The following is a 144,179-nucleotide window of genomic DNA, read 5'->3' as shown; positions in this document are numbered from 1 at the left end:
TAAACAATTCATCAAAAAAATCATACACCACGATCAGACAGGATTCATTTCTGGGATGCAAACCTGGTTCCATATACGCAAATCAATTAATATTATTCATCACAACAACAGGAGCAATTATAGATGCAGAAAAAGCATTCAACAAGATCCAACATCCCTTTATGATGAAGGTTTTGGAAAAATTCGGAATGCATGGAACATTCCTCAATACCATAAAGGGTGTATATGAAAAACCTACAGCCAGCATTATACTCAATGGTGAAAAACTAAAGCCATTCCTTCGTAACTCAGGAACAATTCAAGGATGCCTACTCTCTCCACTTCTCTTCAATCTAGTATTAGAATGCGTAGGTACAGCAAAAAGATAAGATGCAGACATAAAGGGGATCCAAATAGGGAAAGAAGAAATAAAACTCTCCCTCTTTGCATACGACATGATCTTGTATTTAAAGAATCCCATAGACTCCACTCCCAAATTACTCAAGCTGATTCAAAACTTTGGCAAAGTAGCAGGTTATAAAATTAACCCCCCAAAATCAATGGCTTTTCTGTATGCCAACAATGAGAAAAGTGTGGTTGAAATTAGGAAAGCAACTCCATTTGTAATAGCCCCACAAAAAATAAAATACCTAGGAATTAAGTTAACTAAAGAAGTGAAGGACCTCTATGATGAAAACTTTAAAATCTTGAAAAAGGAAATAAACACAGAACTTAAAAAATATCAAAACCTCCCATGCTCCTGGATTGGAAAGATTAACATCGTGAAAATGGCAATACTTCCCATGGCTATCTACAAATTCACCGCAATACCTATCAAAATTCCACCCTCATTCTTCAAGGAAATAGAAGAGGCAATCCAAAAATTCATATGGAACAATAAAAGACCCCGAATAGCAAAAACACTCCTCAACGGAAAGAACACTGCTGGAGGAATATCAATACCAAATTTCAAACTCTACCATAAAGCCATAGTAATCAAAACAGCTTGGTATTGGCATAAGAACAGACCTCAGGACCAATGGAATAGAATTGAAAACCCAGAAAAGAACCTACAGACCTACAGCCATCTAATCTTCGATAAGGGAGCTAAAAAAATAGAATGGAAGAAAGACAGCCTCTTCAGTAAATGGTGCTGGCAAAATTGGTTAACTACATGTAGAAAACTAAAGCCAGGTCATTATATATCACGCTGCACCAGAATCAACTCCAAACTGATCAAAGACCTTGAACTCAAAGCAGACACTCTGAAAACATTACAGGATGGAATAGGAGAAACCCTAGGTCTCCTTGGCTCAGGCCAAAATTTTCTGAATAGAGACCCAGAAACACAACAAATCAAAGAAAGGTTGGACAAATGGGATTGCATGAAGATGCAGAGCTTCTGCAGGGCAAATGACATAGCTAGCAAGATCAATAGAAAGCCCACGGATTGGGAGAAGATCTTTACTAGCCATACAACGGAAAACGGTCTCATATCAAAAATATACTTGGAACTCAAAAAATTAAACCCCCCAACAACAAATCCTCAAAGAAACAACTGCCCAATAAATAAGTGGGCGAAAGACTTAAAGAGAAACTTCTCTGAAGAAGAAAGAAGGATGGCCAATAGACACATGAAGAAATATTCAACCTCCCTAACCATAAAAGAAATGCAAATCAAAACAACATTGAGATACCACCTCACTCCAGTTAGAACGACAAAAATCAAGAACTCTAACAACAACAGATGCTGGTTGGGATGTGGAGAGAAAGGAACCTTACTTCATTGTTGGTGGGAATGTAAACTTGTTCAACCACTTTGGAAAGCAGTATGGAGGTTCCTCAAAAGACTTCACATAGAACTCCCCTATGACCCAGCAATCCCACTTTTGGGCATTTACCCAAATGTTTACAAACAAGACCACACTAAAGCTACCAGCACAACTATGTTTATTGCAGCATTATTTACAATAGCTAAGATATGGAACCAACCCAGATGCCCCTCAGTAGATGAATGAATCAAGAAAATGTGGTATATATACACAATGGAATTTTATGCCTCCATCAGAAAGAATGACATTTCCCCATTTGTTAGGAAATGGAAAGGCTTGGAGAAAATTATGTTAAGTGAAGTAAGCCAGGCCCAAAGAAACATAGGTCCCATGGTTTCCCTTATTTGCAATATCTATTATACGTATGAGTCAAGCGGAAAAGTTCAGATAACGTGATGTTAGGAAAACGAACCCTTGAATACGTATTTTAATGTTTTTTTTTCTTTTATGCATGTGTTTCTAACGCATTTATAAGATTATTTCTTTGTTGATTTGTATGTCACTCCCCCACAGTGTAACCCCCGCTTTCTCTATATTTGATGTAAGTATAACTTGTGGAGGAGATGGGGACAAATAAGTCGTTTAAGGATTCAGGTGGACCTGTTGCAACAATGAGAAGTACAAAATGTCATGTCAAAAACGAGCTTTACAATGTCGGTGTGGGGGGGGGAAGGATTGGGTGGGGGGGCGGGGGGAGGCTGGGAAGGGAGGTGAAGGGTAAACAAAGGAGGAGGCTGCAATGCTTGGTAAGAAACGTATGCATTATCCTGCCCATGTAATTGTAACCCCTCTGTACAGTATGTTCTCAAATAAAATAAAATAAAATAAAATGAACTGTTGGGAGACTCATTTGCTTTATTTGCTATTCTCTCCTGCTTCTTTGTAGATAGCTTCTCTCTGTGAAGAGACAATTGGTCTGGACCTTTCTAGACTTGTCTCAGTGACAGAAGTGATGGGATTTGGGACATGTGATCCCATTGCTGGCTTTTAGGAAGTTCACAATATAGCAATACCAATACGCATAAAGCAACTTTTGTGAGTGATGTGTCTTCACTTCCTCAATTGCCAAAATTAAATTCATATGTCAAAACATCAAATAACTTACATTATTATATATTCAATTCAACTGACATCACTAGCACCTCCATAAATCAAATGCAAACTAAAAGATCTACTTCAAAAACCAACATCTAAGGCAGTGTTGGAAATACTAGAAGATAGACAATAAGTCTAAAGGAGTGAGATCTTTAACACTGACAATGAGCAGTAATAGCTGAATTTTTAACCAGGCTTGAAAAGTTCAGTTGTCCACTGTCTATGTGATTAGAGTTGCAGAGTTGACCTTGGTATCAATATTGGATTTAAAATTCAAAGGCAGCTAAGGTTGCTGCAGTATTGTAGCTCGATATAGTGTGACTCTGCCTGATAATGGTAAGGCACAGAGCAGAATCTAAGTCATTAAAATGTATAGGAAGGATTCTTCACTGATAATAATTGCAGGAGGTAATCATCACTTTTTCGTTGAAAATGTATAGCCCATCATTCTACATTAAGCTATAGCCTATTTCTGATCTGAAGAACATATAACACATCAATGTGCCACGAGTGCTGAGCAGTGTTAGTGTATATTATTCTAATATATGAAAAAATCCTTGCAAGTATAGAATGGCCTGACACTGACACTTCATTCTGTGTTGTTGAGTTTCATGGAGAAATATTCATAATTAGGCAATTCACACTCATCTATATCTGAATCAGGCAACTGAGATAAGGCATTAGGGTTATCAATCCAGTGACATGGTCTGTGACCTGTGAAATAAATCACATTATTTCACAATGTATATGTGTTTCTAAAAATGTATGCAATATCAAATACCATATATACAAAAGGGACAATTATCCATCTCATATTATCAGAAGTAAAGATACTCCTGAATTGTACATTCTTGCTAGAGGATCACTGGGTGACTGCTGATGTTTGGTATCTTTCCAGGTGCTCTTATACATATGTCAATGTTCTTTGAGGAAGTGTTTTCTCATGGTTTGTTTTGAAGTGTTCAGAATATCAGTACTGTCACTTACCACAACCATGGGACAGCAAAGATGATAGGATACCTGGCCAAAGAACTGAGAATTCACAGGAAGTGATAGGAAAGATGACATCAGAGGATCCAAATTCTCATTGCCAGCTTCTGGATCCCCATATCCTCCTAAACATGTTTTATATTCATTCCACTACAGTGGGGGGGGGGGGTTAGTAGCTACAGGTATGTTGCCAAACTAAGACATCAATCTAGCTTGTGGTTACAACTATTAACATGAGGTATTGTTTGGATACATGGTGATAATTAAATGCCTTTATTTTTAGGGAGCAAAGGAGCAATAGTCATTACAACCATAGCACAGACATCCATCTTGTCTCCAAAGTCTCAATCTTTTAGTGTCCAACAGCTCTAACTTAAATACTCTTGAGGTAATGACTCATACCCCTGTCTTCCCTTGACCGACCTTTCCAGAGCACAGCTCTCAGACTTTTGATTGCTGTTTGAGATGGCTTCCCAATCTATCCTTTTCCAAGTCTAACAGCTTGACTCTAGAACCCCTCACAAGTACTGTGACAGATGTATTATTTTGAAAACTATATATTTTCTAGGATAGGTTCAATTTTTAAATTTATTTCAAAAATACTATACAGAGGGGTTACACTTACACGAGTAAGGTACATTCCTTATTGAATATTGTTACCCACACCGTGTTGTTCTTCTATCCCTTCCCACCCCGTACACCTCCTCCCCACGCCAAAGTTGTAAATTTCATTTCTGATATAGTGTCTTGTGAATATCATTGTTGCAATGCGTCACTCTTTGTACTTCTTTCATCACTATATTTTTCCCTTTACTTATACAAATCAGATAAATCTATATACAAGGTGGAAGGTACCAGAATCAAGACAGAGATTGCAAGGGATAAACAATGACAAAAGACAAATCAAATAAAATACGATCTAGACACTCTACCGACATCAAGGTTGACATCTGAAAAAAAAAAACAAACTTTTTTCCATGTCTTGGAGTTCATTTCAATTAACATTATTTTGTAAGGTCAAATGTACATAGCTCTGGAACCAGCAATCCCACTCTTGGGCATTTGTCAAAATGATCTCAAGTTAAACACACTAAATCTACAACTTTGTTTCTGGCAGCATTATTGGAACCAATCAAGATGCCCCTCAATAGATGAATGGATCAAGACAATGTGGTATATATACACAATGGAATTTTATGCTTCTATCAGAAAGAATCACAAAGCCCCTTTCATAAGAAAATGGAAAGACTTGGAAAACAATCACATTACGTGAAGGAAGCCAGACTCAAAGAAACATAGGTTCCATGGTTTCCCTCATTTTTATTAATATATACTTATTATAGTCCTTAAACTCTTAATATTCCCTTTTATCTCTCCCTCTTCTCTCATTCCATTTCTGTGTGTGTGTGTGTGCGCGCGCACGCGCACGCACACGCACATGCGTGCACACACACACAGTAATGAAACTTGACTCAGAGCCTCAAACTCTTGCTTGGTTTTTTCACTCATGAATGACTCAGTCTGTACTATTTGAACCAAGGTTTCACTCTGTCTATGAATAATTGAACATAAATGTCTCATGGATTGCTACCCCAGTCATCTGTGAACCATGATCTTCCAATCTCAGTCTCGTGACTATATAGGAATAGGGATGAGGCACAAGCATCAGGCTGCCAAGTGTTTTTTATTTTGTTTTGTTTTTGTTTTTTGTTGGTATTGTGCATCCAAAATCTGTAAGGAAAACAAATCATTTATAATCAGGACTATTCACATAAAATGTGTATTGTATAAAGATTACCTTAGTAATGTTATCCTTTTACATCCACATTATGTGATTTGATTTTTTTGAACTCTATTGTTGCAAACAGTCAAATCACGTATATATAATTTGAATCTTCTTGTCTTGGTTTTATACTTTGTTAGGTGTTTCAAAACAGAATTTATCAAGGTTTAACTCTGCACTACTGAAGCAAGACATTTATGATTATTCAATGTCTTGTAAATCATAAGTTCTTCACTTCTCGTGGCACCATATGAGCACAGGTAGTTTTCTATAATACCTCCACGTAGTTTAGACCTCAATGCCATGCACTCTTCTGCCAAATATGCAAGGGAATCTTTTGCAATTCTCCTTGCATTTTCACTGTTCTTCTTTCTACTCTCCATGCTAAGTCCTATGGTGATCTTGTTGATATTCTCCCCTGTTACATCTATCAATGCATCTTGGGAACTACTGGTACGCACTACTGTACTTCTGTCCATTCTCCTTGTGCTTTGTCTTGTACACTTCTCACAGCGGAGGGCCAGAGATTGGGGATATTTTCTTCACGCCTTAGATCAGACATCTATCTTTACATTCTAGCAATACATTCATTGAATTCCAATGTCCTGAAAATGATTACTGCATTTTCATGACTTTGTTATTTGGCATTAGGGAAGAACATAGGTCAGTAACTCTAACTTATGTAAAAGAAGATTGCAATCATGCCTCATTAGATGTTGTTCATTGGATAATGTTTACTTCAAGGTCTGCCTACCTGCTTCCTTTTCACTGTTTATTTTTCAATGTAGCCTTTTCTTCTGGAAAGTATTTATGGCCCTAGTGAAGATCAATTCCTGCTGTAATTAGTCATTAATTTTATTCCAACATCATTTCATAGATCCTTCTGAGTTTCTTCAGTAGTGCTTCATATTCTTAGATATGTTTTAACATCGATGCATCCAATGATAAAGACACATTGCTTAAGTCACCATTTTGATGATGGAAAAGAAACCATGCTGCAACCTCACTATATGGCAATTTTCTGGTTTTAAATTCTTTTAGATTTGAATTGATACTGGAAAACGAAATTCTGCGTACAGTTTTATATTTTCCTAATTATTTTTAGTACATGTTCCAATATTGTATAAAGTTAAAAACATTACTATTTACTTAGTTTTAGGATTTCTAAAATGGTCAGAGTAAAAGTTCTGTTCATTCACAATTTTAAGACAATATTGTCCATTATGACCAAGTGAGACATTTTAAACTTTTATTTGTGGTCCTTAATGTTGGTGCTGGGGAATGAATTCTAGTCCTTCATGTGTCTTAGTCTCCTGTGTGCCTCTGAGCCTCATGCGTCCTGTAGTTTTATTTTCAATCAACTAGAATAAAGAAAAATTTCACTAGGACGGATTATTACTTGTTTACTTTCTCCAGCATCTCTTGCATACATAAAAGTAATATAAGTCTACACTGACAGAAAATGGTGTTCTTATATGGTATTTATTCGTGGTAACTGTTCATTTTTTGTAGCCTCACTCTGCACTGTCTTGCCCCTTTCCTATCCCCCCCATCCCATAAAACTTGACTGGATCCACTGGAAACCCACTTCCAGGCAGCTTCCTCCTTAAATAGCCTAATCTAAACTAACCTACCCCTGGTAGACCTGCTATAAACTTTCAAAGGCTTAACTGCAACAAGACGCTTTACTGAAACGCCTTCTCTGCTATAGTAAAATCCCTCTTCCACTCCACCCCTTCCTGGAATCCCTGTTCTGCACCACCAGATACCAGGCCACATCTATATCTCCTTTCATGTCCCAACATACTACACCAAGAACCCGGCCTACATGGGGCTCCTCGCTCGAAGCCCCATCTCATCCACCAGATACCCTGCTCCTAACTACTCTAGTCCCTCTCAGTCCCATTGCTCCCATATTCTATTACCTCCAAGATCCTCCCTTCCCTTTCTTCCCCACCCCCAACCAGCCTTCTCCCTGGAGCTCCTCCTGATTTTATCAGAATCTCTGCCCATAACTAGCCTACTTCTAAGTGGCCTAAATTCTAAAACACAGCCCTGAACCTACCTCTTCCCACAAAGCCCATCGTGCTATATCAAAAAACCTTCACCTCCCTATAACTTCCCTTGAAGCCCCACCTTGCTTGGCCAGAAGCTTCTCATACAGCCCATCTCCTGCCTGGAGAGCCAGCCCTGTTCCTCCACAAGACTCTTCACCTCCCACATCTACCTTCTCAATGCCCTGCCTTGCTCCCCAGATAAACCCAACCCCTATTGGCTCTTCCCTAAGATCTACACGATACTCCACCTGATACCCTGCCCATAATTATCCTACACCATTGTAGCCTTTCCACTCCTTCTCAAAGCTCCTCCTTCAACTAGCCCCATGGCTCCAAGCCCTGCCCTGGTCCAGAAAAACTCCACCAGAAAACCCACACTACTCCATCTCTCAACACCCACATTGCTCCACTGGAAAACACTTGCACCAGTTGCCCTCCCTCTGGAAGTCTCACCAGGCTCAACTGTAAAACACTCCCTCCATAGTCCCTTTTGAAGGTTGCTTTGCCCTACTGGAAACCCTGTCCAAAGTCCATGTCCTGACTTGCAACACTGAGATCCCCACCCAAACTTCTCTTTTCGAGTTGTGACTGGCTACACCAGAAACCCCATCCTAACTATTCTAGAGCACTGGATACTATCACTGCTCTCACAAAGCTCTGGTCCTGAAAAACTCCTACATACATTGTGACTACATCTTGCTCTGTAGGAAACTCCACCTCCACCCTAACACACTTCCCAAAGGCCTGCCATTCTCCACCAGAAACCCTGCCCCTTACTAGCCCATGTCTTCCTAGTACCACCCTGCCCTCTCAAATCTAGAACCTGAAAGGCCTCTCCCTCATAGCTGCACATTCCTGCACCAGAATCCCCACCTTCTGTCTGCCTCTTGCCTCCATTCCCTGCCCTGCCTTATGGGAAACCTCACCCTACATATCCCACAAGGGCTCACAGTGCTCTACCAGCACCGCTCCTCTAAGTAAGCTCCTCCTTTGTAGCCTTGTTCTTCCTTCCAAAAGTTCTGCCCCAAACAGACTCCTCCCCAGTGAACCCGCCTTCTTCAACTGAAAACCTGTCTCCCTGCCAGCCTCCATCTTAAATCTTGCCTACTCCACAAGAGACCATGTCCCTAACAAGTTTAGCCATTCCTGTCCCTTCCCTGCTGTCTCAAAGCCCTACACAGACTGGCTTTCACCCTCAAAGCCCCGCTCTGCTCCACCACAGAGGTTGGCCAATACCAACTCCTCCTTTGAACGAGACAGGACTACACCAGAAACCCCACACCATCTCATCCATGAAGGTCCCATCTAGTAACTTTTATTACAAATATGATTTTATAATGGTCATAGACTTCATACTAATCAATATGAGAAGAAAGAAGTATTGCAAAAAGGCAACAAAAATTAGATATCTATTAGATGTCTTAATCTAGTTTGGTGTTCTGTTACCAGGAAGATACACATTGCGTGAAAACGTCTGAAGGTGATTCTTCTTATTGAAAGTATTCTTTGAAGTATCAGTAAGGTTTCATGAGTGATCATTTTATTTCTAGAAAATTCGTGCACATTACTGCCCATTAACTTAAAAAATATTAGCTATTTAAAATCCTCTGGTTTCGTTGAGGAAAGAGTATCAGTGTGTAAAAAGATGACTTTCAACTCATCTTTCTAATGAATAATTTTGGAGTTGCTTACCTTAATATGTACCAGAAATTATCTACCAGAATCCACTTTGAATTTCCTCCTTCCACTAAAGTGACCTTTGGAAAAGATTGAAGTGAGATTATACAAGTAAAATGTTAGATATGAAAACATATTTGAGATCATGACAAAATTATGATGAAGACCCCACCCAATTGCTTTTAATTTTCTAACAAAAGGAACTTAAGCCTATTTAACTGCAGACTTTCTGAAGACTAGAAGACAAGAAAATAAGAAATACCCTGTTACACCATGGTTCTGAAAACAAAACCAAAACAAAGAAAGACAACATAATGAGACAGAAGGGAATGAGGAAGTTGTACATGTGATATAGAGTTTAAAAAACACACTGAATCAGGTAAAAATAATTTTGGTCAACATATTTCATTGTAAATATTGTTCTTTGTTAAGCTGTGATTTAATATATATAGGTCTCAGCAGGGATCTGCCCAGGTAATTGTGTAGTTAGTCAATTTCATCATTATAAGATCATAAGGATGGAAAACTCCACACACCTTAAGACACAACTGCAACATCACTAGACATACACTCTTATTGGTCCAACATTGTAAGACAGACCTGTGTTTTACCAAAGCTTTGTATGTGGTATGCTGTAGTTTATTCATGCTAAAGAGCTAAAGTAACTCCAATTTGAGATTAATGCCACCATCTTGTGGAGGCTGCCCTCAGATTAACCCCAAGAGAGAGAGAAAAAACACAGGTTGCCAACAACTCTGCCCACCCTTAAGAAAGCAGAACAGTTACCCAAGTGTTCCAGGAACAGAACATACCAATAGTTCATAAAAAGGGCAGTGTACTTAGGGTGGCCTCAAACCAATCATGTAACTGCTTGTGTGGAAATTCCCTAAACTTGTTTGTTCAATACTATAAAAGTTGTGGTGATTTTGTGCTCAGGTCTCTTACTGTCACAGGTTACCGGGTGCATGGAGGAACAAGCTTGAGCTTGCAAATAAAGGACTCTTTTGCTGTTCGCATTGGTCGTGGTCTCTGGTGGTCTTTCGGGGTTCCCAAGTCCATGCAACATTTTTGGGGGCTCATCTGGAATCCCCCTCATGAGACCTTCCAGACGCCCCACCACAGAGTCCCAAAAAACCCATCTGTTAAGTCAAGGCATTGCTGTTCTGTATAGTTGGTTGCCTGTAGGTTCTGTATCTGTAATTCTGTTTTCCCACGGAGTCTGTATTCTGGGTGGCAAGGAGTCTTGGTGGACGCGCTATAAGATTGCCAACGGGGTCTGTGAGGAGACGTCCCCAGACAGCTCTGGTTAGATTGCTGTTTAGTACAGACATTTTTTTTTTGGGAAATGTTGCGTTTGTAGTCTCACACTTTCATGCAGACATTTTTTTGGGAAGTTTTCCATCTGTATTGGGAAGTTTTCTGTTTTAGGGGAAACTCTCCATCTATAGTCTGGCACTTTCTGGTTGGTAATTTACAATGCTGCAGCGTGCCTTTGTAAGTTGTGTCTTTGTGTTGAGTGTTCTGTTTGTCATTAGGTGTTTATCTTAGCCTTAGGCCTTGGCCCAGGGAGGTGTGAGTATGGGGGAGAATCTACCAGTCAGAGGGGATTTATTTCCCTTGCTACAAAATGATTGGGACTTCCCTTCCACCTTGGAAGGACCCTGGGTAAACAAATGTTGGTGAGATGTCACCCCATTCACTGAGATTTGACTGTTCTCTGTTTTATGTTTCCTGAGATAGAGAAGTTCTGGGTGAGAGTGGCAGGCTCACTCAGAACACTCTGAATACAGTTTGCTGAGTGAGAATGGCACAGAGTTCTGGTAGAGACAAAGGCAGCCTTTGATTGTTGTCTTGTCTAGTTCTGTTTTAGAATTGGTATTAGTTTTAAATGTATGTTTTTGGTTTTGCGTTTTTCTTATTTATTTGAACATCTCTGGGGAAATAAAAGCTCCAGCCTCCAGCTGGCCTGAGTCACAGAGAAGGCTATGTGGCTGGTTTTGACTTTTCAGCTAGTCCCAAAAATGTAAAGTGATTTTATCTAAAATTGATTAAAAAAATCAGGCCAGTTTAGTTTCAGGTGACCCCCGTCACCCCCAGCCTTCCTCCAACAGAAGAGATTCAAAATACCAATTGGTAAAATTCCTTGCTAAACAAGCAAGCCCTGGGAAAACGAAACTCAACAAAGTTACTTAGTTTAAAAGAAATATTGTCTTAATTTTTTGTTTGAAAACTTTAGAATGTCTACAAACAACTGATTTTTATTTTTGCATGCTTAAAGATCTGTGTGAGTGTGTTTTGTATGTGTTTGTGAACATGTTCATGATATAAATTGTCAGCATGCTATAACAATTGGGTGAGTTTAAGTTTAAAATTCAAAAGGTTATAAGGTTTGGACATTACCAAAATCTTTTGAAGAATTTACACATTGTTTTTAATGGCTTTTTAAGGATTCTTTAACTTGAAAATTAGAAAATCTGGTATTTTAGAATGCATAATCAACACTGTAATCAAGATATCTGGCTTAACAAAAAGGAGAAAATTAGAAGCCAACAGAAGAGGGGGGACCAAGATGGCGACAGGGCAGTAGGGAAACGCCACAGCTCTCTCCAACCAAAAAGAGAGTTCGAGTTCCAACGTTTAATCTCCCCAAGAGACCGACAACAACAAAAAGACGAACACTCAGAGAAAAACCAGAGGTGGAAAATAACAAAAAAAGAAAGAGAGGAAAAGAAGAATTTCAGAACAGAGAAGAGCGAAGACCCCTCCCCCAACCTTTACTGGCCGCGCGGCAGTGCGCCAAGCCGCCGGCCAGCCGGCCCGGCGGGGGCTGCCGGAGCCACAGAGACACAGGGGGCTGCTTACAGATCACCAGGTACCGGATTGCAGAACAGCGGATCGCCAGGAACAGAGAAACCTACCAGCCGGGAGTCTCCACGAGGATCCCACCCCCACCCCTCACTCTCCACCGGAGCGGAGAGGCTCCATCCCGCCAAAGCCGCCCGGCACCAGCAGCGCGACAAAGGGACCTGTCGGCAGAACACCCGCCCAATCGCAATCGCAACTACCCGGCGGGGGGCCGCCCAACCCAGCCCGCAACCACCCCAACTGAACTAGGACTGCAACAACAACTGACGACCTTCAGGGTGAGTACCCAACAGGGGACAGTGAATCCATCAAGGGAGACCAGAGCTGGAGGGAATCCCCAGACCCTGACCTAGACTCCCTACCCCAACACCCGGACCACAGGACCCACTAAAACTGGGAACTGTTCGAGAGCTCCACCAGCCGGTGGAGCACACTCTGCTGGCCAGGCCAGAGAAAGAGTGCCCCTGGAAGGGAGCTTAAATGCCCAAGCCAGGAACAGCGCCCCTGGGTCAAGACTACCAACAGTAGAAGAAATTTGAACTGTGTCCTCCAGGCTGCATAACCTAGGTGGTATACACATTAGCACAGGCCTAACGAGCGCGCTCCAGGCTGGGGCCGGAACCAGGCCCGGGGACCGGCGCCTGAACAAAGCAAAAAGGGTCAGAAGTGGGGCTGTGGCTCAAATGGTAGGGTGCCAGCCCTGAGCTGAAGAGCTGAGGGACAGCACCCAAACCTAGAGTTCAAGCCCACAACCAGCCCCAAACAAACAAACAAAAACACATCAGGAGCCCATAGCAGACTCCAGTATTTGGGAGAGTGCATCCAGAGCATCTGATCTTCCCAAGAGCACCCGCAGGAGCAAACACAAGCAGTCTAGGCTGCTCAACCCTTCCAAAGGCGGGAATTGCTACAGCAGAGAGCTGAGAATCCTAAGTAAATCAGAATAGCAGCTGGAAATAGGCTCCCAACAGAATCCAGATCAGGCACAGACTCTCTCTACCAATACAGAATCAGCAACCAAGCAAAGACAGACACACCAAAACAAGATTGAAGAGCAGTCTCCTGAACCCCCATGCGAAAATCACAGAGAAAAATCACAAGGTTTACCACTACCCAGGACAGCAAGCTCACCTCAAAAGCCAGCAGCCACGCAGGGGAGAGCCCCAGTGGGAGCAAAGCAGGAATGGAAGACAAAAACTACATCCAAGGGTTGCTGGAGGCAATGACTCAAGAAATAAAGCGAGAAATGGATCAGAAATTGAAAGAGCACAAGGATGAACTATCAAAAGATATACAGGATATCAAACAAAAATTGGATGCAAAAATAGAAGCTGCACAAACCTCAGTAAGAAGTGAGATAAACGCCAAATTAGAGGTAATGCATACTGATCTCACCTCATTGAGAGGTGAGATCAGTACTCTGAGAACCAACATTGAATCCATAAAGGGATCCATTTCCACCATGCAAACCACAATAGAAGCCACGGTCAACAGAGTGAATGAAATGGAAGGTAGAGTGTCAGATACAGAAGACAGAATACACCAACTGGACCAAAAAGTGACAGATATGGAAAAATCACTCAAATTAAACCAAAGGGAAATTCAAGAGCAAGCAGATAATGCTAAAAAATTTAACCTTCGCATAATCGGAGTGGACGAAGGTGAGGAATTCCAGAGCAAGGGAATGCAACACCTATTTAACAAGATAGTCAATGAAAATTTTCCCCACCTCAAAAACGACCATCTTAACTACATCACAAAAGCTTATCGAACACCCAACAAGCAAGATCCCAGGAGAAACACTTCTAGGCACATCATAGTAAAAATGATGGATCTGAATAATAAGGAAACAATCCTGCATGCAGCAAAAATGAAGAAGGAGCTATACTACAACGGGAAAAAAATTAGAATCACTGCAGATCTCTCCACACAAACAATGAATGCAAGAAAAGCCTGGGAAAGCACCATACGAGCCCTGAGAGCCAATAACTGCCAACCCAGACTGATATACCCGGCAAAGCTAGCATTCACATTCGATGGAGAACTGAAAACTTTTAATAGCAAAGAAAAACTAAATGAATACATAAACATTAAGCCAGCATTACAAAGAATTCTAAGAGGGGGGACACAACCTGAAGAAAGCAACCAGGAACTGGGACCTGCCCCAAACAGGCATTACTCAAAGTCTAACTGAGCAAGCACAGGAGGAAAGGAAAGAAGAAAAACTTAGGAAAACGGAATGGCAGGGACAACAATGCATCTCTCTATACTTTCTCTTAATATAAATGGGCTGAATTCGCCAATTAAAAGAAAACGAACTGAGGACTGGATCAGAAAACAAGACCCATCCATCTGTTGCCTTCAGGAGACCCACCTCTCAGCCAAACATACAAACAAACTCAGAGTGAAGGGGTGGAAAAGGATCTACCAATCAAATTCCCCCAATAAGAAAGCAGGTGTAGCTATCCTGATATCTGACAAAATAAACTTTTCATTAAAATCAGTACAGAAAGACAAGGACGGACACTACATATTAATAAAGGGAACAATCCAAGAGGAGGATATAACCATCATCAACTTATATGCCCCAAATATCGGTGCACCCAGATATGTTAAACAAATGCTCTCAAACTTACAGAATAAAATAGATCCCAATACGATAATACTAGGAGACTTTAACACGCCACTCTCACCAAAGGACAGGTCTACCAACCAGAGGATTGGCAAAGAAGCTACCGAATTAAGTGAGGCCATACTTCAAGCGGAATTAACTGACATCTACCGAGTATTTCACCCTAAAACAACACAGTACACATTCTTCTCAGCAGCTCATGGAACTTTCTCCAAAATAGACCATATCATAGTTCATGCAAGGAACTTAAGCAAATACAAAGGGATCGACATAATCCCCTGTATCCTATCTGACCACAGTGGAATCAAGCTAGCTCTCAATAACAAAGCATACCGCAGAAATTTCTCTAATACATGGAAATTGAACAGCACACTCCTTAACAAGGCCTGGGTAACAGAAGAGATCAGAGAAGAAATAAAGCATTTCCTACAACTCAATGAAAATGAAAACACCTCACAAAGAAACTTGTGGGACACAGCAAAAGCAGTCCTGAGGGGCAAATTTATTGCCCTCAGTGCCCACATCAAGAGAATGGAGACAGACCAAGTAAATAATCTCATGTTGCAACTAAAACAGCTAGAAAAACAAGAAAAAATGGGACCTAAAGCTACTAGACGAAGCCAGATAACCAAATTGAGAGCAGAGATTAACCAATTAGAAAATCAGAAAACCATAACCAAAATAAACCAAACAAAAAGCTGGTTCTTTGAAAAAATAAACAAAATTGATGGCCCGTTGGCAAGATTAATTAAAAAAAGAAGAGAGGAAACCCATATTAATAGGATTAGGGATGCCACGGGAAACATCACAACACGTACCCAAGATATCCAAACAATTCTAACAGACTACTTTCAAAAGCTATACTCTCTAAAGGAAGAAAATCTGGCGGAAATGGATGCATTTTTAGAGAAATACAAGTTACCCAAACTGAGCAAAGAAGAAGTTAACCAATTAAATAAGCCAATATCCTATAATGAGATACAGGAAGCTATCAAAAGTCTTCCAACAAAAAAAAGCCCAGGACTGCGGCGAACGCCTTCTCGGCCAGCGAGGAAGAACGACCACCACACCAGGAGTCTTCTCAGATCACCCTTTATTGGAGAGCCTTTTAGTTGAAGGGAGAGCTTGAGCGCAAGAGAGCGAGCAAGGAAATGCAGCCGCTTATATAGGGTTTGGAACACGGGTCGCTTCAGGATTGGCTGTCCGCCTTTTGCCGTCACCAGGTGCCACGGGATTGGCTCAGGATTTACGATGGTGGCGCATGCGCAAAGCTAGGGACCCGCAGTCCCGCCAAGCACTGCCTAATGTGGAGTTGTTTACCTCTAAGCTGAAAGGAAGTGGGCGCCATCTTGTAATGGCGTTTGTCCCGGCTCCCTGCAGTTCCCCCTTTTTGTTTTGGTAGCAGGTAAGAGTAGAGGTCGGGCCTCTGTCTCAAAGAGAGGACCTTGCACTGGCCTTCGCCTGGGGGGCGCCTTCCCCAGTGACGACCAGGCCCGTCCGATGCCTTTTTTGCAGAGGTGGGATCTTGGGCATCAACCCACTTGCAGCCCAACGTGCTCTTCTTGAGAGGAAAATTCTTCTCAAGTGCAGTGCACTTGCCTTGCACCCTGTTCCAAGTTATCAGTCACATACCCGTCCCGGTGCAATGGGATCCCCAGATCCCTCGGGGTGCTAGGGCTATGCGAAATGATAAGGCTTAATGACCTCTCAGGGCCGACAGCCAAATTTGGGGTGAGGATCCACTCTCCAAGGCGGCTAATGCTTGTGAGATAACAACTTTGTCCCTACTGGTTTGGGCTCGAAGGCGACAGACCAACCATAGGCAGACCACGCATCCGCCCAAGCAGCAAGCTAAAAATAAACCCCACCCCCACCCATTCCTTGAACCAGGAAACAGCAGAGGAAATCCAGGACTGGAGCCCCTCCACAAATCCGGGATCCATTCGCGTGGAATTGACAGTCACAATGGTAATCCGCAGCTTCTCCAGCATCTCATCAAACTCGCCAGTCCAATTACCTAAAAGATAACTGCTGTTTGAGATAAGAGCAGGATGCCTGGAGAAAGGGCAGATGCATTTTTAACCAATTGGAAGCACAAGCTCCCGTTTAGGGAAATGGATCGATTTTCTCTGATGGGCGCTTCTTCCACATCCAGTGTGAGGTACGGGAGATCCATGGTTTTGTTAGTACTAAATAACCTTGGAAAAAGGCGGGCATCGTGCCTAACTGGCATCGGCCTCGGGAACACCGATAGGATCCCCCATCGTAGCTCTCCTTGACTGTGATAGGTCTTGACCATCAGTAATATTATCACGCTCAACGCCTTCTTGATCATCCTGTTTTTCGTCCTGAGTTTCCTTGACCAATCTTGTTAGCCGAGTTGGTACCCAATGTGGTGTTTCTTGATCCTGTGGAAAAACACAAACAGCTCCCCTGGATCTCGTAATAGCCGGATCCGGTCCATACCATTTGTTATCAATGACATCCTTCCACATAACCATGTCTTTATTGTCTGTAGAGTCTCTTGTCACATGCCGGTCTGCTGCAGACTGGTCTTTCTCATTTAAAATTAAAAAATTGAGGGTAAAGAGCGCAAGGGAAAGTCTTTCCCTGGGGGACGCTGACTCAGCAATTCCCCCTTTTTGTTTTTGAAGCATTTCTTTTATGCTTCTATTGGCTCTTTCCACTATACCTTGTCCTTGAGGATTATAAGGCAACCCGGTAGTGTGGGCAACTTGCAGTTGTGCACAAAAGGCACGAAAACCCTGGGAAGTATAAGCAGGGCCATTATCTGTCTTAAGTCTAAGGGGCTTTCCCCAAGCTGCCCAAGCTTCCAAGCAGTGTATTTTAACGTGAGACACCTTTTCTCCTGCCAAAGGTGTGGCATGAATGACACCGGAAAAGGTATCGACAGACACATGTAAATATTTCAATTTACCAAATTCTGTTAAATGAGTAACATCCATTTGCCACAAGGCGTTTGGTCTCAACCCCCTGGGGTTTACCCCCACATGGGGAGGATGAAGAAAGGTAACACAAGATTTACAGGCTTTAACAATTTTCCTAGCTACATGTCTGGGCAAATTATATCTTTTCCTAAGGGTATTTGCAGGCACATGATACAACCTATGAAAATCCTCTGCCAATTTTACAGGATCAGCAGCGACCAGAGCCACAGCCCGAGTTGCTTGATCCACTAAGTCATTACACTTTGCCATTGGGCCCGGCAACATAGAGTGAGCACGAATATGTCCAATATAAAAAGGGTGTTTTCTGCCTAAAATAAGGGATTGAATCTGTAGCAAAACATTAGAAATTGTACTAGCCTGTTTAATTGAAGCAGCAACTTCAAGGGAAGCAACAGCATTTACTACATATAGTGAATCAGAAAACAAGTTAATAGGTTGACTAAATCTTTTAAAAACTTCAAGCACAATTAAACATTCAACAGCCTGTGGGACGTTTGGCCGAAAATTAAAGACCACTGGCTGTCGGCGTCCTTGAACAAGGAAGGCACCTTGTCCAGATTTTGATCCATCCGTAAAAATGGTTAAAGCATCAGCCAAGGGTTTCTTTGAAGTAACAACAGGAAAATATATTAAATCTTTTTTAACTATGGCAAGCAAAGGATGTTTAGGATAATGATTATCAATAATATTGGGGAATGAGCAAACAAGAATCGCCCACATATCCACTGTAGCGGCCAAAATCTCAACTTGCTCACGGGTATATGGAATGATTAATTTATCTGGGATCTTTGCAAAGTGCATCAAACAATACTTTATGCCCAAAAGTGCTTGTTTAGCCACTAATTCAGGAAAATATTGGACTGTCTTTGCTCCCACCGAGTTGCCATGAAGCCACCACAAGGGGCCATTTTGCCAAAGAACCCCCGTGGGATAATTTTTTGTTTTTAATATACATAAATCGATAGGTAATTTTAAATCAACCCGTGAAAGTTGAGCCCTAGACAAAGCTGCCTCAACCTTTTGTAGGGAATTTAGTGCTAAAGGTGTCAGGGACCTAGAGGAGGTGACTTCAGGGTCATCCTCCAAAATGGCAAACAAAGGTAACATCTCTGACCGAGGGAGATTAAGAAATCCCCTTATCCAATTAATGTCTCCTGCCAATTGCTGAAAATCATTAAGTGTTTTAAGGTGATCAGTTCGAATAAAGAGCTTTTGCGGCTTAATCTCATTGGGAGAAACAATGGTTCCCAGAAATTGAACAACACTAGTCTGTTGAACCTTTTCAGGGGCAATTATCAATCCCTTCTCAGCTAAGGTCTTTGTTATCTGCCCAAACACTTTATGAAGAGTCTCTTTTGAAGGAGCAGCCAACAAGATATCATCCATATAATGGATAATCCGTACCTTTGGAGAGTTTTTTCTAACAGGGGCCAACACAGCTCCTACAAACAATTGACAAATTGTTGGGCTATTAGCCATCCCCTGAGGGAGAACCTTCCACTGGTAGCGAGCATCCGGAGTTTCATGATTAACTGAAGGTAAAGTAAAAGCAAAGCGCTCCCTGTCCTTTTTATGGAGCGGTATGGAGAAAAAACAATCCTTAATATCTAAGGCTAAAATAGGCCATTCTTTAGGTAATGCCGAAAGCAGGGGGAGCCCCCTTTGCACCAGTCCCATGATCTGCATCTGAGCATTTACTGCTCGAAGGTCATGTAGCAGTCTCCATTTTCCAGAGGCCTTTTTTATTACAAAAATTGGGGTGTTCCAGGATGACACGGAAGGTTCAACATGCCCCAACTGTAGCTGTTCCTGAACAAGGGTTTGTGCTGCTTCCAACTTTTCTTGAGAGAGGGGCCACTGAGGAACCCACACCGCTTTTTGGGATAACCAAGGTATGGGCACCGCACCTTTAGTGGAAGCTTTGTTTTCAGGGGCCCCTAAGAAAAACCCAAACCCTTTCTATCCTGCTTAGGAAGTGGCTCTATTGGCTCCTTGCATCCTTGGAGACATCGCCCAAGCCCCAGGGCTGGAACAAATCCTTGTTGTTTCATCATGTTCTGACTGGCCTCTGAATAATCATTAGTCAAAGTTAACTTTAGCTGTTGCTGTATATCTCTTCCCCAAAGGTTAACGGGGACGTCAACCACAAAGGGTTGCATCCTCCCGATCTGGCCTTCGTCTGTTCTCCAAGTCAATTCTTTTGCACTTAACTGTGGGGCCTCAGCATAGCCCAGCCCTTGCAAGGTTTGGGAGGATTTTTGAGTTGGCCATCGCTTTGGCCACTCCCCTCTTCGGATGATGCTTCTATCTGCCCCTGTATCCACCAGTCCCTCAAATCTTTTTCCTTCCACTTGAAGAGTTAACATGGGCCTTTGGTCCAAAGCTAAGGACAGACATGTAAGGTCGACTCCAGTGGAGCCTAACCCTCCATCACCTCTCTTTATCTCCTTAGCTGGGAAGTTGCCGTGCAAGGAAGGCAAAACCAGAAGTTGTGCAATTCTGTCTCCGGGGGAAATAGACACTACCCCGCGGGGGACATGACAGAGGACCTTAATGGTCCCCGTATAGTCCGGGTCAATTACCCCTGGGTAAATTATTAGCCCCCTCATAGTAGAGGAGGAGCGTCCTAGAACTATTCCTACAGTGTCCTTATCCAGGGGTCCTGTCATGTCCGTCTCCACAATCTGAACTCCCATCTGTTGGGTTAATACCAGTCCGGAGGTGGCACAGAGGTCCAACCCTGCGGAGCCTGAGGTTGCTCTCTTTGGTTGGAGGGTTGTTGTGGGGGTTGTTCGGGAACCGGACTCTGAAATGCCCCATAAATTTTCGGGCCTTGGGGACGGGGGCCCCTTTTCCCGTTTTTTGGCTCTGGTTCCGAATGAGTGTTTGAAATGATTTTTGGGATAAGATGTCCATCAATGTCCCTGACTGACCTACATTCGTTGGCCCAATGCTTCCCCTTTTTACAACGAGGACACACCCCTGGAGTCCTTAGTGGCCTGGGCGTGTTTTGTGCAGGACCACCATTTTGAGGGCACTGCCGTTTAACATGTCCCAACTGACCACACCGAAAACATCCTTTTCCCTTATTATCTTTTGCGGCCCTGGCAGCTGACAAAACAGCAGCCGCCAGCCCCGCATTGGTCAGAGGGCCACCCACCTCTCTACAGGCTTTTATCCAAGCTTCCAGGCGTTGAGTTCTAACTGGGGTAATTGCCCTCTGACATTCCTGAGTACTTTGTTCAAAAATGATTTGTTGCACAAATGGCATGGCTGTCTCCAAATTTCCTAACACCCGCTCAGCTGTCTCCAGCATGCGAGCAACAAAGTCGGAAAATGGTTCATTAGGGGCCTGAGTGATTTTTGTTAAATTGCCCGCCATCTCCCCCTTGTTTGGAAGAGCTCGCCAGGATTTGTAAAAAAGGGTATTCACTTGCTGGTACACTTCAAAGGGGTACCCTAGTTGATCCACGGCAAAGGGTCCCTGCCCAAGAAGCATGTCTACAGTCCAATCAGGATGCCCATCATGGACGTTTTGTCTGTATTGAGCTTGAGCCTTGTCATGAACAATAGATCGAAAATCAAGAAATTGCCCGTGGTTAAGGCAGGTGCGGGCCACCTCGAACCAGTCCGTAGGCGTCATGGCATTAACAGTCAGCCTTCGGAGTAAGGCTATGGTATAATTAGCCGTCACTCCATAAGTCCGGACTGCCTCAACTAAATCCTTAAGCTGGGAGTAGGAAACCGGCTCAAAATTTCTTTCATTAGTAATTGGATTTTCAAAAACTGGAAAGGCGGCCGCCAGCCGCGACCAGGTGCTCCCTTTTATAAAGTGACTCCGCCCCGCCGGCGGGTACGGAGGGGGAGGGGCCGACAGGTGAGGGCCAGCTCCTTTCCTCCTTTCTGGCTGCTGCGGTACTCTTATCGTTTGGGGACGCCGCCCCCCATATCTGTCTGCCTCATACTCAGCCGCAGCCTCTTCTAAGTCTTCATTATCAGCTGGATCGAGCTGCTCTCCTTCCTCCTCTAACATTTCTTCCTCTGAGTCACTCACAGGATCACTGCGTTCTTGGTCCTGCCCTTCCCCATGTAGGGCTGAGAACCGGTTTGAAAATTCCTTCAAAAAAGGGTACAGGGGTCTCCTTGAGACCCCCTCTTTGTGGTCAACCCCACAACGCAGACAGTCACAGAGAACCACCAGAAAGACAAACCACAAAGGAAGCAGCAATGCAAACAACCAATAGTCCATAGTAGAAAACAGCATACCTAGGGATACTTACCGACGTCTCCTCTCCGTGTGTTGAGTTCTGGCTCCTGTTCGACCTCTTGCGCAGGTCCCGGGTTTCGGCACCACTTGCGGCGAACGCCTTCTCGGCCAGCGAGGAAGAACGACCACCACACCAGGAGTCTTCTCAGATCACACTTTATTGGAGAGCCTTTTAGTTGAAGGGAGAGCTTGAGCGCAAGAGAGCGAGCAAGGAAATGCAGCCGCTTATATAGGGTTTGGAACACGGGTCGCTTCAGGATTGGCTGTCCGCCTTTTGCCGTCACCAGGTGCCACGGGATTGGCTCAGGATTTACGATGGTGGCGCATGCGCAAAGCTAGGGACCCGCAGTCCCGCCAAGCACTGCCTAATGTGGAGTTGTTTACCTCTAAGCTGAAAGGAAGTGGGCGCCATCTTGTAATGGCGTTTGTCCCGGCTCCCTGCACAGGACCAGATGGATTCACAGCAGAATTCTATAAGACCTTTAAAGAAGAACTAATACCCATACTCCTCAAGCTCTTCAGAGAAACAGAGAAGGAGGGAGCTATCCCAAACTCATTCTACGAAGCCAATATCACACTCATCCCCAAACCAGGCAAAGACCCAACCAAAAAGGAGAATTACAGGCCAATCTCCTTGATGAACACAGATGCAAAGATCCTTAACAAGATTCTAGCTAACAGAATCCAGAAACACATAAAAAAAAAATACACTATGATCAGGTAGGCTTCATCCCAGAGACACAGGGATGGTTTAACATACGTAAGTCAATAAGTGTAATCCAGCATATCAACAGAGCCAAGGTCAAGAATCACATGATTATCGCCACAGATGCAGAAAAGGCCTTTGATAAAATTCAACATTCATTCATGCTAAAAGCTCTGGAGAAAATAGGAATAGAAGGAGCATTTCTAAAAACAATAAAAGCCATTTATGACAGACCAATAGCCAATATTATACTTAATGGGGAAAAGCTACAACCAATCCTCCTAAAAACAGGAACAAGGCAAGGATGTCCACTGTCTCCACTCCTCTTCAACATAGTCCTAGAACCCTTAGCCAGGGCAATAAGGCAAGAAAAAGACATTAAAGGGATCCGCATAGGGAAAGAGGAAGTGAAACTATCCCTTTTTGCAGACGACATGATACTATACCTCCACGATCCCAAAAACTCCATCCCCAAACTTTTAGAAATCATAAGTCACTTCGGCAAAATAGCAGGATACAAAATAAACCCACAAAAATCAGTTGCCTTCCTATACACTGATAACGCACAGGAAGAGAGGGAAATAAAGGGAGCAACCCCATTCACAATAACCTCCCAAAAAATAAAATATTTAGGAATTAACCTAACCAAAGATGTAAAAGAACTATTTAATGAGAACTATAAAAAGTTAAAGAAAGAAATTGCAGAAGACACTAGGAAATGGAAAGACCTCCCATGCTCCTGGATAGGCCGACTTAATATAGTAAAGATGGTGATACTTCCAAAACTAATATACAAATTCAATGCAATTCCTATTAAAATCCCAATGACGTACATCACTGAAATACAGAAAACAGTCCAAAAATTTATATGGAACAACAAAAGACCTAGAATAGCCAAAACAATTCTAGGGGATAAAGACAATATGGGAGGGCTATCCATGCCGAACTTCAAACTCTACTACAGAGCTATAATCACAAAGACAGCATGGTACTGGCACAAAAACAGACCCGAAGACCAATGGAACAGAATAGAAGATCCAGATATAAATCCACAGGCCTACAGCCAGCTGATATTCGACAAAGGAGCCAAAGACATACAATGGAAGAAACACAGCCTCTTCAACCGCTGGTGCTGGGAAAACTGGGCAGCCACATGCAGAAAACTAAAAGTGGTCCCCAGCCTATCACCATGCACCAACATCAACTCAAAATGGATTAAAGACCTTAACATTAAACCTGAATCTCTGAAACTACTACAGGACAGAGTAGGAGAGACACTTGAACTAATAGGCACAGGAAGGAACTTCCTGAACAGAGTCCCAGGGTCACAAGTTGGAGAGAGACTCGACAAATGGGACTACCTTAGAATAAAAAGCTTCTGCACAGCTAAATCTATCGCAACTAAGCTAGAAAGACAACCAACTAATTGGGAAAAAATATTTACCAGCAATATATCAGACAAGGGGTTAACATCCTGTATATACAGGGAACTCAAGAAACTAATCCCTCCCAAACCTAACAAACCAATTACTAAATGGGCAAGGGAACTAAAGAGGGACTTCTCAAATGAAGAAATAAAAATGGCAAAGAAACACATGAGGAAATGTTCATCATCCCTGGTGGTGAAGGAAATGCAAATAAAGACAACCCTGAGATACCACCTTACCCCAGTCAGAATGTCCCACATCCACAAATCAGCCAACGACAAATGCTGGAGGGGATGTGAAGAAAGAGGAACCCTATTACACTGCTGGTGGGAATGTACACTTATACAACGACTTTGGAAAGCAGTCTGGAGGGTCCTTAGAAAGCTAAAGATTGACCTCCCTTACGACCCAGTCATACCACTTCTAGGCATCTACCCTGAACAACAGGAACCAATATACAAGGACACGTGCACCTCCATGTTTATTGCAGCACTGTTCGCAATAGCTAGGATATGGAAATAACCTAGGTGCCCCACCACAGATGAATGGATCCAAAAATTGTGGTATCTATACACAATGGAATATTATGCAGCCATTAGAAATGACAAAATAATGGCATTTGCAGGGAAATGGATGGAGCTAGAAGGAATCATGTTGAGCGAGGTAAGCCAAGAACCAAGAGACAAACGGTACATGGTCTCCCTGATAAGTGGATGCTAAATCCAAAAGGTTAGGTGATACGACAAAACTAACAGGACTTAAGAAACAAAGAACTCCCGCTCATCTGGTTGAACCACTACTAAATATCCCCATGCTGCTGATCACAAATATGGTATATAACATGTGAACACTGTTATATATTACAGACTGTGGTAGACAATTTGCTCCAGGGAAGTTAGAATGAACTTGTGACTTTGAAATTATGTAATCATTTAATCACAATCAAAAAAAAAAATAGAAGCCAACAGAAGACTCATTTTTAGGAGTGAAGGGTGAACAGACACAAGTACAGTTCTGCTGGACATGCATGGTGGAACAGGCCCTGGGAGGAGTCTATGCATGGCGAAAGAGGGCAAGCTGGCACCAACATAGTTCATCTAACCATAAAGAGTTGGACTGGGTGCGTGCCCATTCCACAGGAAGGGTCAAGTGGCCCATCTTTATTCTGTCCCCTTTCCCTGCAGATAGACACTGGAAACCTAATGGTAAAAATGATTGATGTGATGATCTGATTAGCATTGCTAAAACTGCCCCTTGGATGTGTTAAAATTAAAATTAAGGCGGCCCTAAAAAGAGGGTTAAAAAGTTTATTTGTATAATGTGATTTGCTCTCAATGATATTCTGCCATAGGAATTTTTTTAAGGCATAAAGGTGTTTTATGTCTAGCTTCTTGGTACAGTGATGGTGATTGTAATTTTTGCATTAAGAAAAATTTGTTATTTGAGTTTAAAAGTTTGAATGTGTATCTGTTTTAAAACAAGCAGCCAAGAGGAAATGAGTGACACCTAGCATCGAGAGTTCAAGGGATTTTCCATAATGCAACCAAAAACTAAAGTATAGAATATTGAAACAGAGATTAATAGGAGGCTTACAAATTAGGAATTGATTTCTGTATATAAAGTTTAAAAGTAAATTTGTTCTAAACATTTGCCTCAAAGTGCAAAAAGGAAAAATTAGGATTACCAAAATAATTGCTTAATTCCCATTTCAGTTTGCTCTCATAGGTTTTTTAGTAACAGTTCCCATCAGGCCCACAAAAATGAGGGAGGATTCTTGAAAGTTTGTCACATGTAACTTTAGCACTTAATATGTTTCAGGTAAGAACATGCTTAAAAGCTACTTCTATGTTGACCACCTTGTTGCTTTTAATTTGAGTAAAGTGGCCTTTAAGAGACTCATTGATCTGCAAACCGGTTCGAAGCCAGCCCGAGTAGAAAAAGGTCCATATGAGAATGTCACCTCTACTCAGCCAGCAGAAAGCTGAAAGAGCAAGCAGTGCTGCTTTAGGATTCAAAAGTGGCAGAGTGCTAGCCTCGAGCTGTAGAGCTGAGGGACAACACTCAGGCCCTGAGTTCAAGTCCAGCAACCAACTAAGAGAAATGCCAATGAGGCATTTTTCCCAGTGTGGAGAAGACACTTCTGGGATGAAAGCAATGGCGGAGCATTCAGAGACTGTAAGCCACTGCTTGGATTGCAGAAATAAGATCAGATCCTAGAGTCATTTGTGTGTGGCCCTTCAAAAATTGGTCAGAGCCAGAAGGTAATGGAAAGATAGATTGTAAGCATGCCTAATGTCTATGACTATCTACCTTGTAAGCGACAGGAACTTGTCGGTCATCTGTGATAGTAGTAAAAAGCTAAGGTTGTAGAATATGGAGGATAGTTTAGATCCCAACCCCTGTATGTGCCAAAAGCTCTAATTGGCAGTAACTTTTGAGCTGAAACCAGCTACATGAAATTCATCTACTCAGGAAAAATGTTTGTAAACCTGAGAGTGTGTTTCTATTGATATCTGTCTGAAGGGCTGCATAGTGAACTCTCACATTGTTAGGATTACTAGAGATCACATTCCTAAACCATCCAGAAAGATGCTTTAACAAACCAGAGTGCTAAATAAGCTCCACTCTTGTAGCCAGAAGAAAAGCTCTGTGCATTTGTCAAAAGTTAAAATATTGTTCTTAATGACATTTAACCCTGGTAACCTCTTTGTAAAATGGGCTAAGGTTATAGCTTCCTGGCTAGGTACAATCAACAACCCTGAATCAGCTTAAAGAAATGACAGAAGATGAATCTTCGTCCATCTTCCCCGTTGAAGAACAAGGGACCAGAGTCACCTTTTTAAAAATGTGGTAAAATTGACAGAAGGGAAAGGCATGGGAAAAAATAGTACACACCTGAGCCCTCTATTTCTGCCTAGAAAATCCTAGATTTATTAAAAACTGTAGTTTAAACAGTTGTCATCTTGGTAAATTGTCCTGGATTATTGTCTAAACAGTCTTAAAAACTAGTGGAGTCACAGACTGCCAAGCCTATGCAATGTATCCTTAACCAGTCTGTGTATGAATTTGCAGCCCAGCACAAGGTGTGACACTCCCTTGCAGCCACGAAGAGACCATGCTACTGCAAGGTAAAGGTCAACAACAGCCTGGCAGTCACCTGGAGGAAATCTCATCATCACCTAGTTCATCTCCACTGTGGTAGATGTCGACTGAACTCCTGCCTGATTCCATCACCTGAGACTGCTTCCCGGTTGAAAGCTGGTAAAACTAAGCTCTTGTGGAATATTCTTTTGGTGATATCCAGTAACCCTCTCTAATCCCCCAGTGGATATTGGGGGCAAGGATATCACTGTCTTGCCTTAGGCACTCCAGGGTCACAGCCTAGTTTGGCTCTCGTATGGTAATAGCCTGCTTCCTCCTATGTGTGTTTTAAAGATAAAGGAGAGATTTTTTTAATCAGTGGAAGTAGTAAGAGGAATGAGACCCAGACCTAATCTTAGCCTTAAAAATCTAGCATGCTTTTCATCCCACTGGTGCATTGAGGCTTTCTGAGATAACTTGGTTCCACAAGACAAAGGAAAAATGGGCAGTTTTAAACTCTAGCCACAAAGAAGCTTATGGAATTTTAAAGAACAGAAGGGTAGTAAAGAAAGCCTTAAGAAATGAATTGGGGAAAAATTGGTATCCTCTGGATAAGAAAGGATTTAAAAAGTACTGATCGTCTTAAAATGTTTGTAAAGAAGACAAACCTCAGAAAGTTTAAGTATGTAGCAAATACTATGAGTATGTCTTAAAATTGGAGCTTAGGAGTACAGTTGGTATAAAATTATGTTAGCTGTGACATACGGAGTCAGGATTGCTAGAAGGAAATGTTAGGGCCTTTGATACGGTTAATTTTGTTACTCACAATCGGACCTTGTAGACTGGTGTCCTTTGTAAAAGAGAGAATCAGCACAATCCATCTATTAGCTCTGAGACCCCAATACCAAACTGTATATATAGAAGACTGTGCCAATTATGGGACCATGATTGGTCCCTGATGCTCTAGAAGAGGAGAGAATGAAGAGCCAAAGTAAATCCAATTTGAGATTAACGCCACCATCTTGTGCTAGGCTGTCCTCAGAGTAACCAAGAGAGAGAAAAAAAAACACAGGTTGCCACCAACCCTGCCCACCCTTAAGAAAGCAGAACAGTTACCCAAGTGTTCCAGGAACAGAACATACCAATAGTTCAGAAAAAAGACATTGCAGTTAGGGTGGCCTCAAACCAATCATGTAACTGCTTGTGTGGAAATTCCCTAAACTTGTTTTTTCAATATTATAAAAGCTGTGCTGGTTTTGTGCTTGGGGTCTCTCACCCTCACCAGTTACCTAGAGCATGGAAGAACAAGCTTGAGCTTGAAAAGAAAGGACTCTTCTGCTTTTCACATTGGTTGTGGTCTCTGGTGGTCTTTCGGGGGTCCCAAGACCTTACAACAGGGCTTGATACAAAATGTCTCTGTCCAGAGAATTAAATGACGGCATTTGTATCTAAAAGGATTTGGGGTCATTATTAAAATCTAACACATTCTGAGGTTTTTATTTGTACCTCTCTCCCTTTCTTTCTTCCTCCCTTTCTTTCTTTTCTTTCACTCCTTCCTTCCTACCCTCCTTTCTTCCTTCCCTCCTTCCTCCCCTTCTCTCCTCCTCCTTCTCTACTTTCTTTTATTTCTCTCTTTTCTCTTTTTATCTTTCTTCTCTTTTCGTTCCTCTTTTAGGAAATGAGTATGAATTTAGATATTTTGTTTGCAGAACAAGTATTCTACCATTAGAACAATCCTTTTTCAATTTAGTTACTTTGCTCATAGGTTATCAATTTTGCTGAGCGCTGAACAGAGGCTAAGATCCTCACCTCTATCTGCCAAGTAGCTGGGATCACAAATGCATTCCAACATGCCAGGTTTTAGGATGATATGAAAACCTTATTACTTTTCTTGCACACTGGTTCTGAACTGTGATACTCTCAAATTCTACCTCTTTAGATAGTTATGTGAGCTCCAATAGCCTGCCCTCAGTATAGATGGTCTAAATAAATGATTGAAGGCAATTTCACTTTAATCTATTTTTTACCAGTCCAGGAGCTGTTATAATTTTATTTCTAGACAACATTTGTGTATATGTGCACATTATCTTTAAAATATTGCTTTCCTCCCTTTTTTTCCTTTTTTACTTTTCATGGTCATGGGGCTTGAACTCCGGGCCTGGGCACTGTCTCTAAGCTGTTTAGATCAAGGCTAGCACTTTATCACTTGAGCCACAGTGCCACTTCCGGTTTTCTGGTGGTTAATTGGAGGTAAGGGCGTCACGGATTTCCTGCCAGGACTAGCTATGAACTACCATCCTCAGATCTCAGCTCCTGAGTAGCTAGGATTACAGGCATGAGCCACTGGCTCCCAGCTAAAATGTTACTTATTTCAAGTTCTGTGACTTAGTTGAGGGAGTATCATAGGTGTGTAGAAAGGTAACTTTCATGTCATCTCTCTAAATAATTTCAGAATTTTATTTTCATAATATTTATTGCAGTGATTAATAACAAAAGCTCCCAAAGTAACAGAATGATCCTTCATTTTCTCCTTTCCATAGATATTATTGGAAGAAATGAGTGAGACCTAAGTCTAAGAAAATAGGTACTTGAAATTATAAACAATTTTTTGATGACACATAAAGAGCCAGATTACACAATGTGTTTTTCATTTTCTAAAGAAAGGAATGTTATAAAAGTATATTTATTGGCTGGATTTTTCATCTGAAAAAGAAAAAAACAATATCATAAAAAAGCTGAAGGGGATCAGCAAACATGTAAGTGTGATATAGTATTGGAGACTTTAAGACACGTTATTCAGGTAAAATAATTATTTGGGAAAGGTATATGCTCACTAAATTTATTCATTTTAAATTTTATTTGATTTACATGCCACTTAATATATAAATACATACATGTGTATATTTAGTGTATTGTGTATTTATGTGTATATATATATATATATATATATATATGTCAGCAGTATCTGTTCAGTGAACTGTATGGTTAGGTAATTTCATCATGCCAAGCTCATCAAAATGATGGACTTCCATAAACCTTAACAACCCAGAACAGCACTGCACATGCAAACTTAAGCGTTCACCATTGTAAGCCAGACCTATGCTTTACCAAAGCTTTGTATATAGTATGTTATTTTCTCATTTAGCCTTGACACAAAATGTATTTGCCCCTAGAATTATATGATGGCATTATAACTACAATGATTTAGTGTAAAGTTTTACATTGAACATATGCTCATTGTGAGTTGTTCTTTCTTTCCTTTTCTTATTTTTATCTTTAGGAAGTTGATTTGAGTTTTGATGTTGTGTTTGCCAGACAGATACTCCACCACTGGAGTCCCTCCACCAATCCTTTCTTGTTTAAGTTACATTACTCATAGAGTAGCAAATTTTGCACCAAGCGTAAAAAGCAGGGATCATGATTACATTCCAATATCCCTACCTAGTAGGATGATATGGGTGATACTTTCCTTCCTAGACTGATTCAGAACTATGATCCTGTCAAATTCTACCACCTCAGTTAATAGTGTGTGCTCCAGTTCTGCCTACCTCTAGAAGATATGACAAAAATAAATGATTACAGGTAATTTGGGTTAAACATTGTCTAATATAGGTGATTTGTTATTAAAATGTAGGGTAAGTTTGTAAGTATAATCACATTAGTCAGATATTTTGCTAAGTAATTTCGTTTTACATTAAAAACACGTCTCGACCAGAATTAAGGACTTATTTTGCTGTCTGTCAACTTGTATGTCACTTGGGAAACTGCGTGTCTTCCATGTGTGATAAAGAACTTTGAATGGTCTGATGTGCTGGTTCACATTGGCTCACATCTATAATCATGGTTAGTAATCAGAAATAAATAGATCACAATTTGAACATAGCCTAACCAAAAATTTAGGAAGTCCCAATCGCAACAATCTAGTGAATCATGTTGAATCATGCCATTAATCTCAGCATGACAAGAGGATAAGTCTCTGCTCAATACCTGTGTCATGTAGGTAACTGGCTCACTTGGAAGCAGTCACCTCTCCTGACGCAGAAACTGTGCTGAGATTTAGCCAAGAGGAGGGAGGAGTCTGCCTCACCTTCCCAGGGTGGACCTGACAGAATGCAGTGAACGTGCTTGCTTTCCTCCTCCAAATGGCTTTGAGATGCCATGCTGCTGTGTTCCTTATTTGATTCCAGTGACCTGTGGAAGAGGTGTAAGGAAACATGAAATTAAATATCACAATGGCCAATTGAGCTGCTCTTCCCAGCTTCTGAATTCAACTCACCAAGTGTTCATTATTTGAGAGTTGAGAATACTGAGGTAGGGGATAGAAATCGATAGAGAGAGGGAGAGAGAAAGAGAGAAAAGAAAGGAAGGAAGGAAGGAGGGAAGGACGAAGGAAAGAAAGAAAGAAAGAAACAAACAAACAAACAAAAAAGAAAGCAAGAAGGAAGGAAGGAAAGAAAATGATTGAGAATGAATGGTTTGGAGTTAGGAGTCACAACGCAGAGTTACTACTTGTATTTGGTATTAGGTCTGCCCCAGCCATGCCTAACCTATGCAGACACCCTTCACTTCGTGGCTAAGTTTCCACCCTTTATGTGTTACCTAGGTATCTGGCACACCTGGAGGCAGCCACCTCCCCCTCCTGCTAAGTCACAACCTGGTCAGCCTCTGGTCACACTTTCTATCTGACCATAGGAGAGTCCCAGGCCCTGAGGTCACATCCAGATCCAGTGTGGCCAGACATTTCCCCCACCTGGCCATACCTCATCCAGTCTTTGGCCTAGAAACATCCTGGCCCTAGGTTGGGTCACCCCATTTTTTTTACATGCCTTCTCACCATGTATGGCATGGGCAGCAATTCAGTTAATAAACTACTTTACCTGACAATACCATGTGGTGTTTTCTTCTTGGCTACCCAATGAAACTTATCTAATTAATATACCTTACATTTCAAATTTTCTAGTTATGAATCCATGGATATTTTTCTGATATATGTGAGTTCAGTATCTACAAAACATATGTACTAGCTCATGATATAAAAGAATAATTCTGCCTGGAATCTTTTTTTTTCCAATTTTTTAATTGTGAAAATAACGTACAGAGAAGTTACAATTACATGAGCAAGGTAATGAGTATATTTCTTATGAAATATTGTTGCCTCCTCCTTTATTTCCCCTTCCTATCCATTCCCAACTCCCACCTCCCCCGCCAAAGTTGTAAAGTTCATTTTTTGACATAATGTGTTGTACATCTCATGTTGCAATGGGTCCATCTGTATACCTATTTAAACAATATGTTTTTTCCCTTCCCCTCCACAAAGTATACCATCTGAATCTTTAATAGCAGCCTAATTAACCTTAAAGTCTATTGTTTTTACTTTGCGTTGTTTTGTTTTTTACTTAATCAAAGATTTAGTGGGACAAGCTGAAAAGATCTTTGCCTTCATATTTTCTAATCACCCTTGGCTACAACCTGTGTGTTACCAGCTCAGATGATGGGACTTTGAAATTCTGGAAAGCAGATGCACATCATAAGGCCCCATGCCTTTGGGATTTCTCAGATTCCTTTTTAAATGTAATTGTCACTAAGGTGTGTACAGTGAGGTTACCATTTCACAATTCAAGTAACATACACATTTGTCTTTTAGACAATGCCATTCTTTCCTGAGCTTTCTCCCAGTTTCTCTTTTTTTGTTGTTGATTGTTTTTGTGCCTGACTTTCAGCTGGAACTCAGGATTGGGTGCTGCCCCTGAGATTTTGTAATCAAGGCTACTCTACCTCTGGAGGCTCAACTCGCTTTAAAGCTTTTGGGTGGCAAATTGGAGAGAAGAGTATTACAGATTTTCTCACTCCAGATGGCTTTGAAATGTGAGCATCAGCCTCCAGAGTAGCTAGGATTATAGGCCCGAGTCCCCATTGTCCAGCTACTAAAGTGTTGGTTTCATGCTTCCCTAGTTGTGTTACAATTTTCCTCGACTCTTGGCACTAATACTACATATTGCCTGACTCAAATCTGAATTGGTGGAATATGCTTGTATTTTCAGGAAGGTAGGAATAGGAAACTATGTCCATAGGGACATATAAGCTAAACAATTCACTTGGAACATGGCATAAAGACAAGTAAGTTTATTGCCATTTGACTGTGTCCTGTCTTTACTGTTAATTCTCCATGGCCTGTGAATGATGTTAGACTTAGGTCTCACTCATTTCTTCCAATAATATCTATGGAAAGGAGAAAATGAAGGATCATTCTGTTACTTTGGGAGCTTTTGTTATTAATCACTGCAATAAATATTATGAAAATAAAATTCTGAAATTATTTAGAGAGATGACATGAAAGTTACCTTTCTACACACCTATGATACTCCCTCAACTAAGTCACAGAACTTGAAATAAGTAACATTTTAGCTGGGAGCCAGTGGCTCATGCCTGTAATCCTAGCTACTCAGGAGCTGAGATCTGAGGATGGTAGTTCATAGCTAGTCCTGGCAGGAAATCCGTGACGCCCTTACCTCCAATTAACCACCAGAAAACCGGAAGTGGCACTGTGGCTCAAGTGATAAAGTGCTAGCCTTGATCTAAACAGCTTAGAGACAGTGCCCAGGCCCGGAGTTCAAGCCCCATGACCATGAAAAGTAAAAAAGGAAAAAAAGGGAGGAAAGCAATATTTTAAAGATAATGTGCACATATACACAAATGTTGTCTAGAAATAAAATTATAACAGCTCCTGGACTGGTAAAAAATAGATTAAAGTGAAATTGCCTTCAATCATTTATTTAGACCATCTATACTGAGGGCAGGCTATTGGAGCTCACATAACTATCTAAAGAGGTAGAATTTGAGAGTATCACAGTTCAGAACCAGTGTGCAAGAAAAGTAATAAGGTTTTCATATCATCCTAAAACCTGGCATGTTGGAATGCATTTGTGATCCCAGCTACTTGGCAGATAGAGGTGAGGATCTTAGCCTCTGTTCAGCGCTCAGCAAAATTGATAACCTATGAGCAAAGTAACTAAATTGAAAAAGGATTGTTCTAATGGTAGAATACTTGTTCTGCAAACAAAATATCTAAATTCATACTCATTTCCTAAAAGAGGAACGAAAAGAGAAGAAAGATAAAAAGAGAAAAGAGAGAAATAAAAGAAAGTAGAGAAGGAGGAGGAGAGAAGGGGAGGAAGGAGGGAAGGAAGAAAGGAGGGTAGGAAGGAAGGAGTGAAAGAAAAGAAAGAAAGGGAGGAAGAAAGAAAGGGAGAGAGGTACAAATAAAAACCTCAGAATGTGTTAGATTTTAATAATGACCCCAAATCCTTTTAGATACAAATGCCGTCATTTAATTCTCTGGACAGAGACATTTTGTATCAAGCCCTGTTGTAAGGTCTTGGGACCCCCGAAAGACCACCAGAGACCACAACCAATGTGAAAAGCAGAAGAGTCCTTTCTTTTCAAGCTCAAGCTTGTTCTTCCATGCTCTAGGTAACTGGTGAGGGTGAGAGACCCCAAGCACAAAACCAGCACAGCTTTTATAATATTGAAAAAACAAGTTTAGGGAATTTCCACACAAGCAGTTACATGATTGGTTTGAGGCCACCCTAACTGCAATGTCTTTTTTCTGAACTATTGGTATGTTCTGTTCCTGGAACACTTGGGTAACTGTTCTGCTTTCTTAAGGGTGGGCAGGGTTGGTGGCAACCTGTGTTTTTTTTTCTCTCTCTTGGTTACTCTGAGGACAGCCTAGCACAAGATGGTGGCGTTAATCTCAAATTGGATTTACTTTGGCTCTTCATTCTCTCCTCTTCTAGAGCATCAGGGACCAATCATGGTCCCATAATTGGCACAGTCTTCTATATATACAGTTTGGTATTGGGGTCTCAGAGCTAATAGATGGATTGTGCTGATTCTCTCTTTTACAAAGGACACCAGTCTACAAGGTCCGATTGTGAGTAACAAAATTAACCGTATCAAAGGCCCTAACATTTCCTTCTAGCAATCCTGACTCCGTATGTCACAGCTAACATAATTTTATACCAACTGTACTCCTAAGCTCCAATTTTAAGACATACTCATAGTATTTGCTACATACTTAAACTTTCTGAGGTTTGTCTTCTTTACAAACATTTTAAGACGATCAGTACTTTTTAAATCCTTTCTTATCCAGAGGATACCAATTTTTCCCCAATTCATTTCTTAAGGCTTTCTTTACTACCCTTCTGTTCTTTAAAATTCCATAAGCTTCTTTGTGGCTAGAGTTTAAAACTGCCCATTTTTCCTTTGTCTTGTGGAACCAAGTTATCTCAGAAAGCCTCAATGCACCAGTGGGATGAAAAGCATGCTAGATTTTTAAGGCTAAGATTAGGTCTGGGTCTCATTCCTCTTACTACTTCCACTGATTAAAAAAATCTCTCCTTTATCTTTAAAACACACATAGGAGGAAGCAGGCTATTACCATACGAGAGCCAAACTAGGCTGTGACCCTGGAGTGCCTAAGGCAAGACAGTGATATCCTTGCCCCCAATATCCACTGGGGGATTAGAGAGGGTTACTGGATATCACCAAAAGAATATTCCACAAGAGCTTAGTTTTACCAGCTTTCAACCGGGAAGCAGTCTCAGGTGATGGAATCAGGCAGGAGTTCAGTCGACATCTACCACAGTGGAGATGAACTAGGTGATGATGAGATTTCCTCCAGGTGACTGCCAGGCTGTTGTTGACCTTTACCTTGCAGTAGCATGGTCTCTTCGTGGCTGCAAGGGAGTGTCACACCTTGTGCTGGGCTGCAAATTCATACACAGACTGGTTAAGGATACATTGCATAGGCTTGGCAGTCTGTGACTCCACTAGTTTTTAAGACTGTTTAGACAATAATCCAGGACAATTTACCAAGATGACAACTGTTTAAACTACAGTTTTTAATAAATCTAGGATTTTCTAGGCAGAAATAGAGGGCTCAGGTGTGTACTATTTTTTCCCATGCCTTTCCCTTCTGTCAATTTTACCACATTTTTAAAAAGGTGACTCTGGTCCCTTGTTCTTCAACGGGGAAGATGGACGAAGATTCATCTTCTGTCATTTCTTTAAGCTGATTCAGGGTTGTTGATTGTACCTAGCCAGGAAGCTATAACCTTAGCCCATTTTACAAAGAGGTTACCAGGGTTAAATGTCATTAAGAACAATATTTTAACTTTTGACAAATGCACAGAGCTTTTCTTCTGGCTACAAGAGTGGAGCTTATTTAGCACTCTGGTTTGTTAAAGCATCTTTCTGGATGGTTTAGGAATGTGATCTCTAGTAATCCTAACAATGTGAGAGTTCACTATGCAGCCCTTCAGACAGATATCAATAGAAACACACTCTCAGGTTTACAAACATTTTTCCTGAGTAGATGAATTTCATGTAGCTGGTTTCAGCTCAAAAGTTACTGCCAATTAGAGCTTTTGGCACATACAGGGGTTGGGATCTAAACTATCCTCCATATTCTACAACCTTAGCTTTTTACTACTATCACAGATGACCGACAAGTTCCTGTCGCTTACAAGGTAGATAGTCATAGACATTAGGCATGCTTACAATCTATCTTTCCATTACCTTCTGGCTCTGACCAATTTTTGAAGGGCCACACACAAATGACTCTAGGATCTGATCTTATTTCTGCAATCCAAGCAGTGGCTTACAGTCTCTGAATGCTCCGCCATTGCTTTCATCCCAGAAGTGTCTTCTCCACACTGGGAAAAATGCCTCATTGGCATTTCTCTTAGTTGGTTGCTGGACTTGAACTCAGGGCCTGAGTGTTGTCCCTCAGCTCTACAGCTCGAGGCTAGCACTCTGCCACTTTTGAATCCTAAAGCAGCACTGCTTGCTCTTTCAGCTTTCTGCTGGCTGAGTAGAGGTGACATTCTCATATGGACCTTTTTCTACTCGGGCTGGCTTCGAACCGGTTTGCAGATCAATGAGTCTCTTAAAGGCCACTTTACTCAAATTAAAAGCAACAAGGTGGTCAACATAGAAGTAGCTTTTAAGCATGTTCTTACCTGAAACATATTAAGTGCTAAAGTTACATGTGACAAACTTTCAAGAATCCTCCCTCATTTTTGTGGGCCTGATGGGAACTGTTACTAAAAAACCTATGAGAGCAAACTGAAATGGGAATTAAGCAATTATTTTGGTAATCCTAATTTTTCCTTTTTGCACTTTGAGGCAAATGTTTAGAACAAATTTACTTTTAAACTTTATATACAGAAATCAATTCCTAATTTGTAAGCCTCCTATTAATCTCTGTTTCAATATTCTATACTTTAGTTTTTGGTTGCATTATGGAAAATCCCTTGAACTCTCGATGCTAGGTGTCACTCATTTCCTCTTGGCTGCTTGTTTTAAAACAGATACACATTCAAACTTTTAAACTCAAATAACAAATTTTTCTTAATGCAAAAATTACAATCACCATCACTGTACCAAGAAGCTAGACATAAAACACCTTTATGCCTTAAAAAAATTCCTATGGCAGAATATCATTGAGAGCAAATCACATTATACAAATAAACTTTTTAACCCTCTTTTTAGGGCCGCCTTAATTTTAATTTTAACACATCCAAGGGGCAGTTTTAGCAATGCTAATCAGATCATCACATCAATCATTTTTACCATTAGGTTTCCAGTGTCTATCTGCAGGGAAAGGGGACAGAATAAAGATGGGCCACTTGACCCTTCCTGTGGAATGGGCACGCACCCAGTCCAACTCTTTATGGTTAGATGAACTATGTTGGTGCCAGCTTGCCCTCTTTCGCCATGCATAGACTCCTCCCAGGGCCTGTTCCACCATGCATGTCCAGCAGAACTGTACTTGTGTCTGTTCACCCTTCACTCCTAAAAATGAGTCTTCTGTTGGCTTCTATTTTTTTTTTTGATTGTGATTAAATGATTACATAATTTCAAAGTCACAAGTTCATTCTAACTTCCCTGGAGCAAATTGTCTACCACAGTCTGTAATATATAACAGTGTTCACATGTTATATACCATATTTGTGATCAGCAGCATGGGGATATTTAGTAGTGGTTCAACCAGATGAGCGGGAGTTCTTTGTTTCTTAAGTCCTGTTAGTTTTGTCGTATCACCTAACCTTTTGGATTTAGCATCCACTTATCAGGGAGACCATGTACCGTTTGTCTCTTGGTTCTTGGCTTACCTCGCTCAACATGATTCCTTCTAGCTCCATCCATTTCCCTGCAAATGCCATTATTTTGTCATTTCTAATGGCTGCATAATATTCCATTGTGTATAGATACCACAATTTTTGGATCCATTCATCTGTGGTGGGGCACCTAGGTTATTTCCATATCCTAGCTATTGCGAACAGTGCTGCAATAAACATGGAGGTGCACGTGTCCTTGTATATTGGTTCCTGTTGTTCAGGGTAGATGCCTAGAAGTGGTATGACTGGGTCGTAAGGGAGGTCAATCTTTAGCTTTCTAAGGACCCTCCAGACTGCTTTCCAAAGTCGTTGTATAAGTGTACATTCCCACCAGCAGTGTAATAGGGTTCCTCTTTCTTCACATCCCCTCCAGCATTTGTCGTTGGCTGATTTGTGGATGTGGGACATTCTGACTGGGGTAAGGTGGTATCTCAGGGTTGTCTTTATTTGCATTTCCTTCACCACCAGGGATGATGAACATTTCCTCATGTGTTTCTTTGCCATTTTTATTTCTTCATTTGAGAAGTCCCTCTTTAGTTCCCTTGCCCATTTAGTAATTGGTTTGTTAGGTTTGGGAGGGATTAGTTTCTTGAGTTCCCTGTATATACAGGATGTTAACCCCTTGTCTGATATATTGCTGGTAAATATTTTTTCCCAATTAGTTGGTTGTCTTTCTAGCTTAGTTGCGATAGATTTAGCTGTGCAGAAGCTTTTTATTCTAAGGTAGTCCCATTTGTCGAGTCTCTCTCCAACTTGTGACCCTGGGACTCTGTTCAGGAAGTTCCTTCCTGTGCCTATTAGTTCAAGTGTCTCTCCTACTCTGTCCTGTAGTAGTTTCAGAGATTCAGGTTTAATGTTAAGGTCTTTAATCCATTTTGAGTTGATGTTGGTGCATGGTGATAGGCTGGGGACCACTTTTAGTTTTCTGCATGTGGCTGCCCAGTTTTCCCAGCACCAGCGGTTGAAGAGGCTGTGTTTCTTCCATTGTATGTCTTTGGCTCCTTTGTCGAATATCAGCTGGCTGTAGGCCTGTGGATTTATATCTGGATCTTCTATTCTGTTCCATTGGTCTTCGGGTCTGTTTTTGTGCCAGTACCATGCTGTCTTTGTGATTATAGCTCTGTAGTAGAGTTTGAAGTTCGGCATGGATAGCCCTCCCATATTGTCTTTATCCCCTAGAATTGTTTTGGCTATTCTAGGTCTTTTGTTGTTCCATATAAATTTTTGGACTGTTTTCTGTATTTCAGTGATGTACGTCATTGGGATTTTAATAGGAATTGCATTGAATTTGTATATTAGTTTTGGAAGTATCACCATCTTTACTATATTAAGTCGGCCTATCCAGGAGCATGGGAGGTCTTTCCATTTCCTAGTGTCTTCTGCAATTTCTTTCTTTAACTTTTTATAGTTCTCATTAAATAGTTCTTTTACATCTTTGGTTAGGTTAATTCCTAAATATTTTATTTTTTGGGAGGTTATTGTGAATGGGGTTGCTCCCTTTATTTCCCTCTCTTCCTGTGCGTTATCAGTGTATAGGAAGGCAACTGATTTTTGTGGGTTTATTTTGTATCCTGCTATTTTGCCGAAGTGACTTATGATTTCTAAAAGTTTGGGGATGGAGTTTTTGGGATCGTGGAGGTATAGTATCATGTCGTCTGCAAAAAGGGATAGTTTCACTTCCTCTTTCCCTATGCGGATCCCTTTAATGTCTTTTTCTTGCCTTATTGCCCTGGCTAAGGGTTCTAGGACTATGTTGAAGAGGAGTGGAGACAGTGGACATCCTTGCCTTGTTCCTGTTTTTAGGAGGATTGGTTGTAGCTTTTCCCCATTAAGTATAATATTGGCTATTGGTCTGTCATAAATGGCTTTTATTGTTTTTAGAAATGCTCCTTCTATTCCTATTTTCTCCAGAGCTTTTAGCATGAATGAATGTTGAATTTTATCAAAGGCCTTTTCTGCATCTGTGGCGATAATCATGTGATTCTTGACCTTGGCTCTGTTGATATGCTGGATTACACTTATTGACTTACGTATGTTAAACCATCCCTGTGTCTCTGGGATGAAGCCTACCTGATCATAGTGTATTTTTTTTTTATGTGTTTCTGGATTCTGTTAGCTAGAATCTTGTTAAGGATCTTTGCATCTGTGTTCATCAAGGAGATTGGCCTGTAATTCTCCTTTTTGGTTGGGTCTTTGCCTGGTTTGGGGATGAGTGTGATATTGGCTTCGTAGAATGAGTTTGGGATAGCTCCCTCCTTCTCTGTTTCTCTGAAGAGCTTGAGGAGTATGGGTATTAGTTCTTCTTTAAAGGTCTTATAGAATTCTGCTGTGAATCCATCTGGTCCTGTGCAGGGAGCCGGGACAAACGCCATTACAAGATGGCGCCCACTTCCTTTCAGCTTAGAGGTAAACAACTCCACATTAGGCAGTGCTTGGCGGGACTGCGGGTCCCTAGCTTTGCGCATGCGCCACCATCGTAAATCCTGAGCCAATCCCGTGGCACCTGGTGACGGCAAAAGGCGGACAGCCAATCCTGAAGCGACCCGTGTTCCAAACCCTATATAAGCGGCTGCATTTCCTTGCTCGCTCTCTTGCGCTCAAGCTCTCCCTTCAACTAAAAGGCTCTCCAATAAAGTGTGATCTGAGAAGACTCCTGGTGTGGTGGTCGTTCTTCCTCGCTGGCCGAGAAGGCGTTCGCCGCAAGTGGTGCCGAAACCCGGGACCTGCGCAAGAGGTCGAACAGGAGCCAGAACTCAACACACGGAGAGGAGACGTCGGTAAGTATCCCTAGGTATGCTGTTTTCTACTATGGACTATTGGTTGTTTGCATTGCTGCTTCCTTTGTGGTTTGTCTTTCTGGTGGTTCTCTGTGACTGTCTGCGTTGTGGGGTTGACCACAAAGAGGGGGTCTCAAGGAGACCCCTGTACCCTTTTTTGAAGGAATTTTCAAACCGGTTCTCAGCCCTACATGGGGAAGGGCAGGACCAAGAACGCAGTGATCCTGTGAGTGACTCAGAGGAAGAAATGTTAGAGGAGGAAGGAGAGCAGCTCGATCCAGCTGATAATGAAGACTTAGAAGAGGCTGCGGCTGAGTATGAGGCAGACAGATATGGGGGGCGGCGTCCCCAAACGATAAGAGTACCGCAGCAGCCAGAAAGGAGGAAAGGAGCTGGCCCTCACCCGTCGGCCCCTCCCCCGCCGTACCCGCCGGCGGGGCGGAGTCACTTTATAAAAGGGAGCACCTGGTCGCGGCTGGCGGCCGCCTTTCCAGTTTTTGAAAATCCAATTACTAATGAAAGAAATTTTGAGCCGGTTTCCTACTCCCAGCTTAAGGATTTAGTTGAGGCAGTCCGGACTTATGGAGTGACGGCTAATTATACCATAGCCTTACTCCGAAGGCTGACTGTTAATGCCATGACGCCTACGGACTGGTTCGAGGTGGCCCGCACCTGCCTTAACCACGGGCAATTTCTTGATTTTCGATCTATTGTTCATGACAAGGCTCAAGCTCAATACAGACAAAACGTCCATGATGGGCATCCTGATTGGACTGTAGACATGCTTCTTGGGCAGGGACCCTTTGCCGTGGATCAACTAGGGTACCCCTTTGAAGTGTACCAGCAAGTGAATACCCTTTTTTACAAATCCTGGCGAGCTCTTCCAAACAAGGGGGAGATGGCGGGCAATTTAACAAAAATCACTCAGGCCCCTAATGAACCATTTTCCGACTTTGTTGCTCGCATGCTGGAGACAGCTGAGCGGGTGTTAGGAAATTTGGAGACAGCCATGCCATTTGTGCAACAAATCATTTTTGAACAAAGTACTCAGGAATGTCAGAGGGCAATTACCCCAGTTAGAACTCAACGCCTGGAAGCTTGGATAAAAGCCTGTAGAGAGGTGGGTGGCCCTCTGACCAATGCGGGGCTGGCGGCTGCTGTTTTGTCAGCTGCCAGGGCCGCAAAAGATAATAAGGGAAAAGGATGTTTTCGGTGTGGTCAGTTGGGACATGTTAAACGGCAGTGCCCTCAAAATGGTGGTCCTGCACAAAACACGCCCAGGCCACTAAGGACTCCAGGGGTGTGTCCTCGTTGTAAAAAGGGGAAGCATTGGGCCAACGAATGTAGGTCAGTCAGGGACATTGATGGACATCTTATCCCAAAAATCATTTCAAACACTCATTCGGAACCAGAGCCAAAAAACGGGAAAAGGGGCCCCCGTCCCCAAGGCCCGAAAATTTATGGGGCATTTCAGAGTCCGGTTCCCGAACAACCCCCACAACAACCCTCCAACCAAAGAGAGCAACCTCAGGCTCCGCAGGGTTGGACCTCTGTGCCACCTCCGGACTGGTATTAACCCAACAGATGGGAGTTCAGATTGTGGAGACGGACATGACAGGACCCCTGGATAAGGACACTGTAGGAATAGTTCTAGGACGCTCCTCCTCTACTATGAGGGGGCTAATAATTTACCCAGGGGTAATTGACCCGGACTATACGGGGACCATTAAGGTCCTCTGTCATGTCCCCCGCGGGGTAGTGTCTATTTCCCCCGGAGACAGAATTGCACAACTTCTGGTTTTGCCTTCCTTGCACGGCAACTTCCCAGCTAAGGAGATAAAGAGAGGTGATGGAGGGTTAGGCTCCACTGGAGTCGACCTTACATGTCTGTCCTTAGCTTTGGACCAAAGGCCCATGTTAACTCTTCAAGTGGAAGGAAAAAGATTTGAGGGACTGGTGGATACAGGGGCAGATAGAAGCATCATCCGAAGAGGGGAGTGGCCAAAGCGATGGCCAACTCAAAAATCCTCCCAAACCTTGCAAGGGCTGGGCTATGCTGAGGCCCCACAGTTAAGTGCAAAAGAATTGACTTGGAGAACAGACGAAGGCCAGATCGGGAGGATGCAACCCTTTGTGGATGACGTCCCCGTTAACCTTTGGGGAAGAGATATACAGCAACAGCTAAAGTTAACTTTGACTAATGATTATTCAGAGGCCAGTCAGAACATGATGAAACAACAAGGATTTGTTCCAGCCCTGGGGCTTGGGCGATGTCTCCAAGGATGCAAGGAGCCAATAGAGCCACTTCCTAAGCAGGATAGAAAGGGTTTGGGTTTTTCTTAGGGGCCCCTGAAAACAAAGCTTCCACTAAAGGTGCGGTGCCCATACCTTGGTTATCCCAAAAAGCGGTGTGGGTTCCTCAGTGGCCCCTCTCTCAAGAAAAGTTGGAAGCAGCACAAACCCTTGTTCAGGAACAGCTACAGTTGGGGCATGTTGAACCTTCCGTGTCATCCTGGAACACCCCAATTTTTGTAATAAAAAAGGCCTCTGGAAAATGGAGACTGCTACATGACCTTCGAGCAGTAAATGCTCAGATGCAGATCATGGGACTGGTGCAAAGGGGGCTCCCCCTGCTTTCGGCATTACCTAAAGAATGGCCTATTTTAGCCTTAGATATTAAGGATTGTTTTTTCTCCATACCGCTCCATAAAAAGGACAGGGAGCGCTTTGCTTTTACTTTACCTTCAGTTAATCATGAAACTCCGGATGCTCGCTACCAGTGGAAGGTTCTCCCTCAGGGGATGGCTAATAGCCCAACAATTTGTCAATTGTTTGTAGGAGCTGTGTTGGCCCCTGTTAGAAAAAACTCTCCAAAGGTACGGATTATCCATTATATGGATGATATCTTGTTGGCTGCTCCTTCAAAAGAGACTCTTCATAAAGTGTTTGGGCAGATAACAAAGACCTTAGCTGAGAAGGGATTGATAATTGCCCCTGAAAAGGTTCAACAGACTAGTGTTGTTCAATTTCTGGGAACCATTGTTTCTCCCAATGAGATTAAGCCGCAAAAGCTCTTTATTCGAACTGATCACCTTAAAACACTTAATGATTTTCAGCAATTGGCAGGAGACATTAATTGGATAAGGGGATTTCTTAATCTCCCTCGGTCAGAGATGTTACCTTTGTTTGCCATTTTGGAGGATGACCCTGAAGTCACCTCCTCTAGGTCCCTGACACCTTTAGCACTAAATTCCCTACAAAAGGTTGAGGCAGCTTTGTCTAGGGCTCAACTTTCACGGGTTGATTTAAAATTACCTATCGATTTATGTATATTAAAAACAAAAAATTATCCCACGGGGGTTCTTTGGCAAAATGGCCCCTTGTGGTGGCTTCATGGCAACTCGGTGGGAGCAAAGACAGTCCAATATTTTCCTGAATTAGTGGCTAAACAAGCACTTTTGGGCATAAAGTATTGTTTGATGCACTTTGCAAAGATCCCAGATAAATTAATCATTCCATATACCCGTGAGCAAGTTGAGATTTTGGCCGCTACAGTGGATATGTGGGCGATTCTTGTTTGCTCATTCCCCAATATTATTGATAATCATTATCCTAAACATCCTTTGCTTGCCATAGTTAAAAAAGATTTAATATATTTTCCTGTTGTTACTTCAAAGAAACCCTTGGCTGATGCTTTAACCATTTTTACGGATGGATCAAAATCTGGACAAGGTGCCTTCCTTGTTCAAGGACGCCGACAGCCAGTGGTCTTTAATTTTCGGCCAAACGTCCCACAGGCTGTTGAATGTTTAATTGTGCTTGAAGTTTTTAAAAGATTTAGTCAACCTATTAACTTGTTTTCTGATTCACTATATGTAGTAAATGCTGTTGCTTCCCTTGAAGTTGCTGCTTCAATTAAACAGGCTAGTACAATTTCTAATGTTTTGCTACAGATTCAATCCCTTATTTTAGGCAGAAAACACCCTTTTTATATTGGACATATTCGTGCTCACTCTATGTTGCCGGGCCCAATGGCAAAGTGTAATGACTTAGTGGATCAAGCAACTCGGGCTGTGGCTCTGGTCGCTGCTGATCCTGTAAAATTGGCAGAGGATTTTCATAGGTTGTATCATGTGCCTGCAAATACCCTTAGGAAAAGATATAATTTGCCCAGACATGTAGCTAGGAAAATTGTTAAAGCCTGTAAATCTTGTGTTACCTTTCTTCATCCTCCCCATGTGGGGGTAAACCCCAGGGGGTTGAGACCAAACGCCTTGTGGCAAATGGATGTTACTCATTTAACAGAATTTGGTAAATTGAAATATTTACATGTGTCTGTCGATACCTTTTCCGGTGTCATTCATGCCACACCTTTGGCAGGAGAAAAGGTGTCTCACGTTAAAATACACTGCTTGGAAGCTTGGGCAGCTTGGGGAAAGCCCCTTAGACTTAAGACAGATAATGGCCCTGCTTATACTTCCCAGGGTTTTCGTGCCTTTTGTGCACAACTGCAAGTTGCCCACACTACCGGGTTGCCTTATAATCCTCAAGGACAAGGTATAGTGGAAAGAGCCAATAGAAGCATAAAAGAAATGCTTCAAAAACAAAAAGGGGGAATTGCTGAGTCAGCGTCCCCCAGGGAAAGACTTTCCCTTGCGCTCTTTACCCTCAATTTTTTAATTTTAAATGAGAAAGACCAGTCTGCAGCAGACCGGCATGTGACAAGAGACTCTACAGACAATAAAGACATGGTTATGTGGAAGGATGTCATTGATAACAAATGGTATGGACCGGATCCGGCTATTACGAGATCCAGGGGAGCTGTTTGTGTTTTTCCACAGGATCAAGAAACACCACATTGGGTACCAACTCGGCTAACAAGATTGGTCAAGGAAACTCAGGACGAAAAACAGGATGATCAAGAAGGCGTTGAGCGTGATAATATTACTGATGGTCAAGACCTATCACAGTCAAGGAGAGCTACGATGGGGGATCCTATCGGTGTTCCCGAGGCCGATGCCAGTTAGGCACGATGCCCGCCTTTTTCCAAGGTTATTTAGTACTAACAAAACCATGGATCTCCCGTACCTCACACTGGATGTGGAAGAAGCGCCCATCAGAGAAAATCGATCCATTTCCCTAAACGGGAGCTTGTGCTTCCAATTGGTTAAAAATGCATCTGCCCTTTCTCCAGGCATCCTGCTCTTATCTCAAACAGCAGTTATCTTTTAGGTAATTGGACTGGCGAGTTTGATGAGATGCTGGAGAAGCTGCGGATTACCATTGTGACTGTCAATTCCACGCGAATGGATCCCGGATTTGTGGAGGGGCTCCAGTCCTGGATTTCCTCTGCTGTTTCCTGGTTCAAGGAATGGGTGGGGGTGGGGTTTATTTTTAGCTTGCTGCTTGGGCGGATGCGTGGTCTGCCTATGGTTGGTCTGTCGCCTTCGAGCCCAAACCAGTAGGGACAAAGTTGTTATCTCACAAGCATTAGCCGCCTTGGAGAGTGGATCCTCACCCCAAATTTGGCTGTCGGCCCTGAGAGGTCATTAAGCCTTATCATTTCGCATAGCCCTAGCACCCCGAGGGATCTGGGGATCCCATTGCACCGGGACGGGTATGTGACTGATAACTTGGAACAGGGTGCAAGGCAAGTGCACTGCACTTGAGAAGAATTTTCCTCTCAAGAAGAGCACGTTGGGCTGCAAGTGGGTTGATGCCCAAGATCCCACCTCTGCAAAAAAGGCATCGGACGGGCCTGGTCGTCACTGGGGAAGGCGCCCCCCAGGCGAAGGCCAGTGCAAGGTCCTCTCTTTGAGACAGAGGCCCGACCTCTACTCTTACCTGCTACCAAAACAAAAAGGGGGAACTGCAGGGAGCCGGGACAAACGCCATTACAAGATGGCGCCCACTTCCTTTCAGCTTAGAGGTAAACAACTCCACATTAGGCAGTGCTTGGCGGGACTGCGGGTCCCTAGCTTTGCGCATGCGCCACCATCGTAAATCCTGAGCCAATCCCGTGGCACCTGGTGACGGCAAAAGGCGGACAGCCAATCCTGAAGCGACCCGTGTTCCAAACCCTATATAAGCGGCTGCATTTCCTTGCTCGCTCTCTTGCGCTCAAGCTCTCCCTTCAACTAAAAGGCTCTCCAATAAAGGGTGATCTGAGAAGACTCCTGGTGTGGTGGTCGTTCTTCCTCGCTGGCCGAGAAGGCGTTCGCCGCAGTCCTGGGCTTTTTTTTGTTGGAAGACTTTTGATAGCTTCCTGTATCTCATTATAGGATATTGGCTTATTTAATTGGTTAACTTCTTCTTTGCTCAGTTTGGGTAACTTGTATTTCTCTAAAAATGCATCCATTTCCGCCAGATTTTCTTCCTTTAGAGAGTATAGCTTTTGAAAGTAGTCTGTTAGAATTGTTTGGATATCTTGGGTACGTGTTGTGATGTTTCCCGTGGCATCCCTAATCCTATTAATATGGGTTTCCTCTCTTCTTTTTTTAATTAATCTTGCCAACGGGCCATCAATTTTGTTTATTTTTTCAAAGAACCAGCTTTTTGTTTGGTTTATTTTGGTTATGGTTTTCTGATTTTCTAATTGGTTAATCTCTGCTCTCAATTTGGTTATCTGGCTTCGTCTAGTAGCTTTAGGTCCCATTTTTTCTTGTTTTTCTAGCTGTTTTAGTTGCAACATGAGATTATTTACTTGGTCTGTCTCCATTCTCTTGATGTGGGCACTGAGGGCAATAAATTTGCCCCTCAGGACTGCTTTTGCTGTGTCCCACAAGTTTCTTTGTGAGGTGTTTTCATTTTCATTGAGTTGTAGGAAATGCTTTATTTCTTCTCTGATCTCTTCTGTTACCCAGGCCTTGTTAAGGAGTGTGCTGTTCAATTTCCATGTATTAGAGAAATTTCTGCGGTATGCTTTGTTATTGAGAGCTAGCTTGATTCCACTGTGGTCAGATAGGATACAGGGGATTATGTCGATCCCTTTGTATTTGCTTAAGTTCCTTGCATGAACTATGATATGGTCTATTTTGGAGAAAGTTCCATGAGCTGCTGAGAAGAATGTGTACTGTGTTGTTTTAGGGTGAAATACTCGGTAGATGTCAGTTAATTCCGCTTGAAGTATGGCCTCACTTAATTCGGTAGCTTCTTTGCCAATCCTCTGGTTGGTAGACCTGTCCTTTGGTGAGAGTGGCGTGTTAAAGTCTCCTAGTATTATCGTATTGGGATCTATTTTATTCTGTAAGTTTGAGAGCATTTGTTTAACATATCTGGGTGCACCGATATTTGGGGCATATAAGTTGATGATGGTTATATCCTCCTCTTGGATTGTTCCCTTTATTAATATGTAGTGTCCGTCCTTGTCTTTCTGTACTGATTTTAATGAAAAGTTTATTTTGTCAGATATCAGGATAGCTACACCTGCTTTCTTATTGGGGGAATTTGATTGGTAGATCCTTTTCCACCCCTTCACTCTGAGTTTGTTTGTATGTTTGGCTGAGAGGTGGGTCTCCTGAAGGCAACAGATGGATGGGTCTTGTTTTCTGATCCAGTCCTCAGTTCGTTTTCTTTTAATTGGCGAATTCAGCCCATTTATATTAAGAGAAAGTATAGAGAGATGCATTGTTGTCCCTGCCATTCCGTTTTCCTAAGTTTTTCTTCTTTCCTTTCCTCCTGTGCTTGCTCAGTTAGACTTTGAGTAATGCCTGTTTGGGGCAGGTCCCAGTTCCTGGTTGCTTTCTTCAGGTTGTGTCCCCCCTCTTAGAATTCTTTGTAATGCTGGCTTAATGTTTATGTATTCATTTAGTTTTTCTTTGCTATTAAAAGTTTTCAGTTCTCCATCGAATGTGAATGCTAGCTTTGCCGGGTATATCAGTCTGGGTTGGCAGTTATTGGCTCTCAGGGCTCGTATGGTGCTTTCCCAGGCTTTTCTTGCATTCATTGTTTGTGTGGAGAGATCTGCAGTGATTCTAATTTTTTTCCCGTTGTAGTATAGCTCCTTCTTCATTTTTGCTGCATGCAGGATTGTTTCCTTATTATTCAGATCCATCATTTTTACTATGATGTGCCTAGAAGTGTTTCTCCTGGGATCTTGCTTGTTGGGTGTTCGATAAGCTTTTGTGATGTAGTTAAGATGGTCGTTTTTGAGGTGGGGAAAATTTTCATTGACTATCTTGTTAAATAGGTGTTGCATTCCCTTGCTCTGGAATTCCTCACCTTCGTCCACTCCGATTATGCGAAGGTTAAATTTTTTAGCATTATCTGCTTGCTCTTGAATTTCCCTTTGGTTTAATTTGAGTGATTTTTCCATATCTGTCACTTTTTGGTCCAGTTGGTGTATTCTGTCTTCTGTATCTGACACTCTACCTTCCATTTCATTCACTCTGTTGACCGTGGCTTCTATTGTGGTTTGCATGGTGGAAATGGATCCCTTTATGGATTCAATGTTGGTTCTCAGAGTACTGATCTCACCTCTCAATGAGGTGAGATCAGTATGCATTACCTCTAATTTGGCGTTTATCTCACTTCTTACTGAGGTTTGTGCAGCTTCTATTTTTGCATCCAATTTTTGTTTGATATCCTGTATATCTTTTGATAGTTCATCCTTGTGCTCTTTCAATTTCTGATCCATTTCTCGCTTTATTTCTTGAGTCATTGCCTCCAGCAACCCTTGGATGTAGTTTTTGTCTTCCATTCCTGCTTTGCTCCCACTGGGGCTCTCCCCTGCGTGGCTGCTGGCTTTTGAGGTGAGCTTGCTGTCCTGGGTAGTGGTAAACCTTGTGATTTTTCTCTGTGATTTTCGCATGGGGGTTCAGGAGACTGCTCTTCAATCTTGTTTTGGTGTGTCTGTCTTTGCTTGGTTGCTGATTCTGTATTGGTAGAGAGAGTCTGTGCCTGATCTGGATTCTGTTGGGAGCCTATTTCCAGCTGCTATTCTGACTTACTTAGGATTCTCAGCTCTCTGCTGTAGCAATTCCCGCCTTTGGAAGGGTTGAGCAGCCTAGACTGCTTGTGTTTGCTCCTGCGGGTGCTCTTGGGAAGATCAGATGCTCTGGATGCACTCTCCCAAATACTGGAGTCTGCTATGGGCTCCTGATGTGTTTTTGTTTGTTTGTTTGGGGCTGGTTGTGGGCTTGAACTCTAGGTTTGGGTGCTGTCCCTCAGCTCTTCAGCTCAGGGCTGGCACCCTACCATTTGAGCCACAGCCCCACTTCTGACCCTTTTTGCTTTGTTCAGGCGCCGGTCCCCGGGCCTGGTTCCGGCCCCAGCCTGGAGCGCGCTCGTTAGGCCTGTGCTAATGTGTATACCACCTAGGTTATGCAGCCTGGAGGACACAGTTCAAATTTCTTCTACTGTTGGTAGTCTTGACCCAGGGGCGCTGTTCCTGGCTTGGGCATTTAAGCTCCCTTCCAGGGGCACTCTTTCTCTGGCCTGGCCAGCAGAGTGTGCTCCACCGGCTGGTGGAGCTCTCGAACAGTTCCCAGTTTTAGTGGGTCCTGTGGTCCGGGTGTTGGGGTAGGGAGTCTAGGTCAGGGTCTGGGGATTCCCTCCAGCTCTGGTCTCCCTTGATGGATTCACTGTCCCCTGTTGGGTACTCACCCTGAAGGTCGTCAGTTGTTGTTGCAGTCCTAGTTCAGTTGGGGTGGTTGCGGGCTGGGTTGGGCGGCCCCCCGCCGGGTAGTTGCGATTGCGATTGGGCGGGTGTTCTGCCGACAGGTCCCTTTGTCGCGCTGCTGGTGCCGGGCGGCTTTGGCGGGATGGAGCCTCTCCGCTCCGGTGGAGAGTGAGGGGTGGGGGTGGGATCCTCGTGGAGACTCCCGGCTGGTAGGTTTCTCTGTTCCTGGCGATCCGCTGTTCTGCAATCCGGTACCTGGTGATCTGTAAGCAGCCCCCTGTGTCTCTGTGGCTCCGGCAGCCCCCGCCGGGCCGGCTGGCCGGCGGCTTGGCGCACTGCCGCGCGGCCAGTAAAGGTTGGGGGAGGGGTCTTCGCTCTTCTCTGTTCTGAAATTCTTCTTTTCCTCTCTTTCTTTTTTTGTTATTTTCCACCTCTGGTTTTTCTCTGAGTGTTCGTCTTTTTGTTGTTGTCGGTCTCTTGGGGAGATTAAACGTTGGAACTCGAACTCTCTTTTTGGTTGGAGAGAGCTGTGGCGTTTCCCTACTGCCCTGTCGCCATCTTGGTCCCCCCTCTTCTGTTGGCTTCTAATTTTCTCCTTTTTGTTAAGCCAGATATCTTGATTACAGTGTTGATTATGCATTCTAAAATACCAGATTTTCTAATTTTCAAGTTAAAGAATCCTTAAAAAGCCATTAAAAACAATGTGTAAATTCTTCAAAAGATTTTGGTAATGTCCAAACCTTATAACCTTTTGAATTTTAAACTTAAACTCACCCAATTGTTATAGCATGCTGACAATTTATATCATGAACATGTTCACAAACACATACAAAACACACTCACACAGATCTTTAAGCATGCAAAAATAAAAATCAGTTGTTTGTAGACATTCTAAAGTTTTCAAACAAAAAATTAAGACAATATTTCTTTTAAACTAAGTAACTTTGTTGAGTTTCGTTTTCCCAGGGCTTGCTTGTTTAGCAAGGAATTTTACCAATTGGTATTTTGAATCTCTTCTGTTGGAGGAAGGCTGGGGGTGACGGGGGTCACCTGAAACTAAACTGGCCTGATTTTTTTAATCAATTTTAGATAAAATCACTTTACATTTTTGGGACTAGCTGAAAAGTCAAAACCAGCCACATAGCCTTCTCTGTGACTCAGGCCAGCTGGAGGCTGGAGCTTTTATTTCCCCAGAGATGTTCAAATAAATAAGAAAAACGCAAAACCAAAAACATACATTTAAAACTAATACCAATTCTAAAACAGAACTAGACAAGACAACAATCAAAGGCTGCCTTTGTCTCTACCAGAACTCTGTGCCATTCTCACTCAGCAAACTGTATTCAGAGTGTTCTGAGTGAGCCTGCCACTCTCACCCAGAACTTCTCTATCTCAGGAAACATAAAACAGAGAACAGTCAAATCTCAGTGAATGGGGTGACATCTCACCAACATTTGTTTACCCAGGGTCCTTCCAAGGTGGAAGGGAAGTCCCAATCATTTTGTAGCAAGGGAAATAAATCCCCTCTGACTGGTAGATTCTCCCCCATACTCACACCTCCCTGGGCCAAGGCCTAAGGCTAAGATAAACACCTAATGACAAACAGAACACTCAACACAAAGACACAACTTACAAAGGCACGCTGCAGCATTGTAAATTACCAACCAGAAAGTGCCAGACTATAGATGGAGAGTTTCCCCTAAAACAGAAAACTTCCCAATACAGATGGAAAACTTCCCAAAAAAATGTCTGCATGAAAGTGTGAGACTACAAACGCAACATTTCCCAAAAAAAAAATGTCTGTACTAAACAGCAATCTAACCAGAGCTGTCTGGGGACGTCTCCTCACAGACCCCGTTGGCAATCTTATAGCGCGTCCACCAAGACTCCTTGCCACCCAGAATACAGACTCCGTGGGAAAACAGAATTACAGATACAGAACCTACAGGCAACCAACTATACAGAACAGCAATGCCTTGACTTAACAGATGGGTTTTTTGGGACTCTGTGGTGGGGCGTCTGGAAGGTCTCATGAGGGGGATTCCAGATGAGCCCCCAAAAATGTTGCATGGACTTGGGAACCCCGAAAGACCACCAGAGACCACGACCAATGCGAACAGCAAAAGAGTCCTTTATTTGCAAGCTCAAGCTTGTTCCTCCATGCACCCGGTAACCTGTGACAGTAAGAGACCTGAGCACAAAATCACCACAACTTTTATAGTATTGAACAAACAAGTTTAGGGAATTTCCACACAAGCAGTTACATGATTGGTTTGAGGCCACCCTAAGTACACTGCCCTTTTTATGAACTATTGGTATGTTCTGTTCCTGGAACACTTGGGTAACTGTTCTGCTTTCTTAAGGGTGGGCAGAGTTGTTGGCAACCTGTGTTTTTTCTCTCTCTCTTGGGGTTAATCTGAGGGCAGCCTCCACAAGATGGTGGCATTAATCTCAAATTGGAGTTACTTTAGCTCTTTAGCATGAATAAACTACAGCATACCACATACAAAGCTTTGGTAAAACACAGGTCTGTCTTACAATGTTGGACCAATAAGAGTGTATGTCTAGTGATGTTGCAGTTGTGTCTTAAGGTGTGTGGAGTTTTCCATCCTTATGATCTTATAATGATGAAATTGACTAACTACACAATTACCTGGGCAGATCCCTGCTGAGACCTATATATATTAAATCACAGCTTAACAAAGAACAATATTTACAATGAAATATGTTGACCAAAATTATTTTTACCTGATTCAGTGTGTTTTTTAAACTCTATATCACATGTACAACTTCCTCATTCCCTTCTGTCTCATTATGTTGTCTTTCTTTGTTTTGGTTTTGTTTTCAGAACCATGGTGTAACAGGGTATTTCTTATTTTCTTGTCTTCTAGTCTTCAGAAAGTCTGCAGTTAAATAGGCTTAAGTTCCTTTTGTTAGAAAATTAAAAGCAATTGGGTGGGGTCTTCATCATAATTTTGTCATGATCTCAAATATGTTTTCATATCTAACATTTTACTTGTATAATCTCACTTCAATCTTTTCCAAAGGTCACTTTAGTGGAAGGAGGAAATTCAAAGTGGATTCTGGTAGATAATTTCTGGTACATATTAAGGTAAGCAACTCCAAAATTATTCATTAGAAAGATGAGTTGAAAGTCATCTTTTTACACACTGATACTCTTTCCTCAACGAAACCAGAGGATTTTAAATAGCTAATATTTTTTAAGTTAATGGGCAGTAATGTGCACGAATTTTCTAGAAATAAAATGATCACTCATGAAACCTTACTGATACTTCAAAGAATACTTTCAATAAGAAGAATCACCTTCAGACGTTTTCACGCAATGTGTATCTTCCTGGTAACAGAACACCAAACTAGATTAAGACATCTAATAGATATCTAATTTTTGTTGCCTTTTTGCAATACTTCTTTCTTCTCATATTGATTAGTATGAAGTCTATGACCATTATAAAATCATATTTGTAATAAAAGTTACTAGATGGGACCTTCATGGATGAGATGGTGTGGGGTTTCTGGTGTAGTCCTGTCTCGTTCAAAGGAGGAGTTGGTATTGGCCAACCTCTGTGGTGGAGCAGAGCGGGGCTTTGAGGGTGAAAGCCAGTCTGTGTAGGGCTTTGAGACAGCAGGGAAGGGACAGGAATGGCTAAACTTGTTAGGGACATGGTCTCTTGTGGAGTAGGCAAGATTTAAGATGGAGGCTGGCAGGGAGACAGGTTTTCAGTTGAAGAAGGCGGGTTCACTGGGGAGGAGTCTGTTTGGGGCAGAACTTTTGGAAGGAAGAACAAGGCTACAAAGGAGGAGCTTACTTAGAGGAGCGGTGCTGGTAGAGCACTGTGAGCCCTTGTGGGATATGTAGGGTGAGGTTTCCCATAAGGCAGGGCAGGGAATGGAGGCAAGAGGCAGACAGAAGGTGGGGATTCTGGTGCAGGAATGTGCAGCTATGAGGGAGAGGCCTTTCAGGTTCTAGATTTGAGAGGGCAGGGTGGTACTAGGAAGACATGGGCTAGTAAGGGGCAGGGTTTCTGGTGGAGAATGGCAGGCCTTTGGGAAGTGTGTTAGGGTGGAGGTGGAGTTTCCTACAGAGCAAGATGTAGTCACAATGTATGTAGGAGTTTTTCAGGACCAGAGCTTTGTGAGAGCAGTGATAGTATCCAGTGCTCTAGAATAGTTAGGATGGGGTTTCTGGTGTAGCCAGTCACAACTCGAAAAGAGAAGTTTGGGTGGGGATCTCAGTGTTGCAAGTCAGGACATGGACTTTGGACAGGGTTTCCAGTAGGGCAAAGCAACCTTCAAAAGGGACTATGGAGGGAGTGTTTTACAGTTGAGCCTGGTGAGACTTCCAGAGGGAGGGCAACTGGTGCAAGTGTTTTCCAGTGGAGCAATGTGGGTGTTGAGAGATGGAGTAGTGTGGGTTTTCTGGTGGAGTTTTTCTGGACCAGGGCAGGGCTTGGAGCCATGGGGCTAGTTGAAGGAGGAGCTTTGAGAAGGAGTGGAAAGGCTACAATGGTGTAGGATAATTATGGGCAGGGTATCAGGTGGAGTATCGTGTAGATCTTAGGGAAGAGCCAATAGGGGTTGGGTTTATCTGGGGAGCAAGGCAGGGCATTGAGAAGGTAGATGTGGGAGGTGAAGAGTCTTGTGGAGGAACAGGGCTGGCTCTCCAGGCAGGAGATGGGCTGTATGAGAAGCTTCTGGCCAAGCAAGGTGGGGCTTCAAGGGAAGTTATAGGGAGGTGAAGGTTTTTTGATATAGCACGATGGGCTTTGTGGGAAGAGGTAGGTTCAGGGCTGTGTTTTAGAATTTAGGCCACTTAGAAGTAGGCTAGTTATGGGCAGAGATTCTGATAAAATCAGGAGGAGCTCCAGGGAGAAGGCTGGTTGGGGGTGGGGAAGAAAGGGAAGGGAGGATCTTGGAGGTAATAGAATATGGGAGCAATGGGACTGAGAGGGACTAGAGTAGTTAGGAGCAGGGTATCTGGTGGATGAGATGGGGCTTCGAGCGAGGAGCCCCATGTAGGCCGGGTTCTTGGTGTAGTATGTTGGGACATGAAAGGAGATATAGATGTGGCCTGGTATCTGGTGGTGCAGAACAGGGATTCCAGGAAGGGGTGGAGTGGAAGAGGGATTTTACTATAGCAGAGAAGGCGTTTCAGTAAAGCGTCTTGTTGCAGTTAAGCCTTTGAAAGTTTATAGCAGGTCTACCAGGGGTAGGTTAGTTTAGATTAGGCTATTTAAGGAGGAAGCTGCCTGGAAGTGGGTTTCCAGTGGATCCAGTCAAGTTTTATGGGATGGGGGGGATAGGAAAGGGGCAAGACAGTGCAGAGTGAGGCTACAAAAAATGAACAGTTACCACGAATAAATACCATATAAGAACACCATTTTCTGTCAGTGTAGACTTATATTACTTTTATGTATGCAAGAGATGCTGGAGAAAGTAAACAAGTAATAATCCGTCCTAGTGAAATTTTTCTTTATTCTAGTTGATTGAAAATAAAACTACAGGACGCATCAGGCTCAGAGGCACACAGGAGACTAAGACACATGAAGGACTAGAATTCATTCCCCAGCACCAACATTAAGGACCACAAATAAAAGTTTAAAATGTCTCACTTGGTCATAATGGACAATATTGTCTTAAAATTGTGAATGAACAGAACTTTTACTCTGACCATTTTAGAAATCCTAAAACTAAGTAAATAGTAATGTTTTTAACTTTATACAATATTGGAACATGTACTAAAAATAATTAGGAAAATATAAAACTGTACGCAGAATTTCGTTTTCCAGTATCAATTCAAATCTAAAAGAATTTAAAACCAGAAAATTGCCATATAGTGAGGTTGCAGCATGGTTTCTTTTCCATCATCAAAATGGTGACTTAAGCAATGTGTCTTTATCATTGGATGCATCGATGTTAAAACATATCTAAGAATATGAAGCACTACTGAAGAAACTCAGAAGGATCTATGAAATGATGTTGGAATAAAATTAATGACTAATTACAGCAGGAATTGATCTTCACTAGGGCCATAAATACTTTCCAGAAGAAAAGGCTACATTGAAAAATAAACAGTGAAAAGGAAGCAGGTAGGCAGACCTTGAAGTAAACATTATCCAATGAACAACATCTAATGAGGCATGATTGCAATCTTCTTTTACATAAGTTAGAGTTACTGACCTATGTTCTTCCCTAATGCCAAATAACAAAGTCATGAAAATGCAGTAATCATTTTCAGGACATTGGAATTCAATGAATGTATTGCTAGAATGTAAAGATAGATGTCTGATCTAAGGCGTGAAGAAAATATCCCCAATCTCTGGCCCTCCGCTGTGAGAAGTGTACAAGACAAAGCACAAGGAGAATGGACAGAAGTACAGTAGTGCGTACCAGTAGTTCCCAAGATGCATTGATAGATGTAACAGGGGAGAATATCAACAAGATCACCATAGGACTTAGCATGGAGAGTAGAAAGAAGAACAGTGAAAATGCAAGGAGAATTGCAAAAGATTCCCTTGCATATTTGGCAGAAGAGTGCATGGCATTGAGGTCTAAACTACGTGGAGGTATTATAGAAAACTACCTGTGCTCATATGGTGCCACGAGAAGTGAAGAACTTATGATTTACAAGACATTGAATAATCATAAATGTCTTGCTTCAGTAGTGCAGAGTTAAACCTTGATAAATTCTGTTTTGAAACACCTAACAAAGTATAAAACCAAGACAAGAAGATTCAAATTATATATACGTGATTTGACTGTTTGCAACAATAGAGTTCAAAAAAATCAAATCACATAATGTGGATGTAAAAGGATAACATTACTAAGGTAATCTTTATACAATACACATTTTATGTGAATAGTCCTGATTATAAATGATTTGTTTTCCTTACAGATTTTGGATGCACAATACCAACAAAAAACAAAAACAAAACAAAATAAAAAACACTTGGCAACCTGATGCTTGTGCCTCATCCCTATTCCTATATAGTCACGAGACTGAGATTGGAAGATCATGGTTCACAGATGACTGGGGTAGCAATCCATGAGACATTTATGTTCAATTATTCATAGACAGAGTGAAACCTTGGTTCAAATAGTACAGACTGAGTCATTCATGAGTGAAAAAACCAAGCAAGAGTTTGAGGCTCTGAGTCAAGTTTCATTACTGTGTGTGTGTGCACGCATGTGCGTGTGCGTGCGCGTGCGCGCGCACACACACACACACAGAAATGGAATGAGAGAAGAGGGAGAGATAAAAGGGAATATTAAGAGTTTAAGGACTATAATAAGTATATATTAATAAAAATGAGGGAAACCATGGAACCTATGTTTCTTTGAGTCTGGCTTCCTTCACGTAATGTGATTGTTTTCCAAGTCTTTCCATTTTCTTATGAAAGGGGCTTTGTGATTCTTTCTGATAGAAGCATAAAATTCCATTGTGTATATATACCACATTGTCTTGATCCATTCATCTATTGAGGGGCATCTTGATTGGTTCCAATAATGCTGCCAGAAACAAAGTTGTAGATTTAGTGTGTTTAACTTGAGATCATTTTGACAAATGCCCAAGAGTGGGATTGCTGGTTCCAGAGCTATGTACATTTGACCTTACAAAATAATGTTAATTGAAATGAACTCCAAGACATGGAAAAAAGTTTGTTTTTTTTTTTCAGATGTCAACCTTGATGTCGGTAGAGTGTCTAGATCGTATTTTATTTGATTTGTCTTTTGTCATTGTTTATCCCTTGCAATCTCTGTCTTGATTCTGGTACCTTCCACCTTGTATATAGATTTATCTGATTTGTATAAGTAAAGGGAAAAATATAGTGATGAAAGAAGTACAAAGAGTGACGCATTGCAACAATGATATTCACAAGACACTATATCAGAAATGAAATTTACAACTTTGGCGTGGGGAGGAGGTGTACGGGGTGGGAAGGGATAGAAGAACAACACGGTGTGGGTAACAATATTCAATAAGGAATGTACCTTACTCGTGTAAGTGTAACCCCTCTGTATAGTATTTTTGAAATAAATTTAAAAATTGAACCTATCCTAGAAAATATATAGTTTTCAAAATAATACATCTGTCACAGTACTTGTGAGGGGTTCTAGAGTCAAGCTGTTAGACTTGGAAAAGGATAGATTGGGAAGCCATCTCAAACAGCAATCAAAAGTCTGAGAGCTGTGCTCTGGAAAGGTCGGTCAAGGGAAGACAGGGGTATGAGTCATTACCTCAAGAGTATTTAAGTTAGAGCTGTTGGACACTAAAAGATTGAGACTTTGGAGACAAGATGGATGTCTGTGCTATGGTTGTAATGACTATTGCTCCTTTGCTCCCTAAAAATAAAGGCATTTAATTATCACCATGTATCCAAACAATACCTCATGTTAATAGTTGTAACCACAAGCTAGATTGATGTCTTAGTTTGGCAACATACCTGTAGCTACTAACCCCCCCCCCCCCACTGTAGTGGAATGAATATAAAACATGTTTAGGAGGATATGGGGATCCAGAAGCTGGCAATGAGAATTTGGATCCTCTGATGTCATCTTTCCTATCACTTCCTGTGAATTCTCAGTTCTTTGGCCAGGTATCCTATCATCTTTGCTGTCCCATGGTTGTGGTAAGTGACAGTACTGATATTCTGAACACTTCAAAACAAACCATGAGAAAACACTTCCTCAAAGAACATTGACATATGTATAAGAGCACCTGGAAAGATACCAAACATCAGCAGTCACCCAGTGATCCTCTAGCAAGAATGTACAATTCAGGAGTATCTTTACTTCTGATAATATGAGATGGATAATTGTCCCTTTTGTATATATGGTATTTGATATTGCATACATTTTTAGAAACACATATACATTGTGAAATAATGTGATTTATTTCACAGGTCACAGACCATGTCACTGGATTGATAACCCTAATGCCTTATCTCAGTTGCCTGATTCAGATATAGATGAGTGTGAATTGCCTAATTATGAATATTTCTCCATGAAACTCAACAACACAGAATGAAGTGTCAGTGTCAGGCCATTCTATACTTGCAAGGATTTTTTCATATATTAGAATAATATACACTAACACTGCTCAGCACTCGTGGCACATTGATGTGTTATATGTTCTTCAGATCAGAAATAGGCTATAGCTTAATGTAGAATGATGGGCTATACATTTTCAACGAAAAAGTGATGATTACCTCCTGCAATTATTATCAGTGAAGAATCCTTCCTATACATTTTAATGACTTAGATTCTGCTCTGTGCCTTACCATTATCAGGCAGAGTCACACTATATCGAGCTACAATACTGCAGCAACCTTAGCTGCCTTTGAATTTTAAATCCAATATTGATACCAAGGTCAACTCTGCAACTCTAATCACATAGACAGTGGACAACTGAACTTTTCAAGCCTGGTTAAAAATTCAGCTATTACTGCTCATTGTCAGTGTTAAAGATCTCACTCCTTTAGACTTATTGTCTATCTTCTAGTATTTCCAACACTGCCTTAGATGTTGGTTTTTGAAGTAGATCTTTTAGTTTGCATTTGATTTATGGAGGTGCTAGTGATGTCAGTTGAATTGAATATATAATAATGTAAGTTATTTGATGTTTTGACATATGAATTTAATTTTGGCAATTGAGGAAGTGAAGACACATCACTCACAAAAGTTGCTTTATGCGTATTGGTATTGCTATATTGTGAACTTCCTAAAAGCCAGCAATGGGATCACATGTCCCAAATCCCATCACTTCTGTCACTGAGACAAGTCTAGAAAGGTCCAGACCAATTGTCTCTTCACAGAGAGAAGCTATCTACAAAGAAGCAGGAGAGAATAGCAAATAAAGCAAATGAGTCTCCCAACAGTTCATTTTATTTTATTTTATTTTATTTGAGAACATACTGTACAGAGGGGTTACAATTACATGGGCAGGATAATGCATACGTTTCTTACCAAGCATTGCAGCCTCCTCCTTTGTTTACCCTTCACCTCCCTTCCCAGCCTCCCCCCGCCCCCCCACCCAATCCTTCCCCCCCCCACACCGACATTGTAAAGCTCGTTTTTGACATGACATTTTGTACTTCTCATTGTTGCAACAGGTCCACCTGAATCCTTAAACGACTTATTTGTCCCCATCTCCTCCACAAGTTATACTTACATCAAATATAGAGAAAGCGGGGGTTACACTGTGGGGGAGTGACATACAAATCAACAAAGAAATAATCTTATAAATGCGTTAGAAACACATGCATAAAAGAAAAAAAAACATTAAAATACGTATTCAAGGGTTCGTTTTCCTAACATCACGTTATCTGAACTTTTCCGCTTGACTCATACGTATACTAGATATTGCAAATAAGGGAAACCATGGGACCTATGTTTCTTTGGGCCTGGCTTACTTCACTTAACATAATTTTCTCCAAGCCTTTCCATTTCCTAACAAATGGGGAAATGTCATTCTTTCTGATGGAGGCATAAAATTCCATTGTGTATATATACCACATTTTCTTGATTCATTCATCTACTGAGGGGCATCTGGGTTGGTTCCATATCTTAGCTATTGTAAATAATGCTGCAATAAACATAGTTGTGCTGGTAGCTTTAGTGTGGTCTTGTTTGTAAACATTTGGGTAAATGCCCAAAAGTGGGATTGCTGGGTCATAGGGGAGTTCTATGTGAAGTCTTTTGAGGAACCTCCATACTGCTTTCCAAAGTGGTTGAACAAGTTTACATTCCCACCAACAATGAAGTAAGGTTCCTTTCTCTCCACATCCCAACCAGCATCTGTTGTTGTTAGAGTTCTTGATTTTTGTCGTTCTAACTGGAGTGAGGTGGTATCTCAATGTTGTTTTGATTTGCATTTCTTTTATGGTTAGGGAGGTTGAACATTTCTTCATGTGTCTATTGGCCATCCTTCTTTCTTCTTCAGAGAAGTTTCTCTTTAAGTCTTTCGCCCACTTATTTATTGGGCAGTTGTTTCTTTGAGGATTTGTTGTTGGGGGGTTTAATTTTTTGAGTTCCAAGTATATTTTTGATATGAGACCGTTTTCCGTTGTATGGCTAGTAAAGATCTTCTCCCAATCCGTGGGCTTTCTATTGATCTTGCTAGCTATGTCATTTGCCCTGCAGAAGCTCTGCATCTTCATGCAATCCCATTTGTCCAACCTTTCTTTGATTTGTTGTGTTTCTGGGTCTCTATTCAGAAAATTTTGGCCTGAGCCAAGGAGACCTAGGGTTTCTCCTATTCCATCCTGTAATGTTTTCAGAGTGTCTGCTTTGAGTTCAAGGTCTTTGATCAGTTTGGAGTTGATTCTGGTGCAGCGTGATATATAATGACCTGGCTTTAGTTTTCTACATGTAGTTAACCAATTTTGCCAGCACCATTTACTGAAGAGGCTGTCTTTCTTCCATTCTATTTTTTTAGCTCCCTTATCGAAGATTAGATGGCTGTAGGTCTGTAGGTTCTTTTCTGGGTTTTCAATTCTATTCCATTGGTCCTGAGGTCTGTTCTTATGCCAATACCAAGCTGTTTTGATTACTATGGCTTTATGGTAGAGTTTGAAATTTGGTATTGATATTCCTCCAGCAGTGTTCTTTCCGTTGAGGAGTGTTTTTGCTATTCGGGGTCTTTTATTGTTCCATATGAATTTTTGGATTGCCTCTTCTATTTCCTTGAAGAATGAGGGTGGAATTTTGATAGGTATTGCGGTGAATTTGTAGATAGCCATGGGAAGTATTGCCATTTTCACGATGTTAATCTTTCCAATCCAGGAGCATGGGAGGTTTTGATATTTTTTAAGTTCTGTGTTTATTTCCTTTTTCAAGATTTTAAAGTTTTCATCATAGAGGTCCTTCACTTCTTTAGTTAACTTAATTCCTAGGTATTTTATTTTTTGTGGGGCTATTACAAATGGAGTTGCTTTCCTAATTTCAACCACACTTTTCTCATTGTTGGCATACAGAAAAGCCATTGATTTTGGGGGGTTAATTTTATAACCTGCTACTTTGCCAAAGTTTTGAATCAGCTTGAGTAATTTGGGAGTGGAGTCTATGGGATTCTTTAAATACAAGATCATGTCGTATGCAAAGAGGGAGAGTTTTATTTCTTCTTTCCCTATTTGGATCCCCTTTATGTCTGCATCTTATCTTTTTGCTGTACCTACGCATTCTAATACTAGATTGAAGAGAAGTGGAGAGAGTAGGCATCCTTGAATTGTTCCTGAGTTACGAAGGAATGGCTTTAGTTTTTCACCATTGAGTATAATGCTGGCTGTAGGTTTTTCATATACACCCTTTATGGTATTGAGGAATGTTCCATGCATTCCGAATTTTTCCAAAACCTTCATCATAAAGGGATGTTGGATCTTGTTGAATGCTTTTTCTGCATCTATAATTGCTCCTGTTGTTGTGATGAATAATATTAATTGATTTGCGTATATGGAACCAGGTTTGCATCCCAGAAATGAATCCTGTCTGATCGTGGTGTATGATTTTTTTGATGAATTGTTTATGTCGATTGGCCAAAATTTTGTTGAGAAGTTTTGCATCAATGTTCATCAAAGAAATGGGTCTATAATTCTCTTTCTTTGATGAGTCCCTGCCTGGTTTTGGGATGAGGGTTATGATGGCTTCATAGAATGTGCTCGGTAGTGAGCTTTCTCTTTCACTTTCATTGAAGCGTTGGAGGAGAATTGGTGTGAACTCTGCTTTGAAGGCCTTGTAAAATTCCGCTGTAAAACCATCTGGTCCTGGACTTTTCTTAGCTGGGAGGTCTCTTATTGCTGTTTCTATTTCAATGCTTGATATGGGCCTGTTAAGATAGTTTAATTCATCTTGGTTTAGTTTTGGCCTGTCAATATTTGCTAGGAAGAGGTCCATTTCTGTCAAGTTCTCAAACTTATTAGCATAAAGTTTTGAGAAGTATTCCCTTATAATGTTCTGAATCTTGGTTGTTTCCGTGGTGATGTTTCCATTCTCATCTCTGAGTTTATTAATTTGGGTGTGTTCTCTTCTTTTTCTGATAAGATTTGCTAAGGGTCTGTCAATTTTGTTAATTTTTTCGAAGAACCAACTCTTTGTTTTGTTGATTCTTTCTATAGTTTTTTTGGATTCCAATTCATTTAATTCTGATTTAATTTTGATTATTTCTTTCCGTCTACTGGATTGGGGTTTATCTTGCTGCTCTTTTTCAAGGAGGTTTAGATGTGTCATTAAATTCTTAGTTTCAGATCTCTCCAATTTGTTGATTTAGGAGTTCAGAGCTATAAACTTGCCTGTGAGTACTGCCTTTGCTCTGTCCCAGAGGAGCTGGTAATTTGTGTGCTCATTTTTGTTGAATAGCATGAACATTTGAATTTCCTTTCTAATCTCTTCCATGACCCACTCATGATTCAGCAGTGTGTTGTTCAGCCGCCATGTGATACCGGACTTTCTTTGGTAGCTTTTGGTGTTGAGTTCTAATTTTATTCCCTTGTCGTCAGAGAGAATGCAAGGTATAACTTCAATGTTTCTGAATTTAGACAAGTTTGCTTTGTGGCCTAAAATGTGGTCTATTTTAGAAAACGTTCCATGTGCTGCTGAGAAAAACATGTATTCTGATGATGCTGGGTGAAATGTTCGGTAGATGTCTGTTAAGTCTACTTGATCTATGCAGCTGTTTAGATCTGCGGTTTCTCTGTTGAGTTTTTGCCGACTTGATCTATCGAGTGGGGAGAGTGGTGTGTTAAAATCCCCAACAATTAATGTCTTTGGATCTATATGGGATTTAAAGGAAAGTAGTGTTTCTTTGATAAATTTGGGTGCTCCATTGTTTGGCGAATAGATATGTAGAATTGTAATATCCTCCTGAAGGAGAGATCCTTTAATTAGCATGTAGCGACCTTCTTTATCTCTTCTCACAAATTTTCATTTGAAGTCTATTTTATCTGATATTACGATTGCAGCTCCCGCCTGTTTATGGGGGCCGTTTGCTTGGTAGATTTTGTTCCAGTCTTTAACATTGAAAATGTGTTTGTTTTTACGGGCAAGATGTGACTCCTGCAGGCAGCAGATAGAAGGGTCTTATTTTTTAATCGAACTAGACAGTCTATGTCGCTTAATTGGAGTGTTCAGTCCGTTAAAGTTAAGACATAGGACTGAGAGGTATTTGGGAGTTGTTGCCATGTTATCCACCTTCTTGGGGGTTGCTAAAACTGGGTTGTTCCTATGGTTTTGGATTCTCAGTTTGGGTGCATTTTCTTGGCCTTTATTGCGGTCTTATTGGTTTTCTATGTGTAGGACATCTTTAAGAATCTTTTGTATGGCTGGTTTGGTGGAGATGTATTGTTTCAATTTTTCTTTGCTATGGAAGGTTTTTATTTGGCCTTCAGTTATGAAGGAGAGTTTAGCTGGGTACAGTATTCTTGGTTGATAGTTGTTTGTTTTTAGGGCATGGCATACATCATTCCAGGCTCTTCTTGCTTTGATTGTCTCTACTGAGAAACCTGAGGTGATTCTAATTGGTTTCCCTTTATAGGTGATTAACCTTTTCTACTTGACAGCTTTAAGGATCTTTTCCTTGGTCTGAGTTGATCCTGTGTGGATTATAATGTGACGGTGGGATGTCCTATTCTGGTCTGGTCTATTTGCGGTTCTAAAGGCTTCTTGTATCTGAATAGGCCTATCTTTTTGCATGTTGGGAAGTTCTCTGCTAGGATCCTGTTAAACAAATTTCCTAGACCATTAACTTCTGTTTCTAGGTGCTCCTCTACACCCATTATCCTTAGATTAGGCCTTCTGATGGTGTCTTCCAAGTTTTGGATAGATCTATCATATTTCTTGGACTTGTCTTGGATGGTTGTATGTTCTTTCTCTATAATATCTAGGCTGTCTTCAATCCCTGAGATTCGATGTTCTGCATGGTCTAACCTGCTGTGAAGACGCTCTACTTTGTTTTTTATCTCTTTTCCTTCTAATTAGTCGGCTTTGATGGTTTCAAGTTCCTTGTTGAAGATCTGTTTTAGGTCTTCTATGAATTTCTTTACTTCCTTAATTTGGTGTTCAGTGTTTGTTCTCAAATCACTTAGTTGATTGGTTATGGTTTCTTTGGACTCCCATTCCTTCTGTTGGGTTCCATTCAGCATTCCCTTTGTGGTCTCCCTGACTTCCTTCAGCTCTTTCTTAATGGATTCCATGAATGCCTTTAGTGATCTTTGTGTGTTCTCTACCTGGTCTCTCAATTCCTGAATTACTCTTTGATTAGCTTCCTCCCGTTTGTGGGATTCCTGCAGTTCTCTTTCCTCCCGTTTGTGGGATTCCTGCAGTTCTCTTTGAGTGTTCTCAGCCTGGTCACGCCATTCCTCCCTTTCTCTTTGAGTATTCTCAAGTTGTTCACGCAAATCCTCTATCAGTTTTTGAGTAGCTTCCTCACGCTTATGATATTCCTCTATAAACTTCTGGGATGCCTCCTCTCTCTCGCCTGTCATGCTCATACAGAGTCCTTTGTAAGTTGTCAAACTTCTCATTTATCATGTTTGCCAGCATTGTTTGTAGAGCTATTTGCGAACTCTCCTCTGAATTATTCATTATCTGTTCTGACCCCTGATTATCAAGATTGGGAATTGACATACCGAATTTGCCATTTTTCTTGTGTTTTTCCGCCCATTTGAAGATAGCACCAGTTTTGTGCTAGAACACTATCTTACGGCAATCATCAACCAAAGTTTGCATTTGTACAGTCAATAGTCTACAGATACAATCTAGTTCAACAGATACATCTATTCAACATCAAACAACTATATGTTAATGAACTTCGAACCACAGAGAAGAATTTGGAAAACCAGAAATTATTAGGGTTAGGGAAAGATATGGTAAAAAACAGGAATAGATTGGTGTGGGGAGGTACAGCGAGAGTTAACTATGTCCTACTCACAATGCAGGAAATAGGTTATGTAGGATGCAAGTAGAGAGAGAGAGGAAAAGAAGAAAGGGAAAGGGGAATGAAAATAGACCTGAAAAAAAATAGAAACATAAAAATTAATGTTATTATAGAGATTAAAAGGCCATCTATGTAGAGAGGAATGTGAATATATTGAGAGAAGGGGAGGGATATACAGGAGATGTGAAAAATTTTAAAAAATGCTTAAAACATTATATAGGTATAAAGAGGTAGTACTGCTATTAAGGAATTTAAGTCTCAGAGGTTTTGAATTGAGTAATAAATTTGTGGATTAAGTGTGTACACAATTGGGGATAGGGTCTACTAGTTAAGTACGGGTTTATCTGAGGATGTGCAGGACAAGAGTTAAGTCACATAAAGAAGAACAAAAGAGAGGAAAAGGTGGAAAGGATAGGAAAGGGAGAAGAAAAGATCAGAAGTTCAGTAGAGCTAGACAAAAACCAAAAGATAGTTAAGAAAGAAAGAAAAAGAAAGAAGATAAGAAAAGAAAAGAAAACCCACATTCACGTATTTCTAAAATAAAAATTATAATAGGAGAAAAAAAAGTTACTGGAAAACAATTATTATTTCAAAAGAATCAAAAATGAAAGATTAATAAAAGTTTTAGAAAAGGAAAAAAAAAATTTATATATATATAAGGTACCAAAAAAAAAAAAAGAAGAAGAAAAAAAAGAAAAGATGAAGAAAAAAAAAAAAGTACTTTGATTTTTTTGGGGGGGAGGGGTTGGAAGAATCCTGTATCTCCGTTTTGTCTGTAACCAGCCTCTTGTTGGAGTCTCTGGTCAGCTTGAGGACCTGTGGCTTGATTGGTTTCTTAAGTCAGTTTGTACGAACAGGCAGAAAAATGCTCTGCTTTACCCAAGATTTTGAGTTCCCCTCCCAGGTTAGTTTACTGAGAGGGTGATCTGCTTTGAGAATCACAAAAGAGGGGGATGCAGTGATGAGACTAGGTCCTGGGTAGAGTTGAGGGCTTTCAACAAACAGTAGCTTTTCCCTGGGGCTATTTTGTGAAAAAACTCACAGAGCCCAGGGTGGAGCCATTCTCAGGGTTTCTGTTTTTCAATTGATTGTTGAGGCTGCTAGAGGGATGGGCAGCCTCTGGCTCTGGTTACCCAGTGAGGAGAACCACTCCAATGGCTGGCGCCTGCGCTGGGTGACTTTTCCCTGGATGGAACTGAGTCTGTGAGGTCACTTCGCCATTAAGTTCTTGTGACCAGCTAAATGACTCATTTTATTCCAAGGCCTGAGGTGGAGCTAGCAGCTCCTCCGAGCTTTGTCGGTATCCAAGATGGAGATCACCGGTGCTGGGGGGAGAGGGGTGGCCTTCCCTCCTCTGCTCCCTGAGGAGTGAGGACGTCGGGCTTCTACTCACGCCGAGTCTTGGATCCTGGGTCGTCTCTGGTCTGCAAACTGCAGGATGAAGATGTCTGCTCCTTGTCGGTTCTTGCTGGTGTTGAGTAGAATTCGCTCGTCTGCTGCTTCTGGTTCCTTCATCCCGGACTCTCTGTGTCTCAAGTATGACCGCGGCGGTGGTCGCCGCCATGACCCTGCCTCTGCCGCGGTGGCTGCTGGCAAGTGCTCAGATGTGTCTCCTTGCCTTGGCTTCCCCACTCTTGACTAACTCTCTGTCCTGTGATGGCACACTTGGTGTGATTCTTTGGCTTAGGACTGTTCACTGGAACTCTAAAACTGCTTTCTATGCGAGAACTTGTTCAGATTCCAGCTTCTGCTCCGCCATCTTCCCGGACGTCTCCCAACAGTTTTGTTACATATTCTTTACACTTTGCCATTAAGACAAATATAATAGTATTCTTTATAACCTCTTTCCTAATCTTTTCCTTTTCTGAATAGTTTTATTTATGGATCTCCAAGAAGTCCTATAAGAATAACATCAGAGGAGTTCCGGGAAGATGGCAGAGGAGAAGATGGAGGCTAAACAAGCTCTCGCATAGAAAGCAGTTTTAGAGTTCCAGTGAACAGTCCTAAGCCAGAGAATCACACCAAGTGTGCCATCACAGGACAGAGAGTTAAGCCAGAGAGGGAAAATCCAGGCAAGGAGACAGCTCTGAGATGTTGCCAGCCGCCACTGCTGCAGCGGCGTCGGCCACAGTCACCATACCTGCAAAACAGAGTCCAGGACGAAGGAGCCAGACACGGTGGGGGAGCAGATTCTACTCAACACCAGCAAGAACCCACAAGGAGAGGACTTCTTCATCATGCATTTCACAGACCAGAGACAAACCAGGAACCAAGACTCAACGAGAGTAGAATCCTGCGGTCTTCACTCCTTCTCAGGGAACAGAGGAGGGAAAGCCACCCCGCCCCCCACCCTCCAGTTCCAGAGATCTCCACCTTGGATACCTACAAAGCTCGGCGGAACTGCTAGCTCCAACTCAAGCCTTGGAAGAAATTTAGAGTCATTTAGCAGCTCACAAGAACCTAAAGAGACCTACCAGACTCAGCTCCACCCAGGGAAAAGTCACCCAGCTCAGGCATCAGCCTCAGGAGTAGCTTTCTTCACTGGGTAATCAGAGCCAGAAGCTGCCCCTCCCTTTTGCAGCCCTGACAATCAATTGAAATTCAGTAAACATAAACCCTGAGAATGGCTCCAGGCTGGGTTCTGTGAGTTTCTTACAAAGTAGCCCCCGGGAAAAGCTACTGTTTGCTGAAAGGCTTCAACTCTACCCAGAACCTAGCCTCATCACAGCATCTCCAGACTTGAGGAAAAAGCCATCTCCCTCTTTTGTGATACTCACAGCAGATCTCCCTCACATTGAACTAACCTGGGAGGAGGATCTCAAAATCCTGGGTAAAGCAGACCATTTTTCTGTCTGTTCAAACTGACAAGAAACCAACCAAGCCACCGGAAAACCAAACACCACCAGGAGACAAGAGGGTCCAACAAGAGGCTTGTAGTGACACAAGGGCCAAACAGGATTTTTCCCACCCCTCCCAAAAAAATCAAAGAAAATTTTTATTTTTTTTGTACTATTTATAAAAAAAATTTTTTTCTTTTCTAAAGCTTTTTTTAATTTTTAATTTTTACATTTTTTGAAATGTTGTCTACTTACATTTTTTTCCTCTTATAATTTGTATTTTATGGGTATTTGTGTGTGTGCGTTTTTCTTTTTTTCTTTCTTTTTAAAAAATTATTTTTGTTTTTTGTTTAGCTCCACTGAACTTCTGATCTTTTTTCTTTCTTATCCTTTTCACCTTTTCTTCTGTTTCATTCTTCTTTATGCGACTTAATTGTTGTTCTACACATCCTTAGATAAACCTGTAGTTGATTATAAGACCATATCCCCATTGTGTATACACAATCCAGAAATTTATTACTAAATTCAAAACATCTGAGACTTAAATTCCTTAATAGCAGTACTACCTCTTTATACCTATATAATATTTTAAGTATTTTTATTTTTAAGTTTTACATCTCCTTTATATCCCTCTCCTTCTCTCAATATATTCACGTTCTTGTATGAATACTTTGTATTCGTATCTGCATAATATATTTATTTTTTACTTTTCTATTTTTTCTGGTCTCTTTTTTTCCCTTTACTCTTTCTTTTTTTCTCTCTCTCTACTTTAATCCTATCCAACCTATTTCCTGCTTTGAGATTAGGACATAAGTTAACTCTCCATGTGCCTTCCAACATCACTCTATTCCTATTTTTTACACACATTTCTCCCTAAACCTAATAACTTCTGGTTTACCAAATTCTTCTTTGCGGTTTGTAGCCCATTAATATATAGTTGTTTGATGTTGAATAGAGGTATCTGTTGAACTAGATTGTATCTGCAGACTATTGACTGTGCAAATTCAAACTTTTGTTGATGCTTGCCTTAAGAAAGTGTTCTAGCACAAAACTGGAATTATTTTCATCCCAAATGTTTAGAGTAAGCCGGAAAAAACACAACAAAAATGTCAAGTCCGGGTATCTCAACTTCCACTTATGATAATCAGGGGATAAAACAGATAATGAATAATCCAGAGGAGAGTTCTCAAATAGCTCTACAAACACTGCTAGCAACATGATAAATGAAAATATTGAAAACATACAAAGGATTCTGTATGAGCATGATAAGAAGAGAGACGAGGCAAATAAAAGGTCAATACAGGAAAAGATTGAAAACCTACAAAGGACTCTGTATGAGCATGAGGGGGAGAGAGAGGAGGCAATCCAAAGGTTTATAAAGGAATATCATGAGCGTGAGGAAGCTACTCAAAAAATGATACAGGATTTGCGTGAGCAGCTTGAGAATAATCAAAGAGAAAGGCAGGAATGGCGTGAACAGGATGAGAACACTCAAAGAAAACTTCAGGAATGGCATGAACATCAGGAAGCTAAGCAAAGAGTAATGCAGGAATTGAGAGAGCAGGATGAGAATACACAAAAATCACTAAAGGCATTCATGGGAGCCATTATAACAAAGAGCTGAATGAAGTCAGGGAGACCACAAAGGGAATGCTGAATGGAATCCAACAGAAGGAATGGGAGTCCAAGGAAACCATAACCAATCTACTAAGTGATTTGAGAATAAACACTGAACACAAAATTAAGGAAGTAAAGAAGGTCATACAAGATCTAAAACAAAGCTTCAACAAAGAATTTGAAGCCACCAAGGCTGACCAATTAGAAGGGGAAAAAAACCCAAAGTAGAAAGCCTTGACAGCCGGTTAAACCATGTAGAAGATCGAAACTCGGGGATTGAAGACAGCCTAGATATTATAAAGAATATACGACAATCCAAGACAAGTCCAAGAAATATGATAGATCTATCCAACACTTGGAAGACACCATCAGAAGGCCTAATCTAAGGAAAATAGGTGAAGAGGAGCACCAAGATAGAAGTTAATGGTCTAGGAAATTTGTTTAACAGGATCCTAGCAGAGAACTTCCCAAACATGCAAAAAGATAGGCCTATTTAGATACAAGAAACTTTTAGAACTCCAAATAGACCAGACCAGAATAGGACATCCCACCGTCACATTATAATACACACAGGATCAACTCAGACCAAGGAAAAGATTATTAAAGCTGTCAAGGAGAAAAGATTAATCACTTATAAAGGGAAACCAATTAGAATCACCTGAGATATATCACCAGAGAAAATCAAAGCAAGAAGAGCCTGGGATGATGTATGCCATGCTCTAAAAACAAACAACTATCACCCAAGAATACTGTACCCAGCTAAACTCTCCTTCATAACTGAAGGCTAAATAAAAATCTTCCATAGCAAAGAAAAATTGAAACAGTACATTTCCACCAAACCAGCCTTACAAAAGATTCTTAAAGATGTCCTACACATAGAAAACCAACAAGACCACAATAGAGGCCAAGAAACTGCATCCAAATTGAGAATCCAAGAACCATAGGAAGAACCCAGTTTTAGCAGCACTGAAGAAGGTGGATAACATGGCAGCAACTCCCAAATACCTCTCAGTCCTATCTCTCAATATTACCATACTTAACTCTCCAATTAAGTGACATAGACTGTCTAGTTGGATTAAAAACAAGATCCCTCTCTCTGGTGCCTTCAGGAGTCACATCTTGCCTGTAAAAACAAGCATATTTTCAATATTAAAGGCTGGAATAAAATCTACCAATCAAACGGCCCCAATAAACAGGCAGGAGTTGCAATCCTAATAACAGATAAAATAGACTTCAAATTAAAATTTGTGAGAAGAGATAAAGAAGGTCGCTACATACTAATTTAGGGATCTCTTCTTCAGGTGGATATTACAATTCTAAATATCTATTCACCAAACAACAGAGCACTCAAATTTATCCAAGAAACACTACTTTCCCTCAAATCCCACATACATCCAAAGGCAATAATTGTAGGGGATTTTATCACACCACTCTCTCCACTAGATAGATCAACTCGGCAAAAACTCATAAGAGAAAGCAGATTTAAACATCTACCTAGATCAACAAGTTTTAATAGACATCAACCGAATATTTAACCCAGCAGCTTCAGAATACACGTTTTTCTGAGCAGCACATGGAACATTTTCTAAAATAGACCACCTTTTGGTCACAAAGCAAATTTGTCCAAATTCAGAAACGTTGAAGTTATACCTTGCATTCTCTCTGACCACAAGGGAATAAAATTAGAACTCAGCACCAAAAGCCACCAAAGAAAGTCCGGTATCACATGGAGGCTGAACAACACACTGCTGAATCACGACTGGTTCATGGAAGAGATAAGAAAGGAAATTCAAATGTTCATGCTATTAAACAAAAATGAGCACACAAATTACCAGATCCTCTGGGGCACAGCAAAGTCAGTACTCAGAGTCAATTTTGTAGCTCTGTGTTCCTACATCAACAAATTGGAGAGATCTGAAACCAACAATTTAATGAGACATCTGAACCTCCTTGAAAAGGAGCAGCAAGAAAACCCCCAATCCAGTAGACGGAAAGAAATAATTAAAATTAAATCAGAAATAAGTGAATTAGAATCCAAAAAGTCGATAGAAAAAATCAACAAAAAAAAGAGTTGATTCTTTCAAAAAATTAACAAAATTGACAGACCCTTAGCAAATCTTATCAGAAAAAGAAGAGAACACATGCAAATAAATAAACTCAGGCATGAGAATGGACACATCACCACAGAAACAACCAAGAATCAGAGCATTATAAAGGAGTACTTCTCAAAACTTTATGCTTATAAATTTGAGACCTTGGCAGAAATGGACCTTTTCCTAAGAAATATTGACAAGACAAAACTAAACCAAGATGAGTTAAACCATCTTAACAGGTCCATATAAAGCATTGAAATAGAAACAGCAATAAGAGACCTCACAGCTAAGAAAAGTCCAGGACCAGATGGTTTTACAGCGGAATTCTACACAGCCTTCAAAGCAGAGCTCACACCAATACTCTTCCAAATCTTCAATGAAATTGAAAGAGAAAGCTCACTATCTAACACATTCGATGAAGCAATCATAACACTCATCCCAAAACCAGGCAGGGACTCATTAAAGAAAGAGAACTATGCACCCATTTGTTTGATGAACATTATGCAAAACTTCTCAACAAAATTTTGGCCAATCAGCTTCAACAACTCATCCAAAAAAATCATACACCACTATCAGACAGGATTCATTTCTCGGATGCAAAGCTGGTTCCATATACGCAAATCAATTAATATTATTCATTTCATCAACAGGAGCAAGGATAAAAACCACATCGTTATCTCAATAGAAGCAGAAAAACATTCGACAAGATCCAGCACCCCTTTATGATGAAGGTTTTGGAAAAATTAGGAATCCATGGATCATTCCTCAGTACAATAAAGGCTCTATATAACAAACCTACAGCCACCATTATTCTTAATGGTGAAAAAGTAAAGCCATTTCCTCTTAACTCAGGAACAAGACAAGGATGTCCTCTCTCTCCACTTCTCTTAACTCTTGTATTAGAATACCTAGCTATAGCAATAAGAAAAGATGGAAACATAAAGGGGATCCAAATAGGGAAAGAAGAAATGAAACTCTCCCTCTTTGCAGATGACTTGATCTTGTATTTAAAGAATTCCATAGACTCCACTCCCAAATTACTCAAGCTGATTCAAAACTTTGGCAAAGTAGCAGGGTTTAAAATTAACCCCCCAAAATTAATGTATGCCAACAATGAGAAAAGTGTGTTTGAAATTTGTAAAGAAACTCCATTTGTAATAGCCCCACAAAAAATAAAATACCTAGGAATTAACTTAGCCAAAGAAGTGCAGCACTTCTATGATGAAAACTTTAAAAACTTCAAAAAGGAAATCAAAACAAAACTTAGAAAATGGCAAAAAACTCCCATGCTCCTGGATTTGAAAGATTAACATCATGAAAATGGCAACACTTCGCAAGGCTATCTTCAAATTCAATGAGATACCTATCAAAATTCCAACCTCATTCTTCAAGGAAATAGAAGAGGCAATCCAAAAATTCATATGGAACAATAAAAGACCCGGAATAGCAAAAATGCTCCTCAACGGAAAGAACACTGCTGGAGGAATATCAATACTAAATTTCAAACTCTACTATAAAGCCACAGTAATCAAAACAGCTTGCTACTGGCACAGGAACAGATATCAGGACCAGCGGAATAGAATTGAAAACAAAGAAATGAGCCTACAGACCTATAGCCTTCAAATCTTTGATAAGGGAGTTAAAATAATAGAATGGAAGAAAGACAGCCTCTTCAGTAAATGTTGCTCGCGAAATTGGTTAACTATTTGTAGAAAACTAAAACTAGATCCTTTTATATCACCCTGCACCAGAATCAACTCCAAATGCATCAAAGACCTCGGAGTCAAAGCAGACATTCTAAAAACTTTACAGGATGGAATAAGAGAAACCCTAGATCTCCTTGGCGCAAGCCGAAATTTTCTTAATAGAGACCCGGAAACACAACAAATCAAACAAAGGTTGGACAAATGGGATTGCATGAAGTTGCAGAGCTTCTGCATGGCAAAGGACATAGCTAGCAAGATCAATAGAAAGCTCAGGGATTGGGAGAAGATCTTCTCTAGCCATACAACGGACAAGGGTCTCACATCTAAAATATACTTGGAACTCAAAAAATTAAATCCCCCAACAACAAATCCTCAAAGAAACAACTGCCCAATAAATAAGTGGGCTAAAGACTTAAAGAGAAACTTCTCTGATGAGAAAAGAACGATGGCCAATAGACACATGAAGAAATGCTCAACCTCCCTAGCCATAAAAGAAATGCAAATCAAAAGAACATTAAGGTACCACCTCACCTCAGTTAGAATGGCAAAAATCAAGAACTCTAATAACAAGAGATGCTGGAGGGAATGTGGAAAGAAGGGAACCTTAGTGCATTGTTACCACTTTGGAAAGTAGTATGCAGGTTCCTCAAAAGACTCCACATAGAGCTCCCCTATTACCCAGCAATCCCACTTTTGGGCATTTACCGAAGTGTTTACAAACAAGACCACACTAAAGCTACCAGCACAACTATGTTTATTGCAGCATTAGTTACTATAGCTAAGATATGGCACCAACCCTCAGTAGATGAATGTATCAAGAAAATGTGGTATATATACACAATGGAATTCTATGCCTCCATCAGAAAGAATGACATTGCTCTATTTGTTAGGAAATCGAAAGATTGGAAAAAAATTATATTAAGTGAAGTAAGCCAAGCCCAAAGACACACCGGTCCCATGGTTTCCCTTATTTACAATAGTTATTATATGTATGAGTCAAGCAGAGAAGTTCAGATAAGCTGATGTTAGGAAAATGAACCCTAAGATATTTATTTAAATGTTTTTTTTTCTTTCATGCTTTTGTTTCTAACACATTTATAAGATTATCTTTGTTGCTTTGTATGTCCCTCCCCCACAGTATAACCCCTGCTTTCACTGTATTTGATGTCGGTATAATTTTTGGAAGGAAAGGGGAAAAACAAGTCTTTTAAATTAGGATTCAGGTGGACTGGTTGCAACAATGAGAAGTACAAGTTGTTATGTGGAAAACGAACTTTACATCTTTGGTTGGGGGGTGGGGGGAGGTTTGGGTGGAGGGGAAGGCTTGGAATGGATGGTAAGGGTAAACAAATGTGGAGGCTACAATGCTTGATAAGAAATGTACTCATTATCTTGCCCATGTAATTGTAACCCCTCTGTACAGTTTTTTTCACAATAAAAAAATAAAAAAAAAGAGTAAAAAAAGAATCAATGAAGAAATCTACATAAATCATATAAGAATTCATACAAATAGTTTGTTAGGGATATATAATCCAAAAGGAATAATTTCAGAAAAGTATTAATCACATAAAATGTAATGCATTGACTATTTATTGAAAACTTCAGCAGTTGTAGATTATTTATTCTGATAACAAAGTTTATAACCTACGTTCTAACAGTATTCCAAATAGAACATAGAACTAGAAACATGAAGGGTACCACTAAAGACAGCTACTGCTACCACTAGTAGAATAAAAATGAAATTTAGGCAAAACTGCTTCAGAACAAATGCCACAGGACAGCCACAACATTACTTCCATTGTTCATATGAAGAAAAGACCTTTTTTTGTAGTAAAGACCAATTTTCACAGATATTAACATCAGTTGGTTATATATTTCTTAAGGCCTTCAAGAGGGATGCTGTGACCCTGTTGATGGAAACTGACTTCTTTAGGACCAACTACACAATATGCAGACACCATTCCAAGCACTGCACCTGCATTAGTGTAATTTTAGTGCTCATGAGTCTTCTCTAAGTTAGGAAATGAGTTAAGTATTTTATTAAAAACAGATGTAGGCAAGAAGGCCAAACAAATATCCTAAGTACCTAAGACTGATCAGTTGTAGACCAATAATTCAAATCCAGGTTTCCAACAGGCATATCTGAGGATATTCTGTGTCACATTCATTACATTTCAAGAGCTATGGAGCCTATGAACCCACATTATCTTCCTAATTATGATTATAAGGGCAATAACAATGCTACAGAATATAAATATTTTTAAATGAAAAGGGTGTGGATAAAGACAGTGTAAGTGATCTTTATACCAAATAAAATGGGATTAATTTCTAAAGAAATACCTGAATGAACATCATTCAGCTTCTACTGTTTATTATTCCTGGAGTAATTTCTTAAGGAGAACAAATCCAGGCCAAAGGCCAAAGACATTTTTTCTGATGAACACAGGCTTTTAACATTAAGTACCTTGAATACACAGGGAATAGTTTGTTATAGATATATAATCCAAAAGAAATAATTTTTGTGACTACTTACTTTCTTGTTGTACCGAAGGAAACTATTACCTATTCTAAAACATATATAAATTTAATGGATATTAGTGTTATCGGTCTAAATTAGGTGTGCATAATATATGTAATGTATTCTATTATGTAACACATAAATGATATATTTATAATATATGTATCATTATTGATATTCTATGACCACTATAAATAATATAGGTATAAAACTGGTTTTAGTATTATTCTGTGAAGGATACAAGGAATGACAACTTTATTTAAATAAATATATTTGTATGTTTTAGTCACATAATTTATTTTTGTACCAGTACTGAGACTTGAACTACGGTCTTGGTCTTGTCCCTGAGCCATTTCACTCAGACTGGCTTCATATAGCTATCTTCAAAAATCTGCCGATAATTAGCTGGGATTACAGACATGAGTCATGTTCTATTTTTTGAATTCTTACATAATTATTTCTGAATGTTCAATTATATTGTGATATTCCATTTTTAACCAAATTGAGAATAAATAACTAATTATTGGGTAAAACTCTGTGTTGCAATCCAAATTGTAAGGACCCTACTTTACTATCAATTTTCAAAGTATTTCTAGTTTAATTCCTGGACAGATAAGTAGAAAAATTAAATTATGTGTGCATAATATACATAATATACCATATTACATTACATATAAATTATATGTTTATAATATATGCATAATTTGTGATATTCTATAATTACTTTAAATAATATATTATAAAACTGGTTTTAATATTATACTGTGAAGGATACAAGGAATATCAACATCCCTACATTTTCAACAGTATATAAACTACGCTATAAACACATATCTTCAAGAAAGCACACCTCTGTAGTCACATATTCATCTTCAAATATTCTCTTAATCGCTATGAACATCTTCTAAGATTGGCTACACTTATCCACAGCAAACACTCTGCGATACTTTGTGGATAAAGTTGCTTGTCCTCATCCTTATAGCCTTTCACCTACTTCAGTGAAGAGCATTTTCTCCTGCTTTGCCTGTAGACGATCACCCTTTGTTATTTCCCAGCAAAGAAATTGTGGCTAGCAGGCTTGAGCACTGGTACATTCAGAGGTTCTTTGGTTGTGAATTTTCCCCTTCCTTTCTTGGTAAGAGAGCTGGAATAATGAAAAACATTTAAGGCAATGTGTTTTAGTGTAGATGAAAACATACTGATTTGAAAATACTACAAATATTCATTCTTAAATTTATTTTTAATTCATATATAATAGGGGTGGTTTTAGTGGTGCATGCCTTTAAATATAGCTATTTAGAAGTCTGAAAACCAGATAAATGGACCAGGAGACACATCTTCAACTGAGAACTAAAAACCTAAAAGTGGAGCTGTGGCTCAAATGGAAGAATGACACCCTGAACACAAAAGAAAAGTAAAAGAACTTAGGCCCTGAATGTAATTCATAGTATTAGCACTCATATACTATATATTTGGTTCCTAAAATATTCTGTGAGTTAATTTGTCAAAACTTGGTCATGGATTACATATGAGGTGTGAAGAAGTATGTAAGTTCGAAATGACTCCAAGGTATTTTGACAAGACAACTGGAAGACTTATCACTTAATCAAATAGTACTGAGGGATAGGTTTGTAGATAAAGATCAAAGCTCAGGTTGGGATCTTTTGAGATTGCTAAAATCAGTAGTTAGGAGTTGTCAGTAGACAGGATGGTATTAAGGACTTGAATTAAAGAAAGAAGAGACTTGGAGGAAAAAAACAGAAATAATTACATGTACTGAGTAGTAACAATCATGAGAAGGAAGATTACAGAACTAAGCCCTGGGATACACAAATATGTAAAACATTACAAATGAAGAAATACAGTAATAAATATGTAATGCAGATTTGTATGGATAGGTATTTTTAATGTTTATGCAATGATTGTGTGATGACCTAAAATTTAAGAAATTGGTAAGGTCAACTATCCCTTGGACCAACCATAGCTGATAGTTTAAAGAAAATGGGTCCACAATAGTGTGTCTTGATTTGCCAAAGTGAAAACAGGTCAATATTTGGAAAGCCATTTTTTGGACAAGTGGTTGGAGTGACAATTACTGCAGTTTGTTCAAGTGTCAGTAGAAGGGTTCAGTTTTTAGCACAACAATAGAAATCTTTCTGGGATCTGATAGATTTTCCCACTGTCTTCAATTTCCATTTTTTCAGAAAAATAAAATATCATTACTGGAAGAGAGTCTAAAAATTAGGTCTTTGGCAAGCTATCAGATATGCAGTCTATCACATGCCCAAATAATAGAAAATGTGAACAGGTCTACATTGAGCACTCACAGTAGACAGGTCTCTGGACTTTCTCAGGAAGAGACTTCTGCCATTGTGGGATGGATAGGGCTGGATAATTTACAAAATAGCCATCATAGATTGAGAATATTCTGCTAAGTCGACAGATGAGATATTGAATGTATTAACTGCATTTTATTGATTTTTATGAATCAGTTAGTCAGATTCTTCATACCATATGACGTTACTAGATAATGAAATGCATGTTTATTGCATTTTCTTTGTATAACATATAGTATATTTTGAAATTTGGTATAAATCATTCATCTTTTTTTTTTCCAATATGGATTACTCCCAGTTCTCAAGAGTGGGGAAATGCCCTGGAACTTTGAACTTGAAGTCATATGTTGCCATGTGTCATATCCTATTTTCCTATACAGAGTTAGTAATAAATTATATGCAATTTATTTTTTATTTGTATTTATTGTCTATTGCAGAGTTTGAACTCGGGTCCTGGGCACTGTTTCTGAGGTCTTTGGCTCAAGGTTATCTCTCAACAACATTGAGCCAAAATGTCAATTTTAGTCTTGATTGATTAATTGGAAACAAATGTCTCCCAGGAACTTTTTTGCCCAAGCTGGATTTGACCTGTGATCCTCATATATTAGCCTCCAGATTATCCAAGATAAACTGACTTAAGAAACCAACCAAGCCACAGGACTACAAGCAGACAAGGAGCTCCAACAAGAGGCTAGTTATGGACAAAAAGGAAATACAGGATTTTTCCCAACCCTTCCAAAAAAAATCAAAGAACTTGTTTTTCTCGTCTAATTTTTGTACCTTTTATAAAAATTTATTTTTCTTTTCTAAAACTTTTTTTTTAAATTTTTACCTTTTTTGAAAAAAAATTGTTTTCTAGTAACTTTTTTGTCCTCTTATAATTTTTTTTTAGGAGTACATGTGTGTACGTTTTTTTTCTTTCTTTTTTAAAAAAAAATTTGTTTTTTGTTTAGCTTTACTGAACTTCTGATCTTTTTTTCTTTCTCTCCTGTCCTTTTCACCTTTTCTTCTCTTTTGTTCTATTTTATGTGAATTAATTGTTGTTCTGCACATCCTCAGATAAACCCGTAGTTGACTATTAGACCCTGTCCCCCATTGTGTACACACTTAATCCACAAATTTATTACTCAATTCAAAACCTCTGAGACTTAAATTCCTTAATAGCAGTACTACCTCTTTATACCTGTATAATATTTTAAGTATTTTTATTTCTAAGATTTTCACATCTCATTTATATCGCTCCCCTTTTCTCATGATATTCACGTTCTTTTCTGAATAGTTTGTTTTTGTTTCTGCATAATATTTTTAATTTTAACTTTTCTATTTTTCATGGTCTCTTTTTATCCCTTTCTCGTTCTTTTTTTCTCTGTCTCTATGTTCATCATATCCAACCTATTTCCTGCTTTGAGATTAGGACTTAGTTAACTCTCCCTGTCCCTTCCCACATCACTCTATTCCTATTTTTTACCCACATCTCTCCCTAACCCTAATAATTTCTGGTTTTCCCAATTATTCTTTGCGGTTCGTAGCCCATCAGTATATAGTTGTTTGATGTTGAATAGATGTATCTGTTGAACTAGATTGTATCTGCAGACTATGGTCTGTGCAAATACAGACTTTGGTTGATGTTTGCCTTAAGTTAGTGCTCTAGCACAAAACTCTTGTTATTTACATCACAAATGGGCAGAGTAAGCCAGAAAACACAAGAAAAATGGCAAGTCCGGGCAGCTCAACTCCCACTCATGATAATCAGGGGACAGAACAGATAATGGATAACCCAGAGGAGAATTCTCAAATAGCTCTACAAACACTGCTGGCAAACAAGATAAATGAAAAGATTGAAAACCTACAAAGGACTCTGTATGAGCGTGAGAGGGAGAGAGAGGAGGCAATCCAAAGGTTTATACAGGAAAAGACTGAAACCGTACAAAGGACTCTATATGAGCGTGATAAGGAGAGAAAGGAGGCAATCCATAGGTTTATACAGGAAAATCATGAGCGTGGAGGAAGCTACTCAAAAATTGATACAGGATTTGCGTGAGTAACTTGAGAATACTCAAAGCAAGAAGAGCCTGGAAAGATGGATGCCATGCCCTAAAAACAAACAAATATCAACAAAGAATACTGTACCCAGCTAAACTCTCCTTCATAATTGAAGGCCAAATAAAAAGCTTCCATAGCAAAGAAAAATTGAAACAATATATCTGCACCAAACCAGCCCTACAAAGATTCTTAAAGATGTCCTACACATAGAAAACCAACAAGACCACAATAGAGGTCAAGAAACTGCACACAAACTGAGAATCCAAGAACCATAGGAAGAACCCAGTTGCCGCAGCCCCCAAGAAAGTGGACAAAATGGCAGGAACTCCCAAATAGATTGTCTAGCTGAATTAAAAACACGATACTTCTTTATGCTGCTTTCAGGAATTTTGCCCCTTAAAACAAAAACATTTTCTTTTTTTTTGTGAACATACTGTACAGAGTGGTTACAATTACATGGGTAGGATAATGCGTATATTTCTTATCAAGCATTGCAGCCTCCTCCTTTGTTCAACCTTCACATCCCTTCCCAGCCTCCCCACGCACCCAATCCTCCCCCACCCCACCCCCCACACCAAAGATGTAAAGCTCGTTTTCGACATGACAACTTGTACTTCTCATTGTTGCAACAGGTCCACCTGTATCCTTAAAAGACTTCCTTTCCCCATCTCCTCCAAAAGTTATACTGACATCAAATATAGTGAAAGCAGGTGTTATACTGTGGGGGAGGGACATACAAAGCAACAAAGAGATAATCTTATAAATACGTTAGAAACGAATGCATGAAAGAAAAAAAAAACATTAAAATACATATCTAAGTGTTCATTTTCCTAACATCACATTATATGACCTTTTCTGATTGACTCATACATATACTAGATATTGCAATTAAGGGAAACCATGGGAACTATCTTTCTTGGCGCCTGGCTTACTTCACTTAATATAATTTTTTTCCTCTTTTTTCCATTTCCTAACAAATGGGGCAATGTCATTCTTTCTGATGGAGGAATAGCATTCCATTCTGTATATATACCACATTTTCTTGATCCATTCACCTACTGAGGGGCATCGGGGTTGGTTCCATATCTTAGCTATGGTAAATAATGCTGTAATAAACATAGTTGTGCTGGCAGCTTTAGTGTGGTCTCGTTTGTAAACATTTGGGTAAATGCCGAAAATTGGGAATGCTGGCTCATAGGGGAAGTCTTTTGCGGAACCTCCATTCTGATTTCGAAAGTGTTTGAACAATTTTACATACCCACCAACAATGACGTACGTTTCCCTTCTGTCCACATTCCCTCTAGCATCTGTTGTTGTTAGGGTTCTTGATTTTTGCCATTCTAACTGGGGTGAGGTAGTATCTCAATGTTGTTTTGATTTGCATTTCTTTTATGGCTAGGGATGTTGAAAATTTCTTCATGTGTCTATAGGCCATCCTTCTTTCTTCTTCAGAGAAGTTTCTCTTTAAGTCTTTAGCCCACTTATTTATTGGGCAGTTGTTTCTTTGAGGATTTGTTGTTGGGGAATTTAATTTTTTGAGTTCCAAGTATGGTTTATATATGAGACACTTGTTCATTGTATGGCTAGTGAAGATCTTCCAGATCCGTGGGCTTTCTATTGATCTTGCTACCTATGTGCTTTGCCATGCAGAAAGCTCTGCAACTTATGCAATCCCATTTGCCCAACCTTTCTTTGATTTGTTGTGTTTCCAGGTCTCTATTAAGAAAATTTCTGCCTGCTCCAAGGAGGCCTAGGGTTTCTCCTATTCCATCCTGTAATGTTTTCAGAGTGTCTGCTTTGACTTCGAAATCTTTGATCCATTTGGAGTTGCTTCTGGTGCAGGGTGATATATAAGGATCTAGCTTTAGTTTTCTACAAGTAGTTAAACAATTTTGCCAGCACCATTTACTGAAATGCCTGTCTTTCTTCCATTCTATTGTTTTAGCTCCCTTATCGAAGATTAGATGGCTATAGGTCTATAGGTTCATTTCTGGGTTTTCAATTCTATTCCATTGTTCCTGAGGTCTGTTCTTATGCCAATACCAAGCTGTTTTGATTACTATGGTTTTATAGTAGAGTTTGAATTTTGGCATTGAAATTCCTCCAACAGTATTCTTTCGGTTGAGGAGCGCAAAAACATTTTCAATGTGAAAGGTTAGAACAAAATCTCCCAACAATTGGCCTCCATAAACATGCTGGAGTTGCAGTCCTAATATCAGATAAAATAGACTTCACATTAAAATTAGTTAGAAGAGATAAAGAAGGTTGCTACATACTTATTAAGGGATCTCTCCTTCAGGAGGATATTACAATTCTAAATGTCTATTCGCCTAGCAATGGAGCACCCAAATTTATCCAAGAAACACTACTTTCCCTCAAATCCCACATAGATCCAAAGACATTAATTGTAGGAGATTTTAACACACCACTCTCCCCAATAAATAGATCAATTCGGCAAAAACTCAACAGAGAAACTGCAGATCTAAACAGCTGCATAGATCAACTAGATTTAACACACATCTATAAAATATTTCACCCAGCAGCATCAGAATACACGTTTTTCTCAACACCACATGGAACATTTTCTAAAATAGACCACATTCTAGGCCACAAAGCAAACTTGTCCAAATTCAGAAACATTGAAATTAAACCTTGCATTCTCTCTGACCACAAGGGAATAAAATTAGAACTCAACACCAAAAGCCACCAAAGAAAGTATGGTAACACATGGAGTTTGAACAACACTCTGCTGAATCACAAGTGGGTCATGGAAGAGATTAGAAAGGAAATTCAAATATTCATGCTATTCAACAAAAATGAGCACACAAATTACCAGCTCCTCTGGGACAGAGCAAAGGCAGTACTCAGAGGCAAGTTTACAGCTCTGAATTCCTATCAACATAGTGGAGAGATCGGTAAACCAACAATTTAATGAGACATCTGAACCTCCTTGAAAGGGAGCAAAAGATAAACCTCAATCCCGTAGACCAAAAGAAACAATTAAAATTAAATCAGATTTAAATGAATTAGAATCCAAAAAAAACCTATAGAAAGAATCAACAAAAGAAAGTGTTGGTTCTTCGAAAAAATTAACAAAATTGAGAGACCCTTAGCAATTCTGATCAGAAAAAGAAGAGAACACACACAAATAAATAAACCCAGAGATGAGAATGAAAACATCACCACCGAAAAAACCAAGATTCGGAACATTATAAGGGCATACTTCTGAAAACTTTATGCTAATAAGTTTCAGAACTTGGCAGAAATGGACCTTGTCCTAGCAAATATTGACATGTCAAAACTAAACCAAGATGAGTTCAACCATCTTAACAGACCCATATCAAGCATTGAAATAGAAACAGCAAAAAGAGAACTCTCAGCTAAGAAAAGTACAGGACCAGATGGTTTTACAGAGGAATTCTATACAACCTTAAAGCAGAGCTCACACCAATACTCGTCCAAATCTTCAATGAAATTGAAAGAGAAAGTTCACTACGAAACACATTCTATGAATCCATCATAACCCTCATTCCCAAACCAGGAAGGGACTCATCAAAGAAAGAGAACTATAGACCCATTTTTTGATGAACATTGATGCAAAACTTCTCAACAAAAGTTTGGCCAATCAACTTCAACAATTCATCCAAAAAATCATACAACACGATCAAACAGGATTCAATATACGCTATTTCAATATACGCAAATCAATTAATATTATTCATCACATCAACAGGAGCAAGGATAAGAACCACATGGTTATCTCAATAGATGCAGAAAAAGCATTTGACAAGTTCTAACACCCTTTTATTATGAAAGATTTTGAAAAATTAGGAATCCATGGGACATTCCTCAATGCAATAAAGGCTGTATATGACAAACCTACAGCCAGCATTTTACTTAATGGTGAAAAACTAAAGCCATTCCTTCTTAACTCAGGAGCAAGACAAGGATGCCCACTCTCTCCACTTCTCTTCAATCTAGTATTAGAAGGCCTAGCTACAGCAATAAGACAAGATGCAAACATAAAGAGGGTTCAAATAGGGAAAGAAGAAATGAAACTCTCACTCTCTGCAGATAACATGATCTTGTATTTAAAGAATCCCGTAGACCCTACTCCCAAATTACTCAAGCTGATTCAAAACTTTGGCAAAGTAGCAGGGTATAAAATTAACCCTCCAAAATCAATGGCTTTTCTGTATGCCAACAATGAGAAAAGTGTGGCTGAAATTAGGAAAGCAACTCCATTTGTAATAGCCCCACAAAAATTAAAATACCTAGGAATTAACTTAACCAAGGAAGTGAAGGATCTCTATGATGAAAACTTTAAAACCTTGAAAAAGGAAATCAAAACAGAACTCAGAAAATGGCAAAAACTCCTATGCTCCTGGATTGGAAAGATTAACATCGTGAAAATGGCAATACTTCCCAAGGCTATCTACAAATTTAATGCGATACCTATCAAAATTCCAACCTCATTCTTCAAGGAAATAGAAGAGGCAATCCAAAAATTCATATGGAACAATAAAAGACCCCGAATAGCAAAAACGCTCCCCAACGGAAAGAACACTGCTGGAGGAATATCAATACCAAATTTCAAACTCTACTATAAAGCCATACTAATCAAAACACCTTGGCACTGGCACAAGAACAGACCTCAGGGCCAATGGAATAGAATTGAAAACCCAGAAGTGAACCTCCAGACTTATAGCCATCTAATCTTCGAAAAGGGAGCTGAAACAATAGAATGGAAGAAAGACAGCCTCTTCAGTATATGGTGCAGGCAAAATTTGTTAACTACTTGGAGAAAACTAAAGCTAGTTACTTATCTATCACTTTGCACCAGAATCAACTCCAAATCTATCAAAGACCTCTGAGTCAAAGCAGACACTCTGAAAACATTACAGGATGGAATAGAGGAAACCCTAGGTCTCCTAGGTGTAGGCCGAAATTTTCTTAATAGAGACCCGGAAATACAACAAATCAAAGAAAGGTTGGACAAATGGGATTGCATGAAGTTGCAGAGCTTTCTGCATGGCAAAGGACATAGCCAGCTAGATCAATAGAAAGCCCACGGATCTGGAAGATCTTCACTAGCCATACAATGGACAAGTGTCTCATATATAAACCATACTTGGAACTCAAAAAATTAAATCCCCCAACAACAAATCCTCAAAGAAACAACTGCCCAATAAATAAGTGGGCTAAAGACTTAAAGAGAAACTTCTCTGAAGAAGAAAGAAGGATGACCAATACACCCATGAAAAAATGCTCAACCTCCCTTGCCATAAAAAAAATGCAAATCAAAACAACATTGAGATACTACCTCACCCCAGTTAGAATGGCAAAAATCAAGAACTCTGACAACAACAGATGCTAGAGGGAATGTGGACAGAAGGGAAGCTTACGTCATTGTTGGTGGGAGTGTAAACTTGTTTAACCACTTTGGAAAGTAGTATGGAGGTTCCTCAAAAGACTCCACATAGAGCTCCCCTATGACCCAGCAATCCCAATTTCGGGCATTTACCCAAAGATTTACAAACAAGACCACACTAAAGCTACCAGCACAACTATGTTTATTACAGCATTATTTACCATAGCTAAGATATGGAACCAACCCAGATGCCCCTCAGTACATGAATGGATCAAGAAAATGTGGTATATATACACAATGGAATTCTATGCCTCCATCAGAGAGAATGACGTTTCCCCATTTGTTAGGAAATGGAAAGACTTGGAAAAAATTATATTCAGTGAAGTAAGCCAAGCCCAAAGAAACATAGGTCCCATGGTTTCCCTTATTTGCAATATCTAGTACATGTATGAGTCAAGCAGAAAAGGTCAGATAAGTGAAGTTAGGAAAATGAACCCTAAGATATATATTTAAATGTTTTTTTCTTTCATGCATTTGTTTGTAACGTATTTATAAGATTATTTCTTTGTTGCTTTGTATGGCCCTCCCCTACAGTATAATCCTTTTTTTCACTGTTTTTGATGTCAGTATAATTTGTGGAGGGGCAGGGGAAAAATAATTCGTTTAAATAAGGAAACAGGTGGACCCATTGCAGCAATGAGAAGTACAAGCTGTCATATCGAAAATGAACTTTACAACTTTGTTGCAGGGGGTGGGGGGTGAGAAGGATTGGGTGGGTGGGTAGTGGGAGGCTGGGAAGGGATGTGAAGGGTAAACAAAGAGTAGGCTACAATGCTTGATAGGAATTATACTCATTATCTTGCCCATGTAATTGTAACCCCTCTGTACAGTATGCTCACAATAAAAAAAAAGAAAAAAGAACAAAATAAAATAATTAAAAAAAGAAAACAATACACACACATATAACCCCAAAATAAGAATTATAAGAGGAAGAAAAAAAAGTTAATAGAAAACAAAAATTTTAAAGTTAAAAATTAAAAAAAAAAGGTTTAGAAAAAATTTTTATAAAAACTACAAAAAAAGAGAATTTGATTTTTTGCGGGGATGGGGTGATCCTGTATCTCCCTTGTGTTCACAACCAGTCTCTTGTTCGATTATCTGGTCTGCTTGTGGTGTTTGATTTTCCTGTGGTTTGGATTGTTTCATTAGTCAATTTGTTTGAGCATGCAGAAAAATGCTCTGCTTTACCAAGGATTTTGTGATCCTCCTCCCAGGCTAATTCAATGGGAGAGAGATCTTTGAGTTTCACTAAAGGGGGACATGGTTGTTTCCTCTAATTTGGAGATGCTCTGATGAGGCTAGGTTCTGGGTAAATTTGAGGCCTTTTACCAAACAGCAGCTTTTCCCTGAGGAGTTAGCTTCTGAGAAACTCACAGAGCCCAGACTGGAGCCATTCTCAGGGTTTTTGTTTACTGAATTTCAATTGATTGTCAAGGCTGCTGTAGGGAGGGGCTGCCTCTGGCTCTGTTTACCCAATGAAGAAAGCCACTCCTGGGGCTGGCTGCTCAAGCTGGTTGACTTTTCCCAGGGAGGAGCTGAGCCTAGCAGGTCAGCTTAGGTTCCTGTGACCTACTAAATGACTCTTGTTTTCTTCCAAGGCTTGAGTTGGAGCTAGCTACACAGCCAAGCTTTGTCAGTGTCCAAGATGGAGATCTCCAGTAATGTGGGGAAGAGGGTTGGCCTTCCCTCCTCTGCTCCCTGAGAAGGAGTGAGGATGTCAGGCTTCTACTCACGCCAGAGTCTTGGTTCCTGGCTCATCTCTGCTCTGTGAACTTCAGGATGAAGATGTGTGTTCCTTGTCAGTTCTTGCTGGTGTTGAGTAGAAACTACTCACTTGCCGCATCTGGCGCTTAAGTCCCAGACTCTCTGTGTTGCAGGTATGGCGGCTATGCCTGCCGCTGCTGCCGCCACATCTGTGGCCACTGGAAAGTGCTCATATCTGTCTCCTTGCCTGGATTTTCCTTCTCTGGTCTAACTCTCTGTCCTGTGATGGCACACTTGGTGTGATTCTCTGGCTTAGGGCTGTTTGTTGCAACACTAAAATTGCTTTCTATGTCAGAGCTTGTTTAGTCTCCAGCTTCTCCTCAGCCATCTTCCCAGAACTCATCAGAAAATAACATTTAAAATCAAGCCCATGCAGGAAAGTACAGGGGACATTTTTTCTGTGTGTGCCAGTCATGGGGGTTGAATTTGTTCTCCTTTATTCAAGGCTGATGTTCTATTATTCTCAGCTAATTGGTGGGATGACTACCAGCTAATTGGAGGTAAAGAGTCTCATGGAATTCTCTGTGCAGGCTGACTTCAAACTGATAATCAGATTTCAGCTTCCTGAGACATTCTGTGCTTTGCATGAGACACTTCTCTCCAATGAACCAACAAAAAGAAGAAAAAAAAAACACCTGGGGTTGAGATGTGGCTCCAACGGCAGAAATGAGACAATGATTTCTGGGACAGCACCCACACCTTGAGATCAAGCTCCAGGACCAGCACACACAAAAATAAAATAAATAAATGAAAAGAAAGGTGGAAGAAGAAAAGGGAGAGCCGATTTCAGAGGTTAAAATGAGCAACATTGAGTTAGCTTACACTTGTTACTGTACTTACTCAAGGGTCTCACATCTGATTATCAGTACTCAAGGCAAGTCATGGCAGGGGAGTCCATGAACTCTAATTAGCCAACTATAGTTTTTTTTTTTAAAGCTCCGAATTGTGCTGTGGCTCACATATTAGAGGACTAGTATTAAAAATGTACTGGGAGGGGACTGGGAAGGTGACTCAGTGGGAGATTGTTTGCCTTGAATGCATGAGGCCCTAGGCTCAATTCCTCACCAACACATCAGCAAGAAAAGCCAGAAGTGGCGCAGTAGCACAAGTGGTACGGCTATAGCCTCAAGCTGAAGAGCTGAGGAACAGCACCCAGGCCCAGAGTTCAGGCTCCATGACAGACAAAAAAAAAGGAACTGGGACAATACCTAGGGTCTGATTTATAGCTCCAAGCCCAGCATACATATGGAAATAAAAAGTAGAAATTTAAAAATGTAAAAGAAAATCCAATTAAATTTTCAAAATGAGTCATGAGTTTTTGGTTGTTGTGTGTAATCCTCTTTTTTTGGTCGGTTGTAAGGCTTGAACTCTGGGCCTGAGCGCTGTCCCTCAGCTCTTCAGTTCAAGGCTAGTGCTCTACCACTTGAGCTACAGTGCCACTTCCTTTTGTGTGTAATCCTAAATACTAAGATAGATTAAATCTGAGGGCTATGGTCTCTCATCTTCAAATCACCAGCAAAACAAATAAACTAGAAAACAGTAATAAATCTGTGATGGAGTTGTAAAGCACCAGGCTTGAATGAGAAAGCTATGAAACAGTGTCCTTGCTCAGAGATCCAGCCTCAGGATCACAAAAATGTAAATAAGAAGAGAACCTGGGGCTGGTGACTCATGCCTGTAATTCTCCAGGAGGCAGAAATATGGGTATCCAGTGTAAAGGCCAATTCTAGCAGGAAAGTCCAGAAGACAGTTGCTTGTGGCCCATCCTGGGGCTAGAACTGTAGTACTCCCAGATTTTTGGCAGTTAATTGGAGGTAAAGATCTGAGACTTTCCTGCTCAGCCTGGCTTTGAACCATGATGGTCAGATTTCAGCCTCCTGAAACAGGCCAGGCCTTGCATGAGTTCTGGCTCCAGCACTAGCACACTCACAAAAAATGAATACATGCAAAGAAGACTAGAAGAGAAAGAAAAACCAATAACTGAGGCTGCAATGAGCCAATCAGCCCATTACTGGTGGTTCATAACTGTAATTCTGTTTACTCAAGAGGCTAAAATGTGTTGATAATATTTAAAGGCCAGACCGAGTAGGAAAGTCCATAAGACTTGTGTGTGTGTATGTCTATGTGTGAGTCCTGTGCTTTAGTTTGTACTGTTTTGCTCAAAGCTCTACTAATCTCAGCTTTTTAGTGGTTGTAATTGGAGATATTATGTACTTTCCTGCCCAGGCTGGCACCAACATTGATTCTCAGATTTCAGCCTCATAAATCTGGTCTGGCTCTACATTATATTCATTTCTAATTAAACACCAAAACAGAAAAAAAATCCTGGAGTTTAGCTGTGGTTCAACTGTCAGAACTGGGAAAATTTCTGGGACAGCACCCAGACCCTGAGTTCAAGCTGGAGGACAAACACAGAAGAAATAAAAAGAGGATAGAAGTACAAAAGGAAGAGTCAGTGACAGAGGTTGAAATGAATCAAACATTGGTTTGTCACACATGTTGTACAAGGTCCTCAGGAGAATTAAATCTAAGGCTCACTGTTCATGGTCAGCCCAGGCAGGAGAGTCCATGAGACATATATCTAATTTGCCACCAAAAATAAGCTACAATTTGCACTTTGGCTCATTCAGTTGAGTGCTAGTCTCAAATAGAAACTTTGGGACAAAACCTAGGCCCTGTGTTGAAGTCCTAGACATACATTTCAAAACAAACAAACAAAAAAATACCCACACGATTTAAAAAATGATGGGAAAAAGAAAACCAAGGTTTAAGTTTGTTCATGTGTGTATTCCTATACATTCTAGGTTCAAAGCTAGACTGGGCAGGAAAATACATGAAACTACCCCAACTACGCAGCCAAAAGTTGGAAGTGCAGATATGACTGTATATGTAAAGCACTGTATTTGGTGCAAAAGCTAATTAAAAAAAGTGCCGACCCAGAGTTCAATTCTTAGTGCTAAAAAATTGTAGGAGAACTGAAGAAAGGCCAATTGTAAATTTAAATATAAGCCTGGTGTTTGTTGATCATGGCTGTAGTTGATCCCTGGCTACAAAATTCTTGGGATCAAGTTTCAAGGCCTACCCTAAAAGCAAAGTCCAGGAGACTGTGTGTGTGTGTGTGTGTGTGTGTGTGTGTGTGTGTGTGAATGTTTGTGTGTGTGTGTGTTTCTATGTGTGATGTGTGTGTTTCTGTAATATCAGCTTCTGGGTGGTGAATTGGATGGCTTTGAAACATGGTCCTCAGATTTCAGCTACCTTATTTAGCTGGAAGTTGAGCTGTGGCTTAAGTGGCAACCTGGGCAAATATTTTCTGGAACTGCACGCAGACTCTGAGTTCAAGCCCCAGGACATGCACAGAAGAAAGAAAGAAGAGTAGAAGTAACCAAGGAAGAGCGAGTGACAAAGGCTTAAATCAATCAAGCATCAATGGCTCATACATGTTTTACTACCTATTCAAGAGCCTGAAATCTGAGGATGATGGTTCATGGCCAGCCTAGGCAGGAGAGTCCATGATTCTCGTCTTTAATTAATCAACCCCCCAAAAAAGTGCCAAAAAGTTATGATGTTTCTCATGTAATAGAGGATATCCTTGAATAAAAACTTTTAGGACAGAATAGAGCCCCAATTTGTAGACCCAGGAACAGCACACACATGCAAAAAATAAAAAGTAAACAAAAGAAGGAAGTGGCAAGCACATATTAAAGTTTTATAATGACACAAGGGTTGTTGGTCCTGTGGATAATCCTAACTACACAAGAGACTGACATCTGAGGATTGTAGTATCAAGTCAGCTTGGGTAGGAACGTCCTTGAGATGCTTATCCCAGCTACTTAACACAAAGCCCTGAGCTGGAGCTGAGGTGGTAAAGCAACATCCTTCAGTTAAAAAGCTAAGAAACAGTCCCCAGAGCCAGAGGTCAAGCTGCAGGGCCACTAAAAATTACAAATAACAAACAATCAACACAAAGGAGAGCGGAAGAAGAGAGACTGAAATCTGAGGATCCACAATTCAAAGTTAATGCATGCAAGAAAATCCATGAGACATTCAGGTATGTGTGCATCTGGGTGCCATCTTGCAGCTTGTGTGTGCCTCCTTGAAGTTGTGCTGGTTTGTTCAAGGACAAAGCTCTACCACTCCAAGATTTTCAGTGGTTAATTAGAGGTCATGGTCTCATGGATATTCCTTCTCAGCCTGGCTTTATTCATGGTAGGCTTTCTTCAGACTCTTATCTCCAATTAATTGTCAAAAAGAAAAAAAAAAAAGCCTGGGAATTGAGTTATGGCTCAAGTGGCAGAATTGGGCAATCAGTTTCTGGGAAAGCAACCAGGCCCTGAGTTCAAGCCCTAGGACAATCACAGAAGGATTAAAGAAAGAGAGACTAGAAGTGCAGAAGGAAGATCCAATGAGAGATGTTTAAATAAATCAAGCATTGGTAGCTCACCGATGTTCTATCAGCTACTCAGGAGGATGAAATCTGAGGATCACCATTGAAGGCCAGCCCAGGTAGGAGAATCCACGAGACCCTTATGTTTCATTTGTTACCAAAAATATGACACTAGCTGTGCTCTGGTTCATGTGGTATACAAAAATAAAGAAAAAAGAGTACAAGTTATGAAAGATGAGAGAAAGAGAAAATTATCATTTCAAAATGAGCATGGGTTGTTAGTTTATTTGTGTATTCCTAGCTACTGAGGAAGTTGAAATATGAGGATCACAACTCAAAGCCAGCCTGGGTAGGAAAGTTATTGAAATTCTTATCTTCAACAACCCAGCAAAAGCTGGAAATGAAGGTGTAATAGTAGTTGTAAAGTACTGAAATATGGCGAAAATCTGGGAAATGGATCCCTGGTCCATAATTCAGCCCAAAGTCGACCAAAAACAAAACTGAAAGAAGAGAAGAAATGACCATTTGAGATTTAAAAATAAGCCTGGCGCTAGTGGTTCATGCTTATAATTTTAGCTTTCAGGAGGCTGAATTTGAAGACAGTATTTAAAGGCCAGTTCAAATAGGAAAGGCCATGGGGCTTTTTTTCTTTGTGCCAACCTAGGGCTTGAATTTGTGTAGGAGCTCTACCACTCCCAGCATCTTGGTAGTTGATGAAAAGAATCTTATGAACTTTCCTGTTCAGGCTGGCTTCAAACGGTGATACTCAGATTTCAGCCTCCTGAGTCTTGCTGGGCTTTACATGAGACTCATCTCCAAAAGGAAGAAAAATAAAACCTGGCGATTGAGCTGTGGCTCCAATGGCAGAAATGAGAAAATAATTTCTGAAACAGCACCCAGACCTTGATATTAACTTCAGGGCCAACACACATACAGAGAATAAAATAAATGTGGAGGAGGGTGGGAGAAGAAAGAGCCAATTTCAGAGTTTAAAATGAGCCAAGCATAGGTGGCAAACACCTGAGATGGTAGCTACTCAGGAGGCTCAAATCTGAGGCTCACAGTTGAAAGCCAGCCCAGATAGGAGAATTCATATACTCAACTCTATGTAGCTACTTAAAACCAAACCACATCAAAAAATAGCCACAAGTTGTGTGGTGGCTCATGTCTTAATTTGCTAGTCTTGAGTAAACCCTTCGGGGATAGCACCTGGGCTGATTTGTAGACCGAGGACCAGCATACACAAGGAAATAAAAATACAAATAAAAAGGTGTAAGAATGGCAGGAAATATGGTTTAATGATAGAGTGCTTGTGTAGCATGTTTGAATTCCTGGGTCTGTTTCCTCAGTGCCTGATGAATAGAAAAGGCTGGAAGTGGCACTGTGGCTCAAGTAATAGAGTCCTCACCTTCAGTAAAAGAAGCTCAGGAACAGTGCCCAAACGCTGATTTCAAGTCTCAAGGCTAGACGAAAAAAGTTGTGAGAAAATCCAATTAAAGTTTCAAAATTATCCATGAATTTTTGGTTGGTGTGTTTAATCCTAGTGATTCAGAAGGCTGAAATCTAAAGGTGGTTGTTCATAGCCAACCTGGGCAGGGATGTGCCTAAGTCTCCAACTAATCAGCAAAAAAAGCCAGAAATGAGGATGTGCTTGTAGTTGGAAAGAACCAGCCCTGAGGAAAAACCTATGAAACACTGCTCTGGTTCAGAGATCCAGCTTCAGGATCACAATAAGAGAATTAAATGATTGAAGTAAAGAACCTTGGACTGTTGGCTCATGTCTGTAATTCTAGAAAAGCAGGAGGCTGAAATATAAGATCCAGTGTAAAGGCAAACCCAGTCAAGAAATTCCAGGAAACCATGGGACCCATGTTCCTGAGGGCATGGCTTACTAACTGAATATAATTTTTCCAAGTCTTTCCATTTCCTAACAAATGGGGCAATGTCATTCTTTCTGATGGAAGCATAGAATTCCATTGTGTACTGAGTCAAGCAGAAAAGGTCAGATAAGGTGATGTTAGGGAAATGAACCCTAAGATATGTATTCAAATGATTTTTTTCATGCAATTTTTTCTAACACATTTATAAGATTATTTCTTTGTTGCTTTATATGTCCCTCCCCCACAGTATAACCCCTGCTTTCACTGTATTTGATGTTGGTATAATTTGTGGAGGGGAAGGGGAAAAACAAATTGTTCAAACAAGGATACACGTGGTCCCATTGCAACCATGAGATGTACAAGTCGTTATGTCGAAAACGACCTTTACAACTTTGGTGCGGGGGGTGGGGAGGGAGAGCGGGGACGATTGGGTGGGGGACAGGGAGAGGATGGGAAGGGATGGGAAGAGGAAACAAAGGAGGAGGCTACAATTCTTGATAAGAAATACACTCATTATCTTGCCCATGTAATTGTAACCCCTCTGTACAGTATTTTCACAATAAAAAAAAGGAAAAAAATAAAAAGAAATTCCAGGAGACTGTTTTGTGTGTGGTAGCCACACTGGAGATTGGATTTTTTTGATTGAATGGAAATAAGAGTTTCATGGACTTTCTTGCTCAGGCTGCTTTCAAACTATGATGGGCAGATTTCAGCCTAATGTATCAGGCCAGGCCTTGCATGAGTTCAAGCTCCAGGACCAACAAACACAAAAATAATGAAATAAATGAAAAGAAGAGTAGAAGAAGAGAAGAAAGAGGCAATACCAGAGGTTTCAATGAACCAATCATTGGTGGCTCATATCTGTGATTCTAGCTACTCAGGCTGAAATTTGAGGGCGCTGTTTAAAGCTCAGCTCAGTTATATGAGTTCATAAGATCTCTCTCTGTATCTCTTTCTTTGTCTCTCTCTCTATCTCTCTCTGTCTCTGTCTCTCTCTCTCTCTCTCTCCCTCTCTCTCTCTCTCTCTCTCTCACTCTCTCTCTGTGACAATCCTTGTGTTTGAACTTGCACTGTTTTCTTCAATGACCTACTTACTTTCAGATTTTTAGTGGTTAATTGGAGAAAAGACTGTTAAGGACTTTCCTCAATGTTCAGCTTCCCGAATCTGGCCTACCTCTACATGAGTCTCTTGTCTCCAATTAACTTCCCTCCAAAAGCCAAATGTTATGGTTAGTCCCATATATGCACTGAGACAGCATCTGAGCTCCAATTTCTACTCCCAGGACAAGCAAAAATGAAGAAAATAAGAAAAGAAGGTGGAAGCAAGCATATATTAAAGTTTTAAAATGACCCAAATGTTTCTGGTTATGTGTGTAATCCTTACTATACAAGAGGCTGACTTCTGAGGATTGCAATGTCAAATCAGCCTGGGCAGGAATGTGCTTGAGACTCATCTTCATCTACACAGCACAAAACCTTGAGCTGTGGCTGAGGTTGTAAAAGCATCAGCCTTGAGTGTAAAAGGTAAGATATAGGCCCCAGAATTAGAGGTCAAGCCACAGGACCAATAAAATTTTCAAAGAAGAGGAGATGAAGAGAGGTTGAAATCTGAGGATCATGGTTCAAAGCTAGCCCATGCAAGAAAGTCCATGAGGCTTTCTCTGTGTGTGCATCAGTGTGCTGTCCTATGGCTTGAACTTGTGCTGTTTTGTTCAAAGGTAGAGATCCACCACTCCCAGCTTTTCATTGATTAATGGGAGCTAAGATTCTCATGGACTTTCCTGCCTTGGTTGGTTTTGAACTATGATCCTCAGATTTCAGAAAACTGATCCATGCTGGGCTTTGCATAAGACTCTTATCTCCCATTAGCTACCAAGAATTAAAAAAAAACCTGGAGTTGAGCTGTGACTCAAGTGGTAAACTGGGCAATCACTTTCTAGGACAGCACTCAGGGCCTTATTTCAAGCACCAAGACAAAACAAGTATAGCCACAAGTTATATTTTGGCTCACGTGGTAAGCCACTAGTCTTGAAGAAAAAGCTCTGGTATTGTATCCAGGCCCTGATTTGTAGCCCCAAGACTAGCACATAAACAAAAATAACAAACAAGGAAATTTTTAAAAACAAAAATTGGAAAAAATAACATATTAACGTTTTTAAACGTTTGTGGTTCATATGTATAATCAGAGCACTTCAGGAAGCTGAAATCAGAGGATCATGGTTTGAAGCCAGACTATCCAGAAAAGTACATTAAAATCTTATGTGCAATAAGCCAGCAAAAAGCTAGGAGTGGAGCTATGGTTGAGTTTTAAAACATAATCCTTGAGTCAAAAAACTAATAAACATAAGGGCGCTGAGAGTCTAGCCTGTAATCCTAGATATTCAGGGGTTTGAGATATGAAAATCATGGTTCAAAACCAACCTGCGAAGGAAAGTTAATAACTTATCTCCAATTAACCACCAGAAAACCTGAAGTGGCTCTGTGGCTGAAATGGTACAGCATTCGCCTTAAGCTGAAGATCTCAAAGACAGCACTCAGGCCGAGGGTTCAACTCCACCCTCCTTAAAAATAGATAAGAAACAGCAATGAGGCCCAAAGATCAGGTCTACTGGCCGCAATTAAAAGGCATTGAGGTTGAAGTCAAGAAAGAGCTGAGTAAAAATATTTAAATGTCAGAAGCTGGTTGCTCATGCCTGTAGATTCTAGCTACCCTGGGCACAGTTCAAAGCCAGCACTAGCAAGAAAGTCCATGAGATTTGTGTATGTAATTACCAGTACTAGGGGTTGAACTTGCCCTGTTTTACTCAAGTCTAGAGTACTACAACCCCCAGCTTTTTGGTGATTAATTGGAGATAAGAATCTCAGACTTCATCTGGGAAGTTGGCTCAGTGGTAGGGTGCTAGCCTTGCATGTATGAGGACCTAGGTTTGATTCCTCATAACCACATAAGCAAGAAAAGCCAAAAATGTTGCTGCAACTCAGTTGATAGAGCACTAACCTTAAGCTGGAATGCTGATGGACAGCACCAAAGCCTAGTTTTCAGGCCCATAACCAATGGCAAAATAATAATAATTTAAAAAAGCCCTCAGACTTTGCTGCTCAGACTGGCTTCCAACCAAGGTCCTTAGATTTCAGCCTCCTTAGTAGTGCTGGGGTTCTCATGAGACTCTTCAAAAAGAAAGAACCTGGAAGTTGAGCTGTGGTTCAATTGGCAGAACTGAACAAAATCTCTGAGACAGTGGTCAGTCCCTAGATGGAGAAAAAAACATAAAAATTTCAAAAATAAATAATAAATTGTAATACAGAAAAAATCATGTTTAATATGATACAAAGGAAAACTTTTTTTTAAGTGCAGCAAACAAAAACATACTACAAAGTTTCAAAATGACATACTGAGAGTAAGGGGAAAAGGAAAAATTTTAATATTTATGTAAATATTAAATCCAAACTGACATGACCAAAACATAATATGATCAGAACCTTATCTCTCACTTGTAATTGCTTACAAACAATTGTCCCTCCAGTTTCAGCAGTAGCATGGGGATTTAGGAAGGACCTCTCTATGCAGCCTTGACTGAATAGGAATCTTCCTGCTTTAGCCTCTTGAGTTAGAAATACAGGCTTTGCCCTTATTTTAATACACAAATTACACTTTAAAACTCAGCATCAATATTCAAATAATGGATTATGTGTAAAAGCATGAATAAACATCCACCAGAGAAGCTCTGAGCAATATAATCATAACAGTAGAAGTGCACCTACCACTTAAGGTAGGTAACAGAAGGAAGATTTAGCATTTTTTTGGAAGTTCAGGGGTTTGAACACAGGGCCTCATGCTTGCTAGGTATAAAATTCAGTGACATTAATTATATCCACACTACTTTTTTACCATTACCTCTGCTTGTGAACTTTCTTTTCAATACTGATGGAATCCACACAATGACCTGCAACAAAGGCTTTTTTGTTTTGTTTTTGGTCGGTCATGGGGCTTGACCTCTGGGTTGGGCACTGTCTCTGTGCTCTTCAGCTCAAGGCGAGTCCTCTACCACTTGAACTACAGCGCCATTTCTGGTTTTCTAGTGTTTTATTGGAGATAGTAGTCTCACATACTTTCCTGCCTGGGCTGACTTTCAACTGTGATCCTCAGATCTCAGCCTCCTGAGTAGTTAGGATTACAGGGGTGAGCCACCGTCCCCCAGCCTCAGAAATTTTAATCTTTCCTTTTTCCCTTATGAAATAGTTTAGTCAATGTATTTCACATAAATAGATTATTTTGTGTCCATCCATGACAGACATATATTAATTGCAGCCTTTTTTGGATGAGTCATAATTTATGCACACCTCACATTTTATAAACCTATTCATCTGGGCCCATATTTAGCAGCTTGTTCTGAGAAGAATGGTAGCTATTTTGCTAGCCACCTCTATCCTCTGCAGTTTCCTATTCAAATTAGTCTTTGGTATCAGTATGAATCTGCTCAGAGGGTAGAGCCATACAGGCTGGCTTTGAACCATGATCCTCAGATCTCAGTCTCCTGAATAGCTAGGATTATAGGTGTGAGACACCTGCACCAGGCCATCATTTCTTCCAAGAACATTTCAGGGGAATGGAATAGCACTGTACCACATACATTCATTAGCAACTGCCCCAGGGTGAGCCAGATGCTCATACCAAATCCACTGACTTGATACTGTCTTTGGTGTCCAAAAGAATATTGTTGGACCTAAGGTCTTCGTGTATGATTTTGTTTGGTGTAAGTAGTGAACAGCACTTACAACATGTGTGACAAGCCTCCTGGCTTCATCCTCATATAGGCGGCAGAATTTTCAGATCCACCCCAAGAGGTATCCCCTAGTGGCCAGTTCCATGATGAGATACACAGACTCTTCATTTTCTATTACCTGGTACAACCTGATGATGTGTTTGTGCCATACCTTCTTAAAAATGTCCACCTCATTCTTTATCCAATGATGAGGACTCTCACTTCCAGAGTATTTTACATGCCACGTCCTTGTCTGTGAGGAGGGAATGGGCCAGCTTCACTTTTCCATAGGTACCTGTGTCGAAGAGCTCTTTCTTCTGGTATTGTTTGATGATCTCCTCCTTCAAGGAGCTTGAGATTGATTCTTTCTGTACTTCCATCCTTCTGCTACAATGGGAGGTAGCAAGTCTACCTAAATAAATTAAATTAAATAAAAGAAAACCCAGAAAGAGTAAAAAGAAATACCAAAATCCAAATAACAGCCCGTCCCCACTACCAAAAAAATCATTTAACTTTGATTCAGTCCAGGGGGTCATCAAACAAGAGCTCCAAGCTCTGTTAACTGACATAGGTTGGAGCACAGTGGTTTCCTATATATCCTTCATGACCTCACACAGTGGAGCAATCACAACCAGGCATAGTGATGTCATAGAAGAAATGGACCAATCAGAGTCTGGGCAGTGAGGTCAGAGAAATAGCGGACCAATCACAGCCTGCCAGCATTGACACTCTAGCTCTTAGACCTCAAAGACTTGCTAAGGAATCCATGTGGCTTGAGGTTGCTCTGGTCATTCTCGTGGCATTTCTGAAACCACTAGGACAGTGGTCAAAATCCTCTGATTTTCTAGAGGACTACTGAATCTTATAAATTGCTTCTCTGGAGACACTAGCTAATAACCTCAATTCTTGATGTCCACCTTATCCAATGTCTTTTTTCAGCAATAGCACTGCGCAAAGGCCTCCGTCCTTCTCAAGGACAGCTGTGTACTACAACTTCCTCCTGAGGGGACAAGTTCCAGGGTGGCTTTGAGCCACCACCCTCACAATTCACCTTCCTGAGTAGTTAGGATTATAGGACTGACCCATCGGTAGGTTCTTAGCTCATCTCTACATTTGGAGGAAGTATATTTGTTAGAAAGGCGGGTTTTAGATGTGTCCTTTTAACACTTTAAATTTGTTGCCTTTGCTGTCTGATAGTGAATCTAGTTTCTGATGAGAAATTTGTCTTAATATCATTGAAGATTACTTGTGTGTGATGAGTTGTGTCTTTGTGCTTTGGGTGGTTTTCTGTTTTTGTTTAATTAGAATGTGTCTTAATGTGGACCTGTGTAATTAAGTTAATTGACTTTTTTGAGTTGATAGATTCCTGCATGGAAGGGTTCATGCTTTCAATCACAATTGGGAAGGTATTGGTTTTTATTCCTTCAAATATTATGTATTTCTATTTTTCCCTCTGTAGACATATATATATTATACACTATATATTCACATTGTATATGTGAATATACATATATATGCCTACATATTTATATTATATATACATTTATATACATATATAGTTTCACATAGCTTCCACTTTTGTGATTGTTTATGGTAGGAAGTTTAGATTGGTCCTAGCTACTCCATCAGAGTTAGAGTTTGAAGTTTTCCTCTTTATTTCTTGATAAAAATATGCATTACTCGCCAAGGATATTGAAATAGGTATTAAGGACAGATAGCCTCTCTCTCTCTCTCTCTCTCTCTCTCTCTCTCTCTCTCTCTCTCTCTCTCTCTCCCTCTCTCTCTCTTTCTCTCTCTCTCTCTCTCTCTCATTTCCTACCTTGGTTAGGTCTCTGAGCACAGGGCCATTGCTTGTCGGGTTCTTCTAGTGTGCTGTGAAATTTTGCAGTGTCATATTCTGCTTCAACGGCCACCAGGAAGGCCTGCACTTGGAAGAGGAGCTTCTCAAAGGCAACCTGCATGGGTGCACCTGCCTGCCTCTGTCTTGATGTCATAGCTCCACAGTTACTTGGGGTGGCCTTAGCAGATGCCCCTTTGCCTGGACTGCTGACAGGTGACTGTGCCAGCACAAGCACAGCCCCTTTTTTATTACACATCAGAGGTCTGCGGTGGAACCTGGGGGTGTTCCCTTGTTGGTGGCTATGCATGGAGCAAGGGTGGGGGCTGCAGAAGCCTCACTGTGGCCTGACTTCTGGGGCACAACAAATGCCAAGGGTTTCTCTGGGCTCTTTACAGAATACATGGGCAGGTTCAGGAGCAGAAGCTGAGCTCAGGGGACCCCTAAATACAGGGTGGGCTTTAGAGCTGGGCATCACAGATTGATTTTTTTGAAGGGCTGCCGACACCATCTGGAAGCTGTTAGGAGGTCTGAGTACATCATGAGATTAGGTGGTGTGGCCTCTGAGCTTCATCCATTGTTTGCAATATGGCTGAGCCCTCCCTCCCGAATTATCCTGGTGCCCTCTGAGTGTGTGCTGGTTTCTGGCAGTGAGAAAAGTTTAATGTGTCTCTTATTCCCTGAGCCTCACTAGGAAGTTCTATTGTTGGCAGGGATGATTCTGTCATTGGGAGGTCTGTGTGTTCTCTGAGGAAGGGAATCAACCGACCTCAGAGCACATCTTGGCTTTCTTTCTGAAAGGCCTGTTTAAAGCTTCAGATGCTTTAAAGGTTTCTAGACATATCCATGGATTGTTCTTTTTTATCTTTCAATGACAGCTCTAATTTCCTCCCTTAATCATGGTCTATTGACCCCTTTGATTCTGGCATAAATGAGGGAACACAGGCAGGGCTGTTGTGTTGCTAAGGAAAGCAGACAAGGCTGCCTTGTTGCTGAGAAAAAGCAGGCAGGCCTGTCTTGTTACATAGTTTCATTTTATTCCCCGATGTTGGTAAATAAAACCTCCAGGTTGGACTTCAGGAGCTGCCCATGATCATTGTTCCATTTCTTTTCCCTGCTCTTACCATACTGCCTTTCTATTTAAATTTATTTTTACTTTTAATTTTTGTCAGAAAGAAAGAGGCAATTAAAATTCTATATGTAATGTTAATTTTTATTCTTGAATTACTAACATACATGAAAAACATGTCAATTAAGGAAGCATAAAATGGCAGATGGCGTGAGCTTGATCACTGTCCCTCTACTCTGTCTCTCTTGCTCTACCCTGGGGTGACCACTGCAACTAATTAGTTATGTATCCCTGCATCTAAACCAAATGTGCACAAAGAACAGCCTATTAAAAAGAGACTTGCCCACAGCTATCCAAGTCCCTCAAACTGCTATCTTAGTAGGAGGCCAAATTTCCATTCACACTATGGAGATTCAAACGTCTACACTCAGGTTCACAGACCTGATCCAAGTCTGTGCTGGAACCAGGACTGAAGGTGGTAACATTGTTCACTAAGGGAGAAGTCTGCAATAGCTAGAAATCAGCCCTTTGCCTTTCCCACTAAGTCACAGTATCAGGTATGAGGATCAAGGAGTTACACAGGCCTTTTAGAGGTTACTAGACTTTGGGTTTTAACTTTTGTAATTCCAAGTTTCTCTTCAGATCAAATATTGGGCCTGCACAACAGCAGCCCATGAGGAAGTGATGTCCAGAACTTGTGTAAGTGTCTCAGAGTCTTTGAATTTGTTTTTACTGAATTGTCTTTTTTTCTACAATCCACACCAATGGCCAAATAGGTGTAGAAAAACAAGGCCACTTCCACCAAACCAGATTGTTGGTGTTCAATACCTAACTTGAGTCTACTCCATTTGATGCAATACTGTTCAAAGGAACATTCATTAAGTGAGGAGTAAAACATTGTACATCTGATAGAGATAGATATTAACAGATATCCTTGACTTTTAACCTTATAGGTGGTATTTGAGGCAGATGCAGGTGGCATAAACCTGTAATCCTGGCTACTCAGCATTCTAGTTTGAAGGCACCCTGGTCCAGAATGTCTGTGAGACTTTTATCTCCAATTATCCACCAATAAGCCCGAAGTAGAGTTGTGGTTCAAGTGGTAGAGCAATAGTCTTGGACACAAAAGCTCAGGAACAGCACCCAGTCCTTCAGTTAAAGTGCCAAGGGTAGCAAACACATACCAAAAATGTGGTATTTGTAAACAAAGAATAAATTTTAATTTGATCTCTTTTTAGCCAATTTAATGTCCGAGCTCTTGATCTGCAAGCCTCTTAGCCACTCTACTCCTGGAGAATAACAATTATTCAAGTGGAAAAGGATCTACAATGATTCTCCATTAGAGATGCTGATGTTTGAAAGACTATGCGAAAAAAATACTTCAGTCTCTAAAAGAATATAGCACTCACAGTGGAACCTCTGAATTTGTTAATTGATGGTCAGTATCTAGGCTTGAACTCAGAACCTGGGCTTTGTCCCTCAAGGCTAGCATTCTTCCACTTGAGACTCATCTCCACCTCTAGTCTTTTTGGCAGTCAATTGGAGTAATAGTCCCGTGGATTTTCCTATCTGAGCTGGCTTTTAATAATGATCCTCAGATCTCAGCCTCCTGGGGAGCTTGGATTACAGGCTTGAGCCTGTGATGGCTAATTGAAATTTAATGGTACCAACTACCAGAGATGGTAGTTAAGACATTTACATCCACCACAAAAGTCCAAGTTAATTTCAGCTTTGGTTTCTCCAACAAACTTAAGAGAAAGATCAGTAGAGATCTATCATTAAACCTTAATAGTAGAATTCAAATACTCTTGGCTTTATTTTTAATTGTGAGAATACCACACAAAGGAGTTACAACTACATGGGCAAGATCTTGGTTTATTTTGAGTCCCGCTAAATCCTAGATTTCCAGGGACAAATCCCAAAATACAAGTGTTAGGAGGTCAGAGACAGGAGAGTTCCCTGAAATTGCATTAAAATTAATATTAACAATAATATCATTTGTTTAACTACCAATCTAACAAGTACACTTAATATAATTTTTCCAAGCCTTTTCATTTCTTAACAAATGGAGCAATGTCATTATTTTTGATAGAGGCATGGAATTCCATTGTGTATATATGCCACATTTTCTTGATCCATTCATCTACTGAGAGGTATCAGGGTTGGTTCCATATCTTACTTATGGTAAATAATGCTGCAATAATAAACATAGTCGTGCTGGCAGCTTTAGTGTGGTCTTGTTTGTGATCATTTGGATAAATGCCCAAAAGTGGGATTGCTGGGAAATAGGAGAGCTCTATGTGGTGTATTTTGAGGAACCTCCATATTGCTTTCCAAAGTGGTTGAACAAGTTTACACTCCCACCAACAATGTAGTAATATTCACTTCTCTCTGCATCCCCTCAAGCATCTGTTGTTATTAGAGTTCTTGATTATTGCCATTCTAACTGGGGTGAGGTTGTATCTCTATGGTTTGGTTTGCATTTCTTTTATGGCTAGAGAGGTTGAGCATTTCTTCATGTGTCTATAGGCAATCCTTCTTTCCTCTTCAGAGAAGTTTCTCTGTAAGTCTTTAGCCCACTTATTTATTGAGCAGTTGTTTCTTTGGAGATTTGTTATTGGGGGATTTAATTTTTTGAGTTCCATGTATATTTTAGATATGAGACCCTTGTCGGTTGTATGGCTAGTGAAGAATATCTCCCAAGCTGTGGGCTTTCAATTGATCTTGCTAGCTATGTGCTTGGCCATGCAGAAGCTCTGCAATTTTGTGCAATCCCATTTGTTCAACCTTTCTTTGATTTGTTGTGTTTCTGGGTCTCTATTAAGAAAATTTCGCCCAGTGCCAAGGAGACTTAGGGTTTCTCCTATTCCATCCTGTAATGTTTTCAGATTGTCTCCTTTGACTCTGAGGTCTTTGATCCATTTGGAGTTGATTCTGGTGTAGAATGATATATAAGAATCTAGCTTTCATTATCTACAAGTAGTTAACCAATTTTGCCAGCACCATTTACTGAAGAGGCTGTCTTTCTTCCATTCTTTTTTGAGCTCCATTATCGAAAATTATTTGGCTATAGGTCTGTGTTTCTGGGTTTTGAATTCTGTTCCATTGGTCCTGAGGTCTGTTCTTATGCAGGTACAATGCCGTTTTGATTACTATGGCTTTGTAGTAGAGTTTGAAATTTGGTATTCATATTCCTCCAGCCCGATTCTTTCTGTTGAGGATTGTTTTTGCTATTCGGGGTCTTTTTACTGTATCATATGTATTTTTGGATTGCCTCTTCTAATTCCTTGAAGAATGAGGTTGGAATATTGATAGGTATTGCATTGAATTTGGATATAGCCTTCAGAAGTATGGCCATTTTCCCGATCTTGATCTTTCAAATCCAGGAGCATGCGAGTTTTTGCCACTTTCTAAGTTCTGTTTTGATTTCCTTTTTCATGTTTTCAAAGTTTTCTTCATAGATGTCCTTCACTCCTTCCGTTAAGTTAATTCCTAGGTATTTTATTTTTGTGGGACTATTACAAATGGAGTTACTTTCCTAATTTCAGCCTCACTTTTTTCATTGTTGGCATACAGAAAAGGCACTGATTTTAGAAGGTTAATTTTATACCCTGCTACTTTTCCAAAGTTTTGAATCAGCTTGAGTAATTTGGGAGTGGGGTCTGTGGGATTCTTTAAACACAAGATCATGTCATCTGCAAAAAGGGAGAGTTTTACTTCTTTCCCTATTTGGATCCCCTTTACGTTTGCATCTAGTCTTATTTGTAACTAGGCATTCTAATACCAGATTGAAGTGAAGTGGAGAGAGTGTATGTCCTTGTCTCATTCCTGAGTTAAGAGGAAATAGCTTTAGTTTTTCACCATTAACTGTAATGCTGGCTGTAGGTTTGTCATATACAGCCTTTATTGTATTGAGGAATGCTCCATGGATTCCTAATTTTTCCAGAACCTTCATCATAAAGGGGTGTTGGATATTTTCAAACGCTTTTTCTGCAACTATTGATATAACCATGTGGTTCTTATCTCTGCTCCTGTTGATGTGATGAATTATACTAATTGATTTGCGTATACTGAACCAACTTTGCATCCCTGAAATGATTTCTGTTTGATCTTGGTGTATGATTTTTTGGATGAATTGTTGAAGCCGATTGGCCAAAATTTTGTTGAGAAGTTTTTCATGAATGTTCATCCAAGAAATGGGTTTATGGTTCTCTTTCTTTGATAACACCCTGCCTGTTTTTGTGATGAGGGTTATGATGGCTTCATAGAATGAGTTCTGTAGTGAACTTTTTCTTTCAATTTCATTGAAGTGTTGGAGGGGTATTAATGCGAGCTCTGCTTTGAAGACCTTGTAGAATTCCTCTGTGAATCCATCTGGACCTGGGCTTTTCTTAGATGAGAGACCTCTTATTGCTGTTCATATTTCAGTGCTTGATATGGGCCTGTTAAGTTGATTTAACTCATCTTGGTTTAGATATGGCATGTCAGTATTTTCTAGGAAAAGGTCCATTTCTGCCAAGTTCTCAATCTTATTAGCAAAAAGTTTTGAGAAGTATGTCCTTATAATGTTCTGAATGTTGGTTGTTTCTCTGGTGATGTTTCTATTCTCATATCTGAGTTCATTTATTTGGGTATGTTCTTTTCTTTTTCTCATAAGTTTTGCTAAGGGTCTGTCAATTTTGTTAATTTTTTCGAAGGACCAACTCTTTGTTTTGTTGATTCTTTATATGGCTTTTTTGAATTCTAATTCATTTAATTCTGATTTAATTTTAATTATTTCTTTCTGTCTATTGGGTTGGGGTTTATCCTGCTGCTCTTTTTCAAGGAGGCTCATTAAATTGTTGGTTTCAGATCTCTCCAATATGTTGATGTAGGAAATCAGAACTATAAACTTGCCTCTGAGTACTACCTTTGCTGTTTCCCATAGGAGTTGGTAATTTGTGTGATCATTTTTGTTGAATATCAAGAATATTTGAATTTCATTTCTAATCTCTTCCATGATGCACTCGTGATTCAGCAGTGTGTTGTTCAGCCTCCATATGTTACAGGACTTTCTTTAGTGGCTTTTGGTGTGGAGTCCTACTTTTAATCCCTTGTGGTCTGAGAGAATGCAAGGTATAACTTCAATGTTTCTGAATTTAGACAAGTTTGCTTGTGGACTAAAATGTGGTCTATTTTAGAAAACGTTCCATGTGCTGCTGAGAAAAACGTGTATTCTGATGCTGCTGGGTGAAATGTTCAGTAGATGTCTGTTAAGTCTAGTTGATCTATGCAGTTGTTTAGATATTCAGGTTCTTTGTTGACTTTTTGCCAAGTTTATCTATCTGATGGGGATAGTGGTTTGTTAAAGTCCCAAACAATCAATGTCTTTGGATCTATGTGGGATTTGAGGGAATGTTGGGTTTCTTGGATAAATTTGGGTGCTCCGTTTGGTGAATAGATATTTAGAATTGTAATATCCTCCTGAAGGAGAGATACATTAATTAGTATGTAGCAACCTTCTTTAACTCTTCTCATTTATTTTAAATTGAATTCTATTTTATCTGATATTAGGATTGCAACTCGTGCCTGTTTATGGGGGCCGTTTGCTTGGTAGATTTTTTTCCAGCCTTTAACATTGAAAATGTGTTTGTTTTTATGGGTAAAATGTGACTCCTGAAGGCAGCAGATAGAAGGTTCTTGCTTTTTAATCCAACTAGACAGTCAATGTCTCTTAATTAGAGAGTTAAGTCCATTAATGTTGAGCGATAGAACTGAGAAGTATTTGGGAGTTTCTGCCATTTATCCACCTTCTTGGGGGCTGTGGCAACTGGGTTCTTTCTATGGTTCTTGGATTCTCAGTTTGGCTGCAGTTTCTTGGCCTTTTTGTGGTCTTGTTAGTTTTCTATGTGTAGGACATCTTTAAGAATCTTTTGTAGGGCTGGTTTGGTAGAGATATATTGTTTCATTTTTTCTTTGTTATGGAAGATTTTTATTTGACCTTCGTTTATGAAGGAGAGTTTAGCTGAGTACAGTTTTCTTGGTTGATTGTTGTTTGTCTTTACGGCATGGCATACATCATTCCAGGCTCTTCTTGCTTTGGTTGTCACTGCTGAGAAATCTGAGGTCATTCTAACTGGTTTCCCTTTATAGTTGATTGATCATTTTTCCTTGACAGCTTTATGGTTCTTTTCCTTGGTCTGAATTGATCCTGTGAAGATTATAATGTGATGTTGGGTTGTCCTGCTCTGGTCAGGTCTATTTGGAGTTCTAAAAGCTTCTTGTATCTGAATAGGCCTATCTGATTGCATGTTCTCTTATAGGATTCTGTTAAACAAATTTCCTAGACGATTAAGTTCTTTTTCTAGGTGCTCCTATACACCCATTTTCCTCAGATTCGGCCTTCTGATGGTGTCTTCCAAATGTTGAATAGATCTATCATATTTCTTGGACTTTTCTTGGATGGTTGTATGTTCTTTCTCCATAATATGTAGGCTGTCTAAATGCCTAAGACTTCGTAAGAACATAGTAGATATCATTGAATACTAGATACACGGCTCTGGCACTCTACTAATACGCATTTATTGGCATACTACCACCTGCCTATTCATGTATGACTATTTTGTCCACCTCTAGGGCTTGATCTCAGTGCCTGCCAAGAATTTCATCCTCGAGTAAGAAGCCAATTGTGACACCTGTTTTCCTTTTCTGGGAGAGTGCTGGGTGTCAGGCATGATGGAGAACAAGTCTACAAATCTAGATGTAATTTGATAGTATGTAAACAATATCATATATGTTTAGGTGTCCTCACAGTCGGTAAAATAAATGAATAAAACAACAAATACAATGAATAACCACACCAAACATGATATAGACTGAACATGTATATGGAAGTTCAATCCTATCTTTAAAATATATATAAGGAGTATGACTGGGGCATGAATTCAGGCCTATGGAAAAGTCCTGAATTTCTGGTCTCCAAGCATAGTGAGCTTCCCCTTCCCCCACAGTGGAACATAGTTACCCAGTCCCTAAGTTGAAATCCCCGGCCTTGCAGATAAAAAATCACACATTCCAAGCCAAGGAGTTTAATTAGCATTTTTAATATTTTTTTTAAAGTTCACTTTGACTTTATTTGAAACACTTTGATTTTATAACATGAGATTTTTTCAAAAAAGGGGTTTAAACTTTTACATTTCAGCATAGCACATTGGTGTTTTTGACTATCTGCCATCAAGAGTGAGAATGAAAATGAGGATATCATTTCTCCCTAGAAGTTTGGGATAGTTGATGTTATTTCTTATTTTTTCTATTTTTTTTTTTTTAATTTGGCGGTTGTGAGGCTTGAACACTAGGCTTGAGTGCTATCCCTGTGCTCAAGGCAAACGCTCAAGCACTTGAGCCACAGTACCACTTCCAGTTTTCTAGAGGTTTATTGGAGATAAGGGTCTCACAGACTTTCCTCCCTGGCTGGCCTTGACTCGCCTTCCTCAAATCTCAGCCTCCTGAGTAGCTAGGATTATAGGCATGAGCCACCCGTGCCCGGGAGTTGATGCCATTTCTATTTAGAGTTATTTTTATAATTATAAAATGTCTGCAATTGTGTCCTGTGAGTTTTCCTCAGTGCCTACCACGAAATAGACTAGGGGAGTATTCATACCACCAAAGGTTGAGTTTCTGAATAAACACTAACTTCTGTGAGGACATTAGGTACTTGTAAGCATTTTGGTAATAAACTGGATTCTAAAATGAAAAACAAAAACGTTAGTACTAAGATGTAGCTCAGTAGTGGAATAGTTGCCTAAAGAGCATAAGACCCTGGAAGAAAAGTTTCCTAAGGCTCATAATGTTAGAATATTGTATGAACAAACTTCTTTCCTTTTTTTTTGTCGGTGGTGGGGCTTGAACTCTGGGATTGGGCATTATCCCTGTGCTTTTCAGCTCTTTGCGAGCACTCTACAGCTTGAGCCACATTGCCACTTCCGGTTTTCTACTGGTTTATTGGATGTAAGAATCTCCCGGGGCTTGCCTTGAACTGCCATCCTCAGCTCTCAGCCTCCTGAGTAACTAGGATTATAGGTGTGAGCCACTGATGCCTGATACATGAACAAACATTTTAAGATTGATTCTAAAGAAACTTCGAACATACTTTTTGTACAAATAATTTATAATGCCATGGTTAAGGCACTAATTCAGAAGTATTTTTTCATTGGCTTGTTTCTTAGTTTATTTATATATATACATTATTAATTTATATATACACATATTATTAAAAACATAGCTTTGAAGTGTACCTAAGAACATATGGGCTCATGTAAAATTATACAAATGCACAAGCTTGATTTTTTTCAGTTTGTTGGTACCATAGGTGGGATTTGTGTACTGTTGTTTTGTTCTCTGTTTTTGAAGGATTTCCCTCCTCTTTATCCCCCTACACCCTCTCCCCGCACTTGAACTCAGCTTGCTTTTTCTTGGCTTGGTTGTTCGTAGCTGATTTTCTACCACCTCAGCCATACCTGTAGACTGGCTTTTTGCCAGTTAATTGGCGATGATATCTCTCAGGCTTTGCTTCCTGGATTGGCTTTGAAACTTCATCTTCCAGTTCTCACCTCCTGAGTAGCTGGGATTACAGATGTGAGCCACTGGGGTGCCTAGGGATAAATTAATTTAGTTTATGTATTCTTTCTGTTTTTCTAAGCATGGGATGATCTACTATAGTATTTCAATGAATGTCCTGGGTCTGAAGTAAGATATATGATACATATGCAAATCTGTATATTTCTCATAAGATGTAATGAATTTAATACATATTATAAGTGTAATAATAGTCAATAAAAATAATGAATAAATAATACAAAAAATAAAATAAATACACTCAGAGCAAATTGCAATAAACATAAGTATGTAGATATTAATCATTATTTCAAATGTGGATGAATATTACATTAAGAGGGCTGGGGATTGAATTCAGGCCTAGGGAACAGGCCTGAATTGCTTGTCTTCCAAGAGGGTGAGTTTCCCCATCCCCCCAGTGAATTTGAGTTACCCAGCTCTGAGTTCCATTGCCAGGCCTGCCAGAAAAAAAGGGCATGAATTCCAAGCAAGGGAGCTTCATTAGTACTGTATGTATGTATATATGTATGTATGTATGTGTGTATGTATATATATATATATATATATATATATATATATATATATATATATATATATATATCATGGGAATTGAACTCTGGCCTTGGGCGCTGTCCTTGTGCTCTTCAGCTCAAGGTGAGTGCTATAATGCTTCAGCTACAGCACCACTTCGGGTTTTCTAGTGGTTTATTGGAGATAAGTGTCTCACAGACTTTCCTGCCCTGGCTGGCTTTGAACTGTGATGTTCACATCTCAGCATCCTGAGTAGCTAAGATTACAGGCGTGAACCGTAGCCAGCACCAGGCAATTTTTAATATTTTTAAATTATTTATTTTTATTTATTTATTTTTTTGCCCAGCACTGGGTTTGAACTCTTATCATGGCAACTCTGCCTCAGCTAACATCAACATAGGCTGGGAAGGTGCAGCCTCTGGACCCACAGCCCATACTGGCATACTAGGCGTCAGGGGCTGACAGGAAAACAAAATGAAAACAGCACCAAAAAAAAAAAATCCAGGAACCACCTAAGGATGGCAGTTTCTTGGTTTGCTTTCCTTGCATGGTGACCATCCCGGGTCCAAATAACATTGCTGCAACCTGTAGGTCACCTGGCATTGCTGAAGGCTGACAAGCTGTCAGCGAAGCCATAGGCCAACCTGGACACCTAGATCCTGAGTTTGAATCCCAGTCATGTTACATTCAAAGAGCTGGAGAGCCTAAGAAACTATTTTTTGTCCATAGGATCACGAGAGAAATATGATCAATGTAATGGTTGGATGAGTAGTTCATCAATCAGTCTACTATAAATTTAGACTGAATAATCACATAACACAGATTGATTTTAATTCATAGTTTATTATGCATTAAAAGAATACTGTTCATTAAATAGAGTCCTCACTAAAGACCTGAGAATCTGTACGAACGTAGTATATATTATTTAATTCCACATAGACATCACTGGCAGTATCAAAATATCTAAATATATATTTATCTATATACCAGATAAATACATATATATATATGTATATATATATATATATATATATATATATGTGTGTGTGTGTGTGTGTGTGTGTGTGTGTATATATATGTGTGTGTGTGTGTGTGTGTGTATATATATATATATATATATATATATATATATATATGGGGGTATATATACCAGATAGAAAGGTACTGCTATTTTGGCCAAACCTGTGGCTCCATCCTAGGTCCTGGGATCCACTTGGCAGCTGAATGGGCTAGAGGCTGCCATGCTGACACACACCCATTCATGAATTGGGACTTCTAGCCCCTCAGTTCAGCTACCAGCATTGCCAAAAATTTCATCTTGGAGTAAGATTCCAAGTGAGACACCTGTTTTCCATTTCTGTGCTAGTGCTGGGTGTCAAGTATGATGTACATAATATGTGTGCAAAGCTACATGCTACAGAATAGATTGGAGTAAATGTAATAAATGATATAGGTGCACTCACAGTCCATAAAATAAATGTTAATTCAATCAATCAATAAGAATATATAATGAATCACTCCAACAAACACGATACAGACTGAATATATAGATGTAAGTATAAATCACATATTTAAAATGTCTATAATGTTACATTTTTCGGGCTGGTGCTTTCATTCAGGCCTAGGGAATAGATGAGAAGTTCATGCATGATTCACATAGGAAATGATAGGCAAGACCTTTGGCACAACAATTATTTTTAATTAAGACTTCACGAAATGTGACAATAATAATTACATTCAGGCAATTGAGGCATTGGGAAAGATCCAAGAATTGGTAGTCTCATGGTAGATAGGATTCCAACACAGCTTGACACATCTTCTCTATACAAATAAGTATTTATTAGCATACTAGTTTCAGCTTATGAATGGATGAATATGGTGCACAAACCCCACCCCGGAGCTCAATCTCAGGTCCTGATTAGGGCCTAGATCCTTAGTAGCTCAAAAGCTGTTGTGCTTATATGGACCCATTAGAATGTTGGGCCTGTTAGGCCCAGAGTTCAACTCCCAGCAATGCCAAAAGTTTCATCCTGATGTGAGAAACCAATCCTTACAGCTGTTTTCCTGTCTTGTGAAAGTCCTGGGCCTCATCAAGGATGGAGAATACTAGATAGGCAACTCTATAGCCATGGGAATAGGTTGTCATCCATGGCAGCACAGATATACCTGCCACCATACAAAATAAAATACACAATACATCCATGAATAAGAATCAAAATAAAAAAATAACTACATTGAAAGCAAGACGCATACTACACCTGTATAATAGAAATCCTATGTTTAAAAAAGGTAAGCTTGTTATTTTGTCCACTGCTAGGATTTCAAATCAGGCCCTGGAGCAGGCTTGACATTCTACACTTCAGGGATGATGAGCTTTCCCTTCCCCCACAGTGCAACAGGGTTACCCAGATCTGAGTTCAAATCCCAGGCTTGACAAAAGATTCATCCTGATGTTAGAACCCAGTCTTTTCACCTGTTTTCTTCTCCTATGGAAGTCCTGGGTCTCAGCTAGGGTGGAGAATGAATGCAAAGGCAACCGTATTACAATGGGAACAAATCATCATCCATGTCAGCAGAGTTATGCCTGTCACCATACTCAGTAAAATAGACAAAACCTCCATGTATTAGACACAAAATAAGGAGGAGTGCATTGAATGCAAGATGCTATCCACACATATATGTCAATACATATCCTACGTTTCAATTATGAATTTATGCCTATCCTGGCCCTCACTGGGGCACAACCTCAGGTCCTGAGAATGACTTAGCTCCTTAGTTGCTCACAGGCCAGTGTCCTCACCTTGACTCTTTTGGGCGTGCTAGGCTCTCAGTTCAAATCCCAACACTGCCAAAACATGAATCCTGATGTGAGAAGCCCATTGATCCACCTGTTTTCCTGTCCCGAGAATGTCATGAGTCTCAGCTAGGATGGAGAAGGAGTAGGAAACTCTATAGAAATGGGCATAGATTGCCATCCAAGTCAGCACAGTTATATCTGTCATCATATGCAATAAAATACAAAATGCATCCCTGACTAAGACACACAATAAAAAGAACAACTACACTGAAAATATGCTGCATTCCACACATGTATGTAAATAGAGATCCTATGTGTAACATAGTTGGGCATATGATTTTTCCCTGGGCTGGGGCTTCAATTCAGGCCCTGGGACCAGGCCTGACCTTGTAGTCTTCAACGATAGTGAGCTTCCCCTTCTCCCACAGTGCAAAAGAGTTACCTAGACCTGATTTCACATCCCAGCTCTGGCAGTAAAATGGCGCAAATTCTGAGCTACAGTGCTTCATTCATAATTTTTCAATTTTTTAATATTTTTTGCCAGACCTGGGGCTTGAACTCAAGTTGTGGCAACTCTGCCTCAGGACCGATCATCCTAGGCTGCAGCCTCCGGACCCACAGCCCATTCTCAGATCCTAGGACTCCAGGGATTGTAGGAAAAAGTGCGGGAAGTTCCCACTGGTGCTTTTAGGTTTATTTTCATTTGAATGTTGTCCATGGTAAGACCGAACCCGGTGGACTGCAGATTGAAGGTGACCTGGTGTGGCTGAAGGCCTGCTGGCTGTCGGGGGAGCCACAGGATGACCGGGCAACGGAGGCCCCGAGGTCGAATCCTGGTCAGCCATCCTACATTGAGGGAATGGCAGGAGTTCCTGATATACTCAATTCCGGACCTAAGAAGAGCCATGAAATATGATCAATCTCTTCCTTGAATGAGTAGTTCCTGAGGATTCGAGGAGGAAATGATATTCAAGACTCATGGAGTATCGATTATTTTTAGTGAAGAGTTGATGAAGCGTGACCATAATCATCAGAGTCATTAAATGGAGGCATTGGGGAAGATCCAAGAATCAATAGTCACAGGGTAGATTGGATTCAATCACAGGTCTCCATCTCTCCTACACTATACAGATATGTACTTATTTGCTTAATACCTTCAGCTTATGAATAGATGACTATTGTGCTCCCCCTGCCTTACCCCTGGGACTCGATCTCAGGTCATGGGAATGGCCCAGTTCCTTAGTGGCTCACAGGCTGGTGTGCTTATGTGGACCCATTGGCCTAGCAGTGCCAAAATATTCATCCTGTCAGAAGCCAGACGTTTCACCTGTTTTCCTGTGTGAGTCCTGGGTTTCAGCTAAGATGGAGAATGCATGGGCCACCCTGTGGCCATGGGAAAAGGTTGTCATCCATGTTAGCCCAGTTACACCTGTCATATATACTCAAGAACATACATAATACATCCATGAATAGCATACAAAATAGAGAGGATAACTACGCTCAATGCATGAGGCAGTCCACACACGAATGTGAATATACATCCCATGTTTCAATGATGCATTGAGGACTCTTGTGGCCTCCCTCGATCTTGATCTCAGCTCCTGGGAACAGCCCTGCTCCTTAGTGGCTCACAGGCTGGTTTGCTCATGTGGACCCATTGGGCAGTTGAGCCTCCTAGGCCCCGAGTTCGAATCACAGCACTTCCAAAAATTCACCCTGATGTGAGAAATCATTCGTTGCACCTGTTCTTCTGTGCTGTGCAAGTTCTGGGTCGCAGCTAGGATGGAAAATTCATAGGCAACTTTATACTTATGGGAATAGCTTGTCATCCAGGTCACCACAGTTATATCTGCCATCCTATACTCAAGAAAATACACAATACATCAATGAGTAAGACACCAGATAAAGACAATAACTACACTGAACCCAAGATGCCGCCCATCCGTGTATGGAAATAGAGATCCTCTGTTTAAATTCTGAATTTATGACTACTATAGCGCCCACCGGGATTTGATCTCAGGTTCCAAGAAAGACCTAGATGCTTAGTGGCTCACGTGCTGGTGTGCTCACCATGACTCATCCGCCACTTGAGCCCACTAGGCCTTGATTTCAAATCCCACTACCAAAAGATTCATCCTGATGTGAGAAGCCAATGGTTGCACCAATTTTCCTATGCTGTGAAAGTCCTGGGTCTCAGCTAGAATGGAGTATGCTATATAGGCAACTCTATACTTATGGGAATTGGTTGGCAGCAATGTCAGCATAGTTATAACTATTATCACACTCAGTAAAATACATATTGCATCCATGAATAAGACACGAAATCAAGAGAATAAGTAGAGTGAACGCAAGATGCCGCCCACCCATGTATGGAAATAGAGCTCCTGTCTTTAAATTATGATTTCATGAGTATATTGACCCTCATGGGGCACAAGCTCAGGTCCTGTGAACGGCCTAACACCTTAGTGGCTAACAGGCTGGTGTGCTCACCTTGACTCATTCCCCAATTCTGCCTGCTAAGCTCTGAGTTTCAACCCCAGCACAGCCAAAAAATTCATCCTGATGTGAGAAACCAATGGATCCACATGATTTCCTGTCCTGTGAAGGTCCTGGGCCTCATCGAGGATGGAGAATGCTATATAGGCAACTGTATAGCCATGGGAATAGGTTGTCATCCACGGCAGCACAGCTATACCTGTCACTATACTCAATAAAATACACAATACATCCATGAAAAAGACTCAAAATTTAAAAAATAACTAAATTGAAAGCAAGATGCATACCACACCTGTATGTAAATAGAGATCCTATGTTTAACAATGTAAGCTTGTTATTTTGTCCACTGCTGGGACTTCAAATCAGGTCCTGGACCAGGCCTGACATTCTAGTCTTCAGGGATGATGAGCTTCCCCTTCTCCCACAGTGCAACGGGGTTACCCAGACCTGAGTTCAAATCCCAGGCCTGACAAAAGATTCAGCCTGATGTCAGAAGCCAGTCATTGTGTCTGATTTCCTCTAATGTGGAAGTCCTGTGTCTCAGCTAGGATGGAGAATGAATGCATAGGCAACCTTATAACCATGGGAACAGGTCGTCATCCATGTCAGTATAGTTACATATGTCACCATACTCAGTAAAGTTCACAATACCATCATAAATTAGACATAAATTAAGGAGAAGAAATGCACCAAACGTAAGATATTGCGCACACATATATGTCAATACAGATTCTATGTATCAAGTATGAATTTATGCTAATCCTGGCCCTCCCTAGGGCTCATTGTCAGGTCCTGGGAATGGCCTAGCTCCTCAGTTCACATGCTGGTGTCCTCACCTTGACTCTTTCACCAATTGGGACTGCTAGGCTTTCAGTTCAAATCCCAAAATTGCCAAAGTCTCAAGGACTTTCCTGCCTGGCTGGTTTTGAACTATGATCCTCATATTTCAGCCCCCTGAGTAGCTAAGATTATAAGCATAAGATCCCAGCACCTGGCTCTATGTCTCATTTTAGATGTCCAAGAAATGGAGTACATGATTAAGACCTGCCAGGAAAGTCCACATGATTATCTATGCGAAGTACCTGTCACAAATTAGTAAGAACTTTTCATATGAGTTCAAATCCTAACCCAGAGCTGATTGGGAATAATAGAAACTCATTAGGGATGAAAATTATGGAGTTCATTGAGTGCCAGAACATGCTTCTCTATATTGAACCTGATGAGATGCATGGTGCATATTGGCCTGCTCTGTCTCCCGTAGTTGAACAATCCCTGAGATATTTGGAGCATTTTGATCAAAATGATGAGTAGCAATATTTTGAATGTGGTGTAAAAAAGGAGATTTTTTTTCAGTCACAGACAATATTCTTTAGACATAGTTGGGCTTATGTGGGACAGCTTTCCTATAACCATGATGAATATAGGAAAGACTATGGTAAGTGTCCTCTCTTTGCCCAAGAAATACTTCAGGGACAGAGGAAAACATCAGAATGCCCTGAATAAGGAAAAACATTCTACATAAGAAGTACAGTCACTACTCATCAAAATATATTCAAAAGAGAGAATCCTTTTCAGGTAATTAATGTGAAAAACCTATCAGTAGGGAAATTCACCTTGTAAAATTCCAGAGCAAATATGCAGAGGAGAACTCCAATGAGTATATAAGATGAAAAAAAATTATATATCTCGGAAGTCAGACCTCACTTTCCCACCTCAAATGCCCACAGAAGACAAGCCTTATGAATATGAGGATTGGACAGTTTCCACCCAGAAGTCAACTTTCAACATGTATCAGAGAACTCATACAGAAGAGAGAACTTATGAATGCAACAAATATGGCATGTCTTTCTGGCTGAAGTCATACCTCACTTTGCATCAGATAATACATACAGGAGAAAAACCTTATGAATGTAACAAATGTGGATAATCATTCACCAGAAGGCACTACTTACTGTCCATCAGAGAAGACATACAGGGGAGAAATCCTATGATTTTAACAGGTTTGGAGAGTCTTTTACCAAGAAGGCAGTCCTTACTGATCATCAGAGAAGACACCCAGGAGAAAGACCTTATGATTATATCATGTATGTAAAGTCTTTCGTCCAAAAAGAAGACCTTCACATCCATCAGAGAATCCACACTGTAGAGACACCTTATGAATGTATCGAGTATGTAACATCCTTCACCTGGAAGGAAGCTGTTACTAATCATCAGAGAAAAAACACAGGAGAGACATCTTACATATGTATCGAGAGTGCAATGTTTTTCACCTGTAAGGCAGCTTTTACTGATCATCAGAAAGACACACTTAAGTAAAACCTTATGAATGTTTCTCACCCAGAAGGCACACATTACACTCCATCAGAGAACGCACAGGAGAAAAACTTTATGAATATGAAAAATATGTAAAGTCTGTCATCCAGATGGCACCACTTACTGTCCATCAGAGATGACACACTGGACAGAAACCTTATGATTGTAACGTGTGGAAATTCTTTCACTTGGAAGGTACACCTTACCAAACATCAGAGAACACATACAGGATAGAAACCATATGAATGTATCCAGTGTGGAAAATCTTTCACCCATAAGGCAAACCTTACTTAACAAAAACAGAAGACACACAGGAGAGAAACCTTATGAATGTGTCCTGTGTGGAAAATCTTTTACTGAGAAGGCAGACCTTAACATCCATCAAAAACACACACACAGGTAAGAAAGTTTCTGAATGTATTAAGTGTGGAAAGTCTTTACACGGAAGCAGAACTTACTGATCATCAGAGAAGACACACAAGAGAGAAATTTTGTGAATGTAACAGGTGTGAAATATCCTTCAACCAGAGTCCAGACCTCAGTAAGCATAATGGAATTCACAGAGGTGAGAAATTTCAGGAGCGTAATAAATGTGGAAAGTCTTTCACCTGGAATAAAACTCAGTTTGCATCAGAGCACCAACAAGCGAGAGAAGTCTCACGAATGCAGCAACTTTACAGCCTTTTACCCAGAAGGCTCAGCTGAGCATTCTTCACTGAACACTGAAATGAGAGAAATTCTATGAATGCAACAAGTGTGTTTTTTAAAAAAGAATTCATCCCTCTGTTTGCACCAGAAACACACGTTCACGTTAATTTATAGAACACACACAGGAGAGAAACCTGATGAATATTACCAGTGTGTAGAGATTTTCATCTGGGAGGCATACCTCATTGTTGATCAGAGAACTGACATATAGGAGAAACGAAACCTAATGAATGGAACAAATGTTCAATGACATTTAATCTGAAGTCAGTCCTCAGTGAAATTGAGAAAATCCACAAGACAGAAACTAAATACAACAAATAAAGAAACACATTCAGCAAAAAGTTATATCTCAACAGGTACCAAAGACTTGGACACACGACAGCATCTCCGTAAAAGTAAGCATTAGAGGAAGTCTATCAACTGGATGTCAACTTTCAGCAAGCATTGGAACATTAACACAGAAAAGAAACCCAATGTGGGAAAATTGTTGTCACAGATCTCCGTAATTTATGAAGAGAAATCCTTCATTGAAGAGGTAACTAGGTGTAACGGGAAATCTTTTTTTACTCTTAAGTATTCACTGAACCAAGAATTCTTATCCTTTCATTGTTTTGAGTAGGATATATATACTTGAATATTATTCAAAGATTTGGACACAAGTGATGAGCATTATTACTTTCAGGCATGCAGAGTGATTAAAAGCATAAAGTTGTTTACTGTGTCTGTATAATAAGAAATGACTTATCAAGATAATTTTATATACTCTTCTCAGAAATAAGAGTTCCAGCCCTTTGAGACTGGAGTCAGATGATCACCCACTTCTTTGGGGAACAATAGATGTGAAAAGACTGTCCTGAGTTAAGCCCAGGACATGAGAGCAAAGATTTCTCCACTGCTCCCTTAAAGTCTCCACAGTATGTGTGGTCCATTCCTCATAACACAGATGACACTATTTCCAGTTCAGTTTTTGAATGGAAGATATTGTTTATTACAAAATGTGCACGAGCCTAAAATCTGTCTGGACACCTTTTATCCCTAGATCATTCATATAACATTCAAAGAACATGGGAGGACACATATTTGGGAACACATTTTCTTTGTGTGCGGACATAAATCTTACAATTTAAACTCAGAATCTAGGAACTGCCCTTAAACATTTTTGCTCAAGGCTATTGCTCTACCACCTGAGCCATAGATCCACTTTGGGTTTCTTTGGATGGTGAATAAAAAGAAGAGAATTCTGTATTTGGTTATGGATGAGTAACACCGTAATGATTTCAGTGCTTAATTAATCACTGGAGATGAGCCACTTGTAATTGACTCACTCTTAACTTATTCTGCTGTTTTGTTGAGTGAGTTATAATAAAATATCATTATGGATGATGGTAAGAGCCTGATTTTTCTCACTCTTCTGGAGGATGAAATTGGAGTTGTTAGGAAGATGAGCATCTCTCTATCACCACTGCTGTCCCTTTCTCTCGCTCTCTTCAGATAACTTATCAAAACACTATTAAAAATAGTTTTGGTAAAAAATCTGATAGCAATGTAAAAAATTAGAAACGTGGCAAAAGAGAAGCTTGTTAGAAGATGGTTGCAAAAATCCAAGGGATGAGAGAAACATAGATAGAGGCAGGACTCTGCTAGATGTTTAGTAGGGTAAAATTCAAGTAAAAAGTGATCCTCATCACTTTCTATTACGTAGTTAAGTACATACAGCAATTTGATACAATATTATATTCCATGTTTTCTTGATGCATTGATTTTCTATCTAACACCTGGAAAACATATATTTGTTGACTTATTTGCAGTCATTTGCAATCTCATGAAAGACCATGGAAAGTAGTCCATTTAGTGAAGTAACCACGCAGAGAAAGACATTGAACAATCACAACAAAAATGGAAACTGTCAAAAATAGAACCAATTTCTTACTGGAGTTGAGAGAAGAATAAATGCTACTAGAGTCATGGAGAGATTGGTCCACTTGATTCTCTGTTCAAGATTTTTGTATTCTTCATCTTTTGGTCAAATTGACCCAAGAAAGATTGTGCTTTTGAAGGGTTTCCAGTGTGGTATGCACTTATATATCACAGAGGGGTTATGTGGTCAAATGTCTTCACTTAGAGAGTTCACATAGAAAGAACAGACCAGACAGAGAGAACGGTGACAGAAATCACAAGGTTGCAGCCTGATGTCTTTGATTTGAATTGAACATGGAATCTGCAATGTACTCTGTGCCAAAGATCCAGGATAGACTGTGGAAATGTTACCCCTGTCTATGTTATTCACATTGGATAAACCTGGGAAAAGACAGGGGAAACTTAACTGTTCTTCCTTTATGTAGTTATGTAATTTGGAACTCATATATAATGTCTATGTTTTCCTATGCAACTTCTTTACAACTGTCAATAGAATTAATAATGCTGCAGTTATACTGAATGTGCCAATATCTATTTAGGATCTATTTACATTCCTTGTTTCCTTACTTTTTTCCATTCCTCCTTCTTTCCTGTCTCTATGTATATTAGGAATTAGATTGCTAGATAATAAGCTAGTAATGCTTTTAATTTTTAGAGTGCTTTTCATACTATTTCCCAAGGCAACTGCACTATTTTATATTTCTACCAGCAGCGAGCAAAGGTTCCATTATTTTATTGGTCGTGGGGCTTGAACTCTGGGCCTGGGTGCTGTCCCTCAGTTCTTTAGCTGAAAGCTAGTGCTCTACCACTTTAGCCATAGCGGCACTTCTGGTGTTTTGGTTTTACAGACTTTCCTGCCCAGGCTGGCTTTGCTCCATGATCAGACCTCAGCCTCCTCAGCTAGGATTACAGGCGAGAGCCACCAGTGCCCAGCATCCAGTATCCTTTTATTTACTTTTATGGTAAGCATCCTAAAGAGTCATTGACATTTTACTTACATTTCCCTACTGCTTAGTAATATTGAGCATATTTTCATACATTTGTTAGCCACATACAAAGATTTATGTATCTTCTTTGTAAAAATCGGTGAATTCCAGTGTTTTTATCATTGTGTGTTCAACTAATTCTGCCATAACCAAATATTATACAGTGAGTTAATTAAATAAAAATTTATTTCTCATAGTTCTGAAAGCTTGAAAACTCAAACCAGTACGCTAGTGTGACTGGGTTCTGATGAAGGATCTATTTTAGGTTTGTAGATGGCCTATATCTCATTGTGTATCTACATGAAATCTTGATATGTTCATGACTGGGAATGGAAGAACAGTTGAGATGGAAAGGATCTTTCTTTTCTTTTTCTGTGAAAGTTAAATCCATCTCGGGCCTCACCTCCATGATGTCATCTTACCCTAATTACCTACCAAAGGCTCCATCTCCAAATAATATTTTGAGGATTTGGAATTCAACTTATAATTTTGGAAGAATGAAATGCAATCCATTGTGCCAATTTTTAACTTTATTATTATTATCATCACCATCATCATCATCATCATCATCATCATCATCATCATCATCGTCGTCGTCAGTCTTGACAGTTGCCTTGAGTGTTGTCTCTGACTTCTTCAACTCAAGGTGAGCACTCTACCAATTGAACCACAGCACCACTTCCTATTTTCTGGTGCTTAATTGGAAATAAGAGTCTCACAAACTTACCTGGCCAGGTTGGCTTTCAGTTCTATTTGAGGTTTTATACTTTTCGTTATAGAAGTCTTTTACTTCATTAGTTAAGCACAATCTTAAGCTAATTTTTTGAGACTATTGTGATTTTTCTGATTTCTTTCCCAGACTGTTCATTGTTGGCAGACAAGCTGATGATTTTTACATGTTGATCATATATTCTGGCACATTTCCAATAGCATTTATCAGATCTAGAATTTTTCTCTGGAAATTTTTAGGATCTTTTAAATATAGGATCATGTTATCTGTGAACAAGCATAATTTAAATGGTTTCTTCTCTTTTGACCTATTTATTTCTTTATCTTTGCTTATTTCTGTGGCTTGATTGCATTCAATATGGGAAAAGAGTGAAAAAATAAACATTTGTGTCATTCCTGCTATTAGCAGAAATGATTTAATTTTTCACATATACCCCTAATCCTATCGAGATATATACCCAGTATCACTAGTTTCTTCAAGGGTTTTATGATAAAAGAATGCTGACTTTAATGGGGCATTACACCTGTAATCTTGACTTCTCAGTAGGCTGAGCTCTGAGGATCACAGTTCAAAGCCAGGCCGGGCAGGAAAGTCCGTGAAGCTCTTATCTCCAATAAACGACCAGAAAACTGGAAGTAGTGCTGTGCCTCAATGATTGAATGCTTGCCTTGAGCTGAAGAGCTGAGGGATAGCACACAGGCCACGAGGTCAAGCCCCACCACTGACCAAAAAAAAAAAAGAAGAATATTTACTTTTGTCAAAGGCTTTTTCTGCATCCAGAGAAATGAGTGTGTGATTTTTGCCCTTGATCTGCTTACATGTTGCATTGCACATTAAGATTTATGTGTGTTAAACCATCCTTCATCACTGAAATAAAACTAAGTTGACCATGATGTATGCTATTTAACTAAATAATCTTTCCCTCTTGTTCCTAATTTGCTTAGTGTTTTTTGTCATCAAAAGCCAATTAAATTATAACAGATAGCTTATGAACACAGAGTGAAGCAAAGATGGGTTTTGTCTAGGTTTGAAGAAATTTAAGAAAAAAATATAGGGACAAGCCTTAATGATAATTCAGAAAACATTTTCCTAAAATAGAGTCTTTTCTCTCTGGCTGAGATTTGCTGTCAAAAATGAGAATCCACAGTTTGGAGATATTTTGTAACCAAAATCCAGATTTCTCATTACTTTTAGTCAAACCTTCTTGGGTGACGTTCAGAACTGAACAGGGTAAGCGTCAGAAGATAAATGTCTCCCAAATTGTATTGATGAGTAAACTTTCTTCATGGTTCCAAGTAAGAGAAGAAGCCATAGGAACATCTGCTTCCTTTTCCTGATCTCTTCTGTTCTTATCATATTCATTCTAAGATTCAATTCATATCCACAATAATCACTACCACTTATTTTATTTTCACAATATTTTAGACTTTATTTTAAATGTCCCATGAACAAATAGACTTGAATATTACAACAACATAATGAGGCAAATAGTAAACTATAATCACTTACGTGATGAGAAAACTGAAATCTAAAAATGTATTGTGTCTGAGATCACACCTAGTGGTGGTGAAGTCTACCAATACATTTTCTCTAAAGGCACTTACAAGTTCATAAAGACTTACACAGCATTATAAAGTCTTATCTATCTTAGCCATTCACACCTTCACACCATTCACTGAATGATTGTTCCAATCTTTGTTCCAATCACTCTTCATTTTGTTATAACAAATTGATAGATGCACCAATAAATCCACACTATTTGTAAGTTTTAAGGAAAGTTTAGTGACAACTAAAAAAAGTGACATAATATTTCACATAGATACATATCCTTCTGAGGCTAATTTCAAATGTCAATTCTTTGAGGAAGAGGAGGATTGGTCCCTTCTTCTGAGCTTTAGTTAGCTGATTCTGGAACTTTCCATAGTTGTTTGTTTAGCTGTAGCCTCTACATGTGAGTCTGAGTGGTTGGACAATAACTGATCTTTCTTCAGAGGTCTGAAGTCTCAACTGAACCCCCCTCAATATTTTCAGGATAAACAATAAGTTATAATCAATATATGTAATAATTAATCAGTTTTGAAATTTAAGTAAAAGTAACAGGCTCGAGAAATACTGAAGTTAACGTCTTCAAATCAATTTCAACTAATTTATTTCAACTAGAGATGTCACAGAAAGTAAATTTATATCAGGGCTCAAAAACAAATAATTAGGGGCTTGGAATGTAGCTTAATGGTTGAGTGCTTGCCTAGCATGCATGAAGGCCTCAGTTTGATTCCTTAGTACCACATAAACAGGAAAAGCAAGCTGAAAATGGTGCTGTGGCTCAAGTGGTAAAGTGCTAGTCTCAAGCCAAAGATGCTCAGGGAAAAGGCCCAGGCCGTGGACCGGAAAAAAAAAAAGCAGAAAGAAATGCTTAGTCCCATTGATGCTGTATTTTAATAATTCACAAGATTCTTTGGTGAAATTTTTTTGGTGCTGGGCCTGAGACTTACAATCAGGACCTAATCACTGTTCCAGATCCTTCCTTTTGTGCTAGCAAGGCTAGCACTCAACAACTTGAACCACAATACCACTCCTGGCTTTTATGGTGGTTAAGTGGATATAAGTCTAACTACTGCTTGGGCTGGCTGCCATGCTTAATGCTCAGATCTCAGCCTACTAAATAACTAGGATTACAATCACGAGTCACTAGAGTCTGCCTGATGAACATTTTCTTTTTTTACCGTATCAAACTTTTTTTTACCTTATCACCTCAAAAACAGACATGTATACCAATTTATACAACTATTAGATGGTACATACTTTTTCAGGCAAAATTACATAGAAAAAAGTCAAACTAATTTCAAAGTCATCTTTTATAACTAGTTGCAATTTGAATGTACTTAATTGTCCATATAGATTTCTGCCAATAATTTCTTCCTATTCTCACTGCTGTGTTATATCTTTTTCCAGCCAAGTTTTGTAATTCTCCACTTTCCCCGTGTTCTCTTTCATTAAATGTCTCCACTAGACATGTCTTCTTCCAAGCTTCATTTCCTTCATTCACAGACCTTGTTTGCTCTTCGGTTTGTATTCTCAAGTGCTCTCCCTCCCTCAGTCTAACTTATATGGATTTGAGACAAAACTGATAGGAGTTGAAAGGCTTAGGAAATAGATTCTAATTCTATATGTGACTTTCATTGAAGGGAATGCCCAAGACAACCTTAGGTAAGGAACCTAGTTTGAAGAAGTTCTCAGGAATTACAAATTTCTCAAAGTCAAGTGGATTAGAAGAGGCCCAGAAACCAGTGTTCCCTCCTGGAGAAGCAAATACACAAGGACAACACTGCAAACAAAAATTGGGTAAGAGAAAATAATTTGGGAAATTTACTAATTTTGGAAATTCTAACAAGGTTGATGAGGGTAATCTGATTATGTGAGGTGGAGTTTGGAAAGTTCAAACATTGGCTGAACTAAGCTGTGGAACTAATAATTAGGTTTCCAATGAGCAGCACATAAGAATTTGACAATGAAGTTACACACTTGGGTTATTATCCACCTGGAGGCACTTAGGCCATGACACATTTTACAATCTCCCTGAACTTCTGAATGTTAATCTGAAGAACATGGATAAAGATGCACAGACTGCTCTGGGAATGTGGCTTAGTTGTAGAGTATGTGTCTTGTATGAATGAAGCCCTTGGTTCTATTCCTTAGAACCACATGAACAGAAAAGGCAAGAGGTGGCAATGTGGCTCAAGTTATTGAGTGCTAGCCTTGAGCAAAAGAAGCACAGGGACAGTGGCCAGGCCATGAGTTCAAGCCCCAGGACTGGCAAGAAAAATGTGTACAACCTGCATGTTGTCTGAAAACGATAAGTAAAAGGTAAAATAACAGATAAACGCAAAGTATCTGATATATCTGGGACCACACATTTTCAATCCTGTATGTTCACATCTTTGCTCAATACTTAACATACACTCAACACATATTCTGAATGAATAAATTCATCAATGACCACTTTATAAGAAATTTAATGAAGTAGAAATTAAACCTGAAAATGGGAATGGCCAAAACTTAAAATTGAATTAGAAACTTGTAGTTAGTGTTATAATGAAGTCTTTGTATCTCTGAGTCAAAGGTTAATGGGGGACCGGAGTATGTGAGAAGAATAGATGATAATTTGATAGTAAGAGATTTTACTTTTCTGAAGAAATAGGGACAAACATTGTTGATCCCCAACTTAACTAACCATTGTTTTTCAACTTGGACGTAGGAAAAAGGAGGTAAAAATGAGCATGTACAGCTTATGAAGATATCCGTAAACCCCACGATGATGATTACCTGTGTAAGTAACCCTCTGTGCTTGGTCAAACAGAAGGCAAATGTGCTTTTATAATAATTCATCAGGTCATTTTGCCCCCAATTACTGGTTTACTCTAGTAACTTCACATGAAGAACTAAGCGACAATGATATGCATTCTGTGCTCTTTCTCATGATTGTTAAATCTGGGAATGCACATATTTCTTGACTAATTTTTGCTGCTCTTGCTTCAGATTGTGAGCAATGTCAGCACTTCATCACCAGCTACACTGTTCATGGACCACCTATATTTGTAAGAGACAATGTTTTGGACAAGGGGCATTATGACCATTCAGTCCTCAGTCTGCCCACTGGGCTGAGAATTCGTCAGTACAGTATTCCTCAGGCTAGGCTTAGAGTATGGAATGAGGAATCTGATCTGCCATTGGGTTTGCACTTTAGCCCCTATGGGGGCTTGATCATAGAAGATGAAGATGCAGACAATAGGTACTCCTGGATGGTAAGAAATGCCTTCCCTTTCCCCCCTTTCTCTAACTCCATGTGTCCCCCTGTGCCTCCAATGAAACATTGCTAGGACATGGACAAAATAGTTGTATGTGTTTGTGGAATCTGCATAAACATGGACATGCTGATTTAGGATCAAAGTATAGTGCATATAAACAGAGTGTGTTAGAGGCAAAGTGCATCCACGCTTAAGGAGCCTCTGTTAGGACTATGACAAATCCCCTCAGATGTGTAGACGGCATCTTATATGTTCACAACTGCTGAATCCATGCAGGCTCAAAGAGCATCACTGGAATCAAGTAATGTGATTTTGCCGATTATTACTCAAAAGCCTTTAGCTTGTCTTTCTGAAACTCAGATCACAAAAAGGAGAAACTTCTATGTGTAGATGCAAAAAATAAATCCCAGGCCAACTGGAGTGAGTCCAGCAGTCATTTTCATGGTTCCTAAGAGGATATTCTCCTCAGAAGACTTGCACCCTGATTATCACACCTTTCTCAATGGATTCCCATATCTCCATTTTTCTTTTGCTGTACTTGGTGCTTTCAAAATTATGAATATTTGAGGGAAAAGTAATAAAAATATAAATAGTATAGCTGGGTTCCATAGCTCAACCTTTAATTTGGACTTTTGAGATAGAGATGATGTGATCTCAGTCTGATGCCAGTCCTAGCATAAAATTTTATAAGATCCCCATTACTACCAATGGCTGAGCACGTTGGTGCACATTTGGAAGTACAATGGCTGTATAAAGTGAAGTATCTCCAGCAATCCATGCAAGCACAAGCAGAATGGCAACCCAGGACAGCAGGGGAAAAAACACCTCAAAAATAAACTATGCACTGGTGGCTCAAACCTGTAAGTAGCTACTCAGAAAGCTCAGATATGAGTATCATGGTTCAAATCCAGCCCATGGAAGAAAGCCTGTGAAACTCTTATCTCCAATAAACCACCAGAAAATCAAAAGTGGCGCTGTGGCTCAAGTGGTAGAGCGCTTGCCTTGAGTTGAACAGCTGAAGGACAACATTCAGGCACAGAGTTTAAACCCCTTGACAGACAAAAAATACCTCAACAATAAACAACACAAAAAGGGCTCATGCTTCAAGTGGTAGAGTGCTTGTATTGCAAGAGGTAAGTTTAGTTACCGCGTTCAATCATAGCTCTGCTATGTATGTAAGTATGTATGCATATATATGTGTACTGTATCAAAATAAAAATTTCCATGAGAGACAAAATTAACACATCAGAATAGAAAACCAAAGGACCTAACTTCATTCATAGATCCTGCATCTATAAAGCACATACTGTATCCGAGTCAAAGAATTACCCTCAGTAGTTGAATAAATCATATTCCCTGAGTAATTGTGAAACACATGTGGAGACAGAAATAACAATTTCATTGTAGGAGTATTTAACTATAATTTTTCTTCCTAGTTTTTGCAAAGTACATAGTGCCCTAACAATCTACAAGAAAGAATTTTAGTCTATTAAGGTACACACAAACACGTTGAAGCAGAGTTGGAGCAGTGGTGAGTTTCAGAAAGCAGTGGGTCTATGATATGTGCTGCAGCCCTGTGCCATGGGGAACCATTGTCTTATCATGAACCGACATCATGAATAAACAAATTTCCCTTTATTCTCTTTATAAGACAATGGGTTCTCTGAATTTCTATGGGAACATAGTGGAGACAGGTGCATGAGTGAGTCCAATCTAAGGAAAATTACTTGGGCCAAATGTCAAATGATGTGTGCTAATCTAGAAACCGAGTACATGCCCCCACTCAAGTCTATGACATAAACTTTAACTCAATTTAGAGAATCTGGATATCAATCTATTTGTGACAAATCAGGATTGAGAGAAGTCTGGAACTGGGCTTTGAAAACAGTGCACTTAGAGTTCTAGAGTGGATGAGTATTAGGAGTAGATCCAAAGGGAGCAGAAACTTACCCTCTTATGTTTCCTTCCTGTGCCTGCTTCAACTTTAGGTATATGAACTGTGGCAGGTATGCTGAGAAACAGAATCTGAGGGCCTTTCAGTACCACAGGTAGATCTTCTACCAAACCTGTCATTTCATCAAGGCAGGATGTGAGCTGCTTGTCTCCTATGGGGATGAGTATTGACAGCAACTGGGCAGTAAGTGGAAGAAACAGCTCACAGCAGAAACAGGTGGACTTCACTTTTTCTTCCTTAAAAAGGAAGAAAAAAAATAATTCTCTTTGGGAATTTTCGAATATCAACTCTTCGGTAGAACAAAAGGCAATTTAACGTGAGAAAAATTTCATGTTAAGTACCTCTGAATTTAAAGATGCAGTTTGTGATACTTTATTAGGAAAATTAACTTATTTTTAACTATTTGTCCTGATTTTACTTTTTAAGAACTTCATATGTTTGAATGCAATACAAAATACTGTGCTAAAAGGCTTAGAGGCCAAACAGAGTACCTAGCAGCTCTCTTTCAAAGAACCAGTTACTTCTGGCCATTGCAGTTTTTCTTACTTCCCTCCATATTCACAAATATTATGCATATGTCATTTTTCATTATTACATAGTCTACATATTCTGTGAATATATTACTAGGAAGAAAATCAGTTAGAATGAGAGTTCCCATAGAGCCTTGTGTCTTTGACAAAAATGAATCCATCTTTTCTCAGGGTGTTTTGCTCCAGCCATGGCCCTCAATTCTTGGTTCAATGGCTGCAACTAGGCCTTGCTTTTCTTCCTCACTATAAAAAACTAAAAAGTTTTTAGTAAGGATGTTCTTTCAGTAGAAAGGCCTGAAATGGAGAGAGGAAACATAGCCCTGTGAATATCTCCGAGATGGCCTGTCATTGGCGTGGAGAAGTTGACTCCTGTAGTTGGAAGTGTCAGTGAAAGGACAAATAAGTTGGCAGTGATTTCAGAAACTCTAAGGAAAACATCTGTTATCTGCTACTGGAAAAAGAGTGTCAGTTCACGTTCTAAGAAAATGTAACATTAAAAATAACTAAGAAATCAGACAGCCCTGATCTGTCCAGGAATCTCAGACTGCCCTGACCGATTATCTCCGAACTCTATCAGGAAGCAATTTAGGCCAGGAAATAATCCAGGAATAGCGCCCTCAGCATTCCTGTGATTGGTCCCACCTACCCCAACTTATAATATGCTTGCTATGTATCATTCAACCTATCCTGTAACTGCTAAGCTAGAAAGTCCCTGCCCTTACTGGAAATGATCATACCCCAACCAATAAACTTAAGACTAGATTCACTCCGAACCACTGACCTATCACAAAATCAGTGTTGTAATGATCCTTCCACCTGCTTCATACACAATACAAAACCCTGCTGAACAAGAGATTGGGACTCACAATTTCTGACCTGCTGTGTCAGGGAAGGTTTGTGAGTCCAGCTCGAGCTGTAATAAACGACCCTTCTGCATTTACATTGGCAACGGCTCCCTCCTGGCCTTTGTTGGGTCTATTGCCTGGTACTTCAGCAGGAAGCAGGAGAATAGCGAGAGTCCAGAAGACAGGAGAGGAACAGGAGTGATTGCACCTTTCCGTGGAGATGCCTGGGCCATGCTTATGAAGTTCCCAACATGCACGTGGTGGCCACCACGCAAGTCGCTGGAAGCCCCACTGGTCTGGGGCACAGTGCCTGTTCCAGATCTACAGTCCGAACATCCACGGTGGCCCTGGGCCTGTCTGGGCTGGAGCTGCACCCACTAGCCATGCTTCCTCCACCCTGCTGGGCATAGCCTCCCAGCCACTGCCTGGTCTTCAGCATTTATGCCAGTCTGGCTCTATGGGGCAGGCTGAGGCTGAAGTGACCATTCCGGGTGCCCGTTCAAGTCGAGTGAGGTCAAACCTGTGGTGAAGCCAGCCCTCACACACTTCCAGGTATGTCCAGAAAGGATTGAACGCCACTGTCCCAGTGCTGCCGTCCTCCCCATCCCCAGAGTTTACCTCCATGTCCCCACCTTTGTTGTTGAAATTGTTCAGCCACTGTGATCTTAATTTTCATTGTCTGCCTTTGCAGTACTTGAGATTCCTTTCTCTTCTCACCAGGCCACCAGGCCCCATGGAATCTGCCCCAAAAACCCCACCTCACAGACACTCTCCAGAACCAGGCAGCCTTTGGGCATGCTGCTTCCTGAGCCTCTGATTCCCTGCCTCACTTCAGCTTTTGCCAGGGCCTCCTCTCCCCTCCACACCTCCCCAAGCCCCAACTCCAGTGTGGCCTCCCATGTGGCCTACACTCATCTCCCTATCACGCCCAATCCAACCCCAGTGTGGCCACTGCACTGGAGAAGACAACTAAGGTCCAGCAGCAGCAAAGATGCCACAGTGTACAGCTGGCTGAGAACTGGAGGCAGCATAGGTCTCTCTGATCAGTGTCTCTCATCTTTCTCTTCACTTACTCAGGTATCAATTGAATTTAGTATTTATTTTTTGGGTCTCATAAGTATCTTCTTATTAAGTCTTTGCAGAATAGCTGGTAGAAATGCAGTCCCAAAATTCGGATTGTTTGTTGTTGAATTTTTTTGAGATTCAGAGATGTTTTAAGTAGTTATAATCATCATGAACTCTCACTTTCATAGCAGAGTGCTATTCAGAAAATATTACTTATGCATCTATTATCAATTATGTACAAGACTTGAAACTTAAAGTTTCAAATATTACAGGAAGATCTTTGATTCATGTTGAGTGGATGTGAGTAGGTTGAGCTGTTGCATACATTCATTTTGTGTGTGTGTGTGTGTGTGTGTGTGTGTGTGTGTGTGTGTGTGTGTGCGTGCGTGTGTGTGTGTGTGTGTAGGGGGTGTATATGTATTATTGAAATCAGGGATAAGGATGAGCACGATCTGAACTTGTTTCCTTTTTCTGAGATATATGTTGTTGCTCTATTGGTGGTAGGCTCTGACTGCTTGCCTTTGCCTGATGTGCACTTTGCAGTTTTTTTTTCAAATAAGCTTCTTATTTCTTATTGAGCAGATAGGGCTTTGATATTGCTTTGCTTTAATCTGCCATCTAGGATCTTATTTTCCTCTTTAAAAATTAACATACAATATAAATTTTATCTCCTGTCTGATTTTCCCTTTAATTTGCATTTTGAAATAAGTAGTATAAGAAATTTGAGCTCTGTATTAATGAACTTTGAATTCTCTGTTTAATGTAATAACTGGACACATTTGTTAGCACCAAGATCTTAAATTTCTTTTGCAGTTTTAGTTTACAATACATTCCTCCATGTTTTTAGCATAGGGAAACAAACAATTCCTAGTAAAAATAATAATTTATCCGTTAACTATCAGATAATTCATAAATAATGTCTAGTGGCAAATGAACACATTTGCTGAATAGGATTCCCTCATAGACCCATGCACTAAAATACCCCTCATAGGGGCTGAGAAGGAAGATCAGTGGTAGACAGATTACGTTGCATGTATGAGGCCCTGGGTTTTATTCCTCAGCACCACGTAAGCAGAAAAAGCCAGAAGTGGTACTGTGGCTCGAGTGGTAGAGCACTAGCCTTGAGCTGAAGAGCTGAGGGCAGCGACCAGGCCCAGAATTCACCACCATCGACATAAATAAATAAATAAACAAATATATAAATGAATAAAGAAATAAAACAAACTCATACGCAAGTAAATTAGTTTCAAAGGTTGATTACCATTTTAGTTAGGGGCAGGGTGCTAAGATATAGCAGACCTCTGTCCCAAAGCTTCAAGAAGGATTTCAACTGTTGACCAATATTGAAAACAAAAAGTAAAAATACAGCTCTGCCAATAACATACAGAATCTCCATTCAAACAGAAAGAAGTACTACGAATAAAATACTTTTTATAACATTTGTTAAGAGATTCTGGCTGTATAATAATTATCATATCAATTGACCTTCGAAAACTCTATAGGTAGGCCTCAGTCTCAAGGGCCTCTAAAACTGGAGGAGAGAATCATCAACCTCGACTTTTAAAAATTGTTATTGTTAATGCAGTGGACATATGGGTCACAATTTTGTAATTTAGATAATGAGTTCATTTTGTGTTCGAAAATCTCGTCACTTCTTTTCTCTATGTTTTTCCCTCCTTTCCCTGCCCACAAGTGGTATAGTTGATTGTCAACATAATATCTACAGAGTACCACTGCTGCATTTGTTTCCTTGTTCTCTTTGAATTTCTGTGGCTCCCTCACTGCCCAGAAATGGATAAACAAAAAAAGAAAAATCCCTCATTTCCAATTCCTTTAATTCATTTCAATATAAACATCAGTAGTTTTATGAGATTGTCAGGCTCTGTCTGCACATCCCGAACACTTATACTTCCTGTACCCAGTCATAACTCCCACCAGATTCTAAGATCCACAAAATAATTCTGTCCACTTTCCACACAAGAAGAAGCTGAGATTCAGAAAGATTAAGTAACTTATGGAAATACTGGGCTCAGCATAGTGGCTCACTCTTATAGCCTTACCTACTCCAGAGAGTGAGATCTGAAGATCATAATTTGAAAGCAATGAAGGTTGACAAATCCCTTACATGTTTATCTCATTAACCAACAGAAGTCAAGAATTGTGTGATTCAAGTGATACAGCTAGAATGCCACCAGACTTGAAAGGGAAACCTAAAGATAGTGACAATAGGATGATTTTTAAGAACCAATGCTGCCCCATACAAAATCTCAGACACCAGACACACACCTTTAAAAAGATGTTAGTACTGAAATCCAAGTAGTTTTTTTTTTTAATTTTTATGTTTAGTTATTACCTTTAGTGAGGTATGATGATAGTCTTTACTGATGAGCCACAATTTAGAACTTTGTTGTAATTATATCCATGTCTGTGCCAGAGAAACATTCTCCTAGTTGTCTTCCCCCGTTTCCAGCAACTATAAGTTGTCTCGTCTTGGCCCAGTTTCAAGTTCATTGTTCCAGTAAATCACAGCCATCCTAATAACAAGGATTATAGGTGGTAACTACCATACTGGACAATACCTGCCTTGGGAAAATTGTTCAAATTTCTCCATTCAGTGGAGGTTGTTAGGATACACCCATGATCACTTTGTGCTCAGAATTGGGAACTTTTTAGGTCCAGGAATTCAGGGCAAGCACTGTGTGCTATTTCATACTTGTACACTTTAATGGCAGCTTCCTATTGACTACTTTAAGCATTGTGTGAAGAGAAAAACTGCCCCTAGTAGACAGAAACACTGTACTAACTGTTGTTCTCAAAGCACAGGAGGAGGGAAAGAAGTTCTGAAAGAGGCATATAGCCTAGACACTGAGTTCTTAGAAACTTGGGCTGCCTGTTAATCTAAACTTCAACATAGAAAGTCAGAGCCTGCAGTGGTTTGTAAGCTCCATTTATATTCCTGAGCATGGGGCTCCCTTCCCCTCAGCCCTTCTGATGCTTTACATCAGCGTTTCTTAGTGTGTCTTAATGTTTTCCTGTTAGTTCAGTGCACAGGCTAAAAAATTAAGCATGTCCAACCATGGGTTTCCATTGCCCTAGTAGATGTTTTGCATTTTAGGACATTCCTTCCAGGGAACTCTCTTCTTGGGCCCTCATGTGCATATGATCACAGAAGCGAATGTCTCACAAACCATGGAACGCAGTTGCTCAATGATGATTAAGTCACACAGAGGCTCAGACAGTTTGGGCTAGTAGCCTTTGTGAGAGGCCTTGGACTAGGCACTGTGGAAACATTGACAGTAATTCCTCAGAGCAATACCACTGATTAGCGGGATATGGAGAGGTAAAAGAAGAGTGAATTTAACCAAGTTCTTATCTCAGAGAGGGAAATGGATTGGACAGAATGATAGGAGAGAGATTTAAAAGAAAAGAAGAAAAATGGAAATAAAAATTTAAATTTAAACAATGAAACACTTAAAAATTATGTAAGTTTAAAGAAATGATATTGAGAGAAGGATAGAATGAGAGGAGGGGAGGGATAGGAGACATGAAAAACTAAAAAATAAAAGTGCTTAAAATTAGTTATTAAAAAATTAGGGCTGGGAAAGTGGCTCATTAGTAGAGTGCTTGCCTTGCATGCATGAGACCCTGGGTTCTATTCCTCAGCACCACATAAGCAGAAAAAACTGGAAGTGGAGCTGTGGCTCAAAGTGGTAGGGCACTAGCCTGGAGCTGAAGAGCTGAGGGACAGTGCCCAGGCCCAGAGTTCAGGCCGCATGACCAGCAAAAAAAAAAAAAACAAACAGACAAACAAGAAATTATATAGGTACAAAGATATAATATTGCTACTAAAGAATTTAAGCCTAAGAGCTTATGAATTGAGTAATAAATTTCTGGATTAAGTGTGTATACCATGGGGTATAAGGCCTAATAATTGACGACAGTTATATATATGGGGATGAGCAGAATAGCAATTAAGTCACTCAAAAAAGAAAGAAAGAGAAAAAAAAAGAAAATAAAAAAGTACCAAAAAATTAGAAGAGATAAAAAAGCACACATACACATATACACCTAAAATAAAAATTATGAGAGGAAAAAAAGATTAATAGAAAACAATTAAAAAATAAAATTAAAAAAAGTTACAGAGTTCTTTTTTTGGAGGGGGGATGTGAAGATCATTTATCTCCACTGTGTCCATAGCCAGTCTCTTGGTGGAGTCTCTGGTCTGCTTGTGGTGTTTGGTTTTCCTGTGGCTTGATTGGATTCTTAAGTCAGTTTGTTTGAGCAGGCAGAAAAATTCTCTGCTTTACCCAGGATTTTGTGATCCTCTTCCCAGGCTAGTTCAATGGGAGGGAGATCTGCTTTGAATATCACAAAAGAGGGAGATGGCTGTTTCCTCTAGTTTGGAGATGCTGTTGTGAGGCTAGGTTCTGGGTAGGGTTGAGGCCTTTCAGCAAACTAGCTTTTCCCTGAGGGGCTTGCTCCAGAGACACTCACAGGGCCCAGCCTGGATCAATTCTCAGGGTTTGTGTTTACTGAATTTTAATTGATTTTCTAGGCTGCTGTAGGGAGGGGCAGCCTCTGGTTCTGTTTACACAGTGAAGAAAGTCCTGAGGTGGTAGGCGGATCTTCCTCTATTTGGGCTGGGTGATTTTCCCCTGGATGGAGCTGAGCCTGGAAGGTTAGGTCAGGTTCTTGTGACCTGCTAAATGACTCTTTTCTTTTCTTCCATGGCCTGACTTGGAGCTAGTTGCTCAGGGGGGGCCTTTATCAGTATGGAAGATGGAGATCTCTGGTGGTTGGGGAGGGATGGCTTTCCCTCCTCTTCTCCCTGAGAAGGAGTGAGGATGTAAGGGTTCTACACATGCTAGAGTGTTGGTTCCTGAGTCGTCTCTGGTGTGTGATCTGCAGGATGAAGATATCTGCTCCTTGTCAGTTCTTGCTGGTGATGAGTAGAATCTGCTCACCCGCTGTTTCTGGTGCTGTTTTCCCGATCTCTCTCTGTTATAGCTATGGCCGCTATGTCCAGTGTCACTGCCGCCGCATCCGTTGCAGCCTTGGCTACTAGCAAGTGTTCAGTTCTGCCTCCTTGCCTGGATTTTCCCTCTCTGGCCAAACTCTCTGTACTGTGATGGCACACTTGGGGTGATTCTCTAGCCTAGGACTGTTCACTAAACAGTGTTTAGGAACACTAAAACTGCTTTCTATGCTGGAGCTTGTTTAGCCTCCAGCTTCTCCTCTGCCATCTGCCTCTGAACCTCTCTAATGAGATTCTTATCTCCAGTTAGCAATCAGAAAACCATAAGTGGACTCTGGTGGAGTGCTTCACTTCAGCTGAAGAGCTCAGGGACAGCACCCAGAATTCAAGTCCCATGACTGATAAAAAATAGAAAGAAAGAAAACAAGTGAGTGCTCAGAGCCAGTGGTTCATACCTGTAAGTCTAGCTAGTCAGAAGGCTGAGTTCTAAGGATCAAGGTTCAACACCAGCTTGGTCAGGAAAATCTATGAGATTCTTATTTTCATTTAACCACTGAAACCCACAAGTGACCATGTAATTCAATGTGGTAGAGCACTAGATTTGAGCACAAAAGCTCAGGGGCAGGATCCAGGACCTGAGTTCAAGCCCCACAACAGACCGAAAAAAAAGAAAAAGGAATGAGAAGCCACCTTAATGAAATAACTAGGCAAGTACAATATACAGAATAATTCTTTCCTTCCTTCTTTTCTTCCTTCCATATTCCACATCCTTCCCTCGTTTTTATCCTATAACTTAAACTCAGGGCCTCATGCACTTTACGTAGGTGCTCTACCAGTTGAGCCATACACCTGCTTTTTTTGCATTAGTCATTTTTGTTTTTGTTGGTCATGTGGCTTAAACTCTGTGCCTGGGCGCTATCCCTGAGCTCTTCAGCTCAAGGCGAATGCTTTACTGCTTGAGCCACAGCACCACTTCTGGTTTTCTAATGGTTTATTGGAGATGAGTCTCATGGACTTTCCTGCCTGGGATAGCTTTGAACTGTGATCTACAGATCTCAGCCTCCTGAGTAGCTAAGACTACAGGCATGAATCACCTGCACCCAGCTCTGCTTGAGATATTTTTGTGGTAGGGTTTTATGTTTATGACCAGGCCATCATGGACCACAATCCTTCTTTTTACCCTTTCTGAGTAGATGAAATAAAAAGCACAATGCATTGGTTTCAGATATTGACTGAGATCCAATATTGTGAATGTTTTGCCTGGGCTAACATCAAATCATAGTCCTCTCTGCATTAGTCAAGTCCCAGCAGATAGTATTACAAGTGTGAGTTCCCATGCTTGGCTCAAATTTCTGACGACTGAAACATATGAATGAAGTTTTAATAATTTTAAATGATGAATTTAGGGACAATGGGTGCTCTTACTTGCCTAGTTTCAAATTTCAGCAAAAGTCCCAAATATTAACTTTTGATTTCCTCGAGTAAATTAAATAAGCAGATAATCTTTTAAAAGCAATTAACTGAAGAAAAAAGTTAAACAGAAAACATCCTTACCACTGCAACTTTGGATTCAACACATTGTCAAACATTGCTTATATCATAGTTGTTTTTTTCTGGGCAGTATATTCCACACACGGATCATGCCATTATCAAGTCAAGAGCTAAACAGCCTATAGACTGTAGGCAAACCTACCAAGGGAAGGCATGGTCCAGCAGCATTGTAGGTGGCAATGTCCCAACATAGGACGTGAAGGGTTAGGGAAGCTTAAGTAGAGCTTTTTCCTTAGGAATAATACTCTATTAAGCCATACCTCTTTTTCTGGGTTTATCACTGATTAATTGGAGACATGTCTCATGCACTTTCCTGCTTGGACTGGCCTGAAATCAGACTCCTCAGATCTCAGCCTCCTAAGCTGTGAGGATTAAAGGCATGAGCCACCAATGTCTAAATAAATTATTCCTTTAATAAAAATCATAATGCCTACAGTATGGTTTAACAGAGAGCTTGAATCCTTATCAGTTTTGTTCCTGACCTGCTATTCTGATAGGACCCACAAAACTTACATTCAATTCTCCACTGAAGTAGAGGGTATCCATTGCATGCTCTGTAGCATCATAAATCACTTGCTGGTGAGGAAAAGTACCTCTTTTCCATAGGAAATGCTCAGTAAATTCTGATTATTGAATAATCATAAACCTAGGAGATGGAAAATACTGCTAATCAATCATTTTTTTTTTGTTCATTGTGGTACTTGAACTCAGGGTCTGGGTGCACTCCCTTATCCATTTTCTAGCACTCTACCACTTGAGCTACAGCCCCACTTCTGTGTTGGTTTGTTGTTGTTGTTGTTGTTGTTGTTCATGGGGCCTGATATCTGGGTCTTGGCTCTGTCTCTCAGCTCTTCAGCTTATGGCTAGCACTCCACTTGAGCCTTAACACCACTGCCAGCTTTTTCTGCTTATGTGGTGCTGAGCAATCAAACCCATGTCCTCATGCTTGCAAGGCAAGCACTCTACCACTGAGCCAACTTCCTAGCCACCCACTTCGAGTTTTTGAGTGATTCACTGGACCTAAGTATCTCATAGGGACTTTTCAGCCCGGGCTGGCTTTGAAACATAATCTTTCCATCTCAACCTTCTGAGTAGGATTATAGGCATGAGCCATCTGTCCATGGATACATCCACATTTTTATACAAGTGAATAAAGCTCAGTGATATAGTGTCTTCCTCTTTAACCAAAAGCAGGCAAATAACCAAAATTGAATTTGAAATTCAGTTGAATCTGAGTCTATATTCTTAACAACTGGGTTGTAAGTTATTTGATCTTTGCACAAGTTTGTTAGTAGATACAGCACACATGTCAGGAATTTTCTATTTCAAATGGCCCATGACACATAGTTGGGTGTGGTATGGTAAGCCTGTAATTCCATCACTTGGGAGGCTTAAGCAGAAGCCTGGTAAGTTCAAGGCCATTTTAGCTATGTAGTAAATGCCATCTCAGAAGGGCAGAAAGTAAATGGCTTCTGTGTCTACAATGAGAAGCCTAAGACTCTCCAAGGCCAAACAGAAAGCATGACCCAAAAGACTAACCCAAAACACCTGGATACCAGCTGTGTCGACTCATTCTTGGGCCAATATAGTGTCACCCAAAGGCGCTATTGAATAGTTGGGTCCATGTCTCCTCTTCTTCTCTTCAGAAGGGCCATTTCAAATAATCATTCCTAAAAATGAAAAGACAGCAGTGATAGTAGGATTTCCATTCCAGCATATTTAAAGTCAGTGAGCACTTAGACATTGGCAACTATAATATTAATTGACTAGCAAATGGCTGGCAGTACCTGAAGAAACTCATAGATCATAGTATATGTTCTGTGAATTAGAATTAATTAAGTTGCTACCATAGCTGCAGCAGGTGCAGTACCAGTTGGGGGAGGGCGGCAGCATCCTTAGCTCCAGACCCTTGACATCTGGAGTGCATCATGAAACCCACCCGCCCTTCACAAAGGCCGAAAGAGAAGGGGGCCACCATAGAATGCTAGGCTCTTCTGGTGTGGCATGAGACCATCACCTCACTTCCCTTTCCTGGCTGGATAAGTTGAGGCTGCGTGCCTGTGTCACTTCACTCCTGATTCCGGTCTGGGTGGGTAGGTGCTGTGTGCCTGTACCACCTCACTCTCGCTTCTGGTCTGGCTGCTGTGGGGGCCGTGTGCCCGTGTCACCTCACTCCTACATCCAGTCTAGGTGGGTGGGGGGTCATGTGCCTGTGTCACCTCACTCCTGCTTCTGGTGTGTGTGAGTAGGGGAGTAGGGGCCATGGTGCCTGTGTCACCTCACTGCTGATTCTGGTCTGGGTGGGTAGGAGCCATGTGCCTGCACCACCTCACTACTGCTTCCTGGCTGGATAAGATGGGGCTAAGCCACTTTTCGCCTCACTCACGCTTAATTTCTGGGTGAGTGGGGGCCATGTGCCTATTTTTCCTCACTCCTGCTTCAGGTCTGGGTGAGTGGGGGTTGCGTGTCTGTGTCACCATACTCCTGCTTTTGGTCTGGGTGAATAGGGGAGTAGGGGCCATGTTCCTGCACCACCTCACTCGTACTTCCAGTCTGGGTCGGTCCGACTGGCTCTGAGGTAATTACTCTCTCCAGATGCTGTTTACCAGCATGCACTTCAGCCCATGCCAGAGGTTAGACTTTTCCAATTCTCATAGTAAAGCATGACATTAAGGGATTAATATGGCACCTTGCTAGGTTTGAGAACTCTGTTATAAAATTGTGCACTTGTGTGCGCCTGTGCACTGGTCTAGGGCTTTGAACTCAGGGTCTGAGGTGTCTCTGAGATATTTGATTAAGGTAGAGCTCTACTGCTTCAGCCACAGCTCAACATATGGCACTTTTGTGGTTAATTCAGACTAAAATTCTCCCAGATTTTCCTGTCTGGACTGGCTTTGAACACTATCCTCGGATCTCAGACTTTTTAGTAGCTAGGATTTACAGGTGTGAACTATGGGCAACTCTGTATTTGCTTGATTGCAATTCAGAGAGAACTGTGCTTGGTAAGTATTCTGGAGTAAAAAGATTTGAACTCTTCTAATGAGCAGTGGTGAAAATACTCAGGTTCTAGCCTGGCATTGGTGGATCAGGCCTCTAATTCTACCGATTCAGGAATGTGAAATCTGAAAATTGCAGTTTGAAATCAGTGTGTGGAGGACAAAGTCTTTGAGATTCTTTATCTCCAACGAACTACCACAAAACCAGAAAGTGGCACTGTAGCTAAGTGGTAGAGCACCAACCTTGAACAAAAATGCTCAGAGACAGCACTTAGGCCATGAGATCAAGTCCAATAAGCACAAAAACGAAACAAAACAAGAAAAAAACCTGGGTTCTTCAGTAGGAGTTTATCATTATAAATATGTTTCCCATTATATTTAGCTCTGTCATAGGTACATGAATCTTAGGGAATTAAGAAACTTAGCTAAAAATATAGGCAGCATTGTGTGTGTGTGTGTGTGTGTGTGTGTGTGTGTGTGTGTGTGTGTGTGTGTGTGTGTGTGTGTTTGCCAGTCCTGAGGCTTGAACCTGGGGCCTTAATCTCTTGATTGGATTTTTTCCATTAAGGCTGGTACTCTGCCACTTGGTCCACAGCTCTACTCCCAGATTTTTTTAAATTCTTATTTGGAAATAACAGTTTTACACACTTTTCTGCCTGTGGAAGCCGATTCTGGAATGTGATTATTTGAATCCTAATATAAAATATGTGTGTGCAGATAGCTCTACTATAAAGCTGACTTACATTTCTTCAGCTGTATATGTAGGATTTCTTGGGTGGAACTTCCACACTGGTTTCTGTTGGGGCTGCACTGATTCATTTAATTGCCAACATTGTGTAAGGTATCTTTCCCTACTTCCTTGTGAGTATTTTTGTTTTCTTTTTTAATAGGCATTCTGCTTAGGCAGACATGAAACTTCAACATAGATTTGATTTGCATTTCCTTGATTACTAAAGATGTTGAATATTTTCATGTATTCCTTAGACACCTATATATGTTTTGGGGAATGATCTAGTCAATTTACTATTTATTGATAAGATTGTTCTTAGTGTATTTCATTTTTTGAGTCTATACATCTAGATATTGGGATTTCTTCTGTTACTCAAAAGGCAGGAGTTCAGGCTTATTTTACTAAATCTTAGCAAAAGATGACTTGTGAGCTTCAAATTATTTAATAGATGATTAATTAAAAATGATCAGAAGGTGTGGCTCACACAGGAGAGTG

The 144,179-nt window shown here is 40.3% G+C and overlaps 1 pseudogene; it reads left to right on the top strand.

The window, feature by feature from the left end:
- The first annotated feature begins 55,716 nt into the window (after positions 1-55,716).
- Positions 55,717-138,497, top strand: LOC122097732 (annotated as a pseudogene).
- Positions 138,498-144,179: the final 5,682 nt, after the last annotated feature.

The sequence above is a fragment of the Dipodomys spectabilis genome, unplaced genomic scaffold (genome assembly GCF_019054845.1).
Source record: "Dipodomys spectabilis isolate Male_0828 unplaced genomic scaffold, ASM1905484v1 ptg000429l, whole genome shotgun sequence".
NCBI classification, from domain to species: domain Eukaryota; kingdom Metazoa; phylum Chordata; class Mammalia; order Rodentia; family Heteromyidae; genus Dipodomys; species Dipodomys spectabilis.
The sequence above is the reverse complement of the archived record's forward strand: the minus strand, read 5'-3'. Positions and strand labels throughout refer to the sequence as shown.